Below are 144,179 nucleotides of genomic sequence, written 5' to 3' on the forward strand. Positions count from 1 at the left end.
TATAGATCAGCGAAATGACTTGTGGCCAAATCTGTTGCATGCAATGGTTGTGTGTTTTTTTTAACCCAATGTGTAACTAGAAGACAGTTCAATTCCCTTACACACTTAAAAAATCTTTTATTTTTTTTCTTTGTTTAAAATGTACTTATTGAGTACTTACTCTGTACCAGAACACAGTGATAAGGCTTATAGAAAGATACAAGAACTAGGTGCCTGCCATCGCACCTTGAGGGGTACATTAGCCATACGCAGAAATAGCTATCAAACAAGGTGAAATGTAATAAATGATATAGGGGTGCTGTGAAGAAAGCACTATATAAGTCCTTGGGAGAACGAGAGTTATTTCAGCAAGCTTTATTTTTTTCTTTGTTCACTCAGTAATATTTTTGGAATGGCTATTATGTGCCAGGCACTATAGATACCATGACGAATAAGATATCATCTCTGCCTTCAAACATGTATTGTCTAGATAAGTGGACAGGCAATTCTGGCACAATGCACTGATGCTATAATAGGGATCAAATATGAAAATCACCCATTCAAATCAAGGCAGTAGGGATATCAAATGATTAACACTTATATCACTTTTTATTATCTACTCTGTTGCAAACATATTTCTTTCCATCTATAAATATGCCTGAGCTTATTACTTATATACATAATTTTAATTAATTTAAGATAAAACACTACAAACCATTATTTAGCTACAAAGTAGTCACTTGAGCAGGTAAAGCAAAATTTCCTAATTTTATCACTTTGTAGAAAGGAATATGTTTGATTGTACTTGACAGATTTAAAAAATTAAGAAAAAGTGAGGTGTAGAGAGAATGTTATGATGAGTTGCACGGCTATGAAGATAATCATAATCATTATCAACCCAGATGCTCGATAAATTTGCAGTATATTTATATTACATCTATTTAATAGGAATAAAGCTGTGTATATATACAGATATACACACACACACATATACAGAATGAATTTTTAATAACGTAGATCAAGCATCATATATGCAATTGGGTTAATAAAATAATAACTAAGAATTAGGACCAGGGCATGGAAGGGGAGAAGGAACACACATGCTAACCAGGAATATTGACACACTGATAAATTTAGTACCACTTAGATCTGAACCTCCTGGAAACGGAGAGCAAACACTTACTCTTACCACAGTTCAAAGAGCATGTCAGTTGGTTCCAATAGTTTAATGATGGGAATTATTGCGCTGATTTAAATTATGACAGTTGCATTTATGTTTAATTAGGAAGCTAAATAGCAAAATACTACATTATATGCTAAAATTCAGAGATTATTATTTTTTTTGTTGTCGTTAGTAGAGGAAGCAGGGATTTTTAAAAACACAATTGCTACTCAGAGGCTGCACTGCCTGTGCTGTATACTAGTGATTTTTGTGCTGTATCCCACTCAGTCTTTAGATTGAAAATAGATAACTTTAGAGACAAAATCATGGGTATCCAGGGAAGACAAACGGATAGGGCTACAAGCATCTACACCAATGCAATCAGGGCAGCTTCAAATTATTTTAGAAAAGGTCACATGCAGGGATCCACTTTGTAAATGACTTATAAATAAATAATATGCCCTAGAATTACAATAAAAATGTTATTACTTAAGAAAGTGAAACTTTGATGTTCTATTATTTTACTTTTAAACAAGCCATATCATTGGCCTACATAATAACAGAAAGTGAAATTTTGTGCAATTATGAATATGCAATACAATTTTCTTTGAATAATATTTAATAAAATTTATTTTCATTTTGTGACCAGTTAAATTAAGATTTAGAAAAGTAGGGATTGTTGTATTAGTCATGTTAAAAATAGTTGCAGGCACATATACCTATCTATATAAAAGCCTATATAAAAGCCTAAGCAACCAAAGGACCAAATGACAGAACGACCCGTCGACTGATCTCTATGACGTGCACTGACCACCAGGGGACAGACACTCAGTGCAGGAGCTGCCCCCTGGTGGTCAGTGCGCTCCCACGGTGGGAGCACCGCTCAGCTGACCGACAGGCGCCAGACACAGGGCTCAAGGCTGGCCGCCACAGCCTGGAGACTGCAGGAGCAGCAGCGAGCCAACCGAGCAGTGGTGGCGGCAGGCGCAGCAGGGCCGGGACGAGCAGGAACAGCAGGCAGGAGTGGCAGGTGGCATTGGACTGCAGGTTTTGGCCTGATCCCCACATGCTATGCCAAGGGACCCCACCGGTGAACGATTCCGTGCACTGGGCCTCTAGTGAAATATAAAGGTAATGTAGTGTCTCTTTGCTCTTAAAGGTATTCATTGTTCACTAGGAGAGAGACAATATGCAGACTCCCAACACTGATTAATAACAGGAGAGAGAGGAAGGTGGGAACGCAGAGTGTGGGAACACATGGGAAGGGCATGTGACAGGGCCATTGCTCAGGAAGGAAAGAGGGGATTTCACAGAAGTCTTTTTAAATAAAACTTCCTAAATGTTTAAGTGGGAGTTAGGCACGTGCAAATAGAAGGAAACTTTAAAAATATATACTTGTCTATATATTTGTTTAACAAGGAGAAAAGGATGAAGTAAACATGTGCCAGAGCTAAGAAATGGGATGTGCAGAGGCCCAAATGTTTAAAGATAGATGAGGAATTTTGAAAAATGGTAAGATTATACTACACAAAAGTGCTGCTACACTGGGTGTGAGTTACAGATTGGTAAGAGAGGAAACCAGTTACTGAAAGTGTTACACGTTATTCTAAGGAGTTTTAAAAAATGTATTTCCATATTTGCGATATAATTTCCTAAATTATTGGATGGGCTTCTCTCTCTCTCTCTCTTTTATTTTTTATTTTTAATGTCTGATTCCTTTACCAGACCATATGGTCTGGGAGGGCAGAATTATTTATGATTCACCATCTTCACACATTATACCTGGTACATAATTGTTGCAACCAAAACATATTTGTTCAATTATAAGAATAAATCTTGAAGATGGTGAAGAATCACTGAGGGTGTTAATACAGTATAAAGGCTATATTGGGAGGGTGGTTTCAGCATCAGGGAGACAAGTTAAAATTACATTGCAGTAAATTAAGTTGTGAATAAGATGTGAATCTACAATGTGGTTTGGGCAGTTAGGTAGGTAGTCTTTTTAATGAAAGAGGTCTTTAGATAGAAGTTTGTACCAAATGTGTGTATAAATTCCTATGTATTTCACTAATCCTTTAGAAATCACATTTATTATATATAGTCATAATGCTTGTCATCAAGTGAAGAGTACTATATGGCCTTTGAGAAATATGTTACATTCTTGCCCTGGCCAATGTCTTTCAGTGGTTAGAGCTTCGGCCCTCTAACTGAAGTGTCCCAGGTTCCATTCCTGGTCAAGAGCATGTACCTGGGATCCATCCCTCCTCTGGTCAGGGCGCATGTGGAAGGCAACCAATCCATATGTCTCTCTTACATCCATGTTTCTCTCTCTCCATCCCTTCCACTCTCTCTAAAAACCAATGAAAAATTATTTGTGGATGAAGATTAACCAAAAAAAGAAGGAGAGAGAGAGAAAAATGTTACATTCTTTTAAAAAATATATTTTTTATTGACTTCAGAGAGAAAAGAAGAGGGACAGAGATAGCAACATCAATGATGAGAGAGAACTACTGATGGGCTGCCTTCTGCAGGCCCCTACTGGGAATCAAGCCTGCAAACCTAGCATATGCCCTAACTAGAAATCGAATTGTGACCTCCTGGTTTATAGGTTGATGGTTAACCACTGAGCCACACCAGCTGGGCATATATTACATTCTTTACATCATTTAACACATGAAAAAATTGAGACCTAGAAAGGGTCAAATTCAGCCAAGCCCCCTCTGTTAGACTTCACCCCCTAGTATAATCAAGGGGTTATTTCTGGAAGACGAAAGGTGAAGTTCGGTGGGTTACTTATTACATAAAATATAAAATTTTAATTATTGTCATGACTATAATGACAAATAAAATGAAAAGGAATGCTGAATTTTTATTTGTTGAGGTCTACTTATTGAGTTACTCTACATATTTCAACTGGGGGAGGGAGGAACACAGTGAATTGCTCACAAATAATTTGCAAGGCTGGAATAGCAAAAGGGAGACGGAAGTGACAAAGTTGGGGACAAAAAGTACTACTGGCGAGCCCATGAGTCTGCACCTGCTCTGTGATGTTGGAAAGCTATTACAGTCAGTCCTGGATTCAACAAAGAATTGCAACCTCCATCAAGGTGAAACTGCTATAAAGGGAATGGTCCTTCTCTGAATTTGGAATAAATCACCTCGGCCCAGCTAATATTATGGCCATCGCCAGGAAATAGCTGTACTGCTGGTAGTAGAAACAGAAACATTCCTTTTTTTTTTCCCTGCTTATTTTCTTCCAATGCCTCTTATTGCCAAAATTTAAAAGAAGTCAGCTACCAAGGACGCCTGAAAAATATAATTCACTGGAAACCAGTTCCATCAGTGTAGAGCAGAGTTTAAAAGGGGGGTGGGAATGGGTCTGAGAAACAACAGATAAACAACTGGCATAAATGATATGTCAAAATCAGTGGACTGCATAGTCTGTCTTCTCGGTAAGCACTCTGGCACAGTGACTTCTCTTCGTAGTTCCTGGTTATGGATGACTGATCATAGAGTGGGGAAGGATTCATGATGAAATAAAACATTAAATAAGGAAGAGACAACAGTGAGAACACAGACCATCCTATTAAAAAATGGGTCAATGACTGTCACTGTCCAAATAAGCATAAAAATGATATTTAATTCGTCTGTCACCAGGGAAATGCAAATAAAAACAGCAATGGTACACACCTTTAGAATGGCCAAAATCTGAAATGCTGACAAAATCAAATTCTGATAAAAAAAATGTGGAGCAAGAGAAACTCTGACTCACGGCTGGTAGAAATGCAAAATGGAACAGACACTTTGGGAGAGAGTTTGGCAATTCCTTAGGAAACTAAACACACCACGTATTACCATAGATCCAGCAATCATGCTATTTGGTATTTACTCAAAGGAGTCAAAAACACATCCATGCAAAGTGCTGATCATGGGTGTTTTAGTAGCTTTTTTCATAATTGCCAAAACTTGGAAGCAAACTAGATGACTTTCAGTAGATGAATGTATAAATAAACTGTGGTACAACCAGGCAGAGGAATATTATTCAGAGCTAAAAAGAAATGAGCTATGAAGCCATGAAAAGACATGGCCTGAGTGAAAGAAGCCAATCTGAGAAGGCTGTAAACTAAACGATTACAACCATGTCACATTCTAGAAAAGGCCAAACTATAGAGACAGTGAAAGATGAGTGGTTGCCAGGGGTTGGGAGGAGGGAGAGGTGGGTAGGTAGAATGCAAAGGGTTGTTAGGGCAGTGGAAATATTATGTATGAGATAATAATGATAGATATATGTCATTTGTGTATAAACCTATTGAATATACAGTAAGAGTGAACCCTTAGGACTTTCAGTAATTATGATGTGTCATAGCTTTATCCTTGGTAAAAAAAAAAAAAAAATTCTATTCTGGTTAGTGATGTTGATAATAGTGGGAGCTATATATGTATGGGAGCAGGGTGTGTATAGGAAATCTCTTTACTCTCCTCTCAGTTTTAATGTAGTCTAAAAGTGGTCTAAAAAATTTCTTAAAAAGAAAAGACAATGGAATATGTTTCTGTTCTCAATTTTATTAGTTCATGTTTTTCAAGTATTTTACTTTCTTTCCAATTAGCTACAGATATAAGTATAGCCTTTGCTATTGCTTCTTCAAACAAGAATAGATAAAAACAGTAATATCATTGAGGCATTCCATGTCATCATTTGACCTCTGAAATACTTAAAAATATATTTTATATGTCCGAAGCCTTTATTGCCATGTGTGCTATGGGATCTACTGTAATGTTTTATAAATGGAGAACACGCCGCAGCTGAGATCCAGAGAACCAGCTGGAGAAGAGTTTATGGATTATGTAATTTCTGTTCTTTATTTCACGGAAGAGAAAACTGAGGACAGAAAGTTTAGATGATTGCTCAAGGTCACAAAACACAAAAGTGAAACCATATTTTATTTTCCTTTCTCTCTGTCCATTGCTCTTTGCACTGAAACACAAAGATTCAGAAGTCTTGGGAAATATTCTTTCCTCTGCACTTTACGGCATCTGTAGCCTTGAGCACATAGTATTCAACAAATATTTATTGAATGACAGCTTTGTGCTGTGTAGTATTGCAGGCAATAGGAATATAAAGATGATCGATGCATATAATCGTGCTCAATATGAACAAGATGCAGTGGAGAAATAACACAAAATAAATTCTCCAGTGTGGATAATTAAAATTATTCAGACACACAAGATGAATCTAAGGCTCTTCATGGTCAAAAGTGTTATCACATTTGCCCCCTTGTCTTAAATGTATTAAACCACTGCTTTAAGTCTTTTGTTTCTTTCTTATAAAACAACTCTGTTAGATAAATGCTGCTATTCCTACTTTTCAGATGAAAAAGTTATTAATTTGCACAATATTGCCTCCAGCTTAAAATAGAAAACGTGGGCTTCAACCCTGGTAAATTCAAAATCTAGATGCTAGCCAGACCACCAAGCTTCTATTGGTTTCCATTTTTCTTTTGAAGGAAAGTTTACATATTTATGGATCTCGTGGTTAGGGGGATTTTTAAAAAGTCAACTTTAGGCTAGAAAATACATTTATGCTTTCTCTGAAAGAATCTTTCTCTATTCATATGCACCCCATGCACCAAGTACACACTCCTTCCACAGGCAAGACTTCTTCGGGGTCTCTCTGAGCTCTCTCCAATAGAACTTTCTGCAATGCTAGTCATGCTCTGTATTTGCACTGTCCAGTATGGTAGCTTCATGTAGTGATTGCACACTTAAAATACAGCTACTGTGACGGAGGAACTGAATATGTAATTTTAAATGATTTATTTTAATTTAATTTAAATAGCTGTGTTCCTGCTAAGGTCTTGGAATTTGGGGACACTGAGGAAATGAATTTTTAATTTCATTGAAATTTAAACAGCCATATTTGGTTAGTGGCTAGCGAACTGGCTAATGGATATTGCAGGTCTCTGTGCACTTGAATGTGTTCAAATGGAATTTGGAGAACCAGTGTAACCCAAATGATTGAATACTGTATGTGTGCATGTGCAAGTGTCTTAAGGTAGTTGTTCTATCAGATCCTCCAGGATTCATAAAAGTATGAAGAAACATTTCTTTCTTAAGGTGCATGGAAGGTCTTTATGGTTTTATAAATTCTAACCCTTTCACATATCCTGTATTACATTTGTTTTTTAAATTACACTTATTGGGGTGACATTGGTTAATAAAATGATATAGGTTTCAAATGCACAATTCTATGATAAAACCTCTGTATCTTGCATTGTGTGCAGTATATGGTGATGGAAGAAGATTTGGTTTTGGGTGGTGGGCACCCAGTACACACAGTACATTTGGTTTTATTCCAATGAAGGTGATTGCCTTCTAAACATTGCCTTAAAGTGTCTGAATATTGAAACGTCCCCAGCACAATATGTAAAAATGAAGTAGGATATTTAGTTATTTTCATAAAACATAATCAGACACACTTCATATACAGCAGTCCCCCCTTATTTGCTGCTTTGCTTGCTGTGGTTTCAGTTACCCTCGGTCAACTGTGGTCTGAAAATATTAAATGGAATATTTTAGAAATAAGCAGTTCTTAAGGTTTAAATTGCACATTGTCCTGAGTAGTGGGATGAAACTGCATGTTGTCCCTCTTCGTCCTGCTCTCTCCCATCCGCTCCCAGCATCTCTTTGTCCAGCCTCTCCTTGCTGCATAGGCTCCCTGTCCCATCTTGGTTTTAGATCCACTGTTGCAGCATTGCAGTGCTTGAACCCAGTAACCCTTATTTTATTTCATAATGGCCCCAAAGCTCAAGAGTAGTGATGTTGGCAATTCAGACATGCCAAAGTGAAACTATAAAACTCTTCTTCTAAGGTGAAAAGGTGAAAGTTCTTGACTTAATAAGGAAAGAGAAAAAAAAAAGTATGCTGAGGTTGCTAAGATCTACTGTAAAAACGAATCTTCTATCCCTGAAATTGTAAAGAAGAAAAAATAAATGTGTGCTAGTTTTGCCGTCGCACCTCAAACTGCAAAGGTTAAGGCCACAGTGCATGTAAGTGCTTAGTTAAGGTGGAAAATGTATTAAATTTGTGGGTGGGAGACATGACGAGAAAACGTGTTTTGATTGATGGCAATATGCTGCACCAGAAAGCATTAAGCCTATATGAAGGCTTCAGCAAGGGACCCCCTGAAACGCGTGACACCAAACCAGTGAATGCAAATAAGGGGCAGTTACACAGATTCAGGAATAGGTTTGGACAGAAAAATACAGTAGGTCCTCGGGTTACATCAGAGATCCGTTCCTACGGCACGATGTTACGTGATTCGGACCCCCCTGCATAAGCACCTGTGTCACTCACATGAAACACATACACCGCAGTAATGAAGTGACACAGTAAAAAAATTTTAAAAGATAACAATTCCTGACCTTTACTTGTGGTAAATAAATAATAAAAAACATAAAGAACATATGTACATACATTGAAATGACGGAACTTTTTTTTTTTTTTAATAAATAAGTGGGAGATGGCGAGGTAAGCACGAAACGACTTATGTCGAGTGCGGTGTAACCCAAGGACTGCCTGTTCAATAACTACTGGAGAGATAGACCACATTCATATAACTTTTGCTACAATATTTTTTATAATTGTCCTATTTTATTATTAGCTACTAGCGGCCCGGTGCTCGGAATTTGTGCATGGGTAGAGTGCCTAGGCCTGGCTGGCGATCAGGCTGATCAGGGCCTTCCTTCCTCCAGCTGCCAGCTGCCGGCAGGGACCCTCCTTCGTTCCGGGCCGCCCCCTGCTAGTTAGCGCACATCATAGTGAGTGATCGAACTCCCGGTCTCCCGGTTGAACTCCCGAGTGGACACTTTGCAGACTGTTGTTAATCTCTTATTATGCATAATTTATAAATTAAACTTTATCACAAGTATATGTATAGGGAAAAAAGCATAGCATAGATACAATTTTGTGCTATCTGTGGCTTTAAGCATTCACTGGGGATCTTAGAATGTGTTTCTTGCAGATAAGGAAAGATTACTGTAAATACCGTTTAAAATATTATTCCATACACAATGGGAATAAAAATGTTCTAATTCCAAGACCATGTTGTTTTATGGTGATTACTGATATTCTTAAGCAAATATTTTGTCCTGATTTTGTTTTTCTTTTAGTAAGTTAGGGAAAATGGTTTTAGATCATCATCTAAAATACTCATTGAGTCCATTCATTCATTCATTCATTCATCCTTCAAACACTTGTAAAGGCTGTACTTTGTTCTGGTCACTGTATTCAGACCTAATGATACAAAAATAATCAAGAAGTGCTTCCCTTTAGCAAGGACCTAGCAAGCAGTCTGGTAGACAGACTAAAATGGAACACAAATTGTAAAACACCATGGTACGTGCTACAATAAAGTAAAAGTGAAGAAAATTGAATTTTGAAATCCTATTTAATGGCAGATACTGTGCTGAGTAATTTTTTGCATTTCCTTCTGTAATTTACATAGCCATATCTTTCTGGTTAGTTACTGTTATTTTCTGCATTTGAAAATTGATTGAAAAACAAGACTGTGTACTGTTAAATAACTTCCCTTAGGTCACAGAGTTGCAAATAGCTGCACCCAGTATATTCTCAAGCTGGAGAGATTGGAAAGGAAGGTCAAGAGAGGTTGAGAGAAAGCAATGAAATGTGTATAAAGGTACATTTTTATTAGATCTCCTTGGTGGATTTGCTAAGCACTAGGGATTCAGGAACAGTATCAAGACTTTAATTTAAAGTCAAATTAAATTAAACTACTTTGACCTGGACTCTGAAAGTTTTATTATTTTTCCTCCATCATCTACTTCCAATTAATATCCCATCTATATTGATCTATTTCAAAGATGATTGGATTTTAATATAATGTAAGTTAATTGGTGATACTTCATTATATTATGCATATTAATATAGACTTAGATTACAGTTTTAGAATGTCAGTGACTACTTTTGTCCTCTGTTCTTTAGTGCACTGAATCTGAAAGACACAGAAATGGCACTCTTTCAGCAGATTAACCTTGTCTAGCACATGAACTTGCATATCTAAGGAGCAAGGACTGTGGTTAGAGCCAACTATAGCATTTGCAAGGCCAAATGTGAAATGAAAGTTCAGGAGACACTTGATTAAATTTGAAAATTAAAATAAATTCTAAACACAAATTGCTTTAAATAATATGTAGAAAACACCAAAAAAGATTCCTTACTCATGTAGTGAAGCTTACATAGGCTATTAAAAAAAAAAAAAGAATTTCAACAATTCCACTAGAGCATTAAACCAAATACAAGGCCCTGTCTGTTCAGGACCCTATGCAGTTGGCACAGATCATGAGTTCATGAAGCCAACCTTGGTAATCTTTTTCTATAAACACTTATATGCTTATCAGAATGTGATGGAAATGCATATGAAGTTTAAAGTGCCCGTCCCTCAAATTCATGCCCTGCATTTGGAAATGACCTCTACAGCCCTTCCTGAAGGAGCTGGCCCAGGAGCCTACGTCTGTGTGAGGTCATTTTATATGTGGCTGCAGGTGATTGGTCCAGAGTTTAGCATCTAATCCAAGCTGAGCCAACTAGATTTCTCTCTTGAGAACTTTAACCACGCACGAACCCAGTACCATATTCAAAGGTTCTAAAGCACCTAAGTTGTGAGCTTTGGAGATAGTGAGAGCAGCGCTAAAAGCTTTATGAAAAGAACAAAAAGTTATGGGAAAGCTGGATCTAAAACATTTACATCAACCATGGGTTGTGGGGTCCAGCAAAAGCCAGAGATAGCAATAAGAGAAAAATAAAGGGAGAGAAAGAGAAAGGAAGGGAGGGAAGAAGGATTAGGAAGGAGCTATGCTGTGTGGGGGATGGATGTTCCCTGTCTGCTAGTTTTTTAATGATACTGTGTTGTGTGGCTGTTTCATGTTTTTTATATTTAAAGGATGGGGCATTCTTTTAAACAAAAGAGAGGAATGGAGAACAGATTCTGATTACTCTACAATTTTCATGAAATTCTTTCAGTCCTATGTGTCTTTTTTCCCCTTAATATAAAACACCTGTTACTCCTGCTCATTTGACTGGGTTGTCATTTCTGCCAAATAAATGGGCTTGGAAAGCTATGGTATGATTCCAATTAATTATTAGGAAAACTGATTGAAAGGGTCATGGCATTTTCTACTGTGAAAATTGTGAATGTATTGCAATGTTTATATGATTACTCATTTTAAAAAATAAATAAAAAGAAAAAACATGTGCCTCTGACCAGAATCGAACCAGGGACCCTTCAGTCCGCAGACTGACACTCCATTCACTGAGCCAAACCAGCCAGGGCTGTTTTAATCTATCTGCCCACATGTTTTGTCAGAATGTTTTGTTTGCCAGTTATTTCAGTGAGAGTTTGAGTTTAATGGAAATTTTCATGTAGAAGAAAATTTAGAGAAATACATTCAATTCGAGTGTGAAAATGCCCTCATTTTTCCCTTAATAGATATTTTAAATGGTCTATTAAGATCCATACATTGTTGAATGTTTTTATTAATCCAACTTTTGAAAACATTTAAGAAGTAAGGAAACACATTTTTATAATTGTTTGTCAGAGTCCAAAGGTTTGCAACTAAAATGTATTCCCATCATTAATACTATTTCATTATTATTTCACTAGAATAAATTATTTTTTAATCTTTCTTTACAGCTTTTGCTTTCTTTTCTATGTCCATTTTACTTACTAATTTGACATTTTCTTTTTCTAAAAATATTTTTATTGACTTCAGAGAGGAAAAGAGAGAGAGAGAGAGAGAGAGAGAGAGAGAGAGAGAGAGAGACATCAGTGATGAGAGAGAATCATTGATTGGCTGCCTCCTGCACACCCCCTACTGGGGATCAAGCCTGCAACACAGGCATGTGCCCCTGACCAGAATCAAACCTGGGACCCTTCAGTCCGCAGGCCAACACTCCATCCGTGGAGCCAAACTAGCTAGGGCTAATTTAACATTTTCTTAGTATTCGATCTTCTTAGTGAATATATTTTTAATGAGGAAACCTTATAGGTCGCTAATTTATTATATCTTAGTCATGTTTATCCTAATTATTGGTTTGATTCTTTTTACTGCTTATTATAAAAATTTTATTTCAAGTATCTTAAATTGTCTGAATATTCTAATTGTTAGAGCTCATTTGCTATCAATGAATCAATGAATACAAATAGCTGTTTTTTTTGTTTGTTTGTTTTGTTTTTTAATATTAAGACTACACTTGCCCTGGCTGGTGTGGTCAGGTGGCTGGGCTTCCTCCTGTGCCCTGAGAGGTAGCCAGGGCAGGGCGCATGCCGGGGTTGCTGGATTGATCCGCAGTAGAGGGCATGCAGAGGCAGCAAACCAATGTTTCTCTCTCTCTCTCCCTCTCCCTTCCTCTCTTTCTTTCAAATCAACAAAAGCATATATTTTAAAAAAGAATACTTTTCAAGGTCAGTAATTATAATGATGGGTAATTTTGCTTTTTCGGAAGATGAGGTTATTTTACTCCCATTTGATTGGGTATATTTTTGGGGTGTTGGTGAAAGAGATGCTACGACTGAAGAGAACAAATTTTTTTTCTTTTTTTTAATAGCTTTCCTTTCAGACTAGAACTGCAAGAAAATACCCCCAGTCAAGTTTCAAATACATCTGATGGCTATTTGCTTTTGTATGGTAATAGGTAACATTTCTCTGACTAAAGATACAATTCAAAGTAGGATAAACCACTCCTCAGCTATATGATAAAATGTTTTGCTAGTTTTATTTACTGTACCTAACATTGACAAGTTTATCTGTCTTTTTTTCTTCTGGAACACTATAAAAATCTTCTTATTTAACAAATAACGTTAGACTTGGTTTTACCTAGTAAGATTGGATGACATATTATGACTCAGAATCAGGAGTTTTCTCATTTAACTTTGCAGTGAGAAGATTTCTTGGTAGAGCTTACAGGTTTCTTGACTGACCTTTTATTATGTCTGCAGTTGCACCAACCAAAGAAGTTATATCAATTTCATAATTTAGGGCAATTGGAATAGATGGCAATTTAATAACTACTTTAACAAATTCTTTATAAATAGTAGATGCCATGGTCTTTAGAAATGTATAAACCTGTTAATACCAACTGTCAAGTAATATATTATCCTGGGAAACAGGAATCCTCAAATACTGGATGATGTTATAAATGTAGAGGGTGAAGGCAGAAATGGTGGATAATATTCAATGATAAGAAAATTGAACTGGAATATTGAAATTAATAAGGAAAGAGTAAAACATCCTGAAACTTCTTAACTACATTTTACAGCCACACAGGGAGGAAAACGAGTAAAGCTAAGAAGTTTGCATCTGGAAATGACCTTGGAAATAATATATAGTTTGTATCCCCTATTTTTTTTCCAGATAAAAAACTAAAGTTCCAGAAGTTTATCAAATGACTTCTCCAGAGGAGTAATACCCATTAAAAAACAAAATAATATTCTGAGAAAAATCTATTTTAAGTGAGGAAGCATATTGCCATTTAAGGGTTAGGAATAGTGGAGTTCAAAGGCATATGGAGAGGACAAGATATGGAAGGGCTTGATCATTAAGGCTCATTGCCCAATATATATGGGATGGTTATTTCCATGGAGATTAGGCAATTGAGTCCACAGATTGGTTTTGTATGGAAGTGAGATAGGCAAGCCATGTCCAACAGATGTTTCTCACACTACCTCTCCAGGCTATAATAAAAGGGATATTAAGAGAACAGTGTTGCTAGGAAAAAATAATAGCAGTCTCCCAGAAATTTGAGAATAATTACCAAAATGGTATACTTATACTTTTTCCTAAAAATTTAACTTCTTTAAATCTAATCAAAAGGATACCTGTACAAATGAACAAAAACCTACATTAATAGCATTCACTGACCAAGTTGTATAACTGTAGTATTAAAAACACTATAAGGAGTCAGTGATAGGAAAAAAATGTTAGATAATTATTGCATATATGCAAAGTCCTTCAATAAAATTAGTTGAATATATATGCCACTATTAAAAGTCCTAAAATATATTGAAAAATTAATACAACTGATAAAACTCACAACATATAATATGACTTTATTTGCGTTTTAAAAGGGAAGTGTTATCTTTGTACGAGAGACTATCTGCCTACCTCTATATTTGGGGGAAATCTCTGGAAATGAATGTGACCAATGAGATACAGCTGTTTCTTTTAGGGATACAAAGCAGGGGTCAGAAGAGAATGAATAGTTATTGTGAACCATTTTATGCTACTTGGGCTCTTTTATGTATATACATTACCTATTTTTGTAAATGCATTTTTATTGATTTCAGAGAGGAAGGGAAAAGGAGAGAGAGACACACACATCAATGATGAGAGAGAATCATGGATCGGCTGCCTCCTGCACGCCCTGCACTGGGGATTGGGCCCGCAACCCAGGCATGTGTCCTTGGCCAGAATCGAACCTGGGACCTTTCAGTCTGCAGGACAGCACTCTATCCACTGAGCCAAGCTGGCTAGGGGTTTGTACATTACCTTTTAAATTAAAAATTAAAATATTTAAAATAATCTCACTGTCTATGATTGAGCTATTTCAGCCTATTCACAGAAATTTTAGCCTCTTTTTTTTCAATTTCTGACAGGATTCTGGACACACTCACAAATGTTCCCCCTACAACTGTTACATCTCTAAGTCCTGCCTTTTTCATTGATAAAGCCTGTCTTGCCTCCTACTATAGTCTGGCTTCCCTGGGCCGATGGACTGGGACAGGGCAACCCTTGGGTGTGCTCCTGTGATTCTCTGGGTAGAGCATTGGTAGCGATCACTATGCCGGGCCCATGACACTGTCCACAGGAGGCACAGATAATGCCTCAGCCCAGTTCCTGTGTCCAGTGTTGAGCATAACTAAATACCAGGTGCACTGGTTAATAATGCGGGTTTTGTGATCACAGAAAACACGATAATTTCAAGAGGAACATCAAAAGTGCTTAATTCAAAGTAATGTCCATCGCTAGTTACACATTTCCCCCATCTTTCAGGTAATTTGTAGATACCGTCCCAATAGAACTTTTCTTGTTTTGAGGCAAACTGTTCAGAGACCAAATTTTCCACTTCTTTGTATGTTTTGAAGTGCTGCTCAGAAAGTGCGTGTGCCATCGATCAGAACAAGTGGTAATCTGAAGGAGCAAGGTCTGGTGAATACTGCGGGTGGGTTAATACTTCCCAGGCAAGATCTCTTAACGTGTCTTTAACTGGTTTTGAAGTGTGTGATGGTGGGTCATCATGAAGCAAAATTACTTTGCCGTGTCTTCTGGCACATTCTGGTCTTTTTATGATCAAAGCGTGGTTCAAATTGATTATTTGTTGTCGGTAGTGATTGGTATTAACAGTTTCACCTGATTTTAAAAGCTCATAATACACCACACCTTCCTGATCCCACCAAATGCAGAGCATTGTCTTCTTTCTGAAGCGATTTGGCCTTGCAGTTGATGTTGATGGTTGACCTGGATCAACCCATGATTTTGTGCGTTTGGGATTCTCAAAATAAATCCACTTTTCATCGCCAGTCACAATTCAATACAAAAAAGACTTTCTTTCATGCCATTGAAGCAACATTTTACTGATGACTTTTCGGTTTTCCATTTGTCTTTCGTTCAGTTGATGTGGCACCCATTTTCCTTCCTTTAAAATCTTTCCCATTGCTTGTAAATGATCGGAAATTGCTTGCTGAGCAACGTTTAATCTTTCTGCAAGTTGTTTTTGAGTTTGACATGCATCTTCATCCAATAATGTTTGTTGGTCTTCAAACTTTTTCGGTTGACCTGGACATTCTTTGTCTTTCACATCGAAATCATCACTTTTAAGCGTTTAAACCAGCATTCAAAAGTATCTTGAGATGGAGCATGTTCACCATCAGCTTACTGAAGTATACGATAACTTGTTCTTCAAACTAAAGTAATGAATTAAAACTTCCCGCAAATGCTCTTTTTTTTGGCACAAAATTTGACATTTTTAAGCGTAAAAATATCTATGATGTTAACACCTTCAGCAAAGTTGACATATGAAGTTTTGAAGCTTGCTGTCAATACAACTAAATAGCATACATATAAAATCGCATATATACCAACATATGTGTAACTCCATCTATTGAAAAAAATCCGCATTATTAAGTGGCGCACCTAGTATACTGTAGGACAAATAGTCATCAGAAATTCTATCATCTAGGATGACTGTCATCTAGGATTACTAGCAAACAACTCAAAAGTCCCAGAAACCTAGTTGCATCCACTGGGATAGGCGCAAGACCCAACTCAGGGGTAGGATGGGTTTCTCTTTATGTATGTAGAGAAGGAAGGAATGCCTTGCCCTGTGGTTAGCCTTGACCTGTGTTGTCACCTTGCTGGGTGAGGATATTGCTGCTGCTCCAATGTGAAGGCATTTTTTTCCCCATGGAAAAGCAGAATTGCCACCTCTCTCTTTCTTTTCACCAGAGGACTGAAAGAAAATAGAAACCTCCTGCCATAAATCTGCAGTGGCCCTCTTATCCTCATGTGTGTTATTTTTGCCAGAAGAATGTAAGTTGGAAACAGAAACACTGAATTAACTGATGTCAGGTTGATAGTGGTGGAGATTTAAAGGTGATACATATGAGATTCTTGAAGGGCTGGAGACAGGAGGTAAAAGCTGATAAACTGACCAGAGACAGCAGTCAAGGGGCTGATAAACATGATCAAGTAGAAAAGATTGTGGGAGAATGATGATATCAGTGTTAAAATAGTTTTGAGTCAATGGGATAATGGAGTTTAAAGTTTCAGCATTCATGTTATACTTGTTTTAATGGTATGAGGCCCAAAATAGGTATTTAGAAAAGTGTTGTTCAGAAAAGTGTTGTGATGTGTGGATATATAAATTTTTGGACTGGTATATTGAAGATCCCTAAATTCATAATAAGGACAAAAAGGCTTGGTTTCATTTTCCTCAGCCATTTAAGGAAGTGACCTACAGGTCAGTAGAAAACAGAACAAAAAGGTTTAAGCCTAATACTGGCAGAAGACAGTATGGAATGGCCTCCATGCCTCAATTTGGGATTACGCAAATGATACCTCAAAACACTAGTGGCTGCGTGAGTACAAAGGTGAACTTCTTGAAATTACTGTTAGATTATACTCAGGAAAAGAGTCACTCATAAATTAAGCAAAATGATGCTGAACCAGTCCTTTAAAGAAGCAGTATTTTACTTGAAGACTCCAAAGGAACTGTTAGAGAAGCTTGGTGGTACTAGCATGATGTTGAAAACATGTATGCAAAGTAGAAAATTGAGATTAAAAGGATATGTGAACACAGTATGTGAAGTAGCCATTAAAGATGGGGCTAAGGGTGAAAGGCAGCGTGTTCTCAGTCTCAGGATTCTGGATTTAAGTCAAGAAAGTTATTTTTGACTAGTTGTTTCTTCTAGGGGTATATTGTTATTTTTCAACTTGGGCCAAAGCCCTAGGTGAATGGTCTGGAAGCAATAATGAGCAGCAAGGGAAACGAAGCATAGTGGTAAATATGCAATATTAATTACAAAGATATATTAAAATTTGTGTTATCAGAGGAGAGTCTAGTTTTTGGTTTCTGCAAGGGAAGTTTAGAAATGTTTGGAGAGCAATTGGAGAATTAAAGGTAGTTAATATCCAAGCGAATAAGGCATAAAAATCTAGACTAAATGGGCAATGGCATTGAGGAATGCATAACCTTTAGAGGGAGAGGGAGAGCTGCAGAAGGAACTGATATTTAGTCATTTGTAACAGATGCACTTCCCCTTTGGGCAATCAATTTCACAACAGTAGTGATGGACAGTTCTATGCGTATTGCCAGCATCACACCTGAAACAAGCACCATGGGGTATTTTTGCTTTTCTGCCTCATGTTTTCTCCAAGTTACAGAGTTTCTCAGCCACAGGTGCATGTGTGCATGGGGGCAAGGTGGAGGTTAATGCTCCCAAAGACCATCTTCAACCAATGAGGGTAAAAGGCCTGTAAATAATTTCATCACCCCCCCTTGTCTTTCATTGTGGCAATTCTGAGGTATGTTATACAAGACTCCTCATAGGGTCTCTACAGATCTCCAAAGAGATTGATTTCCAGTTGCCCAGATCAGCAACAAGCTTACTGAGGCACATGTTGGCTATCACCTTCTCTCTCTGACTTCTGCTCCCTGGAGCTAACTCCTAAGTAATCTACTTATACCCAAATGCTCATGTCAGGCTCTGATTTAAGGACATCTAAATTAAGACAGTATTTTACTTATTTTCTCAGTAAACAGTTTAACAATTGGAATTTTTAGATAATGAAGAATGTTTGGAAAAGAAAACGGTAGTGAATGTTCTAGGGAAATTGCTCAGCAATGGGTTGTAGGGAAGAATAGCTTTGTACTTGCAATTTTTTTTTCATTTTAATGTAAAATTGAATGGCATTAATTATATTCACAATGTTGTCCAACCATCACCACTATCTATTTTTTTAAATGTATTTCACTTCAAAGAAAAACTCTTTGTTAAGCAATAACTCTCATTCCTCCCTGTTCATAGCCCCTGGTAACCACTATTCTACTTTCTGTCTCTATGAATTGCCTGTTCTAGGTATCTCATGTAAGTAGAATTATACAATATTTTCCCTTTTATATCTGACTTATTTCATACAGCATAATGTTTTCAAGATTCATCCATGTTGTAGCATGTATCAGAAATTCATGCTGTTTCATGACTGGATAATATTCCATTGAAGGATAATATGTTTATTCATTCATGTGTTGATGGACACCTTAGTTGTTATCACCTTTTGGCTAATGTGAATAATGCAGCAGTGAATGCCGGTATATAAGGGTCTGTTTGAGGACCTGTTTTCAATTTTTTTAGGTTTATATGTAGAAGTGGAATTGTTGGGTCATATGATAATTCTGTGACTAAATTTTGAGTAATCACCATACTGATTTTCACAGCAGCTGCACTATTTTACAGCACCACCAAGAAAGTACTAGGATTCTGATTTTTCCACATCTTTGCCAATACTTGTAGGTGTGAAGTGATATCTCACTGTGGTTTTGATTTACATTTCTCTAATGAATAATGATGTTGAGAATCTTTTCATGTGTGTATTGGCCAATTTTATGTCTTCTTTGAAGAAATATAATTTTTACTAGGGGCCCAGTGCACGAATTCGTGCACCTTGAAAGGAACTGTGGGCCACGAGGCTGTGGTGGGCCCATTCTCTGCACCCCTGCCCAGCCCCTCCTGCCGTGACCCCCAGTCCCCTCTCTGCTGACAGCCCTGCTCCTGTTGTTGCCACTCCCACGTGTTGAGCCCCGCTCACACCTGCTGATGGTGCCAGAGCCACCACTGGCACCCACTGCCAGTGTCGGCCCTGCTTGCATCTGCAGCCGGTGCTGGAGGTGCTGCTTGCACCCGCTGCTGGCACCTGGCGCCAGTCCCGATCGCTCGGTGCTGGCAGCAGGTGAGAGAGGCGGCTGCCAGCCCCAATCGACCCTCAAGAGCAGGGTGAGGTGGAGAAGCCCTGAGGGATGATCAGGGCCAGCAGCTGCCGCTCGCACCTGCTGATGGCATCGAGTGATCGCGACCAGCGCCTGTGCCAGCAGTGGGTGTAAGCAGCGGGTGCGAGTGGCAGCTCTGGTGCCGGCTGCAGGTGCAAGCAGGGCCAGCGCTGGCAGTGGGTGCGAGAGGCAGCTTCGGCGCCAGCAGCAGGTGCAAGCGCCGCGGCATGCAGGAGCAAAGAATTTTCAGTAACCACCAGAAGCTTACCCTGATGACAGCAACTGGCACCCTGCCTTAGTCTGGTGCCCCCGCTCACCTGCTCCACCATCCTGTTGTGGCTGACACCCGCCATGTTCCGTGCTCGCTCCCTGGTGGTCAATGCACATCATAGCAACTGGTTGTTCGGTTGTTTCAGTTGTTCGCTGTTTGGTCTATTTGCATATTAGCCTTTTATTATATAGGATTCTTCTGTTCATTTTTATTCAATTTATTGTAGTAACAGCTATACTAATAAAAGGGTAATATGCTAATTAGACCGGACATCCTTTCGGACAAAGCCATGGTGTCAGGGGCCAAGGCAGAGGAGGTTAGGGGTGATCAGGCCGGCAGTGGGGAGCAGTTAGAGGACAATCAGGCTAGCAGGGGAGGGCAGCTAGGGGCAATCAAGCCTGCAGGGGAGGGCAGTTAGGAGGCAATCAACTGGCAGGCAGTGGTGGTTGGGGGCGATCAGGCTGGCAAGCAGAGGCAGTTAGGGGCAATCAGGCCAGCAGGAGAGCAGTTAGGGGCATCAGGCCATCAGGCAGAGGTGGTTAGGGATGATTAGGCAGGCAGTGGTTAGGAGCCAGCAGGCCCAGATTGAGAGAGGGATGTCTGACTGCCTGACATTCCCCAAGGGGTCCTGGATTTGAGAGGGTGTAGGCTGGGCTCAGGGACCTTCCCGTACACAAATTTCATGCACCAGGCTTCTAGTCAATTAATAAAATGGTATAGGTTTCAAGTATACAATTCTATAACATGTAATTTGTATATTGTATTGTGTGTTTACCACCCAAAGTCAAATCTCCTTCCTTCACCATATATTTGATTCCTTTTACTCTTTACTACCTCCTTTCCCTGTTTTAACCACCATACTGTTGTCTATGCCTATGAGTTTTAGTTGGTTTATATTGTTTTTTACTTGTTTCTTTCAATTTTACATTTCACTAAATGAGTGAAATCATATGGTTCTTGACTTTTTTAATCTAACTTAGTTCGCTTAGTATGATATTCTCAAGATTCATCTATGTTGTAGCAAATAGCAGTATCTCATCTTTCCTTATGGCTCAGTAGTATTTCATTAGCCATACCACCCTGAATGTGCCTGAATTCATCTGTACTTGCTTTTTTTTTTTTTTTTTGTACTTGCGATTTTAATTAGTCTCTTAGGTCAGTTTTCTGTTCTTTCATGTGTGATACATTTAGACTTATTTGTAATGGAATTTTTACCTATGGACTCTCACCTGTACACCCTCATCAATCCATCGGGAGGGATGAAATCTTGGAAATATTCAAGGCACTAGGAACAAAGGGAAGATAAGGGTGGTTAACTTGATAAGGCAGAGAAAACAGTTTTGATGAATAACCAGAGGGAGTTTGGGAGGGAGTGGGAGACTGTTCTATGAGTCATTATCTCTTTTATGCCTCTTTATCTTAACATTTTTATAAGTTTATTTATGTTTTATTCCTTTTTAAAAAATAATCTGTTGTTTTCCCCAAGTGCAGTAGAGAACTCCCAAGTTATCAGATTGTTCCTCTGAAAAACACAGAAAATAAAAAGCTAAAGATGGCTCTTCTTAGATCTGAAGATTTACCTTCTCTTTAAGGAGGAGAGGTATCTTCTGGTATGGCCATAAACTAATGGATAGGGACATGGCCCCCTGAGGGCTAACCCTACCTAATGATCTATGGCCCATTCATTCTCTCTGTAATTCTAAGTCAGACTTTGTTATCTGGCTTTGCGCTCTAAGATGCACCTAATCAGTCTGGTCACCTTTCTAAGCCCCTTTCTCTTGCAGCAGAAGAGAGAAAAATGGACAAATAAGTAATTGGTTTGGAATAAGCAGCAGAATAAAATCTACTCCCCCCTCTTTTTTTTTTTTTTTTTGGCAAAATCTAAGCCTTCATGAGAATCACCTCCTGCAGGCAGAGCCTAACCAGAGATTCAAGGTTAGCTCTGCATGTGGAGTTCTGTCTGAGTTATCTAATACAACATTGCAAATATTCAACTACTATTAAAAACAATGCTTACATTAATTAGGTATACATGGTTAAGAACTAGATACTCCAGGAGAGAGAGCTTTAATGCATTGTACTGTACTGCTTGCTATTCTGTAATTCTGAGTACTATATTACCAAGACCAAATGGCTATAAGTTTATGTAATTAATAAATACATTACCTTTCTTTCTGAATTGAACAGGAACCACCACATTTCAATTTGCCATAATTGTGTCATACATGAAGATGCTTGTGGGAAAGCGGACACATGCAAATGTTTTCTCTTATTTTCTTGTGTGATTTATTGGTCATGTGTTCACAGTTGGTTGCTACCCAAAACGTGATGCACATTAACAGTGTCCTAAAGCTCATTTGCAATTCTCCAGTGAGATATTGTGCTTCTCCCTGCCCCCCTCCTCCCACCCTGGAGACTCTACAATTATGCAGAAACCTTTTGTCTGTAACATATAGGCCATTCTGGAGTGCACACATCTCCCAGCAGCCTGCAGATATTGCTCAAAGTTAATCTAGTGGCAAAGGATGCCTGGATTTGTTCACATTTTGGAAATCACTAGTGAGAAGCTCAGTGCTACCACTTTTATCTTCGCTTTAGAATTTGCACAAGTTTTTAAAATCCTCTGTGTGATTCATGGAAGTGAGGGACACCACATGGTCAGTGGCTTATGATGAGACTCTTAAGCTGTATTTTTAGGTGTTTCAGATGTTTCACTTTTCAAGGCTTTCACAGAACAGTTGAGCCCTCATTGGTGGTGGCTGAGCCCCATGGGTTCCCATTTTCAAGTGCTTAAGCTCCTGTGGTGATTGATGCTATAGATGAAAATACATCAGTAGGCCTGATAGGTGAAGTAGAACATGTACATTTCTCCATTTATAGCCATGTGGCAGAGAGTATCTACTTGTGTGTATGATGGATAGCCAGAGCCTCCTTATTCTTATCAGATAAAAAGCCACTCCTCTGTATAGAGGGTAAAAGAGTCCTTAAATGGAAAAAGAGATCTTGTTTTACATGTGCTTCAATCCACTAATTTATATGAGTTTTAATCATCTCCCAGGCTTGTAACCAACATTAAACATGGTTAAATATTCTAATTTAAATTTTGTTTACCTCTTTTACAAGCTTTGCAAATGCTGAAGTTCATCATCTGAGAGCTCTGAGAAGACTCATAAAATGCTTGCCAATCACAGCTAGGGCTATAGCTCTCTCTTTCCCTAAATATCCCTTCAGATTAATCTGAATTATCTTGGTTGTGAATATATTTTTAGTTCATGATTGATTACAGTCTTAGAGAAATCCATTACTAAAATTAACATGTAAACTGCATCTCCATTAAAACACTATCACAGCCAAATAGCATATTGCTCCTCATACAGTACCAAGGAATAAAAAAAATAAATTACCAGTGTTCATCTCTTGATAAAATATAAAATAATCTATTATTGTTCCTTCCTCTATTGCTTTGTGTTTTCCTCCTCTTTTATATTTGTAAATTAGAAAAGTGTGGATAAATTTACAAATGTTAGTTAAGTCTACAATTACGTATTTGGAAAAGGGCATTGATGTTACAAAACACTTACTAGAAAATACACTAGAAGGAGACCTTCCACAACGTGAGGAGAACTTGGCCTTCTGGAAGAGGACCCTCCCCTGACCATGCTGGCACCCAGATCTTGGACTTCCCGGCCTCCAGAACGGAGAAATAAGCTTCTGCAGTTTACAAGCCGCCCAGCCTGTGGTGTTTTATTATAGCAGCCCAACAGAATTCAGCAACAACAGAGGATTAAAAATGCTGGCAGAGTAAATGGATGCTGCACAGACAAGATCCCAGGAACTGGAATTACAACTAAAATACAGGAAAACCTCCTGAATAATCAACAGAAACTTGCAGGAGAGAACCCTGATACCCGTGGACCCAAAGTGGAGACCACTTAGTGGTAGGGGCTGTGGAGGTGCGAAAGGGCTGGCTGGGCGCCCACAGACAGCAACTGAAGTCCTGGAGAGATATCTCAGCTGTTGGGGATTGCCACTGAGAACTCTGGGATCTAATCCCCACGCTGGGTCCCCCAGCAGAGAGCACCAAAACTGAGAAGGCTACCCACATAACATCTGGCTGCGAAAAGCAGCAGGGTGCTGTCTGCCAGGGAGTGACAGCTGAAAATTTAGGCACCCTCTTAAAGGGCCAATGGGGAAAATTCCCTGTGGAGCCACCCATCTTGTGCTCCAGCAGAGGGAGGGTGAAGTGTACTGGAGCTGTGAGAGTAGAAGCCAGGACTGGGGACTTGGAGGTTAGAGCTCAGAAGGCAGACACCCTAAGTTTCCTGGGCTGAGTCATTCCCTCACACAGCAGAGGACATCTTTCCCACATAGACATTTGCCTTGCATGGGGAGAAGACAGTTGACACACCCTATTGGAAAACACCTTGCCTTGAGGCCACTTAAGAGATGAAAAATAATAATTAGCCTCCAGGCAGAAGCAACTGCCCCACCCTTTTGAAAAAATAACTCCTGACACACCTGAGTATGATTGCCTGGGGGGCAATTTAAGTCAGAATCCTATCTGTCTGTAGGAAGAGACAGTCTCTGGAAGCTTTGAGTCTATGCCTGATCTAATTAGTCAGAAACAGTCTTTAACACTGTCCTGCACTAAAGATTGAGAGGTGTAGAGGATCTACCTAATACGTAGAGAATCTTCACAAAACCAAACAGATAGCCAAAGTGAGGACACAAAGAAACAACCTCCAAATGAACTAAAGAATTCTCCAGAAGAAGAGATAAATGAAGCAGAGATAATAAATTTATCTGAAACAGAGTTCAGAGTAATGATGGTAAAGATGCTCAACAGCATGAAAAAATATATAGTAACTATGAAAAAAGAACAGTCTGAGATAAAGAACGACATAACACAAAGTACACATCAGGAGGAATACACAGCAGATGAGTGGAAGCTCATGATTGAATCAGTGAATTAGAAAACAAAGTTGAAAATATCACTCAATCAGAGAACCAAAAAGAAAAAAAAACAAAAAAACAGGAGGACAGCTTAAGGGAGCTGTGGGACAATGTGAAATGTAACAATATTTGAATAGCTGGTGTGCCAGAAGAGGCAGAAAGGGAGAAAGGAATAGAGAATGTGTTTGAAGAAATAATGGCAGAAAACTTCCCTAAGTTGGTAAAGGAAAAAGTCATACAAGTTCAGGAGGCACAGAGAATCCCAAGCAAGAAGAACCCAAATAGGCCTAGGCCCAGACACATTGTGTAGATGTACCACAGTCATTGTTGATAAAAACTCTCAGCAAAGTGGGAATAGAGGGAGCATATCTCAACATGATAAAGGCCATATATGACAAACGTACAGCCAACATCCTACTCAATGGACAAAAACTAAAACCATTTCCCCTAAGAACAGGAACAAGACAGGGATGTCCACTTTCACCAGTCCTGTTCAACATAGTACTGAAAGTGATAGCCATAGCAATCAGACAAGAAGAAGAAATAAAAGTCATCCAAATTGGAAAAGAAGTAAAACTGTCCTTATTCGCAGATGACATGGTACTGCACATGGAAAACCCAAAGACTCCATCAAAAAACTACTAGACTTAATAAATGAATTTGGTAATGCAGCAGGATACAAAATCAACACTCAGAAATATATGGCTTTTTTATATACCACAATGAACTCACAGAAAGAGAAACCAAAAAAACAATCCCATTTTCCATTGCACTGAAAAAAATTAAGACACTTAGGGATAAACTTACCTAAGGAGGTACTCGGAAAACTATAGGACACTGAAAAAAGAGATAGAGGAGGACATAAACAAATAGAAGAATATACTGTGTTCATAGATTGGTAAAATCACATCATTAAAATGTCCATACTACACAAAGCAATTTATATATTCAATGCAATCCCCATTAAGATACCAATTGCATATTTCACAGACCTATAACAAACTCTTCAAAAATTCATATGGAATAGAAAAAGACCCCAAATAGCCATAGCAATCCTGAGAAAGAACAAAATTGGAGGGATCACAATACCAGATATCAAGCTATATTACAAAGCCACTGTTCTCAAAACTGCCTGGTACTGGCACAAGAACAGACAAATAGACCAATAATAGATTTATTTTGTATATTTTTAAAAAAGGGATGAAAAAATAAATATTATATAATAAAAGCCTAATATGCAAATTGACCGAATGGCAGAATGACCAGTTGCTATGATGTGCACTAACCACCAGGGGGCAAATGCTCAACGTAGGAGCAGGCCCCAGGCCAGCAAACATGGTTGCTAGCAGGAGGCCCCCTGATCGCCCTGCCAGTCACCCCACAGAGGGAGGTGACTGGTGGCAGCAGTGGGGGGCAGGGCCGGCTAGTGGGTGGCACTAAGTATGGTGCCAGTGGCGGGGGGTGGGGGGGGGGCGATCGCCACCTGGTCACCCCACAGATCGGCCCTGATTGCTGGCCTGGCCCAGGGACCCTACCCATGCACAAATTTCGTGACTGGGCCTCAAGTAGAGAAAGAATTTAACAACAACAAAAAAAACAAAAAACAAAAAAAGAAAATATACTAGAAAGAGACATGCATTATAAATGTATTATAGTATGTGGGTTTCTTATTTGCATTGAGTATGTCAGATAAGGGGATGAAGTGTTTTTTAGCTCACTAGTCAAAGTTGGGCTAAAGAAAAGTTGGTATGATACAATATATAGCATCTGAGAAGGTACCAAAAGAGGTAGTGTTGATTTTTTCTCTAGGAGGCCTCAAAGCATGGTGTTATCTTAATGCTTCTACTCTAGCTCAGTGCATGGTGGTAAAATTTTGCAGTTCTAGAAATGAGATTTTTGCACCATATCTAGAATTGATTAAAAAAAAATCATTGGTAACAATCAGTAATCAAAACTACATGCTGTAAATCAATCAAACTTGATCTCAATATAAGAACCAAATGAGAAACCATTTCCAGTAATAGAGACAATATATTCTTTATAAATCCCCCTCCCAACTTTTCTACTAATACTGGTATATGTTATAAATTGATTTAAAACAATAAAGTGGATTTGTTAGTTATAACTAGAGAAAGTCTCATATAATCTGAAGTCTTGGGGAGGCTCAGTGAAATATTAAGCAGGTGATGTACCTCCAATGACACTTTTAAAAAAATATATATTTCTTTATTGATTTAAGAGAGGAAGGGAGAGGGAGGAAGAGATAGAAACATCAATGATGAAAGAGAATCAGTGATTGGCTGCCTACTGGGCATCAAACCTGCAACTCGGGCATGTGCCCTTGGCTGGAATCGAACCCGGGACCTTTCAGTCCGCAGGCCAATGCTCTATCCACTGAGCCAAACTGGCTAGGGCTCCAGTGACACTTTGACCTGCCTCTCAGATTATTCAGCAACTCTGACCTGAACAGAGGTGAACTCACATGACCAAATTTTACTTTTAGAGCTGTGGTTGACAGTCTTAATATTACTAATTATAGTCAGTTGTATGGAAACTACCTTTTTCTATTTTGCCCTGTATCTACTTATTCATTGAAGCTTTTGTATGGTGTGCAAAATGTTAATTTATCCACATGTACCTCTTGTCTGGTACTTAAAAATGTCTCTAGAATCCTTTATGTAGAACTTTGTTTAATGTATTTATTGAAAGTATTATGCGTCATTTACTGAGTTTCATTGACAAGGAAGCTATGCTTGATATAAATGAATCAGACATATAATTTTTTTTCTAATTTTGATCCAGGGAATTTTGTCAGATAACATTAGTTGTTTATAAAATACTCATTCTCTTCTTATTTTTAACAGACAAATTTCAATTTTGTTCCATGTATTAATGTTCCCAACTTAAAAATCCATTTCTCAGACTTCTTTGCAATACGAGTATCATGTGACTCAGCCCTGGCCAGTGGTCAGCACACTAGAATTTGCTGAGATTTCTAAAAAAGTTTTGTTTTTCCTTGTCACTTCTTTTCCTCCTTTGCATGGAAAAACTGATATGAGAGCTAGAAAGACTGCTTCCGTCATGCAAACATGAGGAAACAATTAAGAGAATGTCACATAAAAAGCTTTTAATATACATGAGCTACTGATTGAAATTGAGAACATCTTTTTCCATAATTTTTGTTACATGGAAAAAATAAATATGTGCACTTATAATTTGCTTATATATCTGTCTGTCTTCATTTATTCAGGTGCCAAACTAGCCCTCACTGATATAAAAACATTGGTCCCAAGAGCTATTTGTAGTTATTATCAGGATAAAGAAAACTGTGGGAATGTCCCATGGCTCATTAAGGTTTGGTGAAAATATGCTGGGCTAAAAAAAATAAAATTATTTTGTCTGCATGACTTCTTAGATATTCTAATACGATATGATGCATTTTTATTCTTTAAGTGGAAACTCTACTACAGTAGGTCCTCAGGTTACGTCAGAGATCCGTTCCTACAGCGTGACGTAATGCGATTTCCAGCGTAAGTCGGAACCCACCTCCATAAGCACCTACGTCACTCACATGGAGCACAGACACAGCAGTAATGAAATGACACAGTAAAAAAAAAATAAAAAAAAAAAAAAAAAAAAAAAAAAAAAAAAATTAAAAGAAAGATAATTCCTGACCTTTACTTGTGGTAAATAAATAATAAAAAACATAAAGCACATATGTACATACATCGAAATGACGGAACTTTTTTTTTTTTAATAAATAAATGGGAGATGGTGACTTAACCACGAAACAACGTATGTACGTCAAGTCTGACGTAACCCGAGGACTGTCTGTATAACGTTACAAACTATTTTGTTCAGAGAATCCATTTTCAAAGAGTTTCTGTGACTAGTACTCCATGGAGACCTGGTGCTAATGTAGGGAAAGTCATGTATCAACATAAATTAAATATAATAGAGGATGTGAAGAGATCAGTGCAAATAATTCTATTGGTAAGCAATGAAAAAGAACTTTGCTCAGCTTGGCTTTGAGAGAGCACTTCTGAGACAGATGACTGCCCCAAAATGGCGGCAGCGTAAGCGGATGCTGCAAGGACATGCTCCCAGGATCAAACTGGCATTACAACTAAAATACAGAAAAACTTCCTGAATAATCCACGGAAAACTCGCAGGAGGGAACCCTGATACCGAGGACCGAATGTGGAGACCGCATAGAGACTGGTAGGAGGGGCGGAGGCGCGAAAAAGGGCTGGCTGGGTGCCCACAGGCACAGCTGAAGTCCTGGGGAGACATCTCAGCTGAGGGGGGGAGAAGGGGAGGGGAAGAGGGGAGGGGGTGCCACTGAGGACTCTGGGATCTAATCCCCACGCTGGGCCTCCAGCAGAGAGCACCACCACTGAGGAGGTGACCCACATAACATCTGGCTGTGAAACGGATGACTGCCGAACGGAGCTATTTTTCGTTGATTTTTCTACCGTTAGTGATCTATTTACACTAATTTGTGCAAATCTCTCTTGGTCTATATGTATTTTATAATTTATTTTTGAATAACTGGAAAATTGAAAACTGTATCCCTTAAACAGAGGAGCAAATATACCTGGATCTAAATAAATAAACAGGGAATTAAAATAAGCTTCAGTTTTAGAAGCTCGTGCAATAACCAGATGAACTAATTGGCCATAAACCAGATTTTATTAAGGCCTTTGTGTGTAGTGTAAATAGCCCTTTTCAAATCATGCTAAAATTCTTGAAAAGAAATGACCACTAAGGTTGGAGAGCTGTGTAATCTAGCAATGCACATTCATAGTGGGCTGCAGGCAGGCAGGGGAAGAAATCTTTCTGCCCGTCCCTAATGTAGACCTTTAAGGGTGGGGTACTTGAGACTTTTTTGTTGCTGTTGTTAATTCTGTGGGAGGGAGGAAGAGAGAGAGAGAGAGAGAGAGAGAGAGAGAGAGAGAGAGAGAGAGAGAGATCAATTGGTTGCAGCCCCCCCCTAGGGCCAAGACAGACCTGCCACACAGGTACATGCCCTTGACTGGGAATTGAACCCATGACCCCTCCATGCACAGGCCGATGCTGTACTACTGAGCCACATCAGCCACGGCTTGAGACATCTCCTGGCATTCAGCTCTTATTCAGGCACCAGTCACAGACTAGGCATGAGGATGGTTCTATGGAAACCACACCAGGGAGGGCGTTTCCTATGCCTAATTTTCCTAGGAGCCTATCCATATTTAAAGTGAGGAGTAACTATGCTTCTATTGCACTTCAATTTCTTAGCATTGTTCTTTTCACTTTTCCAAAACTTATACATTATGAATTGTAAAGAAAGGAGAGTAGAGATGTAGCTATTTGCTGAACCAGAAAAAAAAATCGTATTATCTGATTTTTTATGTATTTATTTTATTTCTTTTTGGTAAATAAAGGACAGAATTTGGTTCTAAAATATGATGACATGTCACTAGAACATTTTCCTACTTTTATAAAGTAATGTATAAACCGTTATTTGTGCATGAGAAGGAGGAAGTTTAGACCTTGTGCTTATAAGCCCTAACTAAAGCCAGCTCATGATGTTGGCTATTACTTCCTATAACCACGCTGCTTTTAGGGCAGTCGGAAGGAAATATGCTTTTGAAAAGAGGATGCTGACAGATGGCATGTCTTTATTGATGAGTCTTTTAAAACGATTGCCTGACCTGATGAGTATTCAAAAGTGGAAAGTGGTTATAGTCCTAGAGCCTGTTTAGCAAATGATAGGTGATAATTCTCTTCAGATCTAGTACAAATCACCACAGACAAATTACTTCATTCTACTATTTTGAGATATTTAAATCACATCATGATTTTAAAATAGGCTTTTAAGTAGACTACTGAAGGAAAGGAGCAAAAATGCACTGGCATTCTAATATAATAGTACTCTGGTAAGCCCCAGCGTTATTTCATTTCTGTTTAGATGGTACATTTGTTAGTCTTCGAATTCAACCTCTTGTAGAAGAGTAACATCTTTTTGACAATTTTATGAAACTCTGTCCCTGTCACAGTTTTATTGTAGCCGGATAAGCCAGGGGTCCAGGCTGCCTGTCACTACTTGAGCCAGTTCAGCAGAGACAGGGTTGAATTATATATGAACATTTATTCCAATAATGCAGTAGGGGAGAGCAGCAAGCCATCCACAAAAGTCTGCTCCGCACCCCATCATAAACCAGCTGCTTACATTGGGTAGAAGTACAAAGATTACGTGGGGAAGTAGGAATTGCAGGTCTGGGAAAGTAGGGATGATCATTACAAGGTTACAAGTCATGCAGGTTGGGGGATGGGGGAGATCACAGAGGGCAGGGCCTCAGGGCGCCCTGGGGCCAGATTACAGGCGATAGGGGCTGAAGGGTCTAAAGAGCCCGTTACACAACTCCCAGCCAGGTGAAAACGTGCTTTCTCTAATCAGAACAGAAACATTATGGTTAACAGAGCATAATTAACATGTCTTATACTTGTAGCTGGTCCCAAATATTATATTTCTGCCCCGAACATTATCTTCAGCATTTGCCCAGGAACAATAATATAGAATATTGAAATATATGCTTACAATATAATAAAGACATGCATGTCTCAGTTTTTCTTCAGATATGTGAAGTTATATAAGTATGTGGAAAGAGCATACTTATAGAGTAAGACAATTATTTTTCTTTATAAACAACAGTTTTATGTGATTGTGTTTTACAGTTTTTAAGACTATATTAGACAATAAATTAAATAAAAAAAAGACTATGATGAAATGCCCTTAGAGGAAGCAGTTTGAAAGGTGCCACTGAAGTAATGGTCAGATCTTGAGATATGTATATTCATAGGATGGAACTTTTCCTCATGATTGATGCCCTCCCCGCACCTTCAGTCAGACCCAGTGTGGGCTTCTTCCTACCAGAAGCTGATTCTCCCACATCTTAGAGCCTGGGCAGACTTCTGAGCTCTGAGGGTTCAAAGACTATTAACCTATTTCTTTTAGACATTATGTTATGGTTGTACACAACCATCGCTTATGCCAACAGTGCAAGGTTGTTTGGCAGCAAAGCATTAGTGGCTCTTGGCCCCAGAACCAGACTTCCCTATCTCTTGGCAATTTCTTTTGCTAAATCTTGGAACTCTTCGTAGTTCTGATATCTTTCTTCTAATGAACTAGCCCATCTTGTGCTTAAGCAGAATTCCTTAAAATAACTTAAGGTCTGCACTCATTTCTCAGTACTGTTGCTAAACGAGAAACATATCTGTGGTCATGGAAAAAGAAAAGCTTTTTTTTTTTTTTTCTTTTTTTTAACCCTGAAACTTCTAGAGTTAAGGAAACCAAGAGTCTAGTCCTTTCTCACAGACAAATTCTGTCATCAAAATTTTCAAGTCTGGAAAGTACTATTATCAACTAGAATATGTGTTTGTTTGATTAGGTGGTCATTCGAGAGTTTCTTCCAAGTCCAACTCTATAAATAAATTACATAAAAAGTACATCAAATTACTTTAGCCACCTTGCCTAAATATAAAATTAGGCAAACTGATTTTTAGCCTTATGCTTCACGTTTACATTTGCCATAAAATGAAAATGTATGACAAATAATCACCAGTTGTAATAGTTTACTATAAAAACACATATTATTATAAAGGGAACTAATTAATACTTATAGCTCTGAAGTAAATAAGGAATGAAATCATCTTAATTGATTCTAGCAATAAGGTAACATTTTCAGGTACTTAATAGTTAAATTATTAGATAAGAGTATGTTTGAAAAATTCAACAAAATGTGTTTATAACCATATAAAGTATTAGAGGATTTTGTTGAGAAAGACAGTATTTTAATATAGAATACTATGACATTAACTAAAATATTTTAGATTTATGTTGTTACTTTGCTTTAAATCCTTACATAGCAATTGAAGCCAAGGAATGACTGGAGAGTAAGTAGAAACCCATATTTCAAATCCTTTCAGCAAACTAATAAAAAATTCATGCTGTTTTATAATACAGTATGAGCTGATGCAGAATTACTCCAGATTGGCAGGAGGAGGCTATTCTTAGTACAAAGCAGCTATGTTTATTAAGTATAATTTGTCATTATTACTGCAAGTAGATTTTGATCAAATTTATTGTATCAAAAGTATTTTTTATTAATCTTGCAAGATAATAAGGATTTACAAAATGCTACAGTTTAAGACTTTAGTTCTCATTTAAAGTAATGGGCTATGGGCATTAATTTCTCAGTTGGTATGTTTGGATAAAAGGTTGGAATCTATTAGGAAAAAAACTAAACAGCATAGTAATTATTTCAATTAATGGAACTCCAGTTTGACCTGCACAGGGGAAAATACAAGATAAAATAGTCACTATTGTCAATATCTTAAATACATCTTATTTATGTCCTTTTAATTTAATTTTAAATTTATTTTAATTATAATTGACATACAATAATGTATTAGTTTCAGGTGTATAACGTAACCATCTATCACAGTGCACACTTTTTACGATATTATTGATTCTATTTCCTATGCTGTACATTACATCCTTGTGATTTATTTTATAACTGAAAGTTTGTGCTTCTTAATACTGTTCCCTTTCTCTTTCCATCTCCCACCATCTGGCAAACATTAGTTAGTTCTCTGTATCTATAAGTTTGTTTCCATTTCATTTTTTAATTTCATTTATTTTGTTATTCTGAGATTCTACTTATAAGTGAAATCATATGGTATTTGTTTTTCTCTGTTAAACTTATTTTACTTAACATAATACTCTCTAGGTTCATCCATGCTGTTGTAAATGGCAAGATGTCATTCTTTTTATGGCTACTGTTCGTGTGTGACATCTTCTTTATCCATTCATCTATCAGTGAATACCTAGGTTTCTCCCATATCTTGGCTTCTTGTAAATAATGATGCAGTGATCATATGAGTGCACATATCTTTTTGAATTATTGTTTTAGTATACTTAGGATACATACCCAGACATGGAATTGTGAAGTTTTATGGTAGTTCTTATTTTTTTTTGAGGAATCTCGTCTTTTTTCTATAGTGGCTGTACTAGCTCACAATCCCGCCAACAGTGCAAAAGGGTTACCTTCTCTCCACATCCTTGCCAACAGTTACTTGTCTTTTTAATAATAGACATTATGACAGGTGTGAGGTGATAGCTCATTGTGGTTTTGATTTGCATTTCCCTCGTAATTAGTGATGTTGAGCATCTTATCATGCCTCTCTTGGCCATCTGTATGTCTTCTTTGCAGAAATGTCTATTCAGGTTCTCTGCCCATATTTTAAAAATTGTTTTTCTGTTGAGTTATATGAGTTCTTTATATATTTTGTTATTTAACATCTATCAGATATATCATTTGCAAATATCTTCTCTCACTCAGTATATTGCCTTTTCATTTTGTTGATGATTTACTTCACTGTGCATAAACCTTTTAGTTTTATGTAGTTTCATTTTTTTTGGTTGCTTTTGCCAGAAGAAACATATCTAAAAATATAGTGCTAGGATTGATGGCAAAAAGGTCACTGCCTATATTGTCTTCTGAGAGTCTTATGATTTCAGATCTTACATTTTAAGTATTTAATCCTTTTTGAATTTTTAAAACTATAATACAAAAAAGTGGTCTTTGTTTAACATGTTTGCATGTACTTGTCCAGTTTTCCCAGCACTATTTATTGAAAAGATTGTATATTTCCCATTGTATATTCTTACCTCCTTTGTGGAAAATTAATTGACCATAAGTGCATGGGCTTATTTGTAAGCTCTCTGTTCTATTTCATTGATCTATGTAACAGTTTTTGTGCCAGTACCATACTGTTTTGATTATAGTAGCTTTCAGTATAGTTTGAAGTCAGAATATGATAACCTTCATGTTGGTTTTTATTTCTCAAGTGTATAAATCTTATTTTATTTCCTGATTACTTATATTTTATTTATTTTGGAGGGGGCTTCAGTTATATGTGTGAACTAAATATTATAAAACCTCCTTATATCATATTTTATACAATCTAGAAGACTATAGAATCCCCTGATTAAAATACTACACATATAATGTGTAGAATCTTTGATGATATATTTATTCTTTTTATCTTTGATTATATATTTATTCACACAAAATTTTAGTCTTTAAGACTAAAGATAAACATGAGGCATTATTGAAATATTAATTTAAAGTATGTTATATTTTAAACTATTGCTTTATTGCCAGAATTCATTATACATTGTATCAAAATATATTAAGAAATGAGAATCAGAAAAAAAACACTGGTCACATAGATTCATGATTTTAGTAACTTAACAATCAACAGTTATTTATTAAAAATTCATTTGCTCTAAGAATTTTACATATGTAATCCTTTTAGATGAGATAATATGCATGAAAGTCTCTTGTAATTATACAGTACTGAAAATTGCTTACATTTCAAAAATGAATTATATCAGTTGAATACATTGTGTGTGTGTGTGTGTGTGTGTGTGTGTGTGTGTGTGTGTGTGTGGCAGGAACTGATTTTTCCCTTTTTCTTGGCCTATTTTTTTCATAACATCTTTAACAAATGGACAGCTTAGAGTGATATTACAATTCTCTTTTCTTACCAGTATTTAAAGAATAAGTACATTTTCAGATCTTTGTAGGGAATTATCTTTGGGAATAAAATAGTATAATTAAGTTCAGTTTCATGAAATAAACCACAGAAGTAGAGGAAGAATACAGAAAATACTTTCCCTTATATCCTGTGTCAATGTGTACTGCACATTAACGTTTAATGGTTGTTTTTTCACTTGGTTCAGTTTTTAGCTCATGAATATGAGCGAGTGATTGCAGTAACAAGAGCCAGGGAAGATTTCCCTTATGCCTCTGCCAGTGCACTGACCTGCAACACCCCTGGTATTTCATTTCTTGGCCTTTACTAAGTGGAGCCTGCCAGTCATTTTAAATTGTGCCAAACTGCATAGTGGTTTTGTGATGGGAAAAAACATTCATTAAGTTCTAGTTTGAGTCTACACACCACTTCATATTACTTGTAAACAAAGCCATATCTCAACCTCAGTCTTGAAAGTTGGGGGGAGAACTTTTTTTGAGCAGAAAAATATTACAGCTTAACAAGTATATCTGGAATATCCTACAAGTTTTAGCTTTCAGAGGTTACTTGTATTTTACTTTACTTTTTAAAATATATTTTTATTGATTTCAGAGAGAAATGGAGGAGAGAGATAGAAACATCAATGATGAGAGAGAATCATTGATCAGCTGTCTCCTACATGCTCACCCCCCGCTCCCTACTGGGAATCCAGCCTTCAACCTGGGCATGTGCCTTGACTAGGACTTGAACCATGACCTCCTGATTCATAGGTTGATGCTCAACCACTGAGACACCCTGGCTGGGCTGTTGTTGTTTTTTTATTATAAAGCAACTGGAAACTGGATTGTCTGCATCTCTTGCCACATGTCAAGCTTAGAGTGGGAGATTTGCTCATACTTAAAGTCAGTCCTTTGCTTCTATGCCCTCTTACACCCAACAGAAACTCATAGAAAATAATTGTACTCAGACACACACACACACACAAAAAAAAATCCAAAAAAACAACAACCATCTACTCTGAAGATTACTAATACCTGCCCCTTCTTTATTATATTTTATTTTCTTTTAGCCCTAGCTGCTTTGGCTCAGGGGATAGAGCATTGGCCTATGGACTGAAGGGTCCCAGGTTTGATTCCATTCAAGGGCACATGCTGGGTTGTGGGCTTGATCCCCAGTAGGTGGCGTACAGGAGGCAGCCAATCAATGATTCTCTCTCATCATTGATGTTTCTATCTCTCTCTCCCTTTCCCTTCTTCTCTGAAATCAATGAAAATATATTTAAAAAATAATAATATTGGAAGTTTTCTTTCTGCATTCAACAAAGCTAAATTAGGTAGGTTATCATGTGTTTAAAAGTCACTAGCTGTATTTTTAAGACAAAGCCACTCAGAGTTATCCATAAACCCCTCTAAGGCAGAAGAAAACCATGTGCTGTTAAAAAAATTAGGACCAGCCCCAGAAACTACAGGCCACAATAATATTTTACAGAATTGTTTTAAGGCTTAAAATATTAATATAAGCCTGTAAACTATTTATTAAAGTAAAAATATAAAATGAATATATACTAATGAATGGGTAGAATCAGAAAAAATTAGGTATTTGTAGGAATGTTGGTAAAAATTATGAACTTTCCAAGGTAGCCATAGGAAAAAATGATACTAAAAGATAACAGCATTTTTTTTCTCCCTTTTTCATACCAGATTCAGGTAGATGGCAGGTGTTCTTTGCAGGAACATTCAAACTAATTGAGAGTAACTGATTTTGGGGGTGATGAACTAAAATACTGACTTCCACCTTAAACACTGCTGTTGAAATAAAAACATCCAAACCTGCAGATAATTTTTAATATTTTATTATTTTAATTTTAAAGAATAGCACATTAGTGAATGTTTTAAAATAAGCTTCAGTTTATGACTGCCAGATTATGCAGTGAAAAGTGATTCTACTAAGCATTTTTTGAACCAAACTGATGGTACACCAGGAAAAAAAGTTGGAAGTGCTCAGGAAAACAATACATTTGGAATAAAGGAGGGAACATAAGGAAGATTACATGGGGAAAAAGCAAGGCTGGGATTAGATTACAGGCAGTTAACAAGATTATATGATCCCTTGAGGGTGGCTATGCCTCTAAGGGGCCTGAAAAAGAGGCTTACTTCTGGCATTTCAAAGGTTTGTTAACCTAGATGCAAATGAACAACAGGCAGGGTTTGCTTAAGGCAGAGCTAAACCTTTTTATAGACCTGGGCATGACTGCACACCATGACCCGCCCAGTTAGGAATGTATGATCAGATCACTCTGTGAGGTTACTTTGAGTTAGATTTATTATTGAAATCCCCCTTTTTTCCCTCCACACTACTTTAAAAGAACAATATATGTTTTTGCCTATTTTGCTAAACTATACTGAATTTGTTTGTCTGAACATGAATAAGGGTTCCAGAAAGGGTTAAAATTAATTGTGTAATTGGCATACAATGATGATAATTGTGGATACCCCACAAAAGCGATATAAACTTTTCACCCAAAATTTTGGTTGAATGTCAAGACTGATGATCACACACACACACACACACACACACACACACACACACACACATTCCAAGAGGTGATGAACCACATAATGAGACTTTCTGGGGGACAAAAAGCAGGGCAGACTCTAAAACAGGTTTGAAAATGGCTTGAGAAAGAACAGGAAGAGGCCAGTGTTTTGAGGGTTTCTGGTGGTTAGTGTGTATGACCAAGATGAGGGTGGCTGTGTATGTACAGGCCAGGGTGTTTCCTCAGTTCTAGCCTCAAACAGGCACCGAAAGAGGGAGCATCCAGACTTTCTTATCAGCTTCTCCATAAATGGGACAGAAGGGAAAGGTACCAGTGGGATTTGAAAGCTATCATTAATCAAATATGATAAACAACATGATCAAATCAAACGGTATTTTCCCCGGGAAGGACTGTCCTTAATTCCTCCTTTAGAAATAGGTGTAAGATCAGGATGGGGAGAAAGGGAAGTTGCCAGTTCTCTGGAGCAGTTGTATTAATATAGAAGAGATTGGCACTTCTGATCTTAGAAGCAGCCAACAGCAAAACCTCTTTCCCTGGCGAATGGCCTGTAGTCATAGCCTGGTGCCCCAGGGAATGATTGTATAACCGAATGTGGTGCTTTGGGTTGAGTTGGGGGAAAGGCAGATGAAGATGATAATAAATTACTTCTATTATTTGAGCATTTATCATGTACCAAGCACTGTGCTAAGCCTTATAGGAATATGAAAATGTACTCTTTTCTTCTATTTTGATGCCATGATTACTTTGACAAAAGGAATGGATACTGTATTTCTTTGTTATCAAGAAATATGGAACTATTGGGGATCTTTTAGGAATGGTCTTAATTGGGGCTTGCCCTTTCTATTTTGAGTCACAATCTAATTGTGTCATTACTTTATTTAAGTCTTCAGTGGTTTATCACTACCAATAGAGTCAAGTATAAATTTGTGTCTCTCTACATGGGTATAATAGTTCTATTTTCAAAAAAAAATCATCACTCAATTTATTAAGCAATACTTTATTATAAGTTTTGCATTAATAAACAATTGAACTGCTGATAATAAGATAGAGAGAGCTCTTTTAATATAGTCTATTGGAATGTACATAAAGATTCAAAATATTCATCAGGACTTCAGTTATAAGATTCATATCTTCAAAACCTAATTAGAAATATGTCAAGCATTTAAAAAATAAAACACATCTGAAATATTTTATGTGATTTAGATTAGAATGAAAAAAAATTAACAGGGTTAATAACTTAAGCATATTTGTTAAATGTGTTCTATATATGTAGCATTTCACAAAACACGGGAGGGAACAGAGGTTGAAATTGATGTCCCTGCCCAAAAGAATTTACAAGCTAGTAAGAAACCAAGTGACAAGTGCTGGCGAGGATGAGGAGAAAAAGGAACCCTCGTGCACTGCTGGTGGGAATGCAGACTGGTGCAGCCACTGTGGCGAACAGTATGGAGTTTCCTCAAAAAATTAAAAATGGAATTCCCATTTGACCCAGTAATCCCACTCCTAGGTCTATATCCCAAGAACTCAGAAACACCAATCAGAAAGGATATATGCACTCCTATGTTCATAGCAGCACAATTTACAATAGCTAAGATTTGGAAACAGCCTAAGTGCCCATCAGCAGATGAGTGGATTAGAAAACTGTGTACATCTACACAATGGAATACTATGCTGTGGTAAAAAAGAAAGACTCTTACCATTTGCAACAGCATGGATGGACTGGAGAGCATTATGCTAAGCGAAATAAGCCAGTTGGAGAAAGATAAATATCACATGATCTCACTCATTTGCGGAATATAATGAACATCATAAACTGATAAACAAAAATAGATCCAGAGACATAGAAACATTGAACAGATCGTCAAACCTCAGAGGAAAGGTGGGGTGTTAGGGTGGGATAAGAGACCAACCAAAGGACTTGTATGCATGCATATAAGCATAACCAATGGGCAATGATAGTAGGGGGTTGAGGACATGTGCTGGGTGGTGGGAGTGGCCGGGGAGAGGTCATTGGGGGAAATAGGAGACATAAGTAATACTTTCAAGAATAAAGAATTTAAATTTTAAAAAATCAATCACATAGGATAACTTATATGGGAATAATCACAAAGGAATTATATAAAATAAATATTGTATTTTCAGTTGTGGTAAAATTGGGTTTAGAAAGGCGTGGATTAACCAAGGAAAGCTTTCTGAAAATAACTGATTTTGATCCAAATCTGGAAGAAACTAAATGGTCACGGATGCTTAGAAGAATGGTGAGAGTAGAAACACAGGAACAACATTACTTGAGAGTAGCAAAAAAGGTTTGGCCCCCAGCAGCCCCTTCTTAAAGGAACCACCTGTCTTCTTTCCCCTGTGCTGCAGATGGAGCTTTTCCACCTTCCTATTCTCCATGGTAGTTTCATGACCAAGGACAGGACAATCAGGTCTGACCATAGACCTAGGCCATTTCTCTAACCACAAGGATTGGTTAAGCCTGGGCACTGTGATTCAAGTTGGACCAATCCAAAGTTAATCTGTTTAAGGTCATACAAATTGAAAAACCTAAATTCGAATTCAGTACTGCCTTCAAAGACAATGCTTTTATATTCTACACCATAGGTTCTCAAATTTTAGTCTGGAAGGCTTTATTAAAATAGCTTTCTGGATACCTCCTTCAGGATTTCTGGTTTAGTAAGTCTGGGTTAGAGCTTGAGAACCTGTATTCCTAGCATATGTCCAGGTAACACCAAGAATGCTGGCCTGGCAATTGCTTCTGGTGACTATACTCTACACAAGACTACTTGCATACAGGAAGAATAAAGAGCATTAAATGCTTATTATGGTTTAGGCATGTAGGGTCTTGTTAAAATATAAAATTGTAGGCTATTAGTAAGATTATTTTAGGATATTTTAATGAGAAATATAAATATAGGTATAATCTCACTGAAGGAGTGTTCACTGAAAGAGAAAACAGAGATACATTAGCCAAATGTTTTTTTTTGGGGGGGAAAAATGTAAAGAAAACATAAACGTTAATGGACAGAACAGAGTACTGATAAAGGGTTCACAGCCCAAAGGATAACAATTGAAATAAAGAGAGTTAAAGTAGAAAGTAAAACTCATCAGAGTTTCGTGTTTGACAATTGTTAGTTTACATTAATGCGCATTTTTATATAGCTATTTCCCAGCCTGTTATAATTGAGCCACTCAATGTTATAAAATAAAAATACAACTGCAAAAACTAACAGCAGCACAAACAAGTTCAAGAGCAAAAAAATAGGAAACAAACAGAATGTAGTGTTGAGAACCTTAACATTTGGAATGAGAGCTGACATTAACAAATTGGTGTGTGAAGAAGGCTGGGCTGTGAGAGAAATTGTGTCAGCTCTCGAATAAACAGCTTAAAACAGCTTAGATTTCTAAAACTTAAAAACGTGTTGTTTAAACTTCATGCCCCACTTTTGTTATTATAATCTGGTGGATTTTTATTTATTTGATGACAATGATCTTCTTGTCTTTAGAATATGTTCTCTTTAAAAAGGAGCTGAAGCTGTTCATCTCACAGAGGCTATTCCAGGGCTGGAAAAGAAATGGCCACCTCAATCATGAGATTTTTCTAAAGGAACATCAAATGAAACCAACATTTGAAATACTTGACTGGCTTCTTACCAGTTGCGAGTTTCGGCGAACCTCTAATAACTGGAAATAAAGCCTTGCGATTTACTAATTAGATTTCAAGGAAAGTTGGTTGAATCATGAGATAGGGCATGTTCGGATGGTAACAGTGAAACCAGATAGAAGAAGAGAGGTTCTGAGATATTAACTCCACATCTAATGAGACAGCTGACTTTTTGCTTACCTTTTCTATTCTCTGCAACGTACCCTGGGCCCTATTTATGCAAGCAGTGCATTCTGCTTTGAGGAGGCAAAGACTGCTTACCCAGGGTGGAGCACACACTCTTTACATCAGAACTGGACAGCTGCAACCAGACGTGGCCAGAAAGCACTGACTGAGCTTTCTAATTCTATCACATCAGATGCTGCCTGGACACACCCAAATGTTTTGTTTTTGTTAATTACCGTTATCGAGTACACATGCACATGAACGTAATAAAATGCATGGATTAGTTTATCTTTTTCATTTAAAACAATTTATATTCTCCCGGTTAAGGGGCAACACTTGTAGAACATAAATCTTGAAAGGACAAAGGGGGACAGGGAAAAGAAAGGAAGTGGAAGAAGAAACCAATTCAGTTCTCTGACTTGCAGGAGAATTTTTCTCTGGATGCTCCCAATTTTAAAACGTTCAAAATTTGTGCCATGGATTATGTTACACCTATATTTATGTGCTTTCTATCCCATTGCTTCAATAATTTTCCTATATGTGTGAATAACAGGAATAGGAGCGGTTTGCTATATAGACACATTCCCTGCACTCAACCCTGGAGATAATGATTATATAGATTAGGGTGTAGCCCAGGAATCTGGACTTTTATCTATCACCAAAAAACACACACTCAGATGCGTTTCTGTTATAGAATTCCTAACCACTGTCAGAAAGACTGTTGTATTCTCAGCACTTATTATTCCCAGAAATCCTTGTATTTGATTTCTGAAGCCAAAAGCAAACTGTTTGAGTACTAAGACAAACACACCTGTCTGAAACTTATGTCGGCTTTCTCACTGTGTGACAATACAGACCATAAAACGGTAAAAGGGTGTCTTGGGACAGATTATACCATATGCTTGGATTCACCTACAGCATAAAGAGTTGCTGACATTATGCTCGATATCAATTTCCAGCCATCACCGCACAGTTCCTTAAGACTGAGAGGAGCTGCGATTTTCTCTTGCTCTGAAGTTTTACATGTAATGAAGAAAATCAAGTATATTATTTTTACTTAATGGTTACCACCCATGATATCTCTGTAAAATACCCCTGTTGCTTTAGTTATTGGCTTGTTTTAACAAACAAGACCATAACAGTCCTGGATGTGGTGATTCCATCACTACATTTTATGAGAAACAAGGTGTATTTTTCTGTGCCCATTAGCAGAGCATATACCCTCCTTAGGTACTTTTTCTCTTTTAAAGTTAGCATACAGCAGGCTCACCCGCTCACAAGTAAATGGCATTGAGATAGCTCACGACAGTAAGTAGATGACACTTTTCTAATGAATTAGCCCAAGTCATAAAATATTTAGTTTAAGGGAGAGAATAAGTAGTTAAAATGGATTTCCTAGGGTGAAATTGGAGAATCATCAAGATAAAGCAAACAGAAACAAAATAGCATTTGAATTTTTTTTCCTTTTTTTTTTTTTTTTGTACTTAAGGGCCTGACTGAAATGCAGCATTCAACATTAAAGCAGCAATCTGCTGCAGAGTGGATGAATTTGTGATAAATGGTCCCTTGAGGTTTATAAAACATATTCTCCATAAAACAACCCACAATATGTTTCTTCACATTAGTCAGTTCCTGACATTCAGGCTGCTGAAGCTCCAGTCCAGGGCTGGTCCCTGCCATCCCCTAGCTGTAAACAACTCTTTGTTTACTGCAGCTAAGCTCATACATCTATTTCAAGGTTTTACAGCGATAAAAGGCTGACTGCCTACATAAACTGAAGTGGGCTGCAATATTGTTGCTTTGTTTATTGCTCTTTTACTGCAGTGGTCAAATAGTTCCTTTGAGACCAGACACCGGTTTTCTGCCATCTGTGCAGTGTCAGAAAACTGTACCAACTGAATCACTGTAGGAAATATTTATAACGAGAGGACTAATTAAATGAAATGTTGCCTCTCAAATTTGAATAGGAAATGCAGGTGATTAACAACAAATTAAAAGTAATCTGCCACCTTTTTTCTTCTTCTTACTAGACAGTGGCATTTGCCTTGGGGACCTTGCACAGCATAGATTGGGTCTGCCTACCTAGCAAGGATCAGTTGAACAGGACGTTTGTCCTGTTGGGTTAAGGTTTTGTTTCCACTTGTGACATTTATATCTAAATGTCTCTGAACAACTTGAACCTCATACTTAAGGTTTATGGGCTATAAACACCTACCCAGGAAGCTCATAATAAAACACTTGTTTTTGTCTTCAAGTATATGTCGGAATCAGCAAGTTCAATGACAAAATCATTAACTTCAAGTAAAAAGAAATGAAATTTGGTTATAAAAAGTTACATTTAAGTAAAATAAAATTGTGATAGTTAATAGGTGGGGACAATCTCTTTTCTTCCAGACAAAATCTTTGTATTTTAATTTGAAATGATGCCAGGATTTCTCTAATAGAAGTCTGTGTGCTGTATTTAAAAATAGTGGACCCTGGAGGGTGGTCCCATGTGTGATTTTGACATCTTTTTGGAATTCTGACATTAAAGTTTAAAAGAAGTATCTTCAGAAGGGAAGAGTATTGCCTTCTTTAAGTCTAATCAAGTACAGAGCTGACATAAGCCTTAAACAAATTGATAATAGTAAGGGTTTACTTTAAAATGTATGTTGTAAAAGAGTTCCTGAGATTTTAAACATTCAATGGAATGATTTTGAATAAAAATAAATGTCACTATGTATATTGAAGTAAAGACAAAATAGCTTTCATATTTATTAATAAAATAAAATTTTCACTTAGAAAAATATTTAAGAATCAATAACTTCTAACTAAACACTTTTAATTAAAAAAGACTTCCTTTTGAAAAATAATGAACTTATTTTGTTACTCACATTAAAATGCTTATAAAAAAGTGTTTCAAGATAAGAGAAGAAACTAGTGTTCAGATGAAATTGAGTATAAAATATGGCCTTGAAAACATAATTAATAAAAATATTTTTATTTAACATTAAATTCACACAAGACTGTCAATTATAGGAAAAGAGCTCTAATCCCCCATTATTTATATAAATGCATATATGGTAAGGAACCAGGGGGAATAGTTAGAATAATTTTCTGATGTATATAAGCTTATAAATATGTGATACAAAAATCAGCAAACAAACAATATCCTATGGGACAAAATAGACTGCTTCCAATATAACGGAATTAACTCAACACAGTGAGACCTAGTGAGATAGTTGTGTACGTACCTAATGCACATTACTACGATTTCCAATCCCAAAAGATTTTTTCATCTACAAATAAGGATAAAATATGAAGGTAGTTTTCATGTCAGCACATAATGAGTTGCTGAATAAGTGGATATTGTATGGATGGATGGGTAAATTTCTGAAAATTTACATGAGAAGCCATAAATCTGCAGTAGCAGGTGAATAAGTGAAGAGCAGCACCTATGAGATTTATAGTGCTGAAGCATTACATTTTGTTCTGAGATTCCTCACAAAGTGAAATAGAAAAATATGTAATATATAATCCTCATTATCTGAAGAAGTAATGTGTTATTTAGGAGAGACTTTCTGGTACACAATTATTAAAGAAGTAAGTAGTAGTCTTTATACTAGGGCTTTTTACATCACCATAGTGGATTTTTAACAGAGGTCTTACAAAACATGCACAAACATTGTTCATGTAGTCATGGTGTATTTTTAAATAAGTCATTAAACAAATCATATGGCATGTATTGCAATTTGTCCTATTAGTAGCAATGATACTTTTGACCACTTGGCTAAGGTGGCATCTGTCAGATTTCTCCACTGTAAAATTCCATTTCCACTGTACAATTGAGTACAGTTAGTTCTGATGTAACACTCCTTTTGATAATGCAAATTTATTCCAATGTAATTGACACATCAGGGAACTAATTGGGTGTAGCAATGCTGTGTTTGTTTATGTGTGAATTGGTTTGGAGGAACACTAGGTGAACGCAGAAAACTATATCCAGTTGGATCAAGCCGTGTAGAACTATACAAAAGGCACTCCTGGACACATCTCAAACATCTGCCCACTACCTCAGTTGGCCATAAGAGCCCATACATATTTGCTGTTACAACTTCCTACCAATTTCAGATAACCTGTCTTCTACCACTTTCCATGACTCACAAGCTACAACACATCCATAACTAGAAGCAAATTTCAAGTCTTTTTCAAGGTAAAGTGCCATATGTACTATAGTATTATGTATTTCTTAACCATTTAATATGCTACTATTTTTATTAGGTTGCTGACCTTCTTATCAATGTCACTAATATTATCTTTATCTTTTCCCATAAGCCCTCTGGTTTTTATTGCACACCATTGCATAACCTGCTGATGTTTAAGAACATATATTCCATAAAAGTAGTACTGGTTATATAATCTGTTGTAGATGCTTTTAGAATATGTAAATATCCTAAGTTTCCATCAATATTTTATCCATCGATTTTATCATTCATTGTTCCACTTTCCAATGGCTTACATATCCAGTGTAGTCTCTCTTTTTAAGTTATTCTAAATTTCTTAATCCTGAAGCTTGTTATATTGTATGACAATGTGCAAGCCATTTTCGGCTCATCTTTGAAGTTTTGTCTTTTTCCATTTCATCTAATGCATATGGGATTAGCTTATGCTTCAATACTTACTTTTTGCATAGTAATGATGCATTCTTTTCATACAATAGTTCATGTGTTTGAAAACAGACTTCCCAGGTGTGTCACTATTTACTGCCTGTCTCTCAGCTGTTTGGGATTTTGTTCTTTTGGAATCAGTAGTACCCTGTCAGCAATCCCCATGCTTCTTTATTGGGAGACAAGAACCAGCACTGCAGCACATTAGCCAAACTTAAAGATTGGAGGAGAAATGGCACAGCCTGGAATCAATAGACTTGTTTATTCTCAGTTTCTATCTATTCACACCATAGTCTGGTGATAAATAACACCTTTCCCAATCGTATTTATCTCTCATCTAATTTATTATTCTGAAGTCCAGGAGAACTATGTTAAGTAAATAAAGTTGCTGTCAATTCTGTCTTTATATTGAGTAAGACTTTCCCTAAAGCAGGCTAAGAGGAACAAGAATAATAGAGGAACTGAGGAACTAGATAAAAGATGGAAGGTAAAGCATGGGTTTCCAGATCGGAGATCCTCAATTTGTTGCTGACCTGCAAGCAAGATGAACACATAGATCTTGAGACTTTTCCTGAGAGGCATATAGCCATTTCCCTCTTTCTCAAGTTTGCTTGGTGATTCTATTACTTAGGTTCTACAAAAAGTGAAAGATGCCTTACTTTCCTGGAATACTATAAATGTAAGGAACCTCAGTCCCCATTGCCAATAAATAAGGAAGAAATTGATTGCCCTAAAATTTGGGGGGCTCTTTTATAGAGAGAGTACTAGTGAATGAGAACTGAATTAAAGAACAGGAGTGGAAACTAACCTAGAATGAGACTGGTTGTAAGGGATTTCTGGTGTGAAAATCTAAGAAGAGAATTGTTGCTAGCACCCTTTAAAAAATCCCCACCCCAGAATTTGCTAAAATATATATTTTTTAATTATGTACTTCCTTGTACTTATCTAGTTTGAAATCTGTCGTTTTCTTCATAAGTTGAAATAGTGGAAATGCATATATAATTTCAGTACTTACAAAATGTTTATTTAAAAATATTACATCTTTAAATGTATCCAAAGATATAGTCACCCTCATCAATATGATATTCACAATCATCCGTCTTCAAAATATGAGCTCAAGCTTTGTATATCATTTTCTCCTTTAATATGTCTGTCCTTTCATTTCCAACAGAATTTTATCTAAATGAAATATAGTATTTCATTCTTAAGAGGCTTAGTCATTATTGACCCCTAAAATACTATCCCTTTATTTTGCCCCCAAGTCTTTTTATCTCTGCATTATGTTTTCCAAAGAACATTCTGTGAAAATGGGAATATTTTAATCTTCTTTGTCCACTAGAGGAGCCACTAGCCACATGCATCTACTGAGCAGTTTTAACCATACTTGACTTTAATTAGTTAAAACTTAAATAGCCAGCTGAGGTCAGTGGCTACAGTATTAGCTTAGTCTTAAGGCAATGCACTCAGTGCAGGATAATTGGGCTCTACTTTTTGTGGTGGGAGAAGAGCACTTGTAAAAGCAAAGGCAGAGAGAACCAGCTGATGACTCCATGGTAGATGAATTCTTCAGTGGAGCAATTTTTTTTTCCATGAAAATATACATTTGGAAAATCTTCATGTTCCTCCTTACTTTTGAAAATTGCTGCCTCTACCCTTTTGTGGAATGTGGGGAGAATATTTTTATTCATATTTTTGTGTTATAATTTCTGGCATGGGGTTTGTTTTCTCAAGAATCTGCAGTAACATACGGAGCAAGAAGTAAATAATATCAAACCAAAGCTATGTGATGAAAAGACTATAAATCAGTTACAGACTTGCAGGTTATGACCTGAAATCCTCCACGTTATTGGTGGGTTCATATCACATAGGCAGACGTTTGTGCTGAGTGTGCAGTAATTAATTAGGTGGCTCAGGGTAGAAATGCTCTAAGCGAGACCAGGACTCCAAAACTAAGCAGCAGAAAATTATTTGGGATTCTTTGAATTGTGGCACCAATTGGACAGCTATTGTAGAAACATATTCAGATACCTTTAATGTTATTATTACTGGCCTACTTTTGAAATTTGTGAAGGGACATATTAGAAGATATTTAGAAACTTAGTATTTTATATGGTTTGACAAATCTGATAGTTAGAATGCTGGGGGGTTTAAATATTACTTTGAATTTATATACCGTCTTTGTTCTGTCGGGAGCAAAGAACTGTCATAGCTAACACTTCTTCCTGACAGTATGCATTGAAAGTAGAAACTACTGCCTGCAAATAGAAGCATTTGCCTGCAGAGAGGGTCCTTAGAATATAAGTCCTAGTATTCAAATCTATTTTATTATGTGCCCACCAAGAATACACTACAGTCACATTGCTTATTTTACTATCATAGCATAACTGTCTTTCCAAATTACCTCTATATTTTAATTCATCTATAGTTACAAGATTTAAAAAATGTTAACAGGAAAACTTTTTTAATGTAAAAAGCATAGGAAAGGAAAATAACCAATATCATTCTGTGAATTTCTTTGGAAATTGCTTGCTAGTACAGTCATGAGCAGTTTAACGACTGGGATATGTTCTGAGAAATGAGTCCTTAGGCGATTTCGTCTTTCTGCAAACTTATTACGGTGTACTCACACAAACCTACATGGTATAACCTACTACACACCTACGCTGTATGGTACAGCCTATTGCTCTGTAGGGGAGAAAAAATAATTTTCCCTCTACCCTTCTGTGTTTCTTGTCTGAAACATTCCTGCAATAAAAGACAGATAAACAGGAGAAAAACAAACAAAAGTTTGACAGTCTGTTTACCTACTGTATACAGGGAGAGACCCAGGAAAACGGAGGAACTCACCAAAGGGGCTGAAGCCACCACCTTAAATACCATCTTCAGTTGAAAACAAAAGATGTTGGGGATGGGGGTGTCAGCTCTGGGAGGTTACCAGAAAGAGCACAGTAAACAAAGGTGAGGTTGTTATGCAGATACAAGTCTTTGCCTTCTGCATCAATAAGAGTGTCTAAAGGTAAGGTTACCCCCCCCACCCCCCCCATCCCCCGCCGCCACCCCTCTCTGGTATAGCTAGAGAGACAACCTTACAAATGGAGATTTTTCTTACGTTACCATTTGCCTACTGGCATCAAAGCCCAAGAAGACATGAACAGGAATTTTCAGCAAAGGAAATAAAGGTTTATTAGTTGAGGAAATGGAGCCATGCCCTGAGTCATAGGTGAGCTAGTGCTCAAAGATCTGGCTTCCCAATGGCTTCTAGGGGAGGGGAAATATCATTAATCATGGTGGCCAGGGAATCCCGGTTGTGGTTTCTACTGATTTGGTAGTGAAAGGGTAGGGGGTGGAGGGGGTGGTTTATGGGTTCATCTGGGCCTAATATGAGCCCAGATGGGGTTGCTTCACCTGTTTTCACAAGGATGTGGCCAGTAAGGTCCTTCTGGAGCTGAAACAAAACCGAGGCCTTGATGTAACCTTTAGTTTGACTCAAACTCTGTCTCTGTGGTCAACAGACCCAAGGCTTTGTTTATAAGATTATTTGATGCTGACCCTAACCTCATTGTCCTGAGCGCTTAATGATTGAGTGAGTAGACATGGAAGGGTGAAGGAGGCAGGTGAGTCAGGGTGCTAGGTGTGGCCAGTTTGAATCAAAAGAAAAGAAAGGAGAAAAGGCCATATTAAAGAAATGAAGTATCTGCATGGTTACACTTACAAATGTAAATGTCTTCATCAAGGGTAACTTCTATTTGGTTTTCAGAGCTTCTCCCATGTCTACTGTTTTGTTAAATTAATCAGGCTAAAATACCCTTATGCCAAAGAAATAAATTTTGGGGTGACAAATTCCTTTATGGCTAATTACAAACCAGTATAGCATGTTACTATACTGAATACCGTAGGCAATTGTAACACAATGGTAAATATTTGTGTAATGTGTTCCCCCCAGACCTTAGGAGTGCTGTCACATAACTAAGCAATAGGAATTTTTTCAGCTCCATTATAATCTATGGAGCCACGAATCCATGGCTCATCTTAACCAAAATATTATTGTCATTATGCCAGTATGCTGTGTGTGACTCATGGTGTCCATTGGATTCTCACTTTGAGAACTGAAAAAAAATGCCTCTTAAAGGTCAGATAATTGAATACCTAATATATGTGAATTCAAATGCTAAAGAACACATGTGCCCTCAAAGATAACACATATTCTCTTAATTTTTTTTCTTCAAAATACTTTTGACAGAATTGTATATTGACTTCATGGAGGATCTAGATGGTTAATAAAATGATACTTTTTGAAACTTTTTTTATTTTATATATTAGGGTGGTTTTATTTTCTATTTTATTAGGTTTTACATAGATAGATATGTATGTGTGTGTATGCTTCAGATATAGTTCCCTCAATTTAAATATTAAACATTAGTAACAGCAGATTTTATTGTGCACTGAATTACATGTCAGACCTTAGCATTTAGATTCACAGCATCCTATAAGGTAAATATTATTGTTGGTGCCATTTTATAGGGGAGAAAAGAGAAGCTTATTAATAAAGTACTTGTATATGTTTGCAAGAGTAGTAAGAGGCATAGCTGGGTCTCAAGCCCAAGTATTCAGGATCTAAAATCCAGTTAAACCAATCTACAAACTCCTGGGATTTAGGAACAAGTTAAGTGAAATTATATCTTAAACCTTAGTTATGATGCTTTTGTTATTTTTGATAAGATATTAGAAAAATGTTTCTAGTGATCAGAGTAATATTTCTAAATAATATCTTTTTACTTATTTCACAGAAGATGGGGATAGTTACTAAGCACAGAAAAGAATATTCATAGTATGAAACTTGATAATTATCCTCAATTGACATTTTTTCCAGTATTGCATCAAAGTTTTCATCACATTATTATAGGTATATTCGATAAAGGCCATGACTTGCCTGTTTTGTTCATTATTATACACAAGATGCCTAGAATAGGTGTGCCACACAGTGGGCATTCGGTAAATATTTATGAATAAATTATAATATTTTATATTTTCATATATGAAGATATTTTTCTTAAGTTTTTACTTACCCACTTAGAAATGTGTGTAAAATTTTTGTTATATGAGCAATATATGAACAAATAAATGGGATTTGGTACAAATTAAAAATCTGTTAGATTGCAAGTGATATCAAAATTTGCACACTATTACTTTTATTCGCAGAAAAGTTTAATGTAGAATTCAGTTTAGAAAGGATTTTCTTGCCATTTTTATGTCTTGTAAACAGGATGTCTCTGCAATATGCTGCAAATAGTATTCCAGATGCCTCATGCATTTTGCATTTATTCCAAGCAAATGTAAATTTGGTAGGTATGGGTATACCTCCTGCATCCAAGTTTCTGGTTCCTTCAGGACATGCCAAATTCACGTGTTGAAACCCTAAACCCAATATTACGTTTTTGCAAATAGGACCGTTAGGAGGTAATTTTGATTAAATGGGGTCATAATGGTGAGGTCCTAACCCAATAGAAGTAGTGTCTTATAAGAATAGGAAGAGAGAGAGGTTTTCCTCTCCCCTCTCTACCTGCACTCTGAGGATAGACCATGTGAGTAAGGGTGAGAAAGTCAGGAAGAGATTCATCACCAGAGAGTGATCACGCTGGCCCTGTGAGCATGGGCTTCTAGCTTCCCGCCTGTTGTATTCTGTTAGGACACCCCAAGCACACCGAGAGAATATTTTACGTTTTATTAGTTAAATGCCAGAACTTACTGGCATCCATAAGTGCATAATTAGCTTCACCTGAAATCAAAATTATCAGTCAGCATGTGTGATTTTTGGTTTCTAGCAATAGACACATTTTTTTTTCACAGTAATCACAGAGAATCAGTGGTCACATACAAGTGTACCTGTAAGCAGATATTTTAAAGCCACTTGCTCTTTTTATTTTTTGTTTTTGTACAGATGAGTATATTTAGAAAAAACATGGGGGGAGAAGGTTCAGAAGTAGTTTGTTCTCATAGTTCTTCCCACCTGCTTATATTGAAGAGTTAAAGTGGGCTTGTTTACTGGAGGATGGATGCCTTCATTATAATTGCAGAGCATGACTGAGACAAGAGAAGACTGAAGTGGGAACGTGGGAGAGTTGCTGAGCTAGGAGGAGAAGCGTGGCTTGGGACAGCTGATTTGTCACTGAGACCTAATATATCAAGGCAAGCAGGAAATATGCATGCCTTCAGGAGAATCTAGGCTGGCAACCAGGGTGTTGATGAAATGAGCCTCTGCATGTAGTCATGTGCTCTGGTAAAGCACAGCAATCATTACCTGATTCCTCAGAGGACTCTGTCAGTGCAGGCATACTGTCTTTTGATGTAAAATGTCTTGAGATGTGCTTATAAAATACCACTCTATGTTCCTTAAATGTTACAATTTGTAAGGCTTACCACTCTGGTTTTATTTTTAAATCACAGAGAGATTTTGATGAAGCATGTTCATTAGGCTGCATTAATTATACATGCAAGAGCCATGAAACAGGTGTTTGGCTGTAAGAGAGGTATTTAATCAAAAAAAATTGATCTTAAACTAGTATTTCATATGCTGTCCTTATTTATGGCCTCTCTCACAAAACATTAATAAAAATTATGATTAAATGTCTAGATCCTCTTTTGGGGAAATACTCTTTTTAGCGGGATGCTGGTGTATTTGTACTATAAATAATATTTTAATTTATATATTTTATTTAGCAAAATTTCACTGTGCTTAAAATAATCCAAATTGAGAGTCCTTAGACAAAAAAAAAAAAAAATCTGAAAATGATTTGGAATTTACTTGAATACATAATGTCACACAGGAAATAAATACAGTAAGTACTTGGGTTACGTCGGAGATCCGTTCCTACGGTGTGACGTAACGCGATTTTCGCCCTAAGTCGGAACACACCTACATAAGCACCTACGTCACTCACATGGAGCACATACACAGCAGTAATGAAGTGACACAGTAACAGAAATTTAAAAGAAAGGTAATTCCTGACCTTTACTTGTGGTAAATAAATAATAGAAAACAAAACACATATGTACATACGTCGATATGATGGAACGTTTTTTTTTTTTTTTTTTTTATAAATAAATGGGAGATGGCGATGTAACCACGAAACAACACACGTTGAGTCCGACGTAACCCGAGGACTGTCTGTATAAACTAAATCATTATATGATTGTTCTGGTTGAGTCTGCACGTTTCAAATGGTGCTGTACTTTTATAGTTACAACATTCTCTTCCTAAATCAATCCTTTCTGGAGGATTTGGAGTCACCTTTCCTGCCATTATTTTTGAGGTACAGATTTCAGACATTCCTGGTAGTTAAGTAACCAGGTAGTTTTATTTCTCCAGAAATTTCAGGCTTTTGCAAATTATACCAGGTGGTCAGAGGCCTTTTAAAAATAGCAAACAGCTTTCTCAGCCTTTATTGTAAAAGGCTCTCTCATAAGCTTTGTGTAAATTTTGAATTACCATATCTAAGCTCAGCCGAGGAGGATGCTTTTAAATGTCCAAAGCCACAGAGTTGATGGCTTTGTGTTTGGAGTCCTGTATTTTACTTCCCAGAAATTTTCAGACGTTGGCTCTGGCAATGCTTTGCAAAAAATAATTGCTTCAGAGACCCCTTAAGTGTTTGAGATCCAAAATGGCAACCTTCCTCTTATGTTCACAGCTCATGAAGAAGAAACAGGACAGGTGGTTTTATAGAAAGTAAGTCAGGAAGAGAAGGTCTTTAGTTGATTGACACTTGATTTCTCTGTGTTCCTTAAGTGTTGTAATTATGAGTACATGTGTGCGCGCGCACACGCGCACACACCTTTTCTACCTATACCTATATATTCATGGGTCTAAGAAGCAGTATCTGCTAAGACCCATCCCCCTAAACTCCAAGAGGCTTGTTACAATGGAATTGGCATTATTTATATCTTCTAAAAATTTTGCCAAGCACTCTGTTTGGCATATATTAGTGCTAGATGATTGAAACTCTTGGTTGTATTTTATTACTAGAGGCCTGGTGCACGAAATCCACGCACTTGGGGGGGTGTCCCTTAGCCTGGCCTGCACCCTCTTGAAGTCCGGGAGCCCTCGGGGGATGTCTGACTGCCAGCTAAACCAGCCGTCACACATCCTTAGCACTGCTGTGGAGACGGGAGAAGCTCGTCACCACCACTGCACTTGCCAAATGTGAGTCCAGCTTCTGGCTGAGCGGCACTTCCCCCTGTGGGAGTGCACTGACCACCAGGGGGCAGCTCCTGCATTGAGCATTGGCCCCCTGGTGGTCAGTGGGCATCATACTGACCTGTTGATTTGCATATTAGACTTTTATTTTATAGGGTGTTATTTTGTAAACCGTTTGGGCTAATCAGATTTTTGTACCTAGGTAATAGTGTATATATACTTAATAGAATTTCTAGAGCATGTTACCTCCCCCAAAAGAGAATTCATAGGTCATCCAATTTTGTGGGGTTGCCTTTCATGTGGAAGAAATAACAGAGGACTTCTAGTAACTTGTCCTGCTGAATAGAATGACCTAGATTTGTTGTATACTGGCAGAGCTGCTAGAGGATATTTTTACATTGCCATTTTGTCCTCAAGAGTTTATCTAACTGATTTCACCATATGAAATCCCTTTCAGGTTTCTTGTCTGACAATGTAGATATTCTGTTGCATTTGTAGTATCAGGAAGCTGGAAGGCTAGAGGTAAGGGTTAGCTGAAAATAGGAGATAAGAGTTCATATTTCTTCTGTCCATAAAAGAAAAACCTACCCAGGAAAGGAAAACTAGCACGATCTCTTCTTCTCCCACTCATTGTCTTGTAGGAATAAAAAGGATTGATTTTATTATTATTTAAAAAGATATTGAATTACCATGACAGTCCCAGTTTTAAAGTAGATAAGCAATGTGAATAATCAAAATTATAATCTTGACCAAGCTGTGCAAAATTGCCTTCTAAATTTTTACTCTGTCTTGATGAAATGAAACATCTTTATTTCACACTCAATTTTTAATGGACTGATTATTATTATACATGATGCTTTATTCCTCTCTACTTGTACCTAATTAATAGATATGATAAGTGAATTCACCAGTATTTGCAAGTGAGATGTGTAAGAACATATGTCAGGCTCCTCAGCTTCCTTAGCAAACATTATTTGTGATTTGTATATCTGGTAGGGAATTGAAAGACATTGAATATTTTCTTTTAATTATGAAAATTTTGCCCTGCAATTTTCTCATTATTCATAACAAATGTGAATTAATTGTCAGACACACGGTCACAGTTATTCAGTCACAGTGCTGTAGAGTTCTGTTTGCTGGAATGTAACAGAGTTTTTCGTTTCAGATCATTGAGTCCAATCAACTAAGTTATTATGGGATATACAGGATGGGGCAAAGGTAGTTTCACAGTTGTGAGTAAGCAAAACTCAGAGTTTATTCTTGCATTATTATACATTAATTTTTTTTTTCCATATGGACAACAGGAAACCTACTTTTGCCCCACACATTGTGCCTGTGTTTTACTAGTAATGAAGTTAAATTCCAAGGTGTTTCTAAAACTCTGTGTTTGGAACAAGTTCATCTCTTTCAGGATATAGAAGAATAAAACTGTTTTCTCCTAAAATCTGTCTAGTATCTATAAACACACATTTAAAACCCAAAGTAGAAACACTTAGACATTGAGAAATGCATTAATGAGGGAAGGGATTACTGGTGTTAACATTTCCAACTTGGATGACAAAGAGCCTCACCTCTATCTCTCTACACAGACCCTCAATAACAACTGTAATACCACCATACATAAAAGAGAGGTATTATATTGAAAACTGAAAATTAAACTGGAATGTGTGGTTTTCCTCTGGGCAGGTGCAAAGGTGATTTCCCGGGTCCTTGTCCAGATGGATTCGAAGAATGAAGCCACGGACAAAAGGTGGTATTGGAAAAGGTGGAAATTTATTGGGAAACAAGCACAGACTCGCACATGGGGAAGGGGAGAGAGACCCACTATGTCCCTCTTTCCTAAGGTTTATAAAGGCTGCAGTTCTTTGTGTCCTGATATCCCCTCTGTTTGGTCACTATAGCAGCTTCAGAGCTCAAACCCCATGTGGGGTTCCCCTATTTTTTTCCCTTTTATTTTTCTACTCCCTGTGCCTTTCCCTTTATTCTGTGAATGAGTGGATTCCTCTTCCTTTATTCTGTGAATGAGTGGCTTCCTCTCCCTTTATTCTGTAAATGTATACCTTTTGGCAGCTCCCTTATTCTGTGAATGTATGCCTTATGGCAGCTACTAGCTATGCAGCCCCAAGGTTCTCCCCCAGGGATTCCCTAATTCCTAAAACGCCCTAAACTTGTCTACCCCTAAAAACTGCTTTCAATATGAACATATAGAATATAACTATTAATATAGATATTGGTATATCTGTATGTATTACACAGAATATTAATGTAGTCTTGGCAATTACATTGTATAACATACTTCGTTCTAAATGGTTGATTTGTGAAATAAAAATAATAAGAAAATAAGATGAAAATTTAAAAAAAATACTTTTATTGATTTCATAGAGGAAGGAAGAGGAAGAGAGAGAGAGAAACATCAATGATGAGAGAGAATCATTGATTGGCTGCCTCTTGCCTACAAACTGGGCATGTGCCCTGACTGGGAATTGAACCATGATCTCCTGGTTCATAGGTCAATACTCTGAGCCACACCGGCCAGGCAAGATGGGCATTTTTTGAACAGACATGGGGCATAAAGATGTCATTTTTTTATTCTCTCAAAGTTTATGGGAATTCATATCTGAGAAGACATTATTATTAACAGCAAGCATCTGTTGAGATTCCACTTTCTTATTTTTATTTCATTTTTTAATTAAACGTATTGTGATGACATTGGTTAATAGGATCATATAGGTTTTGCATTTAAATTTTTATAATACATGAACTGCCTATTGCATTGTGTGCCTACCACCCAAAGTCAAATCATCTTCTATCACCATATATTTGGCGCCCTTTACACATTACTACCCTCAACCCCCCTTCCCTCTGGCAACCACTATACCGTTGTCTGTGCCTATGAGTTTCAGTTTCATATCCCACATATGAGTGAAATCATACGTTTCTTACTTTTTCCTGACTGACATATTTTAGTATAATATTTTCAAGGTCCTCCATGTTGTCACAAATGGCAGTATTTTATTCTTTCTTATGGCTGAGTAGTATTCACGGTATATATGTATCACATCTTCTTTATCCAGCCCTCTATCAAAGGACATTTTGGTTGTCTCCATGTCCTGGCCACTGTGAATAACGCTGCAATGAACAGAGGGTTGCGTATATCTTTGCAAATAAATGTTTCTGAGTTTTTCAGGTAGATACCCTGAAGAGGTCATATAGTAACTCTATTCTTAATGTTTTGAGGAACTTCCATACCGTTTTTCATAGTGACTGTACCAGTTTTCATTCTCAGCATCAATGAATGAGGGTTTATTTTTCTCCACAACCTCTTCAATACTTGTTATTACCTGTCTTATTGATAACTAGTAGCCCTGCACATGAATCCGTGAGCCAGTAGCTCTCTGTGGGGCCTGGCCGCTCCATGCCCGCTGCCTAGAGGCTCTCCACAGCCCAGAGGCCCATCTGCGGCTGGGCATGGAATGCTTGCCTCATCACCAGAGTGACAACACAAGCGTTCCACGGCCCGGCCTGGCCAGAGGCCCATCCATAGCCAGGCGTGGAATGTTTGCCTTTGTCGCCATGGCGATGAAGCAGGCATTCTGCCAGGCCGCTCACGCTGCCTGCTCTCAGCAGCCGTTCCCCCCCCACACCCCCAACCCGGGACTGAGGGACTCTGTCGGGGCTGAGAGGACTGGGCGCCGCCATCTTGTGGCTATGGGTGCCACCATATTTGTGACTGAGTGATGGTTAATTTGCATATTACCCTTTTATTAGATAGGATAGCCATTCTAACAGGTGTCAGGTAGTATATCATTGTAGATTTGATAGATTCAATGCACTCCCCATTAAAATAACAATGGCATATTCACAGACCAAAACGAACTCTCCAAAAATTCATCTGGAATAAAAAAATACACTGAATATCTGCAGCAGTCCTGAGAAAGAAGAACAAAGTAGGAGGGATCTCAAAACTTCCTGGTACTGGCACAAGAACAGACATATAGTCCAATGGATTAGAATAGAGAACCCAGAAATCAACCCAAACCACTATGCTCAATTAATATTCGACAAAGGAGGCAAGAACACACAGTGGAGTCAAGACAGTCTCTTCAATAAATGGTGCTGGGAAAATTGGACAGATACGTGCAAAAAAATGAAACTAGACCACCAACTTACACCATACACAAAAATAAACTCAAAATGGATAAAGGATATGAACGTAAGACGTGAAACCATAAAAACATTAGAGGAATCTATAGGCAGCAAAATCTCAGACATATGCCTAAGCAATATCTTCATTGATACAGCTCCTATGGCAATGGAAACTAAAGAGAAAATAAAAAAATGGGACTATATAAAAATTGAATTTCCATTTCTATTGTGTATTTGGGGCTGGGTTAAAAAATGGTATATGGCAATGCATTTTGTCTTGAACGGCCTATAAATTAGAGATGGAGTGTGAGAAAGATGGACTGAGATAAAATTTCAAGTAGGAAAGTTCTCTTTTCTCTCAGTTTGATTAATTATAACATGATTTCACTATATTACCTTCTGTGTGCTAACAATGCCCTAGTCTTTCATCTTCACAGGAATGCTAATCTAATAAATCATCAACAATTTATTGTGCACTTACCCTTCTATCCTTTGTTCCCAGAAGCATTTGCATATTAAAAATGAATGTCTTGCCGGGCCAGTGTGGCTCAGTGGTTGAGGGTCACCCTATGAACCAGGAGATCACTGTTCAATTCCTGTTCAGTGCACATGCCCAAGTTGCTAGTCCTGGGTTTGATCCCAGTAAGGGGCGTGCAGGAGGCAGCTGATCCATGATTCTCTTTTATCATTGATATTTCTATCCCTCTTTCTTTTTTTCTCTGAAATCAATTAAAAAAAACATATTAAAAAAAGGAATGTCTTTCCAGTAAGGAACCTAAACCAATGTGTATCTAGTAGAAGAAATGTCACACTCTTTAAGAACCAGGTATATATATTGGAGCTTATTAAATCTGAACTCAAGGATAACAACTTGTCTTTCTTAGAAGTAAATTCACCTAATCTGTAATACAAAAGGGAGTTCATTTGTTTTGCAGTGCTTTTTTGTATTTAAATTTTTAAGAGAATAAAAGATTACTTGGTTAACTGATCTATTAAAATATTTATTTATGAAAATTATTTAAATTTCAAAAACCATGAAAGTTATAGAAAAATGGGTTATTTGTGAGTTTGTTAATATTTGATTTGTTCATGATAGCCATTTTGACAGGTGTGAGATGGTACCTCATTGTCATTTTGATTTGCATCTCTCAGATGATTAGTGACTTTGAGCATGTTTTCATATATCCCCTGGCCTTCTGTATTGCAGTAATATTAGTATATGAAATGTTAAGTTTCTAAGATAAAATCAGATCACATTTTTACTTATAAAACTGTCTTATTTTTAATGTAGTTATATATATATATATATATATATATATATATATATATATATATATAAAACCATTCAATGTTTGATGGCATGCAAGGGAGGACAGTCAGGGTTGAGCAGGATATATATATATATCCTATCTAATAAAAGAGTAATATGCAAATTGACCATCACTCCAAGACACAAGATGGCTGCCGCCATTGGTCAAAGATGGCCGCCCTCATGTGGACTCAAGATGGCCACCACAAGATGACCTGCAGGGGAGGGCAGTTGTGGGCAGTTAGGGGTGACCAGGCCTGCAATGGAGGGCAGTTGGGGGGGTCCAGGCCTGCAGTAGATCATAGTTGGGGGGCCAGGCCTGCAGTGGAAGACAGTTGCGGGGGGGGGCCAGGCCTGCAGGGAGGACAGTTGGGGCAGGGACCCAGGACTGCAGGGGAGGGCAGTTGGGAGGGACCAGGTCAGCAGGGGAGGTAGTTAAGGGTGACCGGGCTAGCAGGGGAGGGCAGTTAGGGGTGACTAGATTGGCAGGGGAGGGAAGTTACGGGTACCAGGCCGGCAGGGGAGGGCAGTTAGGGGCAATCAGGCCGGCCGGGGAGCAGTTAGGCATTGATCAGGCTGGCAGGGGAGTGGTTAGGGGGTGATCAGGCTGGCAAGTACAAGAGGTTAGGGGCAATCAGGCAGAGGCAGGTGAGCAGTTGGAAGCCAGCAGTCCTGGATTGTGAGAGGCATGTCCAACCAGGATCGGGCCTAAACGGGCAGTCGGACATCCCTCTCACAATCCAGGCCTGCTGGCTCACAACCACTTGCCGGCCTGCCTTCCTGATTGCCTCTAAATGTTTATGCCTGCCAGTCTGATCACCCCCTAACCACTCCCTTGCCAGCCTGATCAACGCCTAACTGCTCCCCTGCCAGCCTGGTAACCCTTAACTTCCCTTTCTTGCCAGCCTGCTCAACCCTGACTGTCCTCCCTTGCATGCCATCAAACATTGAACAGACCATCAAACCTCAGAGGGAGGGCAGGAGGCTGGGGTTGGGTAAGAGATCAACCAAAGTACTTGTATGTATGCATATAAGCATAACCCAAGGACACAGACGGTATGGGGGTGAGGGCATGTGCTAGGGGGTGGAAAAGAGACATATGCAATATTTTCAAAAATAAAGAAAATTTAAATTTTAAAAAATTACATATATAAAACAAATGAGTAAAGTTCAGTATATAACTTGGGAAACATATATTTATGAAATCACAATAAATTGATAAAGCTTTACATATATATATTTACTTGTGTTCATGTTTGTATAGTTTGTATATTTACTTGTATTCATATCTGTGGAGTTTTCCTTCATTTCTTTTTCTTTTTTTTTTGAGCACCTCTTCTTTGAGAATTAAAATCATAATTTTAAGAATTACAATTATATTTAAAACTTCAGGTGCTAAAAAGTATAATATAGTCATTGGCAGGCTTTGGCATTCATAATTTGTAAACATCCTATCTTATAAAAGAGTAATATGCAAATTGACTGTCACTCCAACACACAAGATGGTTGTCCCCATGTGGTTAAAGGTGACTGCCTCCATGTGGTCAAAGATGGCTGCCTTATATTTTCTGGATCTATTTTTGTTCCTCAGTTTACTTTGTTCATTATATTCCACAAACGAGTGAGATCTTGTGATACTTATCTTTCTCTGACTGGTTTATTTTGCTTAGTATAATGCTCTCCAGTTCCATCCATGCTATTGAAAATGGTAAGAATTCTTTCTTTTTTACAGCAGTATAGTATTCCATTGTGTAGATGTACCACAGGTTTCTAATCCACTCATCTGCTGATGGGCACTTAGGCTGTTTCTAAAACTTAGGTATTGTAAATTGTGCTGCTATGAACATAAGGATGCATATATTCTTTCTGATTGGTTTTTTTTGGTTTTGGGACATATTTCTAGAAGGGATTACTGGGTCAAATGGGAGATCCATTTTTAATATTTTAAGGAAACTCCATATTGTTTTCCACAGTGGCTGTACCAGTCTGCATTCCCACCAGCAGTGCACAAGGGTTCACTTTTCTCCACATCCTCGCCAACACTTGTTTGTTGATTTGTTCATGATAGCCATTCTGACAGGTGTGAGATGGTACCGCATTGTCATTTTGATTTGCATCTCTCAGATGATTAGTGACTTTGAGCATGTTTTCATATATCCCCTGGCCTTCTGTGTGTCCACTTTTGAGAAGTGCCTATTTAGGTCCTTTGCCCATTTTTTGATTGGATTGTTTATCTTCCTTTTATTAAGTTGTATGAGTTTCCTATAAATTTTGGAGTTTAAACACTTATTGGATGTTACAGTGGAAAATATGTTCTCCCATGCAGTAGGCTTTCTTGTTATTTTGTAGACTGGAGGCTCAGTGCACGAAATTCATATACGGGGGGCGGGTGTCCCTCAGCCCAGCCTGCACCCTCTCCAATCTGGGACCCCTCGAGGGATGTCCAACTGCTCTTTTAGGCCCGATCCCAATAGGATTGGGCCTAAATGGGCAGTCAGACCTCTCACAATCCAGGTCTGCTGGCTCCCAACTGCTTGCCTGCCTTCCTTCCTGATTGCCCCTAACTGCTTCTGCCTGCAAGCCTGATCACCCTCTAACCACTCCCCTGCCAGCCTGATTGATGTCTAAATGCTCCCCTGCAGGCCTGGTCACCCCTTACTGCCCTCCCCTGCAGGCCTGGGTCCCCCCAAACTGCCCTTCCCTGCAGGCCTGGTCGACCCCAACCTCCCTCCTCTGCTGACCTGGTCACCCCTAACTGCCCTCCCCTGCAGGCTTGATTGTCCCCAACTGCCCTTCCTTGCAGGCCTGGTCCCTCCCAACTGCCCTCCCCTGCTGGCCTTCTTGTGACGGCCATCTTTTTCCACAGGAGGGCAGCATTCTTGTGTGTTGGAGTGACACTCAATTTGCATATTACTCTTTTATTAGATAGAATGGTTTCTTTTGCTGTGCAGAAGCTTTTTAGTTTGAGGTAGTCCCATTTGTTTATTTTCTCCTTAGTTTCCATTGTCCTAGGAGATGTGTCGGTAAACATATTACTACTAGATATGTCTGATATATTGCTGCCTATGGATTCTTCTAAGATTTTTATTGTTTCCCATCTTATATTTAAGTCTTTTTTTTTCAATTTTGAGTTTATTTTTGTGTATACTATAAGTTGGTGGTCTAGGTTCATTTTTTTTTTTACATGTATTTGTCCAATTTTCCCAGCACCATTTATTAAAGAGACTGTCTTGACTCCATTGTATGTTCTTGCCTCCTTTGTCAAATGTTAATTGAGCATAATGGCTTGGGTTGATTTCTGGGTTGTCTGTTCTGTTCCATTGGTCTATAAAATAAAATATATATTTATATATACAGTTTATTAAAAAATAGCATTGCTTTGTTAGAAGAAAATAGTTGACATTTAATCTAGCGTTGTACTAATCTATAGTGCTGACAAATGAGGCTACTGTAAACATTGTAGAATCATTTCATTTGATTCTGCCTCTCTGCCTTCTTGAGGTGCTTTATTTCAGGGGCTCTGCCGTGTTTAAAACTCTGAAAACATTATGCTCATGTTTTAGTCAGGAGAACTAGTTTATGCTGAATTCAGAATCCTCAAAGATTGGTAATTTAACACAAGATTCTAAAATTTATTTTGTGTACCATATCTAATGCAGGTGTCAAGGAGGCCCTAAGAATTGACCACTGCCACAGTGAGATAGGACATAGCAAATCTCCACTGACTCTTAAAGTATTCACAGGGAGTGGTGGACGTCACTTTCCTTCACATTACATTAGCCAAGTCAAATCACTTGGATAAGCCTAACTTCAAAGGAGTTTAAAACTATAATCCTACCCTGTACCCAGAAGAGCAAATCTGAATTGATTTGGTAACCAACTATAATGACCAACTTATCCACCTATCCCCTATAGATTGCATTCTTGCAAATATTATTCTCTGATTACTCCCAACCCTGTTTTCTTTTCTCCCTTCAGTGTAGTTCCACTGTGTTCTTGGAACTGCAACCCATAGTACACTGTGGAAAGCGGCTACAGCGTTTGGATAGGATCAAGACTCAGCCTGACTTGTGGCAAAGCCACATACAAGTCCCAGTTTGGAGGGAAAAGCCCTCCCAGCACAATTATAGCCAAAAGGCTATGGTTGTGAGCTTGACCTTCTAGTCTGACCCTGCAGTCCTCGGTAGCTAAGGGTTGTGGGCTGCAGGGGATGCAACAAGTGCTGCCAAAGCAAGGTTTGATAGAGTTCAGAGAATGGCAACAACAGGAAAGAAGCAGATTTGAAATTTGCAAGAACATTGTAAACATCTTGCCCTTGTTTTGTTTTGTGTGATCTGACTATAAAATAAAGCTTTGGCTTACAGGCTGTGTCACTGTTTCCTCATCAAGGCACAGTGATCCACCTGGTCCCAACTGTATTCTCTTCTCTGTTTTCTTTAATCCTTCACCGCCCTCCTCAGGTACTCCCCTGGCCATGCTGGATGTGGTTCAGTAAACAGTTATAATCCCATTTCCAATTTTCTACTTCTTATCTAAAATCTGAGTCTCTTACAAGAAAAAATTTTTGTTCTGTTACTCTCATAATTATTCATTGTTATGAGAGGCCTGGTGCACGAAATTCGTGCATGGGGGGGGGATCCCCTCAGCCCAGCCTGCACCCTCTCACATTCTGGGACCACTGGCTTCTAACTGCTCACCTGCCTGCCTCCCTGAGCACCCCTAACTGCCCCCCCTGATGGCCTGGTCACCCCCAACTGCCCCCCCCCCACTGGCCTGGTTGCCCCTAACTCCCCTCCTACCAGCCTGGTCGACCCTTACTGCCCCCCCCCCTCTGCTGGCCTGGTCACCCACAACTGTCCCCCCGCCAGCCTGGTCTCCCCTCACTGCCCTAATCTGCTGACCTGGTCCCCTTCACTGCCCCCCCCCCCCCGCTGGCCTGGCCGCCCCTCACTGCCCCTCCTGCTGGCTGGTCACCCCATGCAGCCTGCTGCTCAGTTGTTTGGTTGGCCCTCATTAACCCCCCTGCCAACCTGGCTGCCCAATGCAGCCCGCTTCTCAGTCGTTTGGTCGGTGTTCACTAACCCCCCTGCCGGCCTGGTCACCCCACACAACCAGTTGCTCAGTCGTTTGGTCATCCCTCACTACCCACCCCCCCGCCTGCCTGGTCACCCCACACAGCCTCCTGTTCCATCATTTTGTCGTCCCTCACTAATCCCCCTGTCGGCCTGGTCGCCCCACGCAGCCTGTTTGGTCATCAGTTCAGTTGTTTCAGTTGTGATAATCACTTAGGCTTTTCACAGGGAGTGATGGACATCACTTTCCTTCACATTACATTAGCCAAGGTTGCCCCTCACTGCCCCCCTCTGCCAGCCTGGTCGCCCCTCACTGCCCCCCCCCCCACCGGCCTGGTCACCCCACACAACCTGCTGCTCAGTCGTTTGGTTGGCCTTCACTAATCGCCGCCCCCCTCCCGCTGACCTTTTATATATAGAGATTTTCCCCATAATTGCTAGAAATTGATTTGGCATTTTCTTTAATGTAACTTCTGAACTATAGTTTTATTAAATTTTAAAGCTTTGTTAAAACATAGACTTACAAAATCATATAAAAATAATAACAGTGACAAAACAATTAACAATAGCACAACAAAAACCTAACTATTTTTGAGTCTTTTGCCACTTTTTATCCTTCACTAATGTCAACTGAAGATCTTCCATTACCTGGGCCACTCTTTTCCCCAATTATTTCTCCACCAGGTTGACTTCAGTGGCTCTGATGGTAACCATTCAACACAATTATGTGGATTTTCTCCCAAACTGTTAGTTCCCTCACTTAATTAAATTTATATTCTATTTATCCTCAATCATTTCAACTCTCTTGATAGTAGCCTTAAATTATTTGTCTTTCATCTTGGAAAATTTAACAACATTTTGCCTTCTCTACTTATACTTTCGGGCTCTAAACACTGGTTATTTCTTAATAGAGAAACATCTCCCATCTTGAACAGTTCAGTTCTTGACCAAGTTGTTCACAGAAAATATGTCTCAGATGTAAAAAAAAAAACTTCAGTTTTTCACCTGACAACTCTTTCATGCTAGTACCTCAGCATGACAAAAAGCATTTCTCAGGCACCAACCAAAAGGGAGAGTGCTTTTGTTGTTGGCAATATAGAAATTAGCACAAGTTTAAAGCATAAGAGGTGATCAAGAGTGCTAATGTTGCTAAAGGTGTGAAAATGCTCACAAAACAAGAATCATAGGCAATTGAAGAGGTAGAAAAATTGTTGATTGGTTAAAGAGCAGTTAGTCCTTAGTCAGTGATAGCATTTCTGAGCCAGTGCTGACCTCCTGAAAGGCACCCTTGGAATGAGTGCTGAAAGATTAATTTAAGGCTAGAAGAGGGTGGCTTGATAAATTTAAGAATATCCTATATAATAAAAGGCTAATATGCAAATAGACCGAACGTCAGAACAACCAGTCCCAATGATGCACACTGACCACCAGGGGCAAATGCTCAATGCAGGAGCTGCTCCCTGGTGGTCAGTAGCCAGAAGGTGGGCTCATGGCTGGTGAGCGCAGGGGTGGTGACGGGAGCATCTCCCACCTCCACAGCAGCGCTAAGGATGTCCGACTGACAGCTGAGGCCCGCTCCCCATGGGGCGCAGGCCTCAGCCGGCAGTAGGACATCCCCCGAAGGCTCCCAGACTATGAGAGGGTGCAGACTGGGCTGAGGGACCCCTCTGAGTGCATGAATTTTGGGCAATGGGCCTCTATTCAGTATTTATTTATAGATTAAACAGTACATTAGACATGGACTGTATATAAGCAAGGTTAAATTGGAATCATTTGTGGGTCTGGAATGGATTAATTCATTATACATTATTTCTTTTTTTAAAACTTATCTTTATTGTTGAAAGTATTACAAATGTTCCCTTCCCCCCCCCTTTCATCCCTTCCATTCCATCCCTACCTCCTTTGCACGCCCCCCCCCCCACCCACACACACACACAGTCTTCACCACACTGTTGTCTGTGTCTATGGGTTATGCATATGCACATATAAGTTCTTTGGATAATCTCTTCCTGTCCCTCCTTCTCCTTTCCCTTAGAGATTCATCAGTCTGTTCCATGCTTCTATGTCTCTAGATCTATTTTGTTCATCAGTTTATTTTGTTCATTAGATTCCGCATATGAGTGAGATCATATGATACTTGTTTTTCACTGACTGGCTTATTTCACTTAGCATAATATTCTCCAGATCCTTCCATGCTCTCTCAAAGGGTAAGAGATCCTTCTTTTTTACAGCTGCATAGTATTCCATGGTGTAAATGTACCACATCTTTTTTACTAGCTATCTTGCATTATCTCCCAATAGCTATTCCAAGCCTTATCTAATCCCTACCCCACCAACTTTTTTCACACTTCCTTTTCCCCTCTCATCAAATTGCCCTAGTTTCTCTTTAAAGATAGAGGCCTAACTCACTATTACAAATGAAGGTACATATGCACTCATATTTGATTCTTGTCCTCTGTTTAAGTGTAAAGAAGATATTCATCTAAGGTTAATTTTTCTAAATGTAACTGTGGAATATATACTAAAATACTAGTAAGCATTTCCTTCCTATATAGCATCTTCAACACTTTCCTGAGAGCCTGTCCATTAGTATTTGCTCATGGTTAAGAGCCTTTATTCTACAAAAACCTACCTTTCTTAGATATGTGCCTTTTATCAAATATCAATGTTTATTTTTTAATATATTTTTATTAATTTCAGAGAGGAAGATAGAAGGAGAGATAGAAACATCAATGATGAGAGAGAATCATTGATCAGCTGCCTCCTGCACATCCCCTACTGGGGAACAAGCAGGCAACCCGGGCATGTGCCCTGACCAGGAATGGAACCATGACCTCCTGGTTCATAGGTCGACACTTAACCACTGGGCCAAGCCGGCCAGGCTTATTTTTGTATTTCACATGTTCTTAGACTCTTCTCTCCATCTTCCTCCCTCCCCTTCTGTTTCTCCCTTCCTTCATCTCCAATTTCTAACTTTTCAGTATTCACTTATTCATGTAACCTGTCCAGCATTTCTTTAGTTTTATTTATGCTATTTTTGTCAAGGTAGGCAGAGTTCTCTTTTTTACTAAATCTAATAGACTTCATGTTCACCACCTCCTTATTAACATTCCATGCTTTTCCTGCTCTGGAAACATCTTCCCTGGTGATATTTCTATGTCTGTCTAGTTTTTCCTTCCTGGAATATGCTTTCTCTACACACCATTCACTATCTCCAGCTTCAGGGTTGCCTTTTCCATCCTCTTGTGTTCATACCTCACACTCATTACAATGATACCTACTCTTCTGCTTTCACATATTCATATATAAGTTTGTTTTAAATATACATTTCCCATTGTGATATCTCTTCTGAAATCCAAATTTATTCAAAGGATTTTTAGAAAGTTACCCTTATCTTTTTTATCATCTCCTCTGAATAAAATAAACAAAACTGAACTTACACTCTCTCCCAAAATATTTTTCCATGTCTCTCTCTCTTTTTTTTTTTTTGGTGAACAAAATCACTGTTCTCCAAGCTTCACTCCTTCATTCTCTTTTACTTTGTATATTCAACCAATATCAGAAACAATCAGATCTTTAATGACTCATGTTTTGAGTTCATTTCTCTTCTTCCTCACCATTAGTTCAGCTTAGGACTTTAGAATTCCCACGTAGATGTTCAGATTTGCTCTGTTATTGGTCTGTCTTCCCCTACTTTCCCCCCCTTTACAATTTGTTCTCCATACTGCTGCTCACATATCCTTTGTAAAAACAGAAAGCGTACTCTATGTTTAAATCCTTGGTATCCCCTGACCTTCAGAATAAAGGTACCATTTTTCCACATTGCATAAAGTTTCTTTGTGATTTGGTTTCTGCTGAACTCTTCAACATCATCGTTTATAAATCTTTACCTTAAAATGCATGTCCTAGCCATGCAGAATCACATTTTAAAGAACACCTTTTCTAAGCATCCTTCCTTTATGTGCTATAACTATCACCTGGGATACATTTTCCATTGCTCCTTGACTCCTGCTCAATTACCATTTAACTAATTCTTGCCAGTCCTTCAAGAAGCCAGTTCTAATATTTCTAATTGGGTTAGTTGTCGTTCCTCTTTGCTCTACTAATATTCCTCTTAAACTTTGTAATCCCAATTGTAAACTTCCTGAGGACATGAACAGGGTCTGCGTCCTATTTGTATTCTTGACCCCCATCCCAGTGTTTACTGGTGCCCAATAATTATTGCTAGTGGTTGAATAAACAAGTGAGGGAGAAACCAAGATGGCGGCATAGGTTAAACACCTAACCTGCAGCCGGGCACAACAATTTCAAAAATACAACTAGAGGTCAGAACGGACATCGTCCAGAACCACAGGAAAGTTGGTGGACTGAAATGCCCACAGCTGGGGGGAAGGAGAAGGCCACGGGGACAGTCGGGGAAGCCGTAAAAGCCTGAGGTATGGAGAAACGGGCGGAGACACAACCACACGTGCCTTCGGGGAGGATGGAACCGGAGAGGAGGGGGCGGCTGATGACCTGGCCGGAGTTCACTGGCAGGAAGGAGATAAAGGCTCCGGAGTGCGCTGAGCACCGGCTCCGATTGCACTGAACCCCATTCCGGGCGAAACCCTGGGAAACTCACTCACTTTCGCAACTCCGCCGCCTGCCCCCGCAGGCCGCCCGGCCCGGTGCGCTGGGGACGCCGCCGCAGCAGCGGCGCCCGGAGCCCGGCGGCCTCCCAGCACCCGTCCCCGCCGCGCAGCCCCCGCGCGCCTGGTTCCGCGGGACGCGCGCACTGCGCACTGGACGGAGGCCCGGGCTCCCTTTCCGTGCACCTCCCGGCGGCGCTAGACTTCAGTAGAGTTGACTGAAATGAAGGGATTAAGAAGTACAAATTGAGAAGTTTGAAAAAGATGGCGGCGGAGGTTAAAGGCTGTTCTGTTGCCTCGCACCCAGCGAAATCGGAGGGGATGAGGTGTGGAGGTGCGTGGGTCTGGCTGGTGGCGGGGGAAAGGGGCTTTTGTTCCAAACCTAAGGGAGATTAGCTCTCCATCACCCTGAAACCCATCTTCTGGCGAACCCCGGGAGACCCAGATGCCTGCGGGGAGAGGCGGGACTCTTGCGGAGGTGCGCCCAGCAATCAGTGTTTGCTGCGCTGGAGTGCGGAACGAGGGGACTTAGACACGTGGAAGGCAGAAGGACCAGACTCACAGCCATCGCGACTCGCCGCACCATGGCCTGTTGGCGCCCTGAGACCCCGCCCCGCCCTGGGACCCGCCCCGCACGTTTTGAAGACCTGCCCCGCAAGTCTTGCAGGCACACCTGCGCCCCAAGCAACGGCTTATGCATGTGGGTGGCCTGCCCTCTGGCAGTGGACCAGATGATCTGCTGTTCTAGTTGGACTGCTCCAGGGCCACTCAGACAGGAGGAAGAAACTACAGTTTTTGCTGTAATCCTTGCTGAGTGCCTAAGGCAGTAGCTGATCTACACCCCATTGGAGACCCAGAAACGAGGGCATCTAGTGGTCTGTGGGAGATGACACCAGATTTCAACCACGTGCATAAGGGACACATTCAACGGGAATATTCAGTGAGCGCCAAAGCTTTGCTGCACCAAGACCCGGCCCATAAACGTGTCTCCTGCACAGCAACTCTTCCTTTATAGACAAAGAGAGCCCCCCCAGTGACACCAACAACAATCAAGACTTAACTATACAAAGGAGGACCAAGATGGAGGCATAGGGCGGAAGCCTGATTGTTGCCTACCACAACAACTTTGAGACTACGACAAGAGAGCAGAGCAGACACCATCCAAGACCACCATAGGGCTGGCTGAGTAGATGCTCTACAACTAGAATAAAAGAGGGGTATGTGGGATGATGCTGATGCCGGAGACCCAAAGACCACACTTTAAGAACTACGGCTCAGGCGACACAAAAGAACTATGGCTCAGGCGATACAACAGCGGCCTGGAACGTGCTCGGCGCAGTTCCCCCGGCGGTCTCCGGCTGAGGGGACGGCTCCACTGGCAGCCAAGCACGGACAGACGAGCCCCTATGAGACATGGGGTGGGAGACTCCGCGCTTGCTGACCTCTGAGTCCGTCAAGAATCTCAACGCCCCGGAAGCGGCCAGGTGCGCATGCTCGGCGACCGGCCACCGATGCAGACCCAAGGGCCGACGCAGCGACGCCAGACCGGCCCACCGCCATGCACCGGGTGCACCGGAGCTTCGCCGAGCCGCCGCCCGACGAGTTCTGCAGCAGCCATACTGGAGCTCTGGAAGGATGGCCAGGGGAATTGCTGAGGGGGGATTGACCGGCAGGAATTGGGATCGGGAAGACGGGGCCCCGCTGAGACCCGGGTGCGGGCAGGGTTGCGCGCCTCTGGGCTCGGGTGTGGTCACACGCCTCTGGGTATAAGTGAGGCCTCACGTCCCTGGGTCTAGGTGAGGCCACATGCCCCTGGGTCCAGGTGAGGCCGGACTCCGGGTCCGGGTGAGGCCAAGTGCCCCTGGACCCGGATGACGCTGGATCCCGTGCCCGGGCGAGGCCAAGCGCCCCTGGGTCTGGGAGAGCCCACACACCCCTGGGTCCAGGCGAGACCATGTGTCCCTGGATCCGGGTGAGACCTCGTGCACCTAGGCCTGGGTGAGGTCACGTGCCCTTGGGTCTGAGAGGCCAAGCGTCCCTGGGTCCGGGTGAGACCATGCGTCCCTGGATCCGGATGAGGCCTCGTGCACCTAGGCCCGGGTGAGCCCAAGTGGCCCTGGGTCTGGAAGAGGCCAAGCGTCCCTGGGTCCGGGTGAGACCATGTGTCCCTGGATCCGGATGAGGCCTCGTGCACCTAGGCCCGGGTGAGGCCACGTGCCCCTGGGTCTGGGAGAGGCTAAGCGTCCCTGGGTCCGGGTGAGACCATGTGTCCCTGGATCTGGGTGAGGCCTCGTGCACCTAGGCCCGGGTGAGCCCAAGTGGCCCTGGGTCTGGGAGTGGCCAAACGTTCCTGGGTCTGGGTGAGACCATGTGTCCCTGGATCCGGGTGAGACCTCGTGCACCTAGGCCCGGGTGAGCCCAAGTGGCCCTGGGTCGGGGAGAGGCCAAGCGTCCCTGGGTCCGGGTGAGACCATGTGTCCCTGGATCCGGGTGAGGCCTTGTGCACCTAGGCCCGGGTGAGCCCAAGTGGCCCTGGGTCTGGGAGAGGCCAAGCGTCCCTGGGTCCGGGTGAGACCATGCGTCCCTGGATCCGGATGAGGCCTCGTGCACCTAGGCCCGGGTGAGCCCAAGTGGCCCTGGGTCTGGGAGAGGCCAAGCGTCCCTGGGTCCGGGTGAGACCATGTGTCCCTGGATCCGGATGAGGCCTCGTGCACCTAGGCCCGGGTGAGGCCACGTGCCCCTGGGTCTGGGAGAGGCTAAGCGTCCCTGGGTCCGGGTGAGACCATGTGTCCCTGGATCTGGGTGAGGCCTCGTGCACCTAGGCCCGGGTGAGCCCAAGTGGCCCTGGGTCTGGGAGTGGCCAAGCGTCCCTGGGTCTGGGTGAGACCATGTGTCCCTGGATCCGGGTGAGGCCTCGTGAACCTAGGCCCGGGTGAGGCCACGTGCCCCTGGGTCTGGGAGAGGCCAAGCGTCCCTGGGTCCAGGTGAGACCATGCGTCCCTGGATCCGGATGAGGCCTCGTGCACCTAGGCCCGGGTGAGCCCAAGTGGCCCTGGGTCTGGGAGAGGCCAAGCGTCCCTGGGTCCGGGAGAGACCATGTGTCCCTGGATCCAGGTGAGGCCTTGTGCAACTAAGCCCGGGTGAGGCCACGTGCCCCTTGAACTACTGGACATCGAAATTGGGTCTCAAAAGAACTGTTGGTCCAGGGGGAAGCTCGCTACAGATTGATTCATTTGCCTGTCAGCATAAATATTATTGCTCGTCTCACATTCAGTTCTTATTAGTATATATCTAGTGACATATGATCTCGTTCATCTAGAGTAAATGATGAACAACATAGACTGAGGAACAAGAACAGAACCAGAAGCAAGGAGGCATCGATCGGACTATCGGGCCTCAGAGGGAGGATAGGGGAGGGTAGGGGGAGGGTGGGGGGGAGGGGGAGAGTTCAACCAAAGGACCTGTATGCATGCATATAAGCCTATCCAACGGTTAAGTTCAACAGGGGATTGGGGCATGCGTGGGGAGAGGGGTGGGATGGGAATGGGGGGATGAGGACAAATATGTGACACCTTAATCAATAAAGAAATTTAATAAAAAAAAAAAAAAAAAAAAAAAAAAACAAGTGAGGGAACTCAGTTCTTTTAATCCACAGTGACAAAAATCCACCATGCATTAATGGAAAAACTGGTGGTATTCAGATAAGTTCTACTTTGGCTAATACCAGCAGTACTGTGCCAAGGCTATTTATTTTGTTTTTTTGTTAGTTTTGATAAATGTGCTGTATGTAGTTCTATAAGATGTATCTGGGGAAGCTGAGTGAAAGGTATATGAAACTTCCCTGCATTAGTTTTGTAACTCTTTTATAAAGCTAAAATTATCTCAAAAGTAAAAAAAAAAAAAAAAAATCCCAAAGCTTTAATAGTACCTACTGCCTCTTACTCTCCTGGATTCATAGAGAAGCTTCACATTCTTCTACAAAGTGTTTATAAAACTAATGTTGCTGCTAGCAATCAATTACCTTTGTACAGTGTATTTGTCTTTTAATGGTACCTTGGTTCCATGTTATTTATTTATATCACCTTGGGAGTAATATGAGTAAAATTATCTTTATAGATGACTTTTCTCAAGGCTGTGAGTTATTGATTCCCTCATTATTATTTTACAATTCCTTCTTGTTGATTCTTTTCTGCTTATTGATACCTCTAATTATAGCATTACCTAATTTTTGTTCAAGTGTTTTAGAAAGCATAATGTCATTGTGAATCTTTTCCTAATTATTTTTATACTTGGTGAACACATTCCCTTCCTCAGGATAGCAATGACCCATGATACATAGCTCAACAAAAATTACATTTGTTGGATAACATGGAACTTATAACTTGGAGAATTTGTGACTGTAATGTTTTCAAATTTCTGCTGTTCTGTTAGAGAAAGATGCAGCTTTGTAGAGTACGCTTTCCGTAAGTCATGGCTTGCCTGGTGAGGCCTTCAAAACGTGTAAGTTTTCTAGCAGTCCAGCACCCTTTATCTGGCTTTCTGAAGGTATATCTTTTAGTTGTTTCTGATTACCCACTGGTGGCAGGTGGGAACTTCACAGCTCTTTGATTCAGTAGCTGATATGTCTATTCTTTGAGAACACAATTGGCAGCTTGGCAGTCAGCATTCTTCAGTGATCAGTGGAGCTCAAAGAGAATCCCTTGTTTTATGCAGCTCCTTCATGAAGGCTTCAATATGTGTGCCAGCTGAAAAATATCATATATAATGAACCCTAAACTTTAAAAATAGTAAAGTCTGATGGACTCTCTTTGGAATACTGTCACCGCTGACGACAACAGCACTTTTGCAGTACCTTACATAGGCTGAATGAATTTGAATTAGACTCCCTTAATCACATTGAGAAACCAGGGTGGAGGACATGAATAGTCTTGTAGCAGGCATATTAGTTGATACTCAAGTTGAATGCTTGTTCCTTTTAAGGGTTTCCCTTTTTTTTCCTGTGGCAAACTGCAATTTCTGATGTACCCTAACATCTCCAGCTATGACAGCTGTTGTATTTAGATTGACGGGGTGTCTGAACAATTGAGAATTGCTGGATGTCGACACAGAGTCAGTGTTGTAGCTTGTAACCAGTATTACAAGTCAGCTTTATAGGCAGCTTAGCAACTCATCTCTCACCCCTTTTAACACTGGCTTTCAGCTCCTGACACCCTAGTGAGAGTGGTTCCCTATGAGGTGAAAAGTAGTTCCTTTTGAGAAGGCAGTAAAATGAAATGGAAAAGACATGAATTAGGACAAAGATTTTAGTACACAGATCCCTGGTACTTAGCTTTACACCGAGTGACCAGATTATTATGATCTCAGAACACATAATAATCTGGCCACTCAGTGTATGTGTGTGTGTATGTGTGTGTAGGCCTGGTGCATGAATTCGTGCATGGGTGGGGTCCCGCCAGCCTGGCCAGGGGGAGGGGACATGGGCGGTTGACCGGCCTGCCTGCTGGTCAAACTCCTGGTCCAGGGGACAATTTGCATATTAGCCTTTTATTATATAGGATATACACTGAGTGGCCAGATTATTATGCATTCAGAGATCATAATAATTTGGCCACTCAGTGTATTTCTGTGGGTTCAGATACTTTCTTTGTAAAATGCTAATAAAAGGAACTGTTCTCTTGACCTCTTAGTGTCATTAATGAATTTGGAAGAACTGCTTTGTAAAATGGAAAGTTCCTGGTGTCTTGCTCTGAATTTGATATGGCTTTGGGCTCTGGATTCTACCTCCAAGTTCCATTTTTGGGCAACTTTCTCCAAAGGTTCCTGAATGTCCAGATTTTCTGAGGCAATGATACTTGTTGGCGATCAAATCAAATTACTCTCATTTATTACTGAAATTAAATGTATGTAGTAGCCTACTGAGCAGAACAAATCTGAGTTTTTTTCTCATTTAAAGCTGTGAGTTGATTTTCTCTAGGTTTTTTTAAAAATAAAACTAGAGAGTTGATTTGAATATTATGATAGTCATTATAAGATTGTTTCTTTACATGTGGAAAGGAGAGAGTTCAACATATGTTATCAGCTTTATTTTTTTTTTTTTTTAGTAATAGTGCTCTCCTTTGTTTCTGAACTTTACCATTTCAATGAGATTTTTCCCTGTGTATCTTTTCTAAAATTATAGCCCCTTTCCTTACCCCCACAGCTGTTTTTTTCCTTCCAAGCTTTGTTTTCTTCCCTGAACCTATAATTATTAACTTACTATATGTTGTATGCATTTATTATCTTTAATGACTGTCTGGCCCCTTAAAGTGTAAGTGCCAGGAAGTAAGATAGTTTTGTCTATCTACTTGACTGCTATGCTGTCAGCAGCTACAACAGTGCCTGGCATAATAGCCTCTTAAACATATCTGTTAATTAAATAATAAAGCACTATAAAGAATTAGATTAAATATATGTTTCTATCTCAAGTATTTTCCCTAATTAAACATTTCAAATCTCATTAGGGGATATTAAGAATTATAATAGTTACTATTCCTTTTATATGGTCTTAATCTATTTAATTGTATGGTCATCAGACTAATTTTTTAAAATTTTAAATAGGTTTTGACTAATTTAATAATAGTTATTTGAAGACCACTCTCCTTGTTAATTTGAACTACAACACGAAATGGTGATTTATTTTCTAGATTGTGGTTGACTTTATAATAGCATACTGATTATTTGTTAAAATTAAGCTCAAAGTCCTCTCTTATTGGTTCTTGTATAAGCATTGATTCTCAGTTCTGCAATTATAATCTTTTGGGGCGCATTAGAAACACAGTGATGTCAAAACCGTATCTTGGACCAATTCAATCAGTATCTATCATGAAGTGGGGACCTAGACCAGTTTTTTTTTTTTTTTTTTTAAACTCCCATGAAGATACCAATGCGCTTCCAGGATTATTAAGTATTAGTCTGTACCTTCTGGGATGAATTTATCAACAAAGTAATTACAGGATATTTCTTTTGTAATTTCAATCCAATAAAGATGTCCAATAAAAAGGTTCCACTTTTCTTATGCATCCCGCCATGTGTTTCCTAATCAGGATTAGGAAAGCATTTAATATCTCAGCTCCTTAAGGTGGGAGATTAATGTATTCTCATAGACAACTTCCCTGTTCCTCTAATCCCTCCAAATTGTTTTCTTACTTGCTTTCAAGTAATCATCAGTACCATTAACGAGTGACATGAAACTTAAGGTGAGTAAACTCTGCAGGGTATGAGTGATTATGTAGATCAGATCCTAATCTGACAATTTAGATTGTCTATGAACCTCTGGGATTATAAATTTGTGTGCATTTTCATATGCACTTTTCCCTGGGGAAAGAAGCTGTACATTTTATTAGGTCCTGCATGGAGACTGTGACCTTCAGATGAGCAAACAATCTTGGGATTAAGTGATCTTTGAATGTATTTTATTCTAGAAAGTTAGTTTTCTGACTCACAGAATGCTTGCAAGGATGAAATGAGATAAATGTGTATGAGAGGAAATGTGAACTATAAACACTATACAAATATATCAATACAGCCATGGTTTCATGTGGGAGACATCAATGATGAGAAATATAAATGTATATTCTGTGACAACATAGAGAAGCATCCTAGGCTTGGACAAAAATGGTTGTGGTCTTGAAAAGAGCAGAATTGCTTAGAGGATGCAGGAAGAAGGTGAGTGTCATAAGCAGTGCTCCAAAGCTAATGAAAAGACTATTCATTGTCCCCAGGAAGCTCTACCACTAAAAGTAGGTTGCAGAATTTTAAAAGTAAAGTTTATATTTTTAGACACATCATCAATCTATTAGGATGGCTTTTTTTTTTTTTAAGTCCACCCTTTGCCATGTGAGAGGAAATATAAAGGCTTTTCATTAATGGAAAAGAAAGCAAGAGATGTGATGTAGAATGTGGTGATCTTAAATAAAGGGATGAGAAGAAACCTTAAAGAATATTTAAAAATCAGACCTCAAATTGAATTTAGAAATGAGTTTATATTGCATCTTTAATTATAGTGGTTGATTCATGAACTTAGAACCAAGTGTATTTCTATTTAGCAATTATAGAGCAGCTAGATAGGACTTGATCAATAGTATGTGTTTAAAAAATACATTTTGAACATTTCTAGTAGTCATTCAACAGCTCTATAAAAATTAGTAATCTAGACTTTTTTTCCAGAAGAAATTAAAAAGTATATTTCCTTAATTTGACCATATGTTTGGTAGTAACTGAGGTGTTTTTTTTTTTTTTTTAAGATTTTGTGCAGATCCAAAAAATGTTGGAGGCAAGCTGAACATATAATCTTTGGTTATACCTAGTGATCACAATTTAGTAGTTAAGATTAATCAGAAATTTTACATTGTAAAACCTCAAAGCCTCAAGCTTCATTTGTGTAATGAAAAGTAAAATGGATAATGCATAGTAGACTGTTCAATCTTTCTTATAATGCCTTGAGTCTTTCTGAATTTTCTTTGGTAACAATTTGTAATTTAACTGAGATGTGTTGTTGATCTGCCTTTCGTTGGGGGAAAGGAGGACAAAGAAGATTATTCTTTTCTTTTTTTGTTATATGTCTGTTGTAGAAATTTTATTTTTTTGCTGTTCTAAGTTAATACTATTTTTTCTTCTCACATTCTTCCTTGTGTCTCAAGCTATAAAATATCTATAATAATAAAATAATTTAACGTCCTAGTTCATACAAAAATACTCTTAATGTAAGAAACATTTAAACCTGTAAAGAATTGTTGTGAGTTTATTTGAGCCAAACTGTGACAGTTGCCCTGAAGCAGAATCTCAGTATATAAAGCTCTGTGAATGGTGGTTTTTCACCTATTTTTATAAATTGCCAAGGTTGTGTCCCTGAGGGATCTGGAAAAAAAGGAAAGTTACAAATTACCCTGACAAAGACAATTAGCTCAATTAAGATCAAAGTTTATCTTTGTCAGGGAACTATACCAGCCTAGTTCATGACTACCCACCATAGACTGCTATTTAATTAAAAAGTTTTAATTTCAGACCATCCTTGTGGTTACTTTAGGTCTCTGAGTTTGCAAGGTCGCCACTCAGGACTTGTCAGAGCTAGTCAAGTTAACATGTGGCCCCTTTTCGTCCATAATACATATGCTTAAAAAGTAATCTTTCTTTTTTTTTTTTTTCCTGTTTATGGTTTTGAGAAGGTATTTAAAATAAAAGAGAAAGGTGCCCTGCCCGATGTGGCTTAATTGATTGGGCTTTGTCCCCTGCACTGAAAGATTGCTGATTGATTTCTGATCAGGTCACATGCTCAGGTTGTGGGCTCAATCCCCAGTAGTGGGGGCATGCAGGAGGCAGCTGATCTATGTTCCACTCTCATATTGATGTTTAGCTCTCCCTCTCCCTTCCTCTATCTCTAAAAAACAATTAAAGGAAAAAAAAGAGAGAGAAGGGTGATGTTACCTGTTTTTCCCTTAGTGTGGTAGAACAAACTGGCAGGAAGCAAGTGATAGGATTATTATTAAGATCTATAAGGCTGTGGTGGGTTTTTGTTGTTTTTTTTTGTGTGTGTGTGTGTGTGTGTGTGTGTGTGTGTGTGTGTTTGGGGTGGGGGTCTCTTCAGAAACAAATACATTATTTTATATTCATTATCTATCTATCTATCTATCTATCTATCTATCTATCTACCTACCTACCTACCTACCTATCTATCTATAAAGAGGTAATTGCAAATTAGGCCAAGATGCCTTAACAGCCACAACCAGCTCAGGAGGAGGGGCCTGGCATGGGCCCAGAGCCTGAGAGAACAACAGACAGGGCGGCCCGCGCCCAGCCCCAGAGCCGGAGACACAAACTCACAAGGGGGCTGGCCCCCAGCCCCAGCCCCGCAGCCTTAGCGCTGGGCTGGAGCAGAGACACAAACCTTCAGGGGGGCCAGGTTCAATTCCGGTCAAGGGCATGTACCTAGGTTGCAGGCTCCTCCCTGGCCGGGGCCCAGGTCAGGGCTCATGCAGGAGGCAACCAATCAAAGTGTCCCTCTCACATTGATGTTTCTCTCTGTCTTTCCCTCTCTCTTCCACACAATCTAGAAATCAATGGAAAATATCCTCATGTAAGAATAAAAAAAAAAAGAAAGAAAAAGAAAAGAAAGAAAGAAAGAAAGAAAGAAAGAAATGTCATATTCTATGAAAGGGACATCTTGAAAATGCCTAAAGAAAGTTGTCATTTTTTCATGGTGGGACTGGAGTCCATGTTGAAGAAAACACCTTGGCAGCTGCGGTGGCCGGCAGTGGCAGCAGCAGCGGGGAGATGGGGATGGTGCCTTCCCCTGATCAGCAGGTTGCCTCCCACAGAGGGAGGCCAGACTGTGGCTTAGGCCCGCTCCCCCAGACTCTGAGAGGGGGCAGGCTGGGCTGAGGGACACCCCCCAAGTGCACAAATTTCATGCACCAGGCCTCTAGTTGATTATATATGTATTGATTCTTAAAAATTAAACTTTCCTATCATATGCTTTGCTTTGTTCACCTGCTAGGCTATTAGCAAGAAGTAACTATTTTCATTTATTGAGCTTTTTTTTTATTATTAAAAGAATTGAAGTGGCATGTTAGGTACCCAAGAAAATGATGTCTTGCTACTCATTACAAATAGTATTCCTAAAGGCAGTTAAACAAAATCCATGGAACAGCAGAATGTTAATTGTAATATTGCTCTGCAGCCCATTTGGTTCAAATGGATTATAAATTATGCATGAAGCAAGAATGCACTAGCAATATTTATGTTAACTGAGGTCATGACCATTTTTGTACCTAATCTTTTAATGTGAAGCTAATAATAAAAAGTCCAGATATTAAGTAACAGACTAGGTAAGTAATTCAGTGGATGGTATGTAATGACTCCCAAATTTCATTTTTTTTAACATTTTATACTATTAGTACTGCTTTTTCTGGCCAATTATAAGGATGAGAATATTTTTATAAAGCAGTAATTGCTAATCTTAGGATAAAAAAACATAAAATAATAAAGAAAATTAATTTTTGGCACATATTTCTGTCTTGTTTTTCCTCACTATACAGTATATTACAGAGTTGATATGACATACAAATGCATTCATAGTCTTCTCTGTTTTCCTAAACATTATAATTTTATATTATCAATGATGAATTTGCTTAAAGGTTTAAAAGTAATTCAGCATATTTATCATTATATTCATTATGCATATAAGATTAATAATTTGTGCACTATAAAATATAAATATTCTACAAACCAATATTGTGCTGGTCTAAAATACCAGAATAAAAATATAATTGAATTACATTTACATTTGTCCAAAAAATAGGTGACTTAACTCTTTTATTCATTTTAAAAATTAAGATTTCTGGAGCACATACAGGGTGTCAGCATATCAAAGTCTCAGAGTACAAGATTAAGAGATAGGCTTGGCTCTTGATTGTGGAGCTTACAGTCTAGTATACATATATATGTCATGTGATGAGATATGCAGAAAATAATCCAGGTCTTTAAAATATTAATACTTCCTATACCAATTATTCTTAAGGTTAAAACAAATAAATTAGTTGCTAAATAACGTTAACACATTTTTTTCTCCAATTTATTCTCTAAAGCAAGAGTCATCTATCTTTGCCGGATATCTCACAAATGCAGCAGATTATAACTAGTGTAGTGCATATACAGAAAATTAGGCACTCTGTGTAAATGTGCTTTCATCTTAATAGAATTTTCAGGGAATAGCTTAAAGTGCTCCTAGAAAAATATAAAGATGGAAAATGCTCTGAATTTTATCTTCTCTAAATAAAGTGTTGTGTTGTTTTTTGTATTATAGCTATCAGTAAAATTAAACTATGACTCAGAAAATCAGCAGTAATTATGAATTTGTTTCTCAATGTCAAAGTATTACTGTGTAATTACACACAGAGAACAGTTATGCTAGATCAAGAATGTAATAATTTTAAATATTTTAATGAATCTTAAAATTTTGTTAAAAAATAGATATTATCAATATAACCAAGCATGCATAATACTAAAATAAAAACTTGATGAAGTGAAAACTCAGCTAGACAATCTGTGTTATTTCTATACTAGCTTTCCCGTTGCAGGAAAAAATCCTGCAATAGGATTTCCTGCTTCACTCTACCCCGCCTCCGTTCCTCCCTTGTCCCCCGCCCGCCTTCTCCTCCAGCCCGCCCTCGTTTCCCTTCTCCCCCGGCCCCGCCTCCGCCCCGCCCTTGCCGCCCGCCTCGCCTTCTCCTCCAGCCCGCCCGCGTTTCCCTTCACCCGCGGCCCCGCCTCCGCCCCGCCCTTATAACCCGCCTCGCCTTCTCCTCCAGCCCGCCCGAGTTTCCCTTCGGCCCCGCCTCCGCCCCGCCCTTGTCACCCGGCTCACCTTCTCCTCCAGCCCGCCCGCGTTTCCCTTCGGCCCCGCCTCTGCCCCGCCCTTGTCACCCGGCTCACCTTCTCCTCCAGCCCGCCCGCGTTTCCCTTCGGCCCCGCCTCCGCCCCGCCTCCGCCCCGCCCTTGTCACCCGCCCCGCCTTCTCCTCCAGCCCGCCCGCGTTTCCCTTCACCCCCGGCCCCGCCTCCGCCCCGCCCTTCTCCTCCCCGCCCCCCTGCTTGCTTGCTTCTTCGAAGCTTTACTCCCTTCTGCAGCTCTTGGCTTCTTTGGACACTGTCTTGATATGCAAATTAGCCGCCATCTTTGTTGGGGTAATTTGCATACTCATCCTGATTGGTTGGTGGGCGTGGCTTGGCTTGTGGGCGTGGCTTAGGTGTAGCGAAGGTGCGGTCAATTTGCATATTTGTCTATTATTAGATTAGATGGTATCAAAAACCTAAGTGATTTCCTAATCAAGAAATTAACTTACTAAATATACTGGTTTTAAATAGATACAGGTTCTGGGTGGCATTTTATACCAGTAAGTTATAATTTTTCACACTCTAAATATTTCATACCAGAAATCAAGTTTTATTTTAGCATTTATCATTCAATTTTATATTCATAGCTCATAGACTTTTTTCAGTCTTTATCTCTCTATTTGGGAATCACATATATTTCTAAGTATTTAGAATATTTTTGCCATTATTGAAAATATTACCTAAATTATATAACTGCCTAAACGTAAATGAGATAATAAATGCAGCATTTATAGTAGTGCCTGCTTCATAGTCAAAGTTATTAGTTATCAGAGTTTATTATCAGAGAGGGTAATTCTAGGCAGACCCAACTACAACAGTCAAATAACAAAAGGTGGATGGGGATTCATTTTAAGTGAGAAATTCTCTTATCACCTTCAATGTGACATCTAGAAGCCCAGATTCTTTTCTTAGCAACAGAACAATTGTGAAATCAGTACTCAAGTGAAGATTCATATCTCTCAACTCTGGGTGGTTTCTGACTTGGCTTTGCAAAAAAGAGACAGTTTATCGGAAAAGTACCCCCGTGCCCTCTAATTCTAAGACACCTTTCATGCTTCCTGAGAATCTACTCTCTTTCTCTCTCTTCACCCTCTTTATGATTGTACAGCATTAAGAAAGCGAGATGTAGGTATCAAACTTCTTTCCTACTAAATGATCATACATTATTGTTCTTCTGAAAATATATTCCAGTCTTTTAAAAATAGTTTGGCAATTCATCATAGTCATATTTTAAAAGGTTGCAAATAAAGATATTATTTTAGTCTAATTTTCTTAAGAAAAAAAATTGCAGGGTAGACAAAAATGAAACTTAAAAAATGTTAATGCAGGTATTTCTCACACATAAAAAATTTATTCCACATTATATCAATTATTTGCACTGCTCAAAAGCAAAAGTATTGGCAATATTTTTAAGACATACTTTTTGTGACTATGTAGGTTTTAATTCTAATGATATATGACAACCAAATATACATTTGAACAATATGTCAAATGTGTCTTCTAGAATTGTGCAATGATGTGTTATATGCTAAAATTTTCCCAACCTAAAATCATTTAGAAATGTAATTATAAAATAATTTTACTGTTCTAATGTACATTATTTAAAACTGACATTAGATATAACATCATTAAAATATTCTTAGAAATAACAGATTCATCAGTAAATATTTTTATTAAATGTCATCTTATATTGTATGATAATTTAAAAATATTTCTAAGTTTTGTAGTTACCTGTGTTCAGTGACAATGTGTTAGAGTGGGAAAACCCCTGGATTGGGAGAAAAAGACCTGAAATGTGCCTTTATACACAGCTGGAAAACAAAACAAAGAACTGGTGATCCTGGAACTTCAGGCCTCCTCGTCAGTCATCTAATCTTTTGAACCTCAGTTTACTTAGTAGTTTAATGGGAATGCTTCAAAAGAATGGTTTGGCCAAATTCTATTACATACTTAAAGTATATATTAAACATTTGAATCTATGCACATATAAGTTGTCTGATCATGTAGATAGTAATTAAAGTATTGCTGTTATGGTCTTACATACCATTTATCAAAATAAAAGCACATATGTTTTCCTTTAAAATAAATGCATGTAATCAGAGAATTTGATTATCTGTTCATGATAAGTGTTTTGATTAGAAGAAAAGGAGAAAGAAGTAAAGTTCACCTTGATTCATTTTTGACTATCTTTAGGGGATACTGCTTATAAAAATGTAAGAAGAATATATAATCTGGGTTCAAATTGAACTGATTATGTAAATATATTGAAAGTGAGCTGGAGGTATAAATCACAGATGTCGACTTGATGGAAAGTTTGTTACCAGCAAAATCTACTGCTCCCAAATCCCAGCGTGTTAATTACAAGAAGGCATCTGGTATACAAATTTATGCTAAGCTAAGAAACATACAAATTAATTGAATACAGTATGTCAAAGAGATATGGTACTGTCTCCTTTTATTTGCTGGATGACTTAAGACACAATTGTTGTATTAGGGTATAAGATAAACAGATTGTTGTTATTAAGTACAATTACTAGTATTATATGTAAGCGAGGTGTGTTTGTGTATATGTGCCACACTTCAAAAATATACTTAAGGAGTTGTGAGTCTAGGAGGAAGGACAAATGTAAGTGAATGATACTGTTGGAAAGAAAATATTTTTAACTTTAAAAGTAAAATAAAAATAATATTAATTTGTCCTGTCCATCATTTAAATTTCTTTGTAAAATGGAGACTGCTATATATATATATATAGTCACACTAATAGTCACTTAAAAAATTACATCTCCATTAAATGTTCATTCCTACTTAACAGTACCATCTATCATATCACATAGGTCATATATATATATGTGTGGTTAAATATGAATATGTGAAGTATGTAGAAAGCTGCAAGAAATAATATAGGATATGCAAAATTGCATATTTTCAAACAGTTAATGATGGCAATGTAGAACTAATACTGAAATGATGCTAGTGAACATAATCATAGTGACATACCAGAGCCATTTATTCACACTAAAGCCATTAGCAATTGAAGATCTGGCAGAGTTAAGTTAGCATCTGATAGAGAGAAAAATGACAGGAAAGATGAGATGATCTGTGCTAAAAATGGAATAATTTGAATATCAAATGTGTTTTTAAAAAGCTTTTGGGAACACAAAGAATATTTTTGCAAAATTTAATGTGTTGTTTAAATCATGTATAATTCTATGTAATTAAATATATGATTAAATAGGATAATATGTAAGTATATATAATCTATATATATAAAAGCCTAATATGCTAATTGTCCCTCTGACCATTCGGCCAGTCGCTATGATGCGCACTGACCACCAGGGGGCAGACGCTCTGACTGGTAAGTTAGTTAGTTTGCTGCTTGGGTCCGGCTGATAGGGACTGGGAGAGACAGACCGGACATGCCCTGGAGCCCTCCTGCTGTCCCTTTCTGGTCCTGATTATGCACCGGTGGGGTCCTTTGGCCTGGCCTGTGCCCTCTCTCAATCTGGGACCCCTCGGGATGTCTGAGAGCTGGTTTTGGCCTGATCCCCTCAGGCCAGGCTGAGGGACCCTACTGGTGCATGAATCTATGCACCAGGCCTCTAGTTAAATTTAAAATAACATCTATATATATAAAAAGCTAGCGACTGGAACACCGTAACAACTGGAACAACTAGTCGCTATGAAGCCCACTGTGGCCAGCAAACCAGCCTGATTGGGGAGTGGGGCCAGGCAGCCAACCTCCCGTGGCCCCTCCCCCCAGTCATCCCCGCCCCTGATGGCCCCCACCACCCCGATCAACTCACAGCCCCTCCCCTTGCTGGCTCCGCCCCTGATCATTCCCCTACCCCAATAAGGGGAAGGGTTGGCTGGCAAGCCACCTGCAGCCCCTCCCCTGGCTGACCCCATCCCTGATGGGCCCCCACCACCCCATTCGGTCCGTGGCTCCTTCCCCCAGCCAGCTCTGCCCCCGATCGGCTCCCCAACACACCAATTGGGGGTGGGGCTGGCCGGCCAACCTCCCACGGCCCCTCCTCTGGCCGCTGACCCCCGATTGAACCCCCCACCCCTATTGGGGGTGGGGCCCACCGGCCAGTTCACCTTTGGCCCTTCCACCCAGCTGGCCTGGCCCTGATCAGGCCCCAATCAGAGCAGGCCAGCAATCAAAACTCACACCCCTCCTCCTCTCGACAGGCCCGGCCCTGATCCATCCCGATTGGGGCTGGGTGGGAGGGGCCACCCGTGCATGAATCAGTGCACTGGGCCTCTAGTTTAAGTATATAAAGTATGCATCATGCACTGTTATTAGAAAAATTGTGGCAAAAATCAACACAATATTTTAGAGGTCCTGAGTTTATCAGTACTATAATAAATTTTTATTACCTATTGGTGAAAAACCAGATTTCATTTATTTTTGACCATCCTTTTAACATTTTTCTTCCCTATTCTTTACTTCTTTGCTCTTTCTTTTGTTCATGTCTTTTTTCATTCCCTCCCCCCTCCCCCCACCCCCTTCTGGAAATCTGGAAAGTGTAAAGCCTAGCTTTGAAATATAAATTTGTTTCCTGTTAAAAATTAAGGTTCTATGCTTACACTTCGTTTTCCACTGCTGTCCTTCAGAAGGAAGCTGAATCTGCTGCTTGTCCTTTGTCTCTGGCAGAGGAGAAGTAAAGGTGGGAAGTTACACTATTACACAGCCTCACTCCAGCTCCCCTGCTGCACTTCCTGGCTTGGGATTGGTCTCTATGCCTGAGTTGTTTTGTGTGTGGATTATTTTTTTTTTTGGTTTGTTTTCTAGTGTGATATAATGAAGAGATATTTACACTTTATATCTATGAAAAGGTTTAACATTTAGCAATTATGGACTGAGTACTCACCTTCAGTTCATGCCTGTCATGATTTCTTCATTCATTCCCAAGTTCAGATTCAACAAATACATTTTAACTTCTCCTTATGTGTCAGTGAGCTAAGAGATACAGACAACAGGGAAAGCAGACAAATCCTTGTCTTTTTGAAGCACATCTGTGAGTCTTTTTGATGTGATTCATTTCACATGGCTCAATTAATGTCTTTCAGGTAGGATAAATGGATGACACACGTCCTAAGTCTGTCATATACTGGTAATCTGTTATTCATACTGGAGTAAGATATTGTTATATAGCATCCAAATAAGCTGTAGAGAATACTGAACAGTTTTCTTCCCTAGAGCTTTGTGACACTTTGTTTCTTGTCGGACTCTTCTTAAATGTCGGACTCTTCTTAAATGTCATGATTTGATGGTATCATTACCATGTCTTACTATTGAATATCTCATTAAAATTTCTTGAAATTTATAGTAGGCCTATAAATATTTAAATCTTTTCTCTGTATCATGAAAAGTTTTTGTAATTTTATTACTGTTATTGCTTTGAATAGAGTTTTTTTTTGTTTGTTTGTTTCACATACATAGTCTTTCAAACAGACATGGCAGTGTTCTATACTTTGAATTTAATTTTACACTTCAGTATTCTTCTGAATTTTTAATGTATTAATGTTTGTTTGTTTTTTCTATTAACTTATTCTTGCCTCTTCTAGCTTCTTTCCCATGCCTCAGTTCATCAATTCGTAGTGTACAATTGACTGTTTTAAATACAAGTTCTCCACTTGCATTGTTTCTCTTAACTTATTTTCTTACACATCTCTCTTATTCATTTTATTTACTCATTTTTACCCTTGTTTCCTTATAGTCCACATTTTAAAAACATTTTTCTATTGTGTTGATATGGCATTTTTTTTTTTTACAGTTTTTCTTCTGTTCTTGGAGGGACTATTTTTTGAATCATCTATTTTTATTGTCTTCTGAATGATATGTTTCTTTCTTCCTTACAGCTCCAGGAGTTTATAAAAATATTGCTGTCTTCTACTTATTAATCTTTGAATATAGCATAAAATTTGCCACTGAAATAGTGTTTGTAACATCGCATTGACTCACCCTGTCAGGCATATAAAATTTATTATTTCACTCCACTTTTAATAATAGCTGCAGGGTGGGAATTTGGTGCTTTCTCTTCTCTGCTCCTCATTCTCAGCTGCCTGATAGAGGATGGACAGGACTTAGGACCACTGAAGCCTCATTGGGATAAATTCTATTATTATTGTTTTATAAAACTTCTGTACTCTGGCCAAATCAGGCTGGGCCTGGAATGGTTTATCATCCAGGTGCGGTACATTTGTCAAGGGGAGGTGGAATTGGAGTTGGATCTTCCTGTTTTATAATTCTACTTGCAGGGATCTCAGACCATTAGCAGGGGGGCTTAGTTCATCAATGCATAGTGCACAATTAAATGATTTAAATCTTTTCAATCTAAGTTTCTCTTAATTTATTTCCTTACACTGCTCTCTTATTCATTTTATTTACTCATTGTTAATTGGAGTCCACTTTCATCAGGATGAATATAGTCATTCCTATATGTATTCCTGCCACCTTTGCCTCCAAACTGGCCCTTCTCATAAGGGGATAAAAAATGTAGATTCTCAAAAATCCCCACAATCTAAAGGCCCTGGGTTTTCTTCAGCATTTCTGCTAAACATGGTCCCCTCAGATTGAAGAGTCTTGAGAGAGTCCTTAGGACTGTTTTTAATTTTTCCCCACCACAACCTATTCTTAATTAACGGAGTTGTGAGTTAATTCCTGATGCCCTGTTAAGAATTTTTTTTTCAATATATATTCTAGTGGCCTGTTATTCTTCAGAATATGTGGTATAAGGTTGAAGTCTTGTCTTGTTAGAAGTCAAATTAAGTTTTAGGTTCACTTTATTTTTTTCAGTTGCTTTCAAAGAGTGTCTATTATAAGGATCCCTTGATCTCCTTCTTACCTGAAAGATACCTGTTTGACTTAAAAGCCTGAAATCCGTAAGCTAGCCAGTGTTGTCCACATAACAGAGAAGCGGTCCTATGATAGTTGATCTACCCTCTGTGTAAATGCTGGGGACACAGATTTGGAATACTACATAACTGAATGCTAATTTGAAGGCTGAAAAATCTGTGCCATAATTTCTTAGCATTTCAAGAACTCCAAGATAATGAGTATTCTATTTATTCCATTTATTTTAGCTTACTCAAACATTCTGTAAACAAAATTACTAGAGGGAAATTTTCTGATTTAATTACATGGAGTTCTTTAATGTTTAAAAAGTCTTTATTGATTTTGATGGGACTTTTAAAAACTCTCTTTGTTCTGTAATTTATTTTACTCTTAACCTTAAAAACATTATGTTTGGAAAAACATAAAAAAGTGATTTATACATTAACTTCAGAATTATATTTTAGGATCTTATTGGAAAATATTTGCTGAATTTTTTTACTTGTTGCATTGTGATTATCATGAGGGAAATATAACAAATACAAATTATGGATAACAGAATTTATTTCTGAAATTTGCTCAATTTGAATGAATGAATGCTTATTTGAAAGATATTATGGAAACTTGATGAGTGGGTTTTGATGTGTTATTTAATTAAGGATGAACACCAGAATTGGTGAAATGAAAGTTTAGTGTTTGTCACAGCTGGAAAAGAAATCAACAGGATAACTTCAGTATTTCACTAATATAATGACTTGCATAATTTAATTATTTGTTCCTCAACTGTCTCATCTTTTAATAGGAACAGTGCAATGGAAATACACATCTTATAGGCAAGAATCTAACTAAGGGAAGCGGGGAAGTGGAGAAGGTAGAGGTGGACAAAGGGGGAAAAATGGGGACTGAAGGAGACTTTGTTTGGGGCAATAGGAGCACGATGCAGTGACAGATGATGTTAATATTGACTTGTACACTTGAAACATATATGATTTGGAGCACCAGTGTTACCCCAATAAATTCAATAAAACTAACTAACTCATTAACTAATGAAATAAATAAGTGAATAAAGGGGGTTTTATGGATAACATTTTTTGGAAACTTCAAATGCTCTATAGATTTGATTATTACCCACAGTGCTCATATGTGAATGCTATATGCTCAGGACATTGAGATTACATATTTGCCCAAGGTCACACAGTAATTGGCAAGACTAGGATTAGAACTTTATATTTTACACAACACGGGGTTATTTGTAATGAACAGGTAGGCTTTTTGTTCTTTTCCTTGAAAGTGTGATAATGTTTATTAAGTTATAAGTAGATGGTAATGACTAATATACATACTTTAATTTAATATATTGTAATTTTTAGGTGATATTTTGATTGAAGTCTTGGATTGTTAACATTTTCTCTTCAAGAAGATTATAATCCTCTCTAATAAAATGGTAATATGCAAATTAACCATCACTCCCCTACATAAACCACGCCCACCAGCCAAGCCATGCCCACCAGCCAATCAGGGCGAGTATGCAAATTAACCCCATCCAAGAAAGCTTTCCATAGCCATTGCAGGCCTAAGCCTCCACTCAAGCTACAAAGTTTCAATTATAGAAGGTAAACAAATTCAAACAAATGGCGGCAGAATGGAGCTTGAGAGAGCAGGCCAGGGTTGCCGGGGGCAACAGGGGAAACAAAGCTTTCCACACACCCTGGCTGGGCTCACCCACTTAAGGCTACAAAGTTTCAATTGTAGAAGGTGAATTAACTGCCACAGAAATGGCTGCCGGCCTGGAGGGAGCAGCAGGCTTGGCTCTGCTCCAGGCTATAAAGTTTCAATTGTAGAAGGAAAATAAATTCCAGATACCAGGGCCTCCGCTTGGTTTGCCAGGGGGCGTGGCTGGCCTGCAAACCACCACAGGCCCCTCGCTCAGGCCGCCCCATGCCCCAAGGGAACCCCCCACCCTGATCCGGGACACCCTTCAGGGCAAACCAGCTGGCCCCCACCCCTGCATCAGGCCTCTATCCTATCTAATAAAAGAGTAATATGCAGATTGATCATCACTGCAACACACAATATAGCTGCCCCCATGTGGTCAAAGATCCTGCCCCCATGTGGACACAAGATGGCCACTACAAGATGGCCAGCAGGAGAGGGCAGTTGGGAGGCACCCGGCCTGCAAGGGAGGGCAGTTGAGAGGGACCAGGCCTGCAAGGGAGGGCAGTTGGAGGTGATCAACCATCCCTCCAGGAGTCCCAGATTGGAGAGGGTACAGGCTGGGCTGAGAGACAACCACCCGCCGTGCACGAATTTCGTGCACCGGGCTTCTAGTACTAAATACAATAGTTGACAAATATTTTTATTGATTTCAGAGAGGAAAGGAGAGGGAGAGGGAAAGAGAGACAAAACACCAATGAAGAGAGAGAATTATTGATTGTTTGCCTCCTGCATGTCCCAAACTGAGGATCAAGCCCAAAACCAGAACCCGGGCATGTGCCTTGACCTAGAATCAAACCATGACCTTCTGGTTCATACATTGATGTTCAACCACTGAGCAACACCGGCTGAGAACACAAATATTTTGCAAAAGGAAAAGCTATTAATTTGACTTGTTTTGTAGAAATAACAGTAATGATAGTTTATAATAATCTATCTTTACAACTCTGAAGAATATTTAGTGTCCACTAATATCTCTTGAAATTTTTCAAATAGTAGGATCACTGAGAACGTCTTCTATTATTATTATTGTTACTATTATTTGTTTCCATTTGACTAGAGTGGTAAGATTTGAGACATAATGAATGTAGAGAAAATAAAATGTCAATAAAAATGATGCTACTATTAAAATAAGCAAATATCAATATTTGGCATTTTATTTCCAAAATGAATAAATACAGTGTATATGTGACAAATATAGTACACTAAAACACACATATATGCATAATTTTATCTTTTTCATTAACTTCTGTATGAGAAAAAAAGATATTGTTAGATCATTTCTTCTTCATATACTATTGTGAATTAATAGCATCCTATCTAATAAAAGAGTAATATGCAAATTGACCATCACTCCAACACACAAGATGGCTGCCCCCATGTGGTCAAAGATGACTGCCCCCATGTGGACACAATATGACCACCACAAGATGGCTAGCAGGGTAGGGCAGTTGGGAGGGGTCAGGCCTGCAGGGGAGGGCAGTTGTGGGCGATCAGGCCAGCAGGGGAGGGCTTTTGGGAGGGACCAGGTCTGCGAGGGAGGGCAGTTGGGGGGTGATCAAGCCTGCAGGGGAGGGCAGTTGGGGGGTACCCAGGCCTGCAGGGGAGAGCAGTTTGGGGAGACTAGGCCTGCAGGGGAGGGCAGTTAGGGGCAAACAGGCTAGCAGGGGAGCAGTTAGGCATCAATCAGGCTGGCAGGGGAGTGGTAAGGGGGTGATCAGGCTGGCAGGCAGAAGTGGTTAGGGCAATCAGGAAGGCAGGCAGGTGAGCAGTTGGGAGCCAGAGTCCTGGATTCTGAGAGGGATGTCTGACTGCCCGTTTAGGCCTGATCCTAAATGGGCAGTCGGACATCCCTCAAGGGGTCCCAGGTTGGAGAGGGTGCAGGCTGGGCTGAGGGACACCCCCCCGTGCACAAATTTGTGCACCGGGCCTCTAGTCAGTATATATCTAGATAAAAGTAAGATGTGCTAATGCTAGAAGTCACAAAAACAGAACTAAGCTGCTTTTTCAAGTTCACAAATCTTTGTTTTCCTATTTTAATAGCTTTTATTTGGGTATAATAGACATACAGTAAACTGCACATGTCAGAGTGCTGTCCTTCTTACAACTCACTCTAGATGTTCAGTTTGAGAATGAATGTCCTTCATTACCTTTGCAAATTCTCAGCCATTATTGTTTGAATATTGCTGCTCCCTTGTTTCTGGTTTCTCTTACTGTAGCTAATATTAGGTACATTTTGGACTGTCTTCCTTGATCACACTTAACCCTTATACTTAAATGCTAGGTGATTAAGACAGCTCTGTACATCCACAAATTCTCTCTTCAAATACAGTGAATTTTATTCTAGTTAGTATATACTTTATGTTGAAAAGGTCCCATATGGGTTTATTTAGTTTTATCTTTTAATCATTATACTTGTGTTTTATAGTCCATTTTTAGAATATTGTACTGTTATATGAGGCTTACAGGTCTCTTTTTCTTTTCATCTGCTGATACTCAATACAGCAGCTTTTCTTATTTTTTAATAAATCTTATTTCCAGTGGGATCTTGTCTTTGTATCTGTTTGTAAATATTATGTCATCTGTTGTACAATAATTCCTCTGTTGTGGATATGTGTTTGCTTCTACCTGGTATCCTAAGAGAATTTCAGGCTCAAGATTAAGTTGTAGGTTAAGTTCTTGGCATGTCAGTTTCCACATCAGAAAAGTTGTGTCCAAGCCAAGTAGTGACTGTTTTCTACACTGAGGCTCTCTTCTTTCCTCCTAGAGTCCAGGCAAAATTTTTGTTTGTTTTATGGTCTTACTGAGCCACTGGGCACACTTTTCTGTTCATTTTCATGAGGGTACCATTTTAAGTAGAAATTTCTTTTACTCCCAGCCTTATGCAGGCCTAATACCTCTCTCCTGTCCTTACATGGGCACTGAATTTCAAGGATATAGTGAATCACTAGTTCCACTTCCTCCTTCTCAACTACCTCAAAACCTCAGCTCACTTATTAATTGTTCTTGCTTTCATTTCCTTTGTTTCGAGCATCTGGGAGTTCTTTTCCTATCTTGCACTTAACTATGTATAGTTAAAAGTTACTGTTATCCAACATTTCTATGTGCTTGTAGTGAACACACTTCTGAATTAGTTTTGTTCCCCATCTTTTTGGAACAGGAACTCTATAAAAAGCAAATTAGAATTAATCTTTTGATCATGTATAATCAAATAATATATCGTAATACATATTATTTTACAAAATATCTATATATATAAAAGCCTAATATGCAAATTGTCCCCATGGGAGTTCTACCAGGAGACCAGGAGTTCAATTGCTCACTATGACATGTGCTGACCACCAGGAGGCGGTGTGGAATGAAGGGAGGCCCTGGCCGGCAGTCAGAAGGCTCCCAATCAGCCCTGATCGCCGGCCAGGCCTAGGGACCCTACCCGTGCACAAATTTTGTGCACCAGGCCTCTAGTAGTTTCTTAAAAGAAAATAGAAAAATACCAAACACTGTTTTATAAATTATTACAACCCAGGATCCAGTAAGCTAGCACAATTATAGATTACTTTATGATATGTTTTGCATACTTTCTTCCACATAATACCTAATATATCAGAACTGCAATTGTACTGCACATGGCAGTTTGTAGTGTGGTTTTCAAAATTATGTAAACTTTTTTCTTCTTTACATAAGTATATTTGAAACTATGCATCAAAATCTAGTTGTAACAATTTATAATAATATTTATATAACCGTTTGCTAATGTTATTTTAGCTTGCATTCAAATTTTGACATTACAAACAATGCTACAAAGAGCATCTTCAAACATGTTATCTTTTCCTTATGTTTAAATTTATTACCATAAAATAAAGACATAAAAATAATATTAATTGCCCTAGCCATGCATAGAGCATTGGCCTGTGAAATGAAGGATCCTGGGTTTGATTCTGGTCAGGGGCACATGCCCGGGTTGCTGGCTTGGTCCCCAACAGAGGGTGTGGAGAAGGCAGCCGATCAATGATTGTCTCTCATCATTGATGTTTCAATCTTTCTCTCTCCCTCTTCCTTCCTCTCTGAAATCAATAAAAATATATTTAATAATAATAATTTGTCAAAGGACATGATCATTTCTTGTGACTTTTCTTATATCTTACCTATATTACCTTATATGTCTTCTAAAATATTGTGCGGATGGATACAGCAACCCCAAATAGTTATTAAATTTTAAGACATTATCTTTAAGACATATTTATGTGTTTTACTTTAATGATTACAAAAATAGATTTGTTTATAGTTTTTTTTTGTTTTTTTTTCGGGGGTAGACATTTTATACATGTCTTTTTTCTATTCTTCCACCTCTCTTCCTGTCCTTCCTCCTCCTTCTTCTCTTATAATTTGTTTTACTAGCGTTGTTTATTTTTAGGGTTGATATTTTTGTCATACCTTTATATATTGATATGATTGATGATCATTATAATCCCAATTTTCACTCTTTTACCTCTACACATATACATATGCATCCATATTTTTATATTTTTCTTTTCATTTTCTGTATAGGGAATAAATTTGTTTGCATATGGTTTTCTCATGTTTCAAATGAAAAAGGTGTTGATTTTATTAAAATCTGCGATCCATTTAGAGTATTAGTGATACAGAGAGGATGCTGAGTGTGTGGAGGAGGACCGTGAGGAGAAGAATACTTTTCTGAGAAGGTAGAGGTACCTCATGAAAGAGGTTGACGCAAAGCCTCTGCTCCTGGCTGCTTCCAGTAAGAAGGAAGCAGAAGGTAAGTATTGTAGGAACAGAGTCAGTGAAGGACAGGGAGCCGAGGGTATTTCTGGGCAGCAATGACATTTGCTTACTATGTAAGGAAGATAAAATATGCTTCAGGTCCCGTGTCAGAATCTGCTACTCTCACCACCCCCACACCTTGCTGGTGAACTCTCTTTTATATTGCCATGCTATGACATTATCTCCAAAAAGGCTTCTACCTTTTCTTGGCGTTTTCCAATAATAATGAGCTTTTTCATCCTATTAATAATAAAAGCGTAAGAAAAAAAAGTCTGTTCCAGGAATTATGTGGGCATTTTACATGCAAATTGTTTCTAGTTCTTAAAACCGCACAATGTGTTTGGCAATGTTATCACCTTTGTGCAGAGGCAGGACATCCCACAACGACTCGGAGTACAACCAAGTTTTCAGTTTACTTCAGTGCTACTGAAAGTGTGTGCTCTTCTCCCCCCCCCCTCCCCCCCGCCACCCCCATACTATTAACATTAGCATTGTACAATGGAAGAGAACCTTTATGTAGACTTCCGCTTGGTTCTGGGGCAGGGCAGACATCAGAGCAATTGGCCGTTTATTCTGAATGAGGACAGATAGGTAATGTCTGGTCACTGGCCAGAGTGACTAGGGCAAAGGGTGAACCTCTCCATGGTAGACTGGTTGCCACCATCCATGGATCTCAGCAACTGTAGTCCCCTCTATCATGACACATTCTCTCACAGTTTTGTTTCTTGTTTGTTTGTTTTAGAAAATGTGCGCCTGTAAAGCATTCAACATCTATATTACTCACACCCGCTGGCTAGTAAGTTCTGATGTTCAACATGAAAGTTATTTGAAAGCTTTGGGTGAATTGTACTTCTGATTTCTCTCTTTCTCTGAATTGTTGTTCAGTTGCCATGATACTATTAGTAATTCTAGCTTAGCTTAGAAAAGCTCACTTTCCCATTTTACAAGTTGTATGTGTAGTTTTCAGATGCCCGAGCTGCATTGTGTTTTACATATCTGATGTTCTGCTTTAGATCCAGGCCCATGTTGTCATGAGCGTTATTCTCTGGTAGGATTTATGATTCACTTACAAGTACTTGAGCAGCGGTGGTGTGTGTCTGCTTCCATTTAAATATTGACTCCGTCATTTTTCCTGTGTCATTTAAGGCAAGATATTAAGCTTTGTAAGCATCAGTTTTCTCATGTCATTTTAAGAAGGGCTATAGTAATAATAGTTCCATTGTCATCAGATTTTTGGAGGATTAAACAAATAGTGTAAAGAAAAGATCTGTCATTCAACAGCTCATAGGTGGAAGGCACCACAGTATTTGTAATACTAGCAACAACTGCACAATACTTATTATGTTTAAAGTATAACTCATTTACTTCTTTCATGTATATTTTTAATAAATAACCATAGTTTCAAAAACTGTTTTGATTGTATTTAGAATTAAACATAGTTCTCAATAAAGTGATTAATAATTGTATGTTCAATAAGTGCATGGATAGATAAATATATGAGTAAAGTTATAGATGAGTTATTTAAAAAAAAAAACAGGCTAATATAATTCCAAAAACTAAAAACTACATGTAAATTCTAAATACTATAGACTAATTGCTTGGAATTGTGTAGCATTTAATCTATAGTATTTGGAGTCTCCTTATAGGATTATATTAGCCTGTTTTGTTTTTTTTTAAAAAAATAACTCATCTATTACTTTATTCATATATTTATCCATCCATCCGTTTATTTATTTAACATATACTTATTAATCACTTTATTGTGCACCATGCTTGGTGCCAATAATAAAAAAAAAACAATGAAAAATGGTTAAATTTCTCAAAGAGCTTAAAATAGTATGTAATGATTTAAAAAAGCACTGTCAGAATGAAAAATGTTATAGCAGAGTTAAGCCCATGGTACCATAGGAATAACAGGCTGTGTGACTGAAAAAAAATCTCCTTCTAAGCTTTGTTTTTTTCATTGAAGTATTTTGGAACAATGGATAATTTAATTTTATTATGTGTTGTAATATTATTACATTTATGTATTCACCGGTGTTTATAGATTTAATGGCCACACTGTGTCCATCTATATTTGTATCTATGTCTATATCTATAGCTAAATCTATATCTATACTATATCATATATCTACAACTATATAAAAGTATAGAATTTGACACATAATTTGTACTCAGTAAATGTTTCCTCCTTTTGTTACTCTTTTTCTTGTTTACACTTATATGTGTCCCCACGTTCCCCTTCTTTGCCCACCTCCCCCCAGGCCTGTTTGTTTACTACATTTATATGGTATTAATTGGATGATCCAGGCCCATGATATATATTTCCATTTATTTGCACCTTCTTCTGAAACTTGGTAAAGTGTTATTTGTAGCTCCTTATTGGATTATGCATAAGAACTTTGTTGCTGCTAGTGTGAGGGGTGGCTACGTTTTTTCCATCATCAACTTTGCTTTTGTGATAGTGTTTATCATTTGTGTTTTCTATATGCTGAGGTACATAAGTGTTCAATCGCATATCATTTACCAGAATTCATTATTAAGTTTTTTTAAAATTATGACTAGTTAGAATTTAGCTGATTGTTTCCAGTGGATGCAGGGTTATCTATAAACAAGAATATTCATCTTTATAACAAGTACTTGTTCATTCTTCTACTTGAATAAACAAGAGTTTCTCTAATGGTGAACAATATTGATAACAGTAGGTAACTTTGTTACTGAATTGGAAGAAATTATCACCATCACTTTGCCATTATTATAATCTTGGTTTTAAGGTTTGTGGCTATTTATTAAAAGAATTCTTCTATTCTTTAGAAGTATTTATTGGGGGAGATACTAAATTTTGTCTTATTGTTGAATGTTTCAGTGCTCAACAATTTAGATTTTTTGCCCACTGATATATCCTTTCCTTTCTAGAGCAAATTACACCATTCATTTGTTGTTACATTTAAAAAAATAAATTTATTGGTGTGACTGACATTGGTTGACATGATTGTATAGGTTCCAGGTGTGGATTTCTATGTTACAAGATCTATATATTGCACCATGTGCTCACTACCCAAAGTCAAATCTTCTCCTGTCACCATATATTAGGATATTGTTACATCTTTTATATTCGGTTAACTAATAAGGTTAATATTTGATTTCATTAGACTTTGAATTTGGAATCGTAACTAGTTCAAGGTAACATAATGCTTTCCTATTACATATATATTAGAGGCCCAATGCACAAAATTTGTTCATGGGTTGCGTCCCTGGCCTGCCTGGCGATCAGGGCCAATCTGTGGGGCGATTGGGGGTCCCTGATGGCACCTGCGATGGCTGGCCTGGGGCCTGCAGGCTTGGGGCAGCTCCTGTGTTGAGCGTCTGCCCCCTGGTGGTCAGTACACATCATAGCAACTGGTTGTTCCGCCATTTGGTCGATTTGCCTATTAGGCTTTTATTATATAGGATTTTCCTCCTTCATCTTTGGTAAAAGGGGTTCCTGCCTTCCCAGAGGGGATTTTGCCCCCTCAGATCATTTATAATGATCAGAAATATTTTTCTATTTCTAATTCTTGAACTTATAACATATTTATAACCACACATCTAATTCATGCCAACAAGTACTTATCATTTATTTTTTAACAAAGAGTTGCTTCCCAATCTATGTGTATAGCCATATCCAGATTTCTATTGTTTATTTATTATCTTATGTTATTTTTCCAACCTCTGCAGAATAAAGAGGTATCTTTGAGGTAAATTTTATGAAAGTTCACAGATTTAAAACTGTCTTTCTTTCATCTTTATATATGAGTGGCAGCCTGCTATGGTTAAACAGAGTTTTTGAATCACATTTTTAGAAAAAAACACACAAAAAAAAACTCTGAAGTTATCTATTTCCTTCTGATGTTAACTGTCACTGCAGAGAACCCTGTAACAGCAGTGTTTTGCCTTCTTTGAAATATACTTGCTTCTGTTCTTTTAGAGACATGGGAAAAATTGCACTTTTCCTAGAATATTAGGACAGTTTCCTTGGAAATTTTATTGAGGTCATTGTGAATTCAATCTCACTGCTTTTATAGAGTTCTGAAAAGTTTTCTTTAATTTTATACTTCCACTTCAAATCCTTTCATAAAGAGATATAAACAAAGTGAATTGCAAAAAGCAGCTCCTTCCTGATTATCAATTCAATTCTACTTTTTCTGTGTTCTGTATTCTGTCATCTTCTGCTGTATTATCTGTCCTGCTATTAAACTTGATTTTATTTTATATGCATTTTCAGCTTACCTTCTAATTTACTAATACGCACACACAAAAACAGCATTACAAAACCATTAATGGATATTCAGTATTCAAAGTGCATAAATGCAGACAGATATCTTAACATCTACAATATAATGTCTTACAGTTCTGTATTCATTTTGACTCAGCACTATGTCACAGACATTACTACCAACATCACAACAAGTATAACAGTTTTAGAAAAGCAAGGGGAAAATAACATGTGATACAAAGATAATGACTACTATTCAGTTGGGTATCACCAAGGAGTATACACCTGCAATTTATCTAGCATCCCTATAGTCTTTTGATTTTATTGATCCAACATATTTTAATCACTTTAGTGGCTTTAAAAAAAACATTGTATTCATTGGAGTGGCTCTGTAAATATCAAGCACTTCTGTGTACTAGTGTATCATTTTACCTACCAGTATTTCTGTATGCAAGTATAAAGGTATGGATATATGTATGTGTTTGTGTCTGTGTGTGTATAAGATGAATAATGCTGCGAAGGACATTCCTGAACAGAATTCCATGAAGGCATTTCTACCCATTCTCTTAGAAAAGATATTTAGAAATGACAAGGTTTATATTGCCCTTGTGTGTTTTTTCATAGCTACAGTGTATTCTTTCTTTGATCTGGGAGTGGTTAATTGTACTCTCTAATAAATTCTACTTTATTTGATTACTAACAGAGTGAACTATTTGAGTTTAATATAAAGTGATTCTCAAGTGATAATGGGCAAGCCGTTGCTATATAGCTGAAGGTCTAGTCCCGTAGTCGGCAAACTGCGGCTCGCGAGCCACATGCAGCTCTTTGGCCCCTTGAGTGTGGCTCTTCCACAAAATACCACGGCCTGGGCGAGTCTATTTTGAAGAAGTGGCATTAGAAGAAGTTTAAGTTTAAAAAATTTGGCTCTCAAAAGAAATTTCAATCGTTGTACCGTTGATATTTGGCTCTGTTGACTAATGAGTTTGCCGACCACTGGTCTAGTCCAACCTGCCTTGAATACTGACCACAGCAGAGAATGACATCCCACCTCCCTGTGTCTGTGCTGTTCAGAAGCTTGGATGATGACTAGATCCATAGCAGTGTCTTTTGCATTGAGGTAGCAGGCTGGTGTGGTGCCTTTACCCTTTTATTTCTGCATGACATAGTTGAGTATTCCAGTAACTACCTACACAACATGTGACCTTTCCTAGTAGTGTTGCAGGCAACCATTTGTTCCTACTCATATTTTCCCCCTTCCACTGGAATGGTAGTTTGTATCAATGCTTATAAGAATCTGGAGATTTGTTTTAGGGATTTTTATTTATTTCCATTCTGGTAGCCCTGAGCACGAATCCGTGCGCCAGTAGCTCGCTGTGGCCCTCCAGTAGCTCTCCGCCCACTACCCCGCCTCTTGTAGCCCCCCGGTTCCCCCCCCCATCCCCTCATAGCTTGCTGCCCTACCCCTTCCTGTAGCTCTCCACTGCCTGCTTGTAGCTTGCTGACCCACCCTCCTGCTGATCTGTGATCTGGTCATTATGTGGTGGGTCGTTAAGCTTCACGACGTAACAACCATTTGCATATTACATCTTTATTATTTAGGATACACTGCATGTTTCTGTGTGTATGCTAATGTGTGTAAATGTATTATAACTCATAGGTTTCCCCTGTGGGATGGGGAAGAACAATGATCAAAAGAGAAAAGGGAAGCTATTTTCCATGGCATGACAGTTTTCACAAACTCTTAACAAGTGATCCTTGGAAAAGTATTCTCTTATCAAATAATTTACAACTGCTGGGTTACACACATTTAAGAGGAATCTATAGGGGCTTTAATACACTAAAGTGCACTTTGAGTTTCCAGAATTCATTTTGTCAGCATTCACTGCTTTTCCCAGCACAGCAAAAAATATTTCCTGTACGTAGTGCTCCTTGAGGCACGGTTTGCAAAATGCAGTATATATATATTTTTACCCATATTAACTTTTACCCTCAGGTACCTGTCTCCTTCTCAATTAACTGCTAATGATAGCCCACTCCCACAATTCTGAAAGGGGGATTGGTGGAAATAAGGGCATCTCATACTCCTATCCTAGAGAAATGTTTCTTTTGCCTCATTTCCCCCATAGTTTGCCATATACCCCGGTTATATCATGTTATGTACTCCATAGTGTAGGATGCTCTGAAGAGCACAGGCTCTTGAGTGAGGCCGGCTTAACCGTAGGCCTCTCTGCCACTTACTAAATGTGTGAGGTCTGGTGACTTACTGTGCCTCTCAGGATATCACGTTAATCATTATTAAAGTGGAGATCACAGGCACCTTTCTCAAAAGTCACTGGGATACTTACGACTCATTTCTAGATTATGTGTAATACTCCTACAAACATACATAAAAAAGAAGGCTCTCTAAATGCCCCATAGTCACAGATAACATTTTTCAACATCAGTTCTTCAACAGAGAACTACAAATTTAAACCGCAATTAGATACCACAACAACACACCCAATAGCATGGCTGTTTACTGACAGTATTAAATTTTGGCAAGAGTATATGGATATTGGAACACTGATAATTTTCTGGTGGAAATGAAAATTGCCACAACCGTTTTTGGAAAACTCTTCGGTGGTTTCTACTAAAAGAAAATTACTGCCAACCCTGTATTCTAGGAATACAACCTAACAATTATAATCCTAGAATATTAAGCATTCATAACAGTTTTAGCTATAGATAAAATCAATAAGAAGAGGGATAAATATAGCATATTCTTAAAATGGAAAGCTACACTACTGATACATATAGGAACTTTAAAGGATATTTCAGGAAAAACACTGACTTAATAGACTATATGATGGATAATTTCATTGATATTAAGCTCATGAGCCACCAAAACTAATATATGGTAATAGAAGTCTAAATAATGGTTACCTCCTTGGAACTGGATGGTATTGACTGAAAGGAGGCAAAAGGTAACTTTTGAGGTGATAGAAATATTCAATATATTGATCCAGGTGGGCCATTTTATTGATGCATATACACATAAAATATATTCAGCTGTGAATTTAAGATGGGCATGCTTTGTGTTTTTTTGTCACTGTGCCTTAGTTCAAATAAACACTTAAAAACCAAAACAGTGATTAGATTAACAATGCAATACAATATGTGTGATATACAATATTGACATGGAGTAGATTCTCAGTAAATTGAAGGTATTTTGGCTTTTATAAGTTAGTCTGAGATGAATTTACTGCATGTAAAGACATTCTGAAGAACAAATGTGCTTCTTTTTCTTACCTACTAATTTATTAGTTTTTGGACTACTATTAGATGGGATCAGCATATATAGAGACAATGAACTTCCTAACAAGGAGAGTCCTAGAGACAGAAATGAATTACATTCTGTATCATCTGCTGGCTATTTGATAAAAATTAAGGTAGAATAAAATAGAAAGACTGTAAATCTGTTTTCATTGCATTGCTTGCAAAAGATGGGCAGTAGGAAAAGATGGCAAACTGAATGAGATACGTCACTGAAGCTGGGACAAATCTGGTGTGTCTGAGTCTGCATAAAATCCCATCTTACTGTTCTATCAGAATTTATATTTTTTTCCAGAGAAAAGTGTCCTCTACTTAATGATTGTACCATAATAGCTGTTAATGAAAACAAGCAATAACAACAACAACAACAACAACAAAGAATTGATAGATTCTTGAGATAATAGTCTGAATCTCTGGATGTAATGTGTCTAAGGAATTAGATTTCTGCACTTGATCTTTAAAAAAATTACTGCCAGTGAATTTAAATGCTTCCACATCTAATGTGCTAACCAAAGCTCAGCGATTGCACAGTGCAGAGGTTTTGAGTCACTTGGTATATGGAGCTTTAAAAATGGTTATCAGGTTTTTAAAAAATGGTAGCTGTGAAATGCTGTTTCAAAACAGCATTTTAAAACTGTGCCCCTTTAATTTGTTCTGTTTTTCTGTTATGTTTTTATATGTTCCCATTTGTCCTGATGCTGAAATTGCTTAGCCTTCTCAAGTTTTATGAATGGAGACACAGTCTCAAGTTGTTTATTTAATGAGTCCAGTCTATCTGTGCACTTCATCTTTATATAATAGACAAAAACCACAAGCTTGTATTTCACACAGTTCTAGTGAGCCTGAGGCATAAGCAATTTTTAGTTGGCTCATAACAAACAAAGCTGCATAATAAGAGTCTTCCAAGACAACACAGGATCAGGAGATTAGGAGCAAAATTCTAATTTGTTTTTTTATAACTAGGCATTCCATTGTGTTCTGTGATTTCCTAGCAGTCCAAGCAAAAAACTCAAACACAATTGGGCATATATTCCTTATAATCTACTTCAAGTAATCTTATTCAGTGTGAGTAATAGGTTTTTTTTTCCCCTTTATAAATGAATGCTGGAGAAGATTTTCTACCCTGGCAATGTTGAACAAGTTAGTGAACAAAGCTTTACAAAAATGAATGTTTCCCATGAAGTATCTGTTTAAATTATATGCTGAAGGGTAGTAGAAGGAAAATGAGAAAGAGGGGTGAGGGAGGACAGAAGGGAGAGGGGATGTGTGTGTGTGAGAGAGAGAGAGAGACAGAGAGAGAGGGAGGGAGAGAGAGAGAGAGAGAGAGAGAGAGAGAGAGAGAGAGAGAGAGAGAGAGAGAGAGAGAGAGAGAGAGAGAGAGGCTGAACTCACACGAGGAAGGAAAACTACAGTGAGGTAAAAGCCAGACTGCAGGATTAAATTGTTTATGTTAAGTATAAGGTGTGACCAGGGCATCTTTGTAAATTTATCCAAAGTCCCAGAACTTTGAACATGCAAGTATTTATTTAAAAGAGAGCCAGAGAACTCAGGACAAGAATTGTAGAAATAGATGTTTCTGCTTAAGGGCTTAAGGGGACAGTTGAGTGCCTGAGAGTTACAAGGGGAGAATAGTGAAGTGATAGAGCTGAACACTGAAGTTAATGACAAAAAGATTTTAAGAGTTTGCCCAGCCAGTGCAGTTCAGTTGGTTGAGCGTCATCCCATCCACTAAGAAGTCACCTGTTTGATTCCTGGTCAGGGCACATGCCTGGGTTTTGGGTTCAATCTCAGTAGGGTTGATGCAAGAGCAGCCGATGGATTTTTCTTTCTCATCAGTGTTTCTATCTCACTCTCCCTTTCCCTCCTCTCTCCCTCTTTCTTTAAAATTAATAAAGAATATTTTTTAAATGTTTTAAGGGTCAAAAGGAGAAAGACCTAATATACATGAAGTGGAGACATAGAAGAACCACAAGATTTAATTCACCCAAGCTAAAGGAGAGTTTAAATAAAGCTGTGGTCAACAATGCTACGTAGGTTCTAAGGGAGACTGAAAGAATCAGCTTGTCAGTTTCTGGACTTGCAGGAGGCAGCCGATCCATGATTCTCTCATCATGGATGTTTCCATCTCTCTCTCTCTCTCCCTTCCTCTCTGAAATCAATAAAAATATATTTTAAAGAAATAAATCATTGGTTAGCTTTGAGTAACACCTTTTCTTTCAATGTAGGGAGAAAGAAAACCAATGACAAGGTGATAAAGGGTTCATTGGATAGTTGGAAGGGATAGGGCATTTTAAAACAATTAAAAATCCCTCAAATACACTTTTTTTTGCCCCCCTGGAAAACTATTTTAAAAATATATCTATCGACCTTTTATTTTTTACCTATTACAGTACTGTTTTGTTTTATTTAATCCTCACAACAATTCTCTCTTCTTTAAAATGACTGGTAATTTCCCCTATTATAGGGCACTAAAGAGTGGTGGGTAAGATCCTGCCTTATGCTACTTACTGGAAAATATGTTATTTAGTCACCACTCTATTATTTGGGATTGCCTATCCTTAAAACCTAAGAATAAAAGATCTAAAACTAAACAACAACAACAACATAGTGATGACAGGTTTCAGTGGGCAGTATCTCTGAGCAATGAGTATACTCAATAAGTAGTATTTTAGGGACAAGCCTTCTTAGAAAAATCCTACCTCTTGGTGCTCATTAAATAACTATGCCTGCATGTCTGTTGAACTTTCTTGAACCATCCTGATTTTGGCTTTCAAAAGACTTATTTCCTTAGGCCCTCTCTTGCCAGCCACTATAAAGAATATAAGTTGGGCCCTAACCGCTTTGGTTCAGTGGATAGAGCTTCAGCCTGCGGACTGAAGGGTCCCAGGTTCGATTCTAGTCAAGGGCATGTACCTTGGTTGCGGGCACAACTCCAGTAGGGGGTGTACATGAGGCAGCTGATTGTTGTTTCTCTCTCATCGATGTTTCTAACTCTCTCCTTCTCCCTTCCTCTCTGTAAAAAAATCAATAAAATATATATATTTTAAAAAAATGTAAGTTGGATCAGGAAAGGTATGGACAACAAGAAAGAAGGTAGAGTATGCAGATTTCAAAAATGAATGGAGGACAACAGAGTTCATTGAAGGATTCATGCTAAATTAGGTTATGCTAACTTTATTTCTCCACTTATACTTTTTTTTTTATTAAATTTGAATTTCCCCCCAGTACTACAAGAAAACTGATCATTAGAAGTTCGCTAATGACCTCTTTTTCATTTGGTTAATTGAATTTTTAATAATCTTTTGCATTGGTTTCTATTTTCCGTCCCGATTTTGAAATGGGGTGCCTTCCCTGCTGTAAAAATGTGCTCTTCTTAAAGCCTTCTTATGGTTTTGAATATTTAAATATTTCCTCTTGATTCTTGGGGGATCTATTCTTATCCTACTTGGTAAGTAGTCACTGCACAAAGCCTTTTTACCAAACTTAGGTGCTTTCATCCTCTTTTCATGGTTAAATGTTTTCTGGTTGCAGTAAATATATCTGTAAGCAAAAAAAGAAAATGCATACAGTAGTTTTTGTAACAGGTATTGTACCTTATCTAATTCTAATATATGAATACTTCATGTTATTAGTCATTTGGAGCATAGAATTTTTAGAAGCATCATACTTGAAAAGATAAATGCAAAGACACCCCACTCTTACAAGGTTTAAAGATTGGACGTTCAATGACAAGTTGTTGACTAATGAAAAATTCAAAAGCTCTATGGACTACAGAGTTGTTTTCTGTGTTCTATTTGAATATAATAGTTTATTAATAAAGGATCTTAAATGACTTTAAAAATGCTCTTGAACTCACAGCTCCTTACACTAATCTCATTGATGAAATAGAAATTATAAATTAGAAAGGGCATAAAAAATATAAGAGAGTTTGAATTCAGAAGCTTATAGGAAAGGCCAATTTTGCTCTTGGGTATGCTTTTATTGCTGCTTCTCCTTATTCCCAGAGAAGAAATAATTAAGCATCAGCTGTAAAACAATACCTCTAACTGCTACTGTGAAATCCCTGTGCTATTCAACACACAACTAGGGTCAAATTGGGTTTTGTTTAATTTTGATCAGATGAACGTCCTAATTGGCATTCAAGAACAGTCTAGGAAGACAATCCTTAAACTTTAAAATAAGGATTAAGAAAGCATTGGTACTAAGAATAAGTAATTTAAATGGGACTAATTTGCAATTGGAAAACACACATAAATCATTTAAAATCCATTATGTTAATGAAAACCTTTTGGGGACTTTAATATAACAATAATAGGAACACTTTAATAGCAGCTGCATGGGGCCACACACTGATCTAGGTGCTGAGTGTATCAGATTAATTTAATCCTGTAAGCAACACTATGAGGAACTACTATTGAAGTCCCCAGTTGATAGATAATGAACTGTGCTGGAGACATGCTCAAGGTCACACAAGTGGGAGGTGGAAGAGCCAAGCTTCAAACCCAGGTCTGTTTGAGGCTCTCATGCAGGCTACTAAACTTCATTTCAATATTAACAAAGGAAAGTCATAAAGGCCATGGGACTGACTTTATTATGTAATAAAGAATGGTGACCTGTTACAGACCAAGCCATCTCATAAAGTAATTCTCTAGTGGACTAAGGAAATAAGCGGATGGAAATAATGATTTAGTCTTCTCCTTGGCCACCAGAGCACCTTAAAAAAGGGTTTGTAACAGTTTCAGATTGATATTTATTGAATTAGTGCATCTTTTGCTGTTTCAGTTGTTTAAAGTGTGTACTGAGTCAAACTGACCAGAAATAACAAAATAAGTACACTTAAATTCTTTTAAAAATCTATAAAATATGGTGGATTAAAAACATTAAAGTCACCACTTGAATAAGGTATCAAAATTATTTATCAGGTATTGTTGAGTGGCACTTTAAATCCTTTAGTGAGTTAAATGTATGTCAAGAATATATACGTCTTGATCTCTCAGAATTTTATAAATTAAATGCATTAAAGCAATACAAAATTTTTGGAAACCTAAATAAATAACCATTGTTTTCTTGTAAAAGAATGTTAAGAAATCCCAAAACACTACCAGCCACAATTGAGTAATACTTAATGGTAAGATAGCAGTCACACTTAGCAAATTCTTTGAAAGTGTTCTGAATCATTTTCCTTACAGCTAATGCCAACAGAATAGTTTTGAATAATGACTACAAACTGATCAATGCATAGACTGAGAAAAGTATATTAGCCAAATGACATGACAGCAAAATATATGATCAAACTTTAATAATGTAATTCTTTCCAAGGGCAGTAGCTTAATTTGAACCGGGATTGGACTCCTTTCTTACTCTTTGCAAACTTAAGAATTCATAAAATATATACTACAGATTAGGGAATATAAATTCTGGAAGGCTTTGAATAAAGCAATAAATATTGTCATGCAAATTCTTAAAATCACATGACTTCAAGACTACAGATTGCATATAGTTCCCAACAGCAAGCTAATGTAACAGTTAGATAAAGTTAAGCATATATTTTATCATGTGACAGACACATGAGGCATTTTAAAATGAAGTTGGTTTACCTTTATGTTTAATAAGATATGGGTGAGCAGTATTTTCATTAAGTGTAAAGATTACTAAGTTAATAAAACATTGAGCAAAGATTCTAAATTTAGCCCTAACTGGTTTGGCTCAGTGGATAGAGCGTTGGCCTGCTGACTGAAAGGTCCCAGGTTCGATTCCGGTCAAGGGCATGTACCTTGGTTGCAGGCATATCCCCAGTAGGAGGTGTGCAGGAGGCAGCTGATTGATGTTTCTCTCTCATTATTGTTCCTGACTATCTATCTCTGTAAAAAATCAATAAAATATGTTTTTTAAAAAATTCTAAATTTAGGAAAGCATGGTATATCAGTAAGAGATATTTTCCTAACAATATATTATATTATAACATTACTAGAGGTCCTGTGCATAACGTTCGTGCAAGGTCCTTGGCCCCTGCTGCTGCACCAGGGGCCTCTGCCTCGGCCCCCTCCTGCCACGACTTTGTACGGAAGGAAGGACATCCAGAAGGATGTCCGGTACAATTGGCATATTATGCTTTTATTATTATCGATAATACATACAATGCGTGTATATATAATTGGGTGCGTATATAATTGTATGTAAATGCTGAGTAATGTGCTTAGAGGAGCCCCTCTCCCTTCACCTGGAGAGAATGAACTTTCCTGGGTATGTACGGAGTCCTTGGGCTTGATTTGATGCCTCGAGCAGAGCATAGGATTGGGAGAGAAGCAGATGTGGACTCTTCTTCTCACTCTGGCCGTTACTGGGCTGCCTCCTTGGCCAAGTTAATGAAACTTTCTTAGCTCTAAAACCCTCATATGTGAAGTAGAAATAAAAGTAACTCTCACTTTAATAGATGGTTATGAAGAAGAAATCATATTATACATGTAAAGTTTGTACCACAATGTGAGGTAGATTTAAGGTGTCCATTAACTTGCTACCTTACCCATTGTATTCTTTATGTTTCTGATGAACTACCTTTACCAAATATTATATTTTGTGTTCTGATTTATATGGTCTCAAGAGAGGACATGACAAGAGTTTTTAGAACCCTTGCTGTTACTTTTGTCTGTGCAGAGAAAAATGAAAGGTACAGCTGTCTGTATCCACAGATACACACACATCTGGGTTGTCCTCCATCTGGCCAGGATCCCAAGATCCAGGCTCTCTCTAACTCTCTAATTTTATAGATTACTTGTCATCCAAGGCCCAACAGTTTGTGGGACTCAGGAATTTCTCCATAGTGCTTTGTTAAAACAGAGTATGCAGTATAATTAGTGCTGTCATAGGAGTCAAAAGACTTGAATTTGTAGCCCCAGCTCTGATATTGTGCATAATCCCCAAATAAGTTAAAATAGTTCAGACTCTATTTCTTCTTCTATAAGAAAATAGGATATGGACATACACACAATTATATATACACACATTGTATGTAATATAATGTTATATGTGCATATATGTATATATTTGTACACATTCTTATTTCCTGATATACTGTCATGAGGACTATGTGTGCTACTCTCTGGAACCTCTATACAGTGTGAACATTGTCATCATTATCAGAACCCAAACTGTGCTTGATCTTAATTTTCCCTGGTGAAATGAAGTCTGAACAGCCCAACTGGCCTTTTCCATTGTCCGATGTATGACCCGGCATGTCACTTACGCTACTTTACATAAAGTAATGGAGCAGAAAAGGATAGTTAGAGAGCATCACGTCCAACTTTCTCACCTGAAGAGTGAAGAGCCATATTCTAGCAGGTAGGCCAAATGCTCATGCCACATACTTCACAGCTATGGAGCGCTCCCGATTCCCAGTCCTGCACTCCTGCCTGTCCTGTCCTGCATTCCTCTCTGTACTAATGAGATAAAAACAAGTACAAGTTTGTGTGTAGTGTGACCTTTTATAGTTGCTTCTCAATGCCCCAAAACATGAAATGTGAAAGGCTGTGAAAAGAAGCTGGGAATGGTAGAAGATAAGTTTGACAAAAAGAAGGATTAGATTTCAAAAACCACACCTGAGGGCAGAGGTGTATGTTTTCCCCAAACCCCACAGAAGTCAGATTGTTCAGAGAGAGGTGCAGGTATGTGAAAAATGCAGATTTACAGTGGCATCTGAGTGCCCAAAGGTACCTTCAAGCAAGGTTGATGACTGCACAGGATCTGATAGAGGACTTGGTTGGCCTGACTTTGAATTCTCTCATTAATTTACACAGCAGTTGTTTCTCTGCATATCATGTGCTCATGCAGAGACAGCCGGATTAGCTAACAAGAGCACTAAATTGTATTGCTACAGCTCACGTGGACCTCTTCTTTTTACCTCTCTGCCAGTGAAGAGCAAATACCTTGTTGGGCAGCAGGAAATCCGGAATGGAGACTCTTATTCCTAAAAGCTGCTACTACTATAGGTATGAAAGTTGCTAAGAGTTTTCTCTCTGAACCACTAATTTTCAATACCTGCGTAGGCAGGTTATTACTATATTGTTCTAAAGTGCTTAGATTTAACAGAAAATATTTGGACAAATCATCTTAGTTACTATCCTTTGTAATTACACGAAAAACTCTGTAAATGAGTATGCTCCTGCATGTATAGATTTCTCTCTTTATTTACTATAACTGAAAGTATGTTATGGCACGAACATTAGGCCTCATGATTTCTAAAAATCTTCTGGTAGTTTTTTTTTTTTTTTTTTTTTAAGTCATCACCCTCTTTATGGATTCACAGGATTTCTTTTTAAGCACACATAATATTGAAACAATTTTTCTCCTTCATATGCAAAAGTCTCCTGAGACTTAAGGGTAATTAGGGCAGCAGGTATTTTTGCAAATAAGTCGAACATCAAGTGCAGTGGCTTCCTGCCATGCTCACAAACCGTCTAAAAACTTCACTTTGGCACACTTAGGTCATATTTTATTTAATGATGTGTTGGTCCTCAGTTTGAAAAGAAAACTATGAGTTTTTTTTAAAAGATCTTGGGTTACAGTATTTTTACTGCACGATTTGATTTTGTTGGAGTCTTTGGGAAGAATATTGGGTCCCACTAAAAGAGGACAATTTCAAAATACTTCATCTTTTAGCTCTGTAATGGTTGTCACAGCAAAGGAATTGTTTTAATAAAAAGTTCACCCACACCACTACCACTGCTCAATAGTACTTACATTCATCTCTTCCTGACTCCATGGAACATTCCACAGAGCTGCAGTTCCAGACCCTTTATGGTTTCTTCAAAATGTCATCTCCTCCTGCACCTCGTTACCCTCAATATATTTAAAAGATGACATGATCTGTCATATTATTGGGTCAAAGCTGTCAAATGTGACTCTGAGTTTCCTGCATTTCCTTCCTATATATCCCAGTATCTTCATTTTTCCTCTTTTTATTCTAAAACAGGAAAAAGGACTTTTGTTTTTCTGAAAATTTACCCAGTTGGCTTGAAGTTGGATACCTTACCCTCTAGACATTGTGCTGTTAATAATCTTTAATAAATCCTTGATACTCTATTTGTCCCTTTTTACTTTAGAATGAATGTATTTTGAGGTACTTCCTCCCAACTCAAAACAAAAAAATAAGCTAATTAAATAGTCAATTAAAAATATCTTCTTTTTGTTCTTCTTTTACTTAGCACTAAAATTCTGAAAAGTAGACCTCACTTTTTTTTTTTTTAATTTCCTCTCACTTCTATCTTGTCTTGACTTTACCTGTCCTTCTGGTACTCCTACTCATCTTTAGGAATGATGTTTTTGTTAGTTCTGTTAGTACTTCCCAAATTGTGTTCCATGTGTTCAAGCCCTGCTCTTAAGCCATGTTTTGCCCCTGATTTACTCTATTTTAATGGCACCATTGTTTGTCCAAACCAATGTTACACAAACCAAATTCTATTATATGTCAACTTTTCTCTCCTCTATTTCTGATTGTTTACTAAGTCCAGTATAGGTGGATTGTTTATATATTTTTAAATGTATTTTTTTCTTGTATCTTTGTTGCCGCAGTGATAGTTTAGGTCTTCATTTAAGTCATTGCTCCTGCTGCAAACATCTGTTCCTTAGTTTCCTGGTTTCTAGCTCCTGTCTGCACATGCCTAAAAGAATAATCCCCATAGTTTTTTCTCTTCCATTCAAGTTCTTCAGAATATACAATCACAACCCTAAGATGTTCTACCTCCTTCTCAGTTGACAAGGATTTCTGTGATATAGCTATAATTTCTCTTTGTGGGTTTAGCTAATACTACTTCATGTAATTAATCTCTGCTCCAACCATAAGAATTCCTTGGTTTCTGATGCTTTTTTTGCTTGCTCTCTCTCTCACACTCACTCTTTTTTGTTTCTTTTCTTAACAAGAAATATCTTTCACCAAAGCACTTAACTTTGGCAATTCTGATGCCTTTTACTCTTTGCTGATCTCACTTGAGTTCTACTTTTCAATCTGGTTTCATGCCTCTTAAGAAAGTGTGTATTTCCTGCCTTCCATTTTATTCACCTATCTACAAGTCTAAATTCCTCTACTATATTATAATATCTGTGAGAGGAATTACTTTACCATCTTGATGTTTAATAAAGAGGAAATATTTGAAACAAAACAATTCTTAGATTATCTGAGCATAGTGCTTCCAAAATCACAAGACAACTTTATTTCACTTCACTGTATTTAAATTGGAAGTTTCTTTTATGTCTTCCTTTTGTTTTGTCTTTGCTGTTATTTTTTGTGGAATCATTAGCTGCTTCATTGCTTTCTCAAACAAACTTTAGCATCAGTCTTTCTTTATATTCCATACAATTGCCAGAGTTGACATGTATCTTATCTCTAGTGAAATATTCATTTTATGGTTGCTACCATATGTCCTTGAATGCTGGATTTAAAACAATAATATAAAAACACACACCATAATATCATAATATTCAGTGTAAATGAAATTAACAAAAATCAATTATCTGTTAATATGATCTTAGAAGAGTTGAATAATTCTGACTATATATTTTTAGTATTTATATCTATAAAGTTTCTTTTTATCTACTTATTATGGAACCATGTATTATTCAAATAGGCCATATCCCCCCTTGGCAAGTCATTGGATATCTTTATTTCATTGTTTAAAATTTACATTGTGTCTATTTTGAAAATATCTAAATTGCATATGAATTAAATCTCACAGAACATTTTTATTCTAAAATATATTTCAGAATAAAACAGAGCAGAGGTAATCAAAATAAGGAGTAAGAGTAGATAATTCCAGGTACCTACATGAATTGATGACTTTCATTGGTTCTTATTTGTTTTCTAAGTATTCTGGCAGCGAAAAATATAAGCATGTTGGGTTAAATGCTCCCTGGACAATTTCCGACCCTTGACTTTAGTTTATATAAACTGAACTTGGAAGGAATGTGAGTTTTGAGCAACTGGTTTTAAAAAAAACCACAACCAGGGTTCAATGTTACCTATTAATATAAATGGAGTAAAGTAATGTATAAGAGATACTAACAAGTGAAATGTTGTAAAAGCAAACTCTAGGTTTTCTCGTAAGAGATTGAGAAAATATTCACGTGGGCTCATGATAAAAAGCTCTACAGAGTTCTAACTACTAAGATTTTTAAAAAATTATTTTTGCGTCTTCTGAAGTCAGGTACTTTATAGAACAGCATTGTATTTAGCAGTAATGTACACTGATAGTGAGGAGAAAACCTAAGGGAAAGGCAAGTATGCCTCACTGAAAAGCTCTTTAGTAATAAATCTTATTTGATTTGGGAATATCTATCTGCATTCCAAGCAAAGAAAAAAATACATGAAGCGTCAAGTAATGTAACTTAAAGGTGTAAATGGATGTATATTGAAGTAAGGGAATGAGTTTGAAAAAGAATTTCAATGACCTTACTCAGAATATTTCTTATCTCACTATTATTGTGAACTCTTTGTGACCTCATATAAAAGAAAATTTTATAGGGGCTACTAGTATGTCAAATTGAGTTTGATCAAGAGACAGTTGGTGAACACTACATTGAGTATGGCTTTCAGACTAAAGGAACTTAGTTTAGAAGATTTACAACCACAGATTGAATCTTGCATCTCACCATGAACCCAATTTATCATTACACATTGCTTTATCAGATAGTTCCACAAGGTAGAAAAATTATGCCGCAGGTTTCATTAAGTTTTTGGCACATGTGACTGGATTGTAAGAATATATAGCCTCAACGTGAACATTTTATTGTAAACTGACTTTATTGCCATCACATAAACACAGGACTATATCTATAATAAAAAAACACAAATATTCAGTACAGGATATTTTTCTTCTTCTTACATTATTCACATTGGAAGGCAGACCTGGATTTCTCTGTTCATTTTCCTGTTTATCTTAAAATGTAGAATTGTGTCCCAAAGGAGGAAATGTTACTGATGTTTATGTTTTTAAATGTATATCCCCATAAATTTAATTAGAGCTAAGACACAATTTCTCATACAGACAGAATACTTACTTTAACTTCACTATTTAGCAAACACAAAACCATCTGGATAGTGGAACTAATGGCACTAAATTTCAGACCTGAATTCATAAGTTTCAGTCTCCTGCTTCCAGATGAGACATGTATATTTGACAACAGAATCACATTTACTAAATGCATACTGTTAAAAAACATTGTTTTAAGTACCTAACATATATTAAATCATTTAATCCTCAAAATAATCCTATGGTGAATGTACCATTATTATTCTCATTTTAAAAAGGCTTTTAAAACATTTCCATTACCTCATATAGTTTCCATTTTATTTATTTTTACCTGATACTTCTTATAACAATATCAATATAAATCTCTATTTTAAGAAAAATAATTTTTAAGCTTAACTTCAAAGAAAGACACACACACACACACACACACACACACACACACACACACACACACACACACACACACATTTTGAAGACTCAAAGACATACACATGTCCTCAACCTTCTAAAATCATGTTCTAGTTCAGGACTTCATTTCCAACCCACAGTTTTGCTTTTATGCCCTCCAAGTTTGCTCCCCCCTAGTGTAGCACCCACAAGGCTACCAGAGTAATGCATAATGCATGTCAAGATAGGCTAATTTATCAGTTGTACAAAAAGTGTAGTAAAATTCGTGCATGCCACTCTATGTACTATATTCTAATAATTAGTGTATTTTTTTCTCAGCAAGTGAAATTGAGGCCATCATGCTACTAATTTTAATTGCTTATTGTTATAAACAACATTTAACAATTGTTTTAAGCAGAAGTAAAGGCTTATTTATATTCACCTTGATTTTGCCCTCATAAATTTACTTTTAATCTACAAATTTTAAAGTCAATTAATACTTTTTATAAGAATCCTGAAAAGCCACTGACCTATTTTTGTTTCTTTTTCCTTCCAACTTCTTTTCCCTATGAACACCTGTTCATGCTATGCTACATATTTGGAGGAAAATCATGAGCAAATATAAGATCCCATGTTAAACTTTCTATGTCTTTAAAATCATCTTTCAAAATCTATTGGATTACCTGTTCCCTATGCCTTCTTGAAAACTAAGAACAGACTAAATTTATCTTTATTAGTCAAACCACTATAACAGTCCCTTGCTATATATATATATATATATATATATATATATATATATATATATATAATCCTGTAGTTTAGAACTAATAAAATTAAATTAGAAAGCACAACTCAAATCTACACAACCAGGGCAAATCTCTTGGCTCTGTTTAACAACCTTTCTCATGGGTCTTAGGTTTAGTCTCAAAAGAATGGTGACTTTGCAAAAAAAGTAGATTGAAGAAGCATTTCTGATTACATTTACTCCATAATCAATAAATGAATGCATTCAAGTTATTTTAGCTCAGGACATTAACTTAAATCTACTGGATTTGACCAAAACTCTATATTTCAGAATTCTATCAGAGAATCAGCTATTGTTGGTGATTTCATTGGTTCCTAAAGTATTTATATGTAGCCTATCCTACAAAAATTGACTTTAAAAAAATGTTTTCAACTTTTTCTTCCAGTTCTTTTCTCAATCAGCAGACTGTCAACATACGAATTTAGCCTCACACACTAGTAACTAATGATTGTAATTAGCTAATATATATGACACTGCATAGCAAACATTAATTAATAAACCAGAGAATACATCTTTGGCTAACTACTTATGTTGCTAGTGTACTTGTTTGCCTGTTTACCTCTATTTATTTGACTCAAACAACTCATGTATTTATACATTCTGACTTCTTTTTGAATGTGGCAGATATGGATTGGTATTGCAAAGAATTTTAGTATTTTATCAGTGCCACTCATTGGTGGTTAACTGAAAGTATGAACTCAGGGACAGATGATTATAGAGACTGATAAGCTGATAATTAGGATAAATCAAGTGTGATGGGAACACAAAGGAAGTTTCATCTAATCTGGGACTTAAATATAATTATAATAAGTCTGTTAGATGGCAAAGCAAATAAATGTATTCTGAATAGGAGAAAAAAAAACACCATTTCATTTGAAAAGTAAAGCAACCATAGAACCGAGCACTCGTAAGAAAATGTAAAATATTTAATATGGCTGGACTGCCTGATGTATAGGGAAGAGGGAGATCATGCTGGTCTCATAGTACTTGTGCAGAGGTAATCAATGATCAAGTCAAGAAGGGCCTTCCCCCTGTCTTTCAGATATGCACTTTCATGTGTGAAAGACAATGGAATGATTGTAAGGTAACTGATATGGAAGATTTCCATTTAATTTCCATTTCCATTTAATACTCTGGTAGCATTGTGGGTGCTGAACTAGTGGGAAGCAAACTTGGAGGGCATAAAAGCAAAGCTATGTGTTGGCAGTGATGAAGTCCTGAACTAGAACATGATTTTAGAAGGCTGAAGACATGTGCATATCCTCAATTCTTTGAAGACTGTGTGTGTGTGTGTGTGTGTGTGTGTGTGTGTGTGTGTGTCTTTGAAGTTAAGCTTAAAAATTATTTTTCTTAAAATATAAGTATTAAGTGTGTGGACAAAGTGATTCAGAACTCAGTGTTTTCATCTCTAGGAGCCTACATTTCATGCTTCAGGATCCTTTTAGTTCTAAATTAGTACACTTGAAACAACTCATGGCCATGGGAATTGGGGTTAAGATAAATACATCCAGACAGACACTCTGTTTTTCTGCAACCTTAATATTTGTTTAACTTCAGAAACTGTCCCTATCCCCAGAATGTAATCTATTAAAATTAACTACTTTTTCATATTCTTGGTCTTGATCTTGGCTTCTTATTGTCTATTGCTTTGGAGTTTGTTCTATAATTCTACAACCATCATTTATGAATTTGATACTCTTATTCTTTGAATTCTAGCCCGATCCTCATTGATTCCTTAACTACTTTTCTCTATATATTCTTTCCCATTTTTTTTCTCCGTTTTGCTTACCCATTTTTTTTTCATTCAGTTGTACAGTCCACTCTGTTTTTACACATAAATTGCCAGCAAGTTTCCAGCTGTTGCTTAAAGTATTTCTCTGGAGTTTTCATATCTATACTGACATGGTTTATATGGCAGTACTGTGTATTTTATAACAAATTATATTTTGAAGAAATTCTCTTGAAAAATTTATAGTAGTAACTTTAAAACCCAACTCAATTGGCAACAAAAAGAAAGCTTGTACAGTCTTGGGAAATATTGTTTTAACTTATTGGGTATTGGAGGGAACACCTGATGCTACAGACCAAAGAAATGTGTTTTGTTTTTTTTATGGTTTTCTATGTTACACTCAATATTAGTTATTTTAGTAAAAACATATTTATTATGTCACCAAAGTTTAGTTATTGTTATTATTATTGAGATTCATAGCCATAGACTTCAACCATTTGTGTATAAACTTGATTAGGATATTTAATGTAGTAGATCCAAAATTTATACATGAAACTGTTGTATTACCCTTTGAACTTTATGCTGCAGCTATTCAAACACATACAAATACACATACACACAAACACATGAGTACTTGGAGATTTTCAACTTAATTACTAGATTAAAAATAGACAGAACAGTGTAAATATATATACCAAGCAAGAAACATTATTTGTGAAAAAAGTGTTTATGCCCACCACCACTCTCGTCACCTGCTCTCTTTCTCACTCTGACTCCATCACAGGGTAAAGGAGGTCGGAGGACAGAGGAGAGTCAAGGAGAGAAGAGAAAATAATAGTTGAATTGTTTTTTCCAGAGTCTGTGGCTTTCATATTTTTCTTTTTGTTTGTTTTGTTGTTATTTTGTTCTTGTTTTTACAAACTCAGTTTATAGTTTGCACAAAAATATCCCACATTTGATTTTGTTCCTGCTCATAGTGAGCTTCTGCAGTTTAACTAGACAGTGAAAGCACTGAAGTGGGTGTTTCTCAACCTACTCATCACTTTTATATGTTTTCAAGGCCACTGCATTGTGAATAAATATTTCATTGTGACTTCAGTGTTAACACTCCTCTGTTTATGTATTTTTCATGCTAGCACTTTTTTCTTGAATAAATTATAATTTCAAAGGAGGAATCTAGATGCAGGCTTGGTGTCTGTTCACAGCTTACCATAACCAAACACCGGTTGCTCTAAACTTAGCAGTGACAACTCTTGGGGCGTGCCGTTTCTCCCTAGCTGGGTCATGAAAAATCTTCCCAGGGGAAGGACTCCAACATTATTGCCACAAAACATGCTGAGCTGGGACCAAAGTCTCTGCATCATTTGTCTATTTCTGTGAAATAAATGAAATGGTTTAAAACATACCGTGAGCTTAGAACATGAGTTGGGTGGCAGAGAAGTCCCCAGTGGCAAGAGAGGGTGAATTCCATTGGGCAAGCTCTTTGCAAACTTGTGATTGTGACTTATCTGTCAATGTCCCATTTAGCAACCTGGTCATTTGGTCTATGTTGTCGAACCACTGCCTTTATAATTATTCAAAATATATGTGTACATTTCAGGGGCAACCTATATGTATATGTAAGTGTGTGTGTGTGTGTGTGTGTATGTGTATGTGTGTATATATATGTGTGTATATGTATGCATTATTACATACACATAGATTATTTCATTTTTATTTTAGCAGGTGAATATGTATACATGCAAAACATGCCACTTTTCTCTAATATAACTGTTGCTCAGCATGTCTTGCATTGCAGATATGCTCAATAATAGGTAGAGAGAAATAGATTTAAACACAGACTTGCAAATATTCATAACATTCAGTGAAATAACCCTTAAACCTGATAGGAATATCTCAAATCCTGAAGAATAATTAGACATTAGTCACACATAATCTAGTATCCTTGATGTAACTTCCCATACCCAACTGCGTTAATTTTTGGATTAGAATTTCCATGCTGATTTTGTCCTACATGACCTGAAAATAATACTGGAACTACTACATTAGTGCTGATCAGATTTAATTGGCAGAACCTTCATAGTATCTGGAAATTCAGAAGAAGAGCTATCAATTTTGAATGCTTTGAATATATGTGTTTGTTCAATTTAATTTGGGGGAATGTTTTAATCTGATAAGTTGCTGTTTTTTTGGCTCACCATGTTTTTTGTTTTTTGTTTTGTGTTTTTTTCAGAGTGACAGACATTTTATTTTCTTTTTGTTGTTTCTTAAATAGGCTTTCCTTTTTAGAGTGGTTTTAGGTTCACAGCAATTTGAAAGGAAGGTACAGAGACTGCCCCTATCCAGGGGTGGGGAATGTCTGGCCCGCAGGCCGTATGAGGCCCACAAAATTCTTTGATCTGGCCCTGCCAAGGCTTTAGGGGTGAGTTAATTAAATGCTTGACCAAATATCGCAGGATAATTTTTAAGTTGATAATTTTGTGTGGCCTGAGAATGATATTATAAATATCCAAATGGCCCTTGGCAGACAAAAGGTCCCGCACATGCGCCTATACCCTCTGCCACAACACAATCAAAGCCTCCCCCATCATTGACATCCCTCACCGGAGTGGTACACATGATCACCATCCAGAGTCTACCTAAGGGATGATTTTGGTGTTGTGCATTCTATGGTTTGGATAAGTATATAATATCATGTATCCACCACTATAGTATCACAGAGAGTTGTCGCACTGCCCTAAAAATCCTTTGTGCTCTGCCTATCCATCTCTCCCTCCCACCCAGCACTGAGGATCACTGATATTTTTACTGTTTCCATAGTTTTGCCTTTTCTGGAATGTCATATAGTTGGAGTCACACAGTATGTAGCCTTTTCCGATTGACTTCTATCACTTAGTACTATAGTATATTTAAGCTTTCATTTTCTATTTTTTTCATGGCTTGACAGCTGAGTTCTTTTTAGCACTAAATGATATTCCATTGCCTGCATGTTCCTCAGTTTATTTATCCATTCACCTGTTATTGAAGGACATATAGGTTGCTTCCAAGTTTTGGCAGTTACAAATAAAGCTGCTATAAATATCCACGTGCAGGTTTCTGTTTGCACAGAAGTTTTCAAATTATTAGAGTTCACCTTGTGCTTTTAAATAAACTTACTTTTAAAAATGCTCTCTCTAAAAAGAGATTGGTTACCTATGCTTAAAATAGAGTTGGGATTTCAAAGTGTATTTAAAATTTCAGAGAGTCCCACAAGGATCACAAATGATGAAAGAAAGCAATTATATAGGGATGGTGGGTCCTGGAATTTTTTTAGTCTTTAGGGAAACACGGGAGCTGGTAAAATTAGGTCAGGATGCTGTGCTGAGGGAGTGGTTGCTGCACAGCTACTTATCTCAGCAGTTAAGAAACTGCTTCCAAATGACTACCCAGTTAAACTCAGCTGACACATTGGAACTTAACTGACAAGTTGGCACATACAAGTGGACATCTTGCACCCACATTTAGTACATATTTAGTTCCCTGAGTATATTGGCTCTTAAGTTTATTTTCAGGACTTTCCTGAACCAAGCCTGAGGCGGTGGTAGCTTTCATTCCTACATGGCATTCTTGAATGCTTGACAAGCTCATGGACAGAGAGCCTGTGTCAGTATTTTTGACAGAAATTTAGCCAAACAAAACAGGAAACACTAAAGATAAGAATACAATTTTAAGTAATTTATTTTTTTCCCTTAAATTGATTAGACATATATTAGGCACTGGAAGAGATTACAGTTAGAGTCCATTTATCATTGATATACATAGGACAAATAAGTTTAATACTAATTTCTAATGATTTATTCTACTTACAAAATGGTGCATACTAATTCCTGTCTTAGACATTATGGCACAAAGTGTGGTATGAAATTCGAAGGAAAGATCATTTGATTGTAAAAGGTGAGAGCAGAACACCCTTTCCTTTCTGTTAATTTATTTTTATTTTATTAAATTTATTAGGATGACGTTGGTTGATGCAATTATGTAGGTTTCAAGTGTACAATTTTGTAGTACATCATCTTGTATAGTGTATTATGCAGTTGACACCCACAGTCAGATCTCCTTCCTTCATCATATATTTGACCCCCTTTATCCTTTACCGTCCCCCACCCCCCTTTCCCTCTGGTAACCACCATAGTGTTATCTATGTCTATAACTTTTGATTGTTTTTCTTTTCTGTTCATTTTTTGCTTTCAGTTTTATATTCCACATATGAGTGAAATCATATGGTTCTGTTAATTATTTAACATAAGTGAGAACACAATATATGTGTGTGATTTATATATGTTTATACACACACACATACATATGTATATAAACATTCAGATATAGATAGATGGATATAGATAGATAGGGAATAATTAATTCTGCATCTTGACTACAGCCCTGTCTTTCCAAGAAAAAACATTACACTCATTATTTTACCATATTATCACCTTCAGATGTGCCCTGAAATAGTAGTTTATTGAAAGTGTATAGCCCTTTCATTACCTTAGAGAGTAGATAGTTCAGAAATGGCTTATTCTCTCTGCATATGATATGTGGGTACATATATTTTAGAAACAAAGTATATGCACTTTTAAAGATTTGAACACATAGAAAGGAAAGCCAACATCATATACTAGTTCAGTATGAGCCTGAAGCTACACAAAAAATCAGTCACTTTTGAATACTCGATTTATTTTTGTGCACTGAATTTTAGAATTCGTGTTTCTCATTTATTTTGACAGTTAAGTGTGTGAGAGCCAAAATGTGTAACCCTCATCAAATAAATATACAAGATAATAAAACATATTATATGTATGAATATTAGTTCATTTATATTCATGCAGTTTCCACTTTTTCCTACTATACTATAAATGTTTCTTTAAGCATCTTCAAATATTTTTGGAATGAGTAAAGTAGAATATAAATAAGAATAATTTAATAGAGATCTAATGCAATGATGAGCAACTCGATGGAATAAAAGATATAAAGAGCAAAGCAGGAAGAATAAGGCAAATTTGGACTGAAAACTTGCCTTGGTCCATAATTAGTCACTTTACCTGTCTGTCATTCAGTGTGTTTTTTTCTTCTTTTTTTTTAAATTGAAGATACTGAGAAATTGTGAAAATGAGTGTGAAAGTGCTTTGAAAAACCCAGCATGCTGTATGAGTGGCATAAAGTACTATTCGGAAGCCTTATTACATTGTTTTACAGGCAGCAGTTGATGGAAGAAATGGATTTCCTGCTGGTTCCTGTTCATTTGCACTGTAAGCAGTGGCTAAAATTGAGGGAACAATCGTTCTTCTTGTTCAGTTTACATAGCTTGCATTTTGAATTTTAGCTTCACATATTGCAAACTTGCATTGGCTTCCTTGGATCCTTGAAGCTATAATGCCTCTTATGCAGGAAATAATGAGCAAAACTGTCCTTTAAAAATATTTGTATTCTAGAGTTCAATAAAATTGAGTAATAGATAATTTCCTTTTTTTAATATTTACTCTCTGAGTTTTCCCTACTCAGTCCCTTGCCAAACACTTGGAAGAAAGTGTAGGGCTTGCACATTACTCAAATACTCAGAGATGGGCTGCAAATATTAAGGTGCACTAAGGTAGTGCAAGGACCAGCATGATGATCTGGCCAGATTTACAAGATTCACAAACATTGAAAATATCAGTTACTTTAACACCATAAATTGAAGTTTTCATGCAGAACAAAGAATAAGTTACTTCCAAGTAAACTTCATGCAGAGAAAATAAATTTCTTTACCAATAACTATCATGAATCGTGCACCTTAAAAGGATCTGTGGGCCATGAGGCTGCAGTAGTCACAGGGGCGGGTCTTGGCCCATCCTCCACGCCCATGCCTGGCCCCTCCCTCCACGGCCCCTGGTCCCCTGTCTGCTGGAAGCCCCACTCCCGCTGCCACTGCTCTCACATGCTGATTGCGCTGGCCTTGCTTGCACTCGCTGATGGCGCCGAGCAACTGGGGCCAGCGCCAGCAAGCTGGGACAAGCGGGGTTGGTACCATCAGTGGGTGGGAGTGCCAGCTGCTGCCCCAATTGCCCCTCAGGAGCAGAGGGAGTTGGAGAAGCCCTCAGGGGCGACAGGGCCAGAAGCTTCCACTCACACCTGCAGATGACACAGAGTGATCTGGACTGGTGCCGGGAACCACGGCGTGCGGGAGCAAAGAATTTTCAGTAACCACCAGAAGCTTGCCCCAATGACAGCGACTAGTGCCCCACCTTGATCTGGTGCACCCACTCACCTGCTCCACCATCCCGCTGCGGCCAACGCCCGCCATATTCCTCACACGCCCCCTGGTAGTCGGCGCACGTCATAGCGACTGGTTGTTCGGTTGTTCTGGTTGTTTTGCCATTTGGTTTATTTGCATAATTAGCCTTTTATTATATAGGATAGTTAGTGCTAATCAGCATATTCAAATAAAAAGATCAATCTTTTTAAGAGAAAGAATAGTATATTTCTCTTAAATTCTTGAATATTTAAATTCAAAATGTTCTAAACATTTTTAATATTAATAAACATGAATAATAGAAAATAGTTAAGGAAACCAATAATCATTATTCTCTAATTTAGATAATTTAATTTATTGTCTTAAATTGACTGTTTATTTTAGTTTTTAAGTAAACAGCAATACTGAATTTTTGTGGTCTAGATGCTGTCATGTAACATATTTGCATTATGCTTTTTAGTTTAAAAAGTACCTTAGGTGCATTTTTATTTTGAAATAATACACCTTTTTGGTACATTTATGTGGGAGATTGAGCAATTCAGAGGAATTTATTTAAACATATTTTAGATATATTGAAAACTAGATACTAAGAGATCCTACTGAAACATTTTATTAATTTACTATGTAGCATAATAGAGAATTACAATAGTTGGAGTACATGGTGATCTTATTAATGAAATTTATATATTTTGAAATAAACATGCAAAGTCATCTATTTAATGATGTTTCAAAACAATTTTCCTTAATATTACATCCCAACCCTATATAAGATGTTTAATTAAGTATAGAAACAGTCAATTAAATTTGAAATAAAATAAGTAATTGTTATTTAGCATCATTGCAAACATATTTTTGTGTGCTACACAGTGTAGTCAAGGGCTTTAGGATGTCTCTTCTCTATCTTGACATTTAAAGTAAATTCTTGAGATTAAAAGTTGCATATTAATTGTTTTTATTATTTTCTGAACTACCAAAGGTGTCTTTGGAATTAAGAACATAATTTTTAAATTTAATGTATTTATTACATTGCCAGTGGCATTTCAAATCAGTAGGTAATGGTTTAAAATATAGTGTTCTGATCAATTGTGAGCTTAAAATAACTCACATTTTATTTTATTTATTCTACCAATCGCTTTTCATAGACTTCTGAAAAGGATTTTAAATATCTATTTTAAAGACATTTGTTAACGTAAATCTCATTACTAATATGATCTGTCATATCCTAAGCATCGAACAAGAGGGTCAACTTTAGTTTTGCACATTAATTATAAGGTTATCATCTTTTTCCCTGTAATGTTTATTCTCTCCCATTGTTTTTGGCTATTACCAGCTAGTCAAGTGGTAAGATTCCATTTTCAAATTCTTCCCTCTTGAGCTCTCCTCCCTCTCGATTAATGTCACATGCTCCATTTGGCTTTTAAATATCACAAACACACCCTCCAAATTAGGTTACAAACATTTTTAAAAGGATTTAAAAAAATCCTTACCCAAGGATATTTTTATTGATATTAGAAAGATAATAAGGGAGAGAGTGAGAGAGAAACATAAATCATTTGCCTCCCAAAAGTGCCAACAGGGGATCAAACCACAATCTAGGTATGTTCCCTGACTGGGAATCGAACCCATAACACTTTTTGGTGTATGGAACAACATTCCAACCAACAGAGCCACCTGTTCTGTGCAAGTTACAAGCATTTTTTATATGGTAACATCCAACGGACAGATATGTGATATTATTAGATCGATAACATGAAAGCATTTTCTTCCTAGGTGAAAGTATCATTATAATAATGTTGTAATCTTCATTGAAATGCAAAGATCAGTCATACCTGAAACTGAAGAATGAGGACTGGTTTTACAGTGAATAATAGGCTAATAGGAGTTTGTTTTATCAGCTTTGATAGCCAAACCGGAATCCATCGCCAAAAGCCATTTGTACATGATAATTGCCAGGATATACCTGAAAAAATATTTTTATGTTAAAAAAGGCATGAGCCGGTGTACATAAACATATATGTATAGAAGTATGTAAAAGTAAAGGTGTAGGAAAAAGAAACAGGTCTCTTTCTATATGTACCTTCAGATGAGTGAACAGCATGATGACTGCTTTTGAGCAAGCAGCATCTTCCCTGAAGAAAAAGACTAAAAAAATAAAAACAGAAAGCAAACAAACAAAAAACCCCAAAACATAACTGTCTCTCCACACTTTTAAACAGAACAGTATGTTATGCATTGTCATTACTGAAAATAAAACAAAAATAGGAGGATCTATATTCTTTAGATGGACTTGTGCACAAACCTGACAAGAAAGTCAAATAAGTGATTTACTTATTTGTTCGTTTTTAATTACATTTATTGGGATGACATTGGTTAGTAAAATTACATAGGTTTCAAGTGTACAATTCTATGACATATAATCTGTCTATTGCACTGAGTGCCCACCACCCAAAATCATCTCTTCTGTCACCATATATTTGACCCCCTTTACTCTTTTCACTCCCCCACCCTTCCTTCCCTCTGGTAAACACCATACTGGTGTCTGTGTCATAAGATTTTATTTGTTTTTCTTACTTATTCATTTGTTGCTTTGAATTTTATATCCCACACTAGAGGCCCGATGCATGAAGATTCATGCAAGAATGGGCCTTCCTTCCCCTGGCTGCCTGCACTGCCTTCGCTCTGGCCAGAGCCACCTTTCTGCCTTCCCATGCTGCCCAGAGGCCCGGAGTGGCTAGGACAAGCATCCTGCCCTGCCCCTGGCTGCTAAGCACCTGCATATGCAAATTAACCCGCCATCTTTGTTGGGCTAATGTGCATAGTCACTCCTGATTGGCTGGTGGGCATCACACAGGTACGGTCAATTTGCATCTTACTCTTTTATTAGTGTAGATATGAGTGTGATCATATGGTTCTTAACTTTTTCTGACTGACTCATTTTGTTTAGCATGATATTCTCTAGATCCATTCATATTATTGCAAAGGCACTATTTCATTGTTTCTGTGGCTAAATAATATTCCATTGTACTTATATGCCACTTCCTCTTTATCCAATCAACTATCAAAGGGCACTTCAGCTATTTTCATGTCTTGGCCATGGTGAATAACACTTTGATGAACATAGTGATGCATGTATCTTGTGAATAATTGTTTTCAACATGGGTGTTAAGTACCCAGAGAGTGGTTGCTGTATCATATGGTAATTATTCTTGATTTTTTGAGGAGCCTCCAAACTATTATCCATAGTGAATATACCAGTTTATATTCCACCAGCAGTGAATGAAGGTTCCTTTTCTCCACAATGTCTCCAACACATGTTATTACTTGTGTTGTTGATAGTAGCCATTCTAACAGGTGTGAGGTAGTATCTCATAGTTTTGATTTGCCAAAGCAATCCTGAGAAAAGGAATGAAACTGGAGGTATAATACTCCCTGGCTTCAAATTATACTACAAAGTGATGATAATCAAAACAGCATGGAATTAGCAGAAAAAACAGACATACAAACTGATAGAACAGAATTGATAGCCCAGAAATAAACCCATATGTATATGGGCAAATAATTTTAAACAAAGGAGCCAAGGACATACAGTGGAGAAAATATAGTCTCTTCAATAAATTATGCTGGGAAAACTGGAAAGCTACATGCAAAAGAATGAAACTAGACTACTGTTAGTTCCATATACAAAAATTAAATTAAAATGGATCAAAGACCTACATATATGAACTGAAATAATAAATTATATAAAAGAAAACATAGGTACTAAACTGATGGACCTTGGTCTTAGAGAGAATTTTATAAACTTGATCCAAAGGCAAGGGAAGTAAAGGCAAAAATAAATGAATGGGACTATATCAAACTAAAAAGTTTCTGCACAGCAAAATAAATTGCCAACAAAACAAAAAGACAGGTGATTAGGCAGGCAGGCAGAGGCGGTTAAGGGCAATCAGGCAAGCAAGCAGAGGTGGTTAGGGACGATCAGGCAGGCAGGCAGAGTGGTTAGGGGAAATCAGGCAGGCGAGCGGTTAGGAGCTAGCAGTCCCGGATTGCGAGAGGGATCCTAGATTGGGAGAGGGTGAAGGCTGGGCTGAGGGACCTCTTGTGTATGATTTTGTGCACTGAGCCTCTAGTAGATATATGAAAAGATGCTCAACTTCACTAGATTTAGGGTAATGCAGATCAAACAACTATTTTCAATGGAGCGGCACTGGTGTTTTAGCCATGTAATGAAATAATCAGCTTTGAAATTTAATGAAATCATTTGAGTCACATTATGGAGATTGGATTGGAGAATTGGAGGACTGGGTCAGTGATGGTTTTATTAGTTCAGTTCTGAACTAAAAGGTAGTGGGCATGGTGAGGAAAAAGAAAATATGATAGATGTTTAAGGAGCTAGGGATGACAGTACTTGGTAAGGATTGGTGTTGTGAGAAATGGAGGAATACTAGGATAAATTAGTTGAGAGATTGAAGTTGGAAGAAACCTTTCAAGCAGTGATTGTGGCCTGATTAAATTTAGGATACTAAGGAAAGGGAGAGAAGAGAAGCAATAAAAGGAGGCTTTTCAAGTGCTCTTGGGACGCTTGCATTGATGGAATTGAGAAATTACTACATTATCTATTTTTTAAATTATTGTTCATTTGTAGTTTTGTTTATACTTATAGTTAGTTTAATCTGTGATAAATTATTAAATAGCTTTGAGGGGTTAAGTTCATATATATGTACACACACACACACACACACACACACACACACACACACTGAGTGGCCAGATTATTATGATCTCTGAATGCATAATAACCTGGCCACTCAGTGTATTTGTATCTCAAATGGGTACCAAAAGTATTCTAGACTGTTGCTGGAGATCAACCACCTATTTTCCCTGAGCTTTCTATCAGCCAGTGCAAAGGGGAAAACTGATCAGGTGCATGATTTATAGTATCTTTGATATCAAATAATGAGGTACTCAAGAGAAGTACACTGAGTGGACAGATTATTATGCATTCAGACATCATAATAATCTGGCCACTCTGTGTGTGTGTGTGTGTGTGTGTGTGTGTGTGTGCGCGCGCGCGCGCGTGTGTGTATTAGAGGCCCGGTGCATGAAATTCGTGCACGGGGGTGGGGTCCCCTCAGTTTAGCCTGCGTCCTCTCCAATCTGGGATCCCTCTCACAATCTGGGACTGCTGGCTCTTAACTTCTCACCTGCCTGCCAGCCTGATCGCCCCTAAACGCCTCTGCCTGCCGGCCTGATTGCCCTAACTGCCACCCCTGCTGGCCTGGTCGCCCCTAACTGCCCCCCCTGTCAGTCTGGTTGCCCCTTACTGTCCCCCCTGCTGGCCTGATAGCCCACAACTGCCCCCCTCTGCTGGCCTGGTCGCCCCTAACTGCCACCCCGACGGCCTGGTGGCTCCTTACTGACCCCCCTGCTGAACTGGTTGCCCCATGCATCCTGCTGTTCGGTTGTCCTTCTGGTTGTTTCTGTCATAATGGGCACTGGTTTTTTATATATTAGGATATGTATGTATACACATATATATACATACTGTATTTTCCGGTGTATAAGACGACTGGGCGTATAAGATTTTCCTGGGTTAAAAAGTCGTCTTATACGCTAGAAAATATGGTAGTCCAATATATCTAATCCATTACATCTAATCCCATCAATATAGTCCAATATACCGTATTTTCCGGCGTATAAAATGACTTTTTAACCCAGGAAAATCTTATACGCCCAGTCGTCTTATATGCCAGAAAGTACAGTATATATATGTACATACACATACATATATATGTGTGTGTGGAATATGTGTGTGTGCATGTGTTATATATTATATTATAATTGTTGGTGGCCAATTCTGTGTTAATTTTCAAAAGTATAAAATATTCCCACATAATCAAAACTTTTTAAATTTTTCTTCATCCTTAAGTATTTTCATTTTCCTATTAATACCAAGGATAAAGAGTGATAGCTTATTAAGAGCAGTTCTACTTCTCCCTCCCAAATACTAATAATAGCAAATATGTGACCGGGCTGGCAGAGGAGGACAGTTGGGAGGGACAAGGCCTTCAGAGGAGGGCAGTTGGGGGCAACCAGGCTTGCAGGGGAGGGCAGATGGGGGGGACCAGACCTGCAGAGGAGGGCAGTTGGGGGCAACCAGGCCTGAAGGGGAGGGCAGATGGGGGTAACGAGGCCTGTAGGGGAGGGCAGTTGTGGGCCACCAGGCCTGCAGGGGAGGACAGTTAGGGGACCAGGCCAGCAGGGGAGGGCAGTTAGGGGTGACCAGACCAGCAGGGGAGGGCAGTTAGGGGCAATCGGGCTGGCAGGGGCACAGTTAGGAGTCAATCAGGCTGGCAGAGGAGTGGTTAAGGGGTGATCAGGCTGGCAGGCAGAAGCTATTTGGGGCAATCAGGCAGGCAGGCAGGCGAGCGGTTGGGAGCCAGCAGTCCTGGATTGTGAGATGGATGTCTGAGGGGTCCCAGATTGGAGAGGGTACAGGCTGGGCTGAGGGATACACACCCCTCCCACCCCGTGCACGAATTTTGTGCACCGGGCCTTTAGTTTATTATAAACTTTAAGTACTCTATCAAGTTAGGCATTCTTTTACTGATACAGATTTTATAAAATTAAATAGGAATGTTCTATTTCCAGAAAATTGTAAGCCCTAGGTGAGCTAGATTGTAATGATGATAATTAATTTGATGATAGTATCTAGCACTTAACTAAAGTCCCAGGCATTTGTTTGTTTAACCCTGTTAGACAGATATGGTTATCATGCTTTTATTATAAGCAAGGTCCTAAGGAAGTTGTCTAAGGCCACACTTGCATGGCAAGGTTAGGGGTATCTTACTCCAGACCCTTACATCCAGCAGAATGCATGTCCTCAAATCAAGAACAATGCTATTATCTAAGCATTCTTCCTTTCCAGTGGTATCATTTATTCTTTACTATGCCAGAAAGTGCCATATGCCATAGCCCTTGTAAATGTACTATACATTTTAATTTAAAAAATCACCAAAAAATGTTTTTTCCTGACTTATTTAGACCAGTCTTATGTTGACCATTTAATAATAGTTTGCTAAAAATAAAATCCTTTCAGAGCCTTTATTGGCGTAAGGAGATGAGGATCTTAAAAAGGTTGAGTCTCCAAGGCTTCTTCCACATAATGTTCTTACTCTCTAATACTCTCTAAAGCATAAAAGTAAGCTAAGCTGTCAACAGCATTGCAATTTAAAATGTAAAAATAGCTGTTTGCAATTAAAATTAAAAAAAAAACAGTTGTAAAGTAAAAATAGCTGTGACACTTTTAGAAAATATTTTATGCTGACATTGTAGCTTAATTGTTTACAAAGTTGGCATTTAAAGATTTATCTGTTATGAGCTTCCATTTAACTAAGGAATTCAAAAGAAATCCCTCCCTGCCCGGTCAGCATTGCTCAGTGGTTGAGCATCAACCTGTGAACCAGGAGGTGGTTCATTTCCCAGTCAGGGCACATGCCTGTGTTGCAAGCTTGATCCCCAGGGTGGGGTGTGCAGGAGGCAGCCGATCAATGATTCTTTCTCATCATTGATGTTTCTATCTCTTTCCTTCTCCCTTCCTCTCTGAAATTAATAAAAATATATTTTAAAAAAAGAAACCCCTCATTATAAAACCTTAAAATAAACCTTAAATTTATATTTTAAAATCTTTTTATTTAACAAAAGTGTTTTAGAACACTTTTACAACATGGTTGTAATTGTGGAAAACTGATGTAATGCTATTGAAAGAATATGCCTAAATCAAAACATGCTACTGTACCGCATTTTGTCTTTTAAAATCATGCCAGTACAATTTTTTAAAGGAATAGAATAATGCATATGGAAGTTGGTGGTATTTTGAATTATCAATCACATCCCCCAAAATATTTTAGCACACTTTCCAGTGCGGTTTTGTTTTGCTGTATCGACGAGGAGCTTTTCATTGAAAGTGACTATTTAGTGTCTAATCAGGACAAGCAGTACATGTCAGCTCAGGCTTTGATCCCTGCTTTTAGTGAGTGTTTTATGATTGGCATGTAGCTCTAGTGAGTTTTGCCTGAATGACACTTGCCAACCATCAGTGGGCCATATGCTGTGATGGGGAGAGTTGCTATGAGCTGCCAATGGGCCATCTGGAAAAATGCTTACTGAGTAGTCTAAAGATTGCTCAGAAGTATAGGTGAGAGCCAACAGCTCCTGGAATAGGTCTTGATCCCATCATACTGAGACCTGGATGTGACCTTAGCAATTAAGTCTCCTGGAGGTGTAATAAAGGGTTGTAATCATACTTAGCAAGGCATGGGTTTCATAGTGACATCAAGTGCTACATCCTGTTTATTTGAAAGAAATCTAGACATTTTATTGGGACGATGTTCATAGCTAAAATTATAGTATGAATGCTAGCCAAAAGCACGACCACTAGTTAGCTTGCTTCTGTCAGGTTGTTATTTAAAGACTAGACTTACTGATTCTCATTTTCAAACTAGTGGCCTGGTGCATGAAATTAGTGCATGGAACATGAGGGGGTTCCCTCAGACCAGACTGCACCCTCTCCAATTAGGCACCTCTTGGAGGATGTCTGACTGCCGGCAGTGGCAGTCAGACATCCCTCTCGCAATCTGGGACTGCTGGCTCCTAACCACTCACCTGCCTGCCTGCCTGATCTCCCCTAACTGCCTCTGCCTGCCTGCCTGATTGCCCCTAACCCCTTTGCCTGCCTGCCTGATCACCCCTAACTGCCTCTGCCTGCCTGCCTGATTGCCCCTAACTGCTCTCCCTTGCCGGCCTGATCTCATCCCCAACTGCTCTCCCCTGCCGGCCTGATCTTGCCCCCAACTGCCTCTGCCTGCCTGATCTCACCCCCAATTGCCCTCCCCTGCTGGCCTGATCTTGCCTCCAACTGCCCTCCCCTGCCGGCCTGATCTCATCCCCAACTGCCCTCCCCTGCTGGCCTGATCTCACCCCCAACTGCCCTCCCCTGCCAGCCTGATGTCCCCCAATGGCCCTTCCCTGCCAGCCTGATCTCGCCCCCAACTGCCCTACCCTGCTGGCCTGATATCACCCCCAACTGCCCTCCCCTGCCAGCCTGGTTGCCCCCAACTGCCCTCCCCTGCCGGCCTGATGTCCCCCCAATGGCCCTCCCCTGCTGGCCTGATCTTGCCTCCAACTGCCCTCCCCTGCTGGCCTGATATCACCCCCAACTGCCCTCCCCTGCTGGCCTGGTTGCCCCCAACTGCCCTCCCCTGCCGGCCTGATCTCGCCCCCAACTGCCCTCCCCTGCCGGCCTGATCTCACACCCAACTGCCCTCCCCTGCTGGCCTGGTTGCCTCCAACTGCCCTCCCCTGCCGGCCTGATCTTGCCTTCAACTGCCCTCCCCTGCTGGCCTGATCTTGCCCCCAACTGTCTTCCTCTGCTAGCCAATTTGGTTCTGATTGGTCAGTTTCTATGCCAGTCAGTGTCAAAAAGCTCTGTCTCCTAGGCAGCCTTTGCTTCCTCACACTTCACCCAGGTTTGGTTCTGATTGGTCAGTTTCTATGACAGTTAGCGTCTCTGGGCTTGTCAATGGGGCCTGATCAGAAAGGGGGGGCTGATAAGTAGCCCTGGTGTAGTCCTGGAGAGAAATGGAGGCGTGGCTGCTGGCTAGACTGGGATAGAAAGAGAGAGGCAAGTGCTGGTCAAAAGCTGCCACAGAGGCAATGGATCAGTCCCTGCTTCTTTCTTCAGGCCTCTCTCTGGCCCTGATTCACAACCACCTCAGCAGTTAGTGCTGGGGCACTGAGCTTGCAAGGTATTATACCCTGGCTCTTTATTATAGAGACTAGAGGCCCGGTGCACGAAATTCGTGCATGGAAGGGGGTTGTCCCTCAGCCCAGCCTGTACCCTCTCCAATCTGGGACCCCTCGAGGGATGTCCGACTGCCCATTTAAGCCCGATCCCAGTGGGCAGTCGGATCCCTAAATGGGCAGTTGGACATCCCTCTCACAATCCAGGACTGCTGGCTCCCAACTGCTTGCCTGCCTGCCTTCCTGATTGCCCCTAACCGCTTCTGCCTGCCAACCTGATCACCCCCTAACCACTCTGCTGCCAGCCTGTTTGCCCCCAACTTCCCTCCTCTGCTGGCCTAGTCACTCCTAACTGCCCTCTCCTGCAGGGTTGATCACCTCCAACTGCCCTCCCTTGCAGGCTTGGTCCCTCTCAACTGCCCTCTCCTGCTGGCCATCTTGTGGTGGCCATCTTGTGTCCACATGGGGGCAGGATCTTTAACCACATGGGGGCAGCTATATTGTGTGTTGCAGTGATGATCAATCTGTATATTACTCTTTTATTAGATAGGATAGAGGCCTGGTACAGGGGTGGGGGCCAGCTGGTTTGCCCTGAAGGGCGTCCCAGATCAGGTGGGGGTTCCCTTGGGGTGTGGGGCGGTCTGAGCAAGGGGCCTGTGGTAGTTTGCAGGCGGGCCACGCCCCCTGGCAACCCAAGCGGAGGCCCTGGTATCTGGAATTTATTTTCCTTCTACAATTGAAACTTTGTAGCCTGGAGTAGAGCCAAGTCTGGGGCTCCCTCTGCGGCCGGCAGCCATTTGTGTTGGGGTTATAATTGAAACTTTGTTGCCTTAAGCTGGTGGGCCCGGCCAGGGTGTGCGGAAAGCTTTGCTTCCCCTGTTGCCAGCGGCAACCCTGGCCTGCTCTCTCAAGCTCCATTCTGCCGCCATTTGTTTGAATTTGTTCTTCTATAATTGAAACTTTGTAGCTTGAGTGGAGGCTTAGCCCTGGCAAGGGCAGGTGGAAAGCTTTGCTTCCTCTGTTACCTAGGAAACCTTGCTCTCTGTGGCTGTAGCCATCTTGGTTTGGTTTAATTTGCATACTCGCTCTGATTGGATGGTGAGCGTCGCTTGTGGCCGTGGCTTGTGGGTGTGTCAGAGGTATGGTCAATTTGCATATTTGTCTATTATTAGATAGGATGCTTCCCAAGTGATATATAGTATTGTAATTAATACATTAAGGGAAAAATAATAAAATATCACTTTTGACAAATACTTCTTTTCAGCAATAGTGCAAAGCCTTTGAGCAGGCTTCTCTGTAGAATCATTTAATTTTCTTAGTCTTGATACATTGGACTGTCTTTGGGATCTTCGCTGTCTAAAAAAAGTTTATACTTAAGTCTAAAATTTATGACACAAAGTTGTTGGAAACACTGACAATCTGCCTTTGCCAATGTTCCTCCTATGGACATGTAGGGAGGCAGAAGAATGTTAGTGTGGGTGATTCTTGTGACCTTAGTATTATTCAGGCCAATATGCAAAAACTAAAAGTAGATCTAATTTTCTGCTCTGCTTCTGAGAAAATGAAATCTATTTGGATAGATGCAAAGATAGCATTGTTAGCATATGAGAAGCTGGCCCTTATTTTGATTGATGCACACTGCCAGTTATTTCTGCAGCCTGGAGACATCCCTTTGTCAGGATCAGGTTGCACTGCTATCTAATCAGCCTCTTTCTTTACTAAGAATGGACCTCTAAGACATGTGTAGGAGAAGATATATAAGCTGATGGTTTAAAACAAAGCAGTGCTGACCATTTCATAGGAAAACCCCTAACATTTCTGCTTTTGAGAAAGCCACAGAGTATTCGTAGGAAAATTATACAGAATTATACACACAAGTCCTTTGAAGACTCTTTTAAGCTTTTAAAGAAGATAAGTGCAAGCAAGGCAACCGAGAGAGCAAGAGTGAGGGTCTCATAAAAACATTAAATAAAATAATTTTGAGCAATGAGGTTATTCATGAAATTAGAATTGATTACCTTGAACTTGGATTTTACTCAATGCCCTGTAGTAAAGATACATTTTACCATTAAAAAACAAAGCAAACCCTAGTATGGCTCAGTGGTTAAGCATAGACCTATAAACCAGAAGGTCAGGTTTAAATCCTGGTGGTCAGGACACAGGCTTGGGTTTCAGGCTCAGTGCCCACTAAGGGGGCATATGGGAGGCAGCCAATCAATGATTCTTTCTCATCATTGATGTTTCTAATCCTCTCTGCCTCTCCCTTCCCCTCTGAAATCAATAAAAAAATATTTAAAAACAACAACAACAAACAACAAAGGAAAAAACAACACCAGAACAAGAGTAGCTGATTTTAGCAGGAAAGCCAAACTAAAACATGGAAAGCAATATACACATGAAAGGTGAGGTACATGCATTGCTCTCTTGTGTATTGGCTTTGATATTGCATCATTTGCTGTTAAAAAAATGCACACAGCACTGGTCAGTGTTTCTCAGTGGTTAGAACATTGGCCTGTGAACCAAAGGGTCACAGGTTCAATTCCCAAGGGCATGTACCTGGGTTGCAAGCCCTGGTGTGGATGCATGTGGGAAACAACTAATTAATGTATCTTTCTCACATTGATATTTCTCTTTCTCTCTCTTTCTTACCCCCTCCCTTACCCTCTCCCTACCCCCCCCCCAAAAAAAAAAAAAAAAGGAAAAAATAGGATTAACAAACAAATAAAAAACCCAAAGAGTGTACACAGTGGAATAAACCATATCCAAAAGATGTATATTTTGTATATAATGGTATTTATAATTTTGTGTGTAGATATATTTACATATATATACATGCATTTTATATATGCATATATATTGCTGAATATGTATGTATTAAATATCTGCAAAGAAATAGCTCTACTTAATAAGATGAGCAAAAAATTAAATAAAAATTGTATATAAATAATGATTGTAATCACATGTACAGCATGTGTTTTAATATACTTTAGAATAATTGAGTCAGCCTGCTATTAGTTTAATTAAATTTTTTACACCTTCTTGATTAGACAGCTAGTTTAATGACATCTTCCACACTTTGAGCTGTGAAGTGTGGCTCATTTTAAAGTTCTGTAATGAGAAGGAAAAATGTAAATCTGATGAATATCTTAACAGAATAAAAAAAAAAGTTGAGTTTTTACTTGTAGAAAAACAGCAGAATCCAGAGATGATTAGCATTTTTGCTTAAAATAAGATTAGTGTGAGCATGATTGGCTATTTCATGGGTGAAAACCTCTTTAAGGAATTGTATTATATAGGGATATACTGGTATATCAGTGCTCAGAGAGCAAAGTAGCACGTTACACATGCAATTGTGTGTGTGTATGTTTTGCTGTATATTTAGGCAAATAACATTATCCTAGATGTGAACAAAGAGAGTATTCTGATGATTTATATAGGTAATACAAGAAGAAAATCTTAAATGTGTTATGAAGTGAGGGGCAAAAGAAGGTTTATAGTTATTCCGGTGAGAAATAATACAATAATCTATACATATAAAAGCCTAACATGCTAAGTGTCCCCTTGGGAGTTCGACAGTTCGGGAGTTCAATCACTCGCTATGACGTGTGCTGACCACCAGGGGGTGGTGCGTAACTAAGGAAGGCCCCTGGCCAGCAGCCGCTAGGGACACTACCCGTGCACGAATTTAATGCCCTGGGCCTCTAGTCTATAATAATAAAAGCGTAATATGCTAATTAGACCAGAAGTCCTTTTGGATGAAACCGAGGCTGTGAGGGAAGCCTGGGTCCTGGGTGCCAGAGGGAAGCCGATGCTGACAGCCGGGGGAAGAAAGGCCTACTCTTGCATGAATTTCATGCATCGGGCCTCTAGTTAATAATACAAGAATAAATTATCTTTCACGTACTGATAACTAACTTACTTTTGCCCTGCCCTGTATTTGTATAACTCTATTCAGTTGAGTATAAGCTGCCAGCAAGCTCAGTAGCCATTTTATATTTACTAGAAAATTATCATTCGTCTCTGAAGCTGAATATTTATAATACGTAAAAATAACCCTATAGATAGACACTCTATTTCACCTTGATTAAGCTAAAGAAAGTGAAGAAATGACTATGCTTTGCATTCCACTCGGAATGCAAGACTAAAGTACTATAAAATACAGGAATCCCTACTATTTTGGATATGGTAAAACTGTTCAGTTGATTAGTCACATTATGTTAAAAAGTAATTATTAGAAAAGCACAACCAGCATGCTACTCAGTAATAATTGCAAAAAATTATAATATCTCTTACACCCATTTATTTCCAACAGGGTATTTGTTTTAGTTTTTAGAAAGAAATGCAGCAGTAATTATTGAGCACATAAAATCCTTCAAACAGTGGCTATTTGCCATTTTTGAACCTTAGAAACTCAATGACTCCAGGAGTCCAAATCCCTTCGCTTACTCTTGGTTATATTACATAGCCCCATGCCATGTTTGCCTCACTTGTTATTCACTTGTCCTTTGTAAGAAAAGGAACACAGTGAAAGCATCCACATTGAGACTCTCTCTGCCTGGCTGACGAGGTCTTTTTAATCTTTACTAGAGGCCTGGTGCGTGAGCTTTCATTCACTGGAAGGGGGTCCCTCACCCTGGCCTGCCCCCTCTCTCAGTCCGGGTGCCCTCAGGGCCAGGAGATGACCCAGCAATTAGGGGAAGGTGATGCCCCCATCACACCTCTGCTGCTGCCACTGCCAGCAATGCAAGCCTCAGCCAGCCCTGGTTACCTGAGCCTCGGACAGCCCTGGGTGGCTGGGCAGCCACCATCTGAGGCTTGCCTGTGCCTTGGGCCCACCCTAGGTGGCTGGGCAGCCGACATCCAAGGCTTTCCTGTGCCTCAGGCTGGCCCTAGGTGGCTGGGCAGCCGACATCCGAGGCTGGCCTGCGCCTCGGGCCGGCATTGGGCCGGTGGGGGGCTGAGGGTGGGTCCGGCCGCACCGTGCGCCTGCCACTCCCCCATGGGGCTGAAAGGACTGGGGGACTCTGGCGGGGCTGAGGGGACTGGGCGCCTCCATCTTGTGGCTATGGACACCGCCATCTTTGTGACAGCGTGATGGTTAATTTGCATATTCCCTCTTTATTAGATAGGATTGTTGAAAGTATTGCAGATGTCCACCCCTTTCCATTCCATTGCTCCCCACCACCTGGATCCTACCCCACACCAGACCTTCACCACTCTATTATCTGTGTCCATGGGTTATGTAAATATGCATGTAAGTCCTATGGTTTATCTCTTCCTTCATCTTATTTTTGGACACATTTACATTTTACCCCTCCTGGACAAATGGGAAATGAAGATTTTTATGATGGATTAATGCCACAGAGACCCATTTATGAAAAGTATTGTTGTTGTGGGAATAAGAGTTTAACTAAAAATATAATAATGGATCTCATAATGACTAATAGAGAAGGGGAAAAGGAAAACAATACTATTAGCTTTATTTATGGCCATATTTATTTAGATACCCTATTTTGCCAATCCTTAATACTTAATTATGATACACGATGGCCTCATAACTTAATTAGTATAGCATATATCACTTTCAGTTAGTATCACTTAGTCTTTATAAAGTCCCTGGATATGACCATGATGTTGCCATTAGTTCTTTATTTTGAACTCTCTAATGTAGGCTTTTAACTCAGACAATTTTAAAAATACAATCTATTTTTATACTTCTAAAACAAACAAGGTTTTTTTCAGTGCCTGAAGTAATTTCATGCAGTTAATTTATCAGATTATGAAAAAGAACACAACCTCCACTAGAAAATCTTAGTGAGAGGTTCAGACTTCTTGAGGATTCAACCTTTCATTAATATATAAAAGAAAAGGGAAAAGGGAAGGGGAAAAGTCAGCATAAAACTGTAGATTCCACTGTTTTCTAATCCACTCATCTTAGACTGTTTCCAAATCTTAGCTATTGTAAATTGTGCTGCTATGAACATAGGGGTGCATATATCCTTTCTGATGGGTAGTATATCTATTCAATGGAATATTACGCAGCTGTAAAAAAAGAAAGAACTCTTACCATTTGCAACAGCATGGATGGACCTAGAGAGCATTATGCTAAGTGAAATAAGCCAGTCAGAGAAAGATAGCTATCACATGATCTAACTCATGTGGAATCTAATGAACAACATAAACTGATGAACAAAAATAGACCCAGTGACATAGAAACATCCAACAGACTATCAAACCTCAAGAGGGAAGGCAGGGGAGGGTGGAGGGGGTGAAGAGATCAACCAATGAACTCATTTGAATATATGCATAACCCATAGACACAGACAGTGCGGTGGTGAAGGCTTGAGGGAGAGCAGGAAAGGGCAAAGGGAGGAAAAAAGGACATATGTAATACTTTCAACAATAAAGATTTATTTAAAAAAAAAACACAAAAAAAAAACAAAAAACCTGTAGATTCCAACTCCCTTTCTGAAATTAAGAGGATACATTACAACCCTAAGAACATACATTGGAACTCGCTATCTATCTATCTACTCAGTAGACACTTAAAACTCTGACTTTATGTATGATTTGTAAATATGAATACACTTACTTTTAGATATTTTAACATTTAAATTTCCTTCCCAATATCCTTTGCCATAACATATCACTCTAAGTAATGTTACGACTTTACATTCATGGAAGAATCTTTGAAAAATGTCTTCCTACCACTACATAAAATGTTGCTCCTTTTAACCCTGGCAATTATAAATTTGCTTTGAATGCTACTGGGGTCTACCTTTGAGGAAATAAAGGAAAACAATAGAAGGAATAATGTTAGTGTGTCTTCATGTAGGAAATGTGACCATGATCTTCTTTAGGACATAGCCTTAGTTATATTCATGACCCAATCATAGTGTCAGAGGCTTAGTAGGTGCTCCTTGAATATTTCTATGATGAATAAGTTTGCTATACTCCCTAAATAATTGCCTGTACAATTATTAGTCATTGCTATTGACTATAATTAACAACAACAAAAAACACATCCATTTTTACTGATATATGTTACAGAGATGATGGTAAATCAGTGGTCGGCAAACCGCGGCTCGCGAGCCACATGCGGCTCTTTGGCCCCTTGAGTGCAGCTCTTCCATAAAATACCACGGCCTGGGCGAGTCTATTTTGAAGAAGTGGCGTTAGAACACTCAAGGGGCCAAAGAGCCACATGTGGCTCACGACCTGTGGTTTGCCGACCACTGTGGTAAATTATAACAACAGTGCTAAGATATTGTGTCTGAATCAACCTGTCTGAGTTTCTACTGAGCTTTTTTGAACAATGATAAAGAACTTGCTTATTGGAAAGATGGAGGTAGTTAACCAAAATAAGAAAAAATTAAAATGGAAGAATGCTAACCAAGATTATACCTAAAAATAGAGCATTAGCTGGGAGGGGAAATAGAAATTTTGTGAAAGAAAATAGCAAGATCTACAAAAGAGATGACTTTGTAAGTCAGGTTCAGAAATTAAGTCTGTGAATGTTGATAGCTCTGATGTATGATATAAAATTTCTTGTGAAGTTAGTGGATTGAAACTGAAGTGGATTCCATGAAGTAAATTGGATGGCAAGCACTGTTGTTATAATTTACCACAGTGGTTGGCAAACCACAGGTTGTGAGCCACATGTGGCTCTTTGGCCCCTTGAGTGTTCTAACGCCACTTCTTCAAAATAGACTCGCCCAGGCCGTGGTATTTTATGGAAGAGCCGCACTCAAGGGGCCAAAGAGCCGCATGTGGCTCGCGAGCCGCGGTTTGCCGACCACTGATTTACCATCATCTCTGTAACATATATCAGTAAAAATGGATGTGTTTTTTGTTGTTGTTAATTATAGTCAATAGCAATGACTAAAGAAATGTAGTGCATAACTCTTGTATCTGGTTATGGTTGCCATCTCAAAAAAAAAAAAATCTTTCTCTTTGTAATTTAAACTTGCTAATATTGTATGTAGATATTAGAATAGAGGCCAAAGGTAAACAGTGAGGAAGATGAGGGAGGGAAAAAGAAGGGGACTGGAATTCAGTTTGAAGTCTAAAAGGCCTGATGCCTTGTTAAGGAATTCCTCTGTTAATCGGTGGTGCAGAATTTACTTCATGAAGTAGTGAGTTTTGTTGTCAATGGTAAATAAAGTTGACCTCCTAGATAAAGAAGAGTTGAAACAAATCCTGTAACAGGAAGAAAATGTGGAAATCTTAGAAAGGGAGAGCTAAATCAAATAACATACATTTGTTAACATAACTGATGAAAGATGAAATGTGGGAGGGATTTAACTCTGACAATACAGGACGCATACTGAGAATTTTTTTAAAGCATACAGGGAACATATAATTAAGAATAGATAAGAAAGTGTAGCTTAAAATTATAAGTGCTGCTTGATTAAATTTAAAACATGTAATAAGCAAAAATATTTGAATCCATTGAGCCTGGGGACTATGTGTTCAATTATTTCTTAAGAATAAGAAAATGAGCAGGGAATATACTCACTTCATGAAGAAGAATGCAGTGTTTTATTCCTGCCCATTTAGCTGCCCCAGCCTATCTAGCACTGCACCTTGAATGACCAATAAAAACAGGAACTCAAGCAAAACAGAGTAAATTTCTCAGCACAGGTTTATTTCTGATTCAGTCACTCTCACACTTAGCCAAAGATCTCTACCAGTATGTCTTTACTAATTTAGTTTTAGTCTCTAAGTTTAGATGAATTGCGTTTCATGATAATGAAAGAATTTGCAGAATTATTGAGCCACCATCAATATTCCCTGAGAAATCCTAAAGATTTTCAGAGGGCAAGAGATGACCTGCTCTCATCTCAATAATAAGGGGGCATAAATTCTGCCTGAGAGTAAACTCAATGTTAATTCACTAAAAAAATGTAAAGTCAATTATGTACTGGATTGTGAAAACTGGAAAATGTATTGGGGATCTGTAAAATCTAATGTATGTTGATTTAAAATGTGATATAAATTATTAATATCATTTTTATTATTCATAACTACATAGCATAATTACATTAAGGGCTTGTATATTATATAATGACAAATCTAATTGTTCTTAAATTACAATGTTGTAAACTGTTGATTCTTGTTAATGTTGAATTACACCATTATAATGTTGAATTTTCCTCTTTGTTAAGCCTTAGGATTCCACAAAATCCCAGTAAAAGTGTTCTCAAATTTAGTGCATAGGAAAAGCACTAGACCAGGGGTCCTCAAACTTTTTAAACAGGGGGCCAGTTCACTGTCCCTCAGACCGTTGGAGGGCCGGACTATAGTTTAAAAAAAAACTATGAACAAATTCCTATGCACACTGCACATATCTTATTTTGAAGTAAAAAAACAAAATGGCAAAAACACCCGCAGGTGGCCCGCGGGCTGTAGTTTGAGGATGCCTGCACTAGACCTTTGTTTGAGATGTAGATTCCCATTTCCTCCTCTAGAGATTTTAATTCAATTGGAGAGTCAGTTAAGGGATCTTTATTTTTCATAAACATTTAAGGTTATTACGATGCACATAGTTTTTGAATCTTATTCTGAGAAATACTGACTCTAGCCTGAGTCAGGAAAAATGTAAAAGATGTAAACATTAAAGAATATTAAAATAATCTTTAAATTTAGAAGCCAACAACTGAAGAAGCTTGAAATGCTATCTATTGGAGTTCAGGAAGATTAAATTAAAATTCGTATTTATTTTTGTTTCTACCTTTAATAAATAAAGAAATGTACGGTGATAGTAATTAGCAAACATGTCACCACTGGCAGCCGTGTTGAGTCTCCTGCTAGAGATCCCCATAATGCATATAGTATGGAAAGTATCAGAGATACTTCATGTGGTTAGAGGTGTGGGCTCTAGAGCCTGGCCTCCTATATTTGAATCCCAGCTCTTAATGGGCAAGGGCTTTCAGATCCTTACGCCTCATTTTTCT

Source organism: Eptesicus fuscus, chromosome 15, assembly GCF_027574615.1.
Source record: "Eptesicus fuscus isolate TK198812 chromosome 15, DD_ASM_mEF_20220401, whole genome shotgun sequence".
NCBI lineage: Eukaryota > Metazoa > Chordata > Mammalia > Chiroptera > Vespertilionidae > Eptesicus > Eptesicus fuscus.